This window comes from Panthera tigris, chromosome F3 (genome assembly GCF_018350195.1).
Source record: "Panthera tigris isolate Pti1 chromosome F3, P.tigris_Pti1_mat1.1, whole genome shotgun sequence".
In the NCBI taxonomy this organism is placed as follows: domain Eukaryota; kingdom Metazoa; phylum Chordata; class Mammalia; order Carnivora; family Felidae; genus Panthera; species Panthera tigris.
The window spans coordinates 66451043-66590543 of NC_056678.1; the positions used below are offsets into that span (position 1 = coordinate 66451043).

The 139501-nt window shown below is 59.3% G+C and overlaps 1 protein-coding gene and 4 long non-coding RNA genes across 6 annotated transcripts; 3 read left to right on the top strand and 2 right to left on the bottom strand.

The window, feature by feature from the left end:
• Positions 1 to 12288: 12288 nt before the first annotated feature.
• KIRREL1 (kirre like nephrin family adhesion molecule 1) lies at positions 12289 to 110556 on the bottom strand. The gene is made up of 15 exons (XM_042975729.1): positions 110505 to 110556; positions 31465 to 31614; positions 29954 to 30103; positions 25635 to 25792; positions 23704 to 23854; positions 22639 to 22744; positions 22365 to 22513; positions 22061 to 22188; positions 21324 to 21450; positions 21130 to 21230; positions 19815 to 20013; positions 18595 to 18702; positions 18321 to 18460; positions 17649 to 17726; positions 12289 to 17539 (listed from the first exon to the last, which is right to left on the bottom strand). The coding sequence occupies exons 1-15, from the start codon at positions 110554 to 110556 to the stop codon at positions 17063 to 17065; spliced, it is 2274 nt and encodes a 757-aa protein (XP_042831663.1). The 3' UTR covers positions 12289 to 17062.
• Positions 26265 to 28620, top strand: LOC122235748. Its single transcript, XR_006213777.1, has 2 exons — positions 26265 to 27851; positions 28526 to 28620. It is a non-coding gene; the product is annotated as an uncharacterized LOC122235748 (long non-coding RNA).
• Positions 73056 to 75033, top strand: LOC122235747. Of its 2 annotated transcripts, none has more exons than XR_006213775.1 (2): positions 73056 to 73378; positions 74617 to 75033. It is a non-coding gene; the product is annotated as an uncharacterized LOC122235747 (long non-coding RNA). The 2 variants fall into 2 exon arrangements; XR_006213776.1 differs by lacking the exon at positions 73056 to 73378 and adding an exon at positions 73861 to 74185.
• LOC107179828 lies at positions 98928 to 100312 on the bottom strand. Its single transcript, XR_001510539.2, has 3 exons — positions 100207 to 100312; positions 99568 to 99694; positions 98928 to 99258 (listed from the first exon to the last, which is right to left on the bottom strand). It is a non-coding gene; the product is annotated as an uncharacterized LOC107179828 (long non-coding RNA).
• Positions 110557 to 133612: 23056 nt separating the features above from the next.
• Positions 133613 to 135832, top strand: LOC122235842. The gene is made up of 3 exons (XR_006213916.1): positions 133613 to 134097; positions 134466 to 134625; positions 135170 to 135832. It is a non-coding gene; the product is annotated as an uncharacterized LOC122235842 (long non-coding RNA).
• Positions 135833 to 139501: the final 3669 nt, after the last annotated feature.

Genomic DNA, 139501 nt, shown 5'->3' on the forward strand with positions numbered 1-139501 from the left:
CTGAAGGAGGAGAGCCTTGACTCGCCCATCAATACGATGGGAAAATATGATCTTCCCGGGGGGTCCTGCTGGGCGCAAGGCACACCGTTGCACGCGGAAGGGAGTTGTCGTCCCTGCAGCGTCCACTCAGCACCCGTGTGACACGTCAGGCCCAGCACACGTCTGGCACCGGCTGTGACCTGGTGTGGCCCGTATCCTCCCTGAGGAGCAGACGAGGCAGGGTCCTCTGGGGGCCCGCCAAGGCAGGAGGGATCCCCCTCCTCCACGGAGGGGTGTGGGGAGCTGCCGTGAGGGGGCTTCTGCCACCGGCAGGGCCGTCTTGGGCCCCTCGAACGCTCTGAGCTGTACCGCAGCCTCTTGCGGGTCCTTCCCTGGGCCTCTCTGACCCGGCGGGATTAGCATCGCTCCCGGAGCAGGAGCCACCAGGCGGAGAAAGGACGGGAGGTTCTGTCTGCTCCCGGGCTGGGCCGGCCCGCGGTGGCTCGGAGCAGGTGCCCAGCCACACCCAGGGAACTGGCCTCCTCCAGCTCTGCCATCCTCCTGCCCTCCCCCCACCCCCCACCTTCCTCCTCCGTCTGGCTCCTGCTCACCCTTCTCTCTGCCTCTGCCTCGGGCCTGCTCCTTTGTTCTCTTTCCTGAGATCTGCAGCCCAGGAAAGGTTCCTCCTCCCTGTCGGGCCCATTCGTCCCGCCTCCTGCCTGGCCAGCTCCCTGGGTATCCCTCACCTCCCCCGGGGCTCTCTGCCTCCCCTCGCCTCCTCCGTCTTTTCCCCAGCAGTGGCCGAGCCCCGGCAGGTGCACGCAAGGCCCCCTCAGTCCCTCAGCCGCCCCGGTGCGTACCTTCCCGCCCGGACACATCCCCGCCCGCGGCACAGGCCTCGCCACGCACACCGCCCCGCACCGACACGGGCCCCAGGGGCTCCAGCCTTTCGGCAGCCAGCCACCCTTCCTTTCCTGAGAAGTGGGGCTCCCTTGACCATAAACCCCCAAGTTCTTCGGAGGAGGTGCCCCCACATTATTGGGAAGTTCAGCAAACCGCAGGGGACAGGCTCTCAGACGACGAGGCTCAGGAGAGATTCAGGGAGGCCCGGGTCCCCACAACGCTCCCGGCAAGTGCCCTCCAGGCTCCTGGGCCGCTGAGCCCTGGCCAGGTCCTGGCCCGGACGCTTCTCTTGCTCTCCTCCCAGCCGCCCTTCTGGCTCCTCTCCTGCACCCTTTGCTCCCCGAGGACATCACCTGAGGATTTCTGCGCCCCCTGATTCTAACCACCCCATCCCCCCCCCCCACTCTGCTTCAGCCGTATTTGTGTCCCAGCTCAGCGTCTGCCCTGTTTCCATCACACAGGGCCCCAAATCCCTCTTGCCCCCCACGCCCCCATCCCGTCCTCCCCGGCCACTCCTCGCTCTGCTCTGCTCCTCATGGGCTGCCTTGTACCGGGAGTCCTCCTGAATCCGTGAGCACAGAGGACACTCCCCTGCCTGCGATGTTCTGGGATAGCCTCTACCCTCACATGGAAACAGTCTGCAGGGCCTCAAAGTCCATGCAAGGCAGCCCCCTTCCTTTGCAGAGGGGAGAACGAAGGCTCAGAGACGAGGCATCGCCCACACGCAGCTCCCACAGCAGACTGGGAACGGCGTGCACCTGCTCGTCCGCACTCACGCTCGGCCCCGCTGTGTGGACACCGCCCTGGACACAAGTCCCACAGCCTGGCCTCATGGTGCCGATGGCCCAGGGCAGGGCAGGGGTCAGAGCTGGGGAGAGTTCTGCGTGGGGACCGCAGGGACGCCGCCCAGCTTCCTTCTGAGTGCGTGAAGAAACCCACCAGCCCGGCCACGGTCACTGGTAGATCTGACACCCCCCACCCCAAGGGGACCCCAGCCTGGCAATCTCTGGATAATCCTGTCTGTCCGTCTGTCTCTTTCCTGGTAGACTCTGAACTTCATGAGGGAAGCACCTCTGGTGAATGAGAAGGCCGTGGGCAAGCCCCAGGTGAGGCAGGTGCCTACCCTTGGGATCCATCGGGAATTTCCATCACCTGGAAATGACGGGAGGGTACTAGGGTATCTTCCTGTGGGCACAGGGATCAAGGTTAGAGTCAGCTAAGAACAGATGATGAGGGAGCCGGAGGGAGAAGGAGGGACAGAGATGGCCTAGGGAGGGGTGGGGGGAGCCAGTCCCCAGAAGCTGAGTCCTCTCAGGGAAGGGACGGTTGCTGTCATCCCTACGCCCCTCCTCGCTCACCCCGTCCCCGCACAAAGAAGAAGGTGATGGGGAGAAGGAACCACTAGGCTCAAGAACGCAAAGCAGAAGGATGGGGGCAGTGGGGGAAGGAAAGAAGCCACTGAAGAGGAAAGAGCGAGCCTCGAGGCCCCAGCCCCCAGCCCTCCCGCCGCGCCATGCACAGTCCAATACCAGCCATTACAGAGAACAAACTACCTTCTTGTCTCCGTGATGGGTCCCCGGGGCGGGAAGCAAATTGCCTGCCTCGTGCATAATAAACCAGGCGTGGAGACGAGCAGTCTTGGGGCCCGAGGGGGTGGGGCAGGGGGCTCTCTTCGCCCGTGGAACACCAGGCTGCTCGTCCCCACCCCGCACCCAGGCCACACGCAAGTGGGCGACCGAGGCGTTTCCCGGAAAACCACAGCAGGTGCTGGGAGCCTTGCCCGTGGTGCCTTCTTTCCCCAGGGAGGCAAGGAGGCTGCCTTTCTCAGCCTTCAGGTCCCTGCTCAGAGGTTGCACTGCCCTCACTCTGAACCCTCAGCAGTGACAAGCGATGGCTTTCTCTTCCTGCTAAAGCCGCGCTGCGTTCAGATTCCCCGTGTGAGCGTGTGCAGGGTCTGCAGGTTACCTCGAAAGTGCGTGGGTCTGCACACAGGTGTATCTCCGCTCTCAGCCGGCGTGTTTCCGAAGGACAGAGACCATCGTGCAGGTGTCTCCACACCCCGGGAACTGGGCACAGAGTCCCACGCTGAAGGGCTGAGTAGGTTTAAAAGATGAGACCAGAGGCCCGGTCACCAGCCTGTCACGCGTCCTTCTCCTCCACTCCCTCCCGGCTTCGGGCACCTCCTGTTCCCCCTGAGAGTCTACCTGAGGGGAGGGGGCTGCATGCAGGGGCTACCCACAGGGGGCTAGCCATCCTCAGGAAGTGTGCAGGGAGAGGACACTGAGGGGGCAAAGGGGACACACTGAGCCCAGTCCCTGCCTGAAAGGGGCTCCCAGGCTCACGAGGAAGCCAGGCAAATGAACAACACCAAGGTCACAGAGAAAAGCAAGGAGCCACCAGCTTCTCCTGCCATGAGGCGACAGTCACAAGTGTGTCTGTGACCGTGAGCGCAGGGCTGGAAGCACAGGGAAGGAGCACGTGGGCAGAGCCCATAACTAGACAGGAGCAGGGAGGAGTGATAAGATCACCAGGGAGGAGCAAAGCCCAGCATGGGTTTTGCAGGATGACCAGGAGTTAGTTAGGAAAAGATACAGGGGGATGGACGCGTGTTTCAAAGAAAGAACTACCCGTTCCGAGGAGGCAAGAAATGGCATGTCCATCACCCCCAGGAACCGAAAGTGGACTCAAAGGTGTTTCCTTAAACCCCACGAAGGGACTCAGCAAGACGTGAGGCTGGAGACAGAGGGGTCGGGTAGGTCATGGAGGCCCCCAACCAAGTTGCTAATGGGCTTCATTCTGTCCCGACCTTGACAGGGAGCCATGGGAAGATTTTGGGGATGATAGTATCACAGCAGATTTGAATTTTAGAAGGATTATTCCAGCAGCAGAGTCAAGTATGGTTGAGACCGGGTCAGGCTGGAGACGGGAAGGTAGGACCGGGTCACATTAACACGGACAGGAGTGAAGAAAGATAAAAACCAACGTGGTGGGATGGAAGCAGAGAGGGGAAGCCAGGCTGGAGGGCGGGTAAAGAGGGCAGAAGTGGCAGGTCTGGGAGGTGAATCCGGGAGGATGCGGAAGGGGAGAGAGACAAGCTGGGCCCCCAAGGTGGTAGCGGAGGCCCCTGGGTGAAAAGTGACGCCATTCGAGGAAGAAGAAGGTGGGTTCCGTAGTCACGAAACTACGGAACAAGACTGTTGTATTCCGGTGCTGGGGAGGATATGGAAACATGGAGGTTAACAGCTCTGAAGGAAGCCAGCTGGAGACAGGTCTGTGAGTCACCAGCCTAACCTGGGGGGCTTAAAGGCAAGAAATTAGATGAGATTTCCCTCTGTGGTGTGGGACGAGGGGGAAGAGGTCCAGGACAGAACCCTGGAGAAGGCCTACAGTTAAGAGAGAGAAAAAGAGGTAGAAAAAGAGGAGCCCTTTTCAGGAAAGTGGTCGGAGAGATGGGGCAAATCCGAGGCGATGCCACCCAGTGAGAGAAAGAGGGAGTTTCGGGAGTGACTGCTGACCGTGCTCACTGCTGCACACAAGGTCAGTGAAGTGTCCCGACAAACTCCTAAAATGACAAAAAGGGTCACTGGATGTCCTGCCTTGCCCATCAAAGTTATCTCTGCCTTTCGTCGTCTCTCGGCTCTTCTGTGGTCCCGGAAATTCTAGAGCACTGATGATGCAGAGGTCTCGTTTGTGCAAATGCAGGCGAGCCGTGCCCGGTGGGTTAGCGCTTTGTGCACATGCCAGGTTTGCGTCTATTTGTAAATTCATCTCAGAATTCCTGGCTGCCCCATGTTTAAGTGAGGCCTTTGGGATTTTTCTTTGAACCAGTTGTAACATCTTACCGGATCTCTCATTAATTAACGGGTTAAACACAATTTTTGACACATGTTCACTTTATATTTGTAGGGAAGTCATGATTTAACGTGGGTTTAAAAAAGAATCCTGTAACAGAGTAACTGAAAAGTGACCACTGTGAAAAGCATGGTGTGTTTGGAAGGTTTGGCCAAGAGCAGACAGTGGATTGCAGTGTGCTTGGGTGTGACCGGAGGGGGCAAGATCGGTGTTGGCGGGGGGAGGGGGGCGCCCTACTCCGGAAAGAAGGACATTCCTCTTCCAACTGTCTGTACCTTGGCAAGTTGTGCTGGGTATAAAAGCAATGCCACAAATGAAGGGGTGGGAGGGGACGCTGTGAGACCTCCAAGGAGGGGCACTTAATTTGGCATGGTGAGTGGAGGACTTCCTGGAGGAGGTGGCCCCTCATTTGAGTCTTTAAATAAGAGTCAGGTAAGTCTTTTTTTTCTGTGATATTGGAGGCCCGGAAGGAATCTGAGGTGCTTCCCTGAGTCAATGCCAAGGATGAGGGAAACAAGCCATGGTGGGAAGGCCTTCAGGTCACAAACCCCAGATCCTGGCTCTTGCCACTGATCCGCCGTGACCATTACAGATACAGAAGCCACGTGTTCTGAATGGAGAGCTGGTGCAGAGCGTTGAAGGTGTCTGCTCCTGAAAATCCAGGTTGCTCAGTGACCGCCAGTTTGGCATCCCCGAGGGACCTCAGGATCTCACGCCCCTAGATGTTAGTGCCTAGAAGGAGACTCAGGGATCAGCGACTCAACACCCTGCCTTTTTCAAATCCCATTCTGCTCACATCTGTTCCCTGATTTCTGCCCAACCAAAAGTGTGAGGGTGTCTCCCAGTCCTCAGGGGGGGTCAGCCCTATCGATGGGCCTCCAATCCCTGAATCAGACCCATGCAATCAGCCGACACACCTGAACCCAGATCCGAGGCTTTTCTCTGCCATCTACCAGAGAGCCAGGGTTTCTATGCTTGCCTTGAGGTTTTTTTTTTTTTCTTTTTCTTTTTCTTTTTTTTACCCCCCAAGGAGATTTTAAATCTGAGAGGCACCTGTGCCCGGCGCCGAGGTCCGTGTCTTCCCATGAGAAAGAAAGGGCAATGCCTGAGCACTGAGGTCTGTGTCTCCTTCCGTACCCTGGTGAAGGGCTGCCCTTTCAAAGAGGGATCTGGGATTCCAGCTTCTTTTCATGGCATGTGGCCAGGACCAAAGGGACAGGCATCAGAAAATTGTTTTAATAACTGAAGAGACTGTTAATAGCCTTTAGGTTATTAGAAGGAGAACCGGAGCCCTGGGGGCTTTGAGGCCAGAAGCTTCCGGGGCTCACGTGCTGAGCTCTTCTCTGAGCGGGCCCAGCGGGTGCTGCATGGATGAGGGGCTGTTCTCTTTAAGGTTTAGCTTCAGGGGCGCACTCCTCTGAACGTTGCATGTGATCACATGTATGAAAGGCCTGATGCACTTACTTAATATATGGCCACTTCTCCCCTACCAGAAGCACCCCCAAAACCTCAGGTGGTTTCCCTGAAGGAAGGGGTCTAGCATTTCACTTGGGACAGATCATCCAGAGAGCAAGGAGGTCAGTGAGACCACAGTGGGAAGTGACGGAGGCTGTGCTATTTTAGGGAAAGCCTAGTTTTCCAGCATTGATGGAGGAATGAAGACCAGGTTCTTTTTCCTAAGGGGGTAAGTAGTCCTTAGGGAGCCACTGTTGGCATCCTGCTGTGGGAGACAGACTCTGAGACACAAAATATGGAACTGGGGAGATGAGGTAGCCACTGTAGGAGTCAGGGCAGTCCAGTCAGGGCACTGCTGGACTAAGTGATGGCGCTGGAGGCCGCCCGGAAGGAGCAGTGGGATTGGGACACATGCTCATTTAATACCCAGCTGTGCTAGCTCTCTGTCCAGCTAAGGAAGCAGCATCATTATTCTCGTTTTACTGGCACAAAAATTTACACTCGGAACATTTCAGGAACTCGTCTGAAATCACGTGGCTAAAAATGGAGCATGGACCAGAGTCCTTACCTCCTGACGCTCAAACCAGGGAGCAAACAGACCCCACAGGCAGATCTGGGTCATTTTGATGTCAGCCATCCTATTAAAAAGTCCCAAGTAGAGGGGTGCCTGGGCGGCTTAGTCATTTGGGCATCTGACTCTTGGTTTCGGCTCAGTTCATGATCTCACAGTCGGTGAGTTCGAGCCCCACATTGGGCTCTGTGCTGACTGCACAGAGCCTGCTTGGGATTCTCTCTCTCTCTCTCTCTCTCTCTCTCTCTCTGCCCCTCCTCTGCTCTCACACTCTCACTCTCTCTCTCAAAATAAATAAATAAACTTTAAAAAAAAGTTCCAAGTAGGCTGACCGCACAGAACACTGCAGGTCTCAGGACACCCGGGAGGACTGGGGTTGCCATGGCCGAGCTGCAGGGGCCGGTCAGTCCTCTTATAGCATGTCCTAGGGATTTCTGTCTGAGAATCTGGCACATTCTCCCACTGAGGTGGACAGGATGGCTCTCAAGGCCAGAGGGAGGTTAGGGGGCCACCAGTCCCTCCTGGGGAAGAGCCAGAAGACACTGTATTTACTGAAGGGGAGGAGGCAAAGGGACACGGGTGGAGGTGTGGAGCTCTCCCTGATTAGTGGGGTGCAGCAGGAACACTGCCTTCCTACCCATGGTTGCGAATGCACTCAGAAGGCCGGGGAGGGGGGTGCGGGAGAGGAGAGTCAGGGAACCACGTCGCAAGAGGGTTTGCAAGAGACAGGGTTTGCAGAACCCGAAATATTTAACTCAGGAAAGAGGAGTCTCAGAAGAGACATGACGTCATGGCAACCACCACGGTTCAATATCAAAAAGGCCACGCGGGGAAGGGGGGGCTGGCTCCCCAGACAGCAATGCCCTGAAGGCTGAATGACAGCCACTGGGTAAAAACTGCAAGGAGGCAGAATCACACCCAATACAAGGAAGAAATGTCTTCCAATTAATGCTGCCAAAATAATAGAAAAGGCTGTTTTTTAAAGTGGTGATAATAAATTAGCAATACTGCACGTTTACATCTATTAGGTTGAACCATATAAAATTGCTGATGTTCAACCGTTTCTGACCTAGAAAAACAGCAATTTCATACGGCTTGACTTGCTACATTTTCGCATCTCTCAGAATAATTCCCAAAGTCCTTTTAATGGCCTGAAAATCCTCCCAAGATCTGTTCCACTCACTTTTCCAGCAGGATTTGTTACCACTTCTCGGGACGCCCACAGCAGACCCATTGCTGGGCCTTGAACCCTCTAAACTCCTTCCTGCCTCAGGGCCTTGGCAGTTGCCGTCCTCTCTGCCTGGAATATTCTTTTCCCAAGCCTACCCTTCCTCTCATCTTATTGTATGGCCCCCTCCTCCTACCAGCCCTGCTGCCCACCCCCTTCACCTGCTCTGTCTCCCTCTCCTACCTGTCACTGACATCGGTCTATCCTCTGACCCCCTTCACTGTCCTGTGAGGGCCATGAAGGCAGGGCACTCAGTGTTGCCCCGCCGTATCCCCAAGGTTCAGAACGGGACCAGACACACGGTAAACGTTCGATACATATTTTTGGCGTGAATGAGGAGACTGAAGCCTGGAAGGGTCCCATGGTTTTCCCAGAGGCACGGAGCTGGTGCCCGGAGAAGCCAGAGGGAAGCCCCAGCATTAGATTCCCTGCTTTCTGGGCCAGAGGGTCTGGATGGAGAGCCTATCTGTCTCTGAGACCGAAAAGGGGCTCCTGCTTTGGCTATGTCGTTGGAGCAGGTGCCCCAGAGATGCCCTCGACTCTTGAGTGTATGAGGCTTGTATGTCAGGAGGCTCTGAGGGGAACAGTGTTGTTGGGCATCTCCCAGGTCCCCATGAAGCAGTGGGGGGGGGGGGTGCCAGACCAGGAGTGTGGGCATGACGCCGCCTGAAAAAAAGTCCCGACTAGCGTCTCTTCTGGGGACCCGGACGGTGCATCTGAGCCTCAGAATATGAAATATCCCCCAGTTTGCAAATGAATGCAGGATGTGTTTGCAGAGCGACCACCAAGAGAGCAGTATTATGTGGAGAGGAACAAAAAGACAAAACTCCCCGTCCAATCCTGGGAGCTAATGGTTCTGCTCTCCCCGGGAGGCTGCCTCTGTGCAGCTAATTGCAGTGAGTAAAGGAAATGGAAAAGTGAGGAAGCCATCTTTCTCCTCCCCCAGGTTTCTGCTTTGCAAAGAGCCCCGGGGGCCGGCCGGACAGGCTCCACGAGGCACATCCCCTGGCATCAGGTCGCTGCTCGAGCTGTCAGTACACGGCGTGCGTGTGTGGGGCCGGGGGACGTTGGTGGCGGTCAGGTGTATGGCGGGATGCTGCAGAGCGGGGGTGGGATGCCGCGGGGGCAGTGGACCGAGGTAATCAACTCGCGCTGGAACAGCACTGAGCAATTTGCGAGGGGTTCTGTGTATCCCATTGCACAGAGGACTCACGATGTTTTACAGGCCAAGAAAAGGTAGCTCAGAAAAGCGTGCTGACCTGCCGGGAGTTGTGGAGGCGCAAGGCAGTGCTGGGGGGTGGGGGGTGCAACTGTCCACTGCTCACGATGTCTCTAAGGACAGGGGCGGGTGCCCCCCGCTTCCCTTTCGCCAGGCCGACGGAAGCTGACATTTACCGAGCGGTCCTGCGCTAGGAACTCTGTTAAGCTCGGAGATGGGGACAGGAGCCGTCAGTTCAGCTCCCGCAGGGGAAAAGTGAGATGTAGAGAGGCACAGTGACTCCCCGAGGTGCGAGGGGGCAGGCAGTGAGGTCCCACATCCATCAGGACGTGCCCTGCGACGGCACGGTGACAGGCAATTCCACAAGCTCGTCATCTTAACGAAACAAAGGTTCCTCTCTCCCTCCAGCTACATTGGGTTGGCGGAGGGGCTCGGCTCTGAGTAGCCGCCGGGGGCCCCGGGCAGAGAGGGACCCACCAGCACCGACCGGGCCGTCTGGAATAAACGAGCTCCTGTTGGCCAGGAAGGTGGAGGGAAAGCCGGGGAGTCTCACACTAGCAATGAAGTGCTTCTGTCTGGAAGCCACAGGTCACTTGCTTTATCACGCACTGGCCCGCACAGGTCAGGGTGGCCTTGTCCAGCGGCCCGGGGTCTCGGAGAGACTCAACGTTAGTGTTGGCGGCATCCGTCCGCACGGCCGGCTGACGCGACAGCCCGTGCTGGGGGCGGCCATGCTGTCCTGGGTGAGGTCCCCTCGGGGTTCACAGGGCTGCTCATGTTCCTTTCTTGCTCCCCATGCTCTGTTGGGTGAGGATAGTGAAATCAATGATACATGATCTCGGGCTTCAAGTGCCCTGATTAAAAAAAAAATTTTTTTTTGATGTTTATTTTTGAGACAGAGACAGACAGAGCATGAGCAGGGAAGGGGCAGAGAGAGAAGGAGACACAGAATCCGAAGCAGGCTCCGGGATCCCAGCTGTCAGCACAGAGCCCGACGCGGGGCTCGAACCCACGAGCTGCGAGATCATGACCTGAGCCGAAGTCGGACGCTCAACCGACTGAGACACCCAGGGGCCCCCAAGTGCCCTTACTTTAAGAGGAAGGTGCCGATGTGTCCCACATGTAACCTTGCCGTCAGAGCACACGGGTGCAAATGAGACCAGCCAGCTAGAGCTCCCAGGCCTGGGACTTCCCAGGAGGGAGAGAAGGTGGATAAGTAATGAGTCAGGCAAGGCTTCCTGGAGGAGGGGGCCTTTGAGCTGGGCCCTAAAGATGAGTAAAACCTGGAAATGAGGAGGCAAGGACGTGTACCAACTGGGCCGAGACCTGGGACCTGAGCCCAGAGGCAGGGTGTGCAGAGCGTGGCCCCAGGACAGCCCTCCAGCTACCAGGACGTGAGAGGGAGGGAGGGAGGAAGTGCTGAACAGGTGCATCCTCTGGGGAGATGGTCTTGATGGAGACCAGTGGGGACCCTGAACTTGGCGAGAGGGAGGGCAGAGCCTCAGGCCGGAGGCAGAAGACCTCACAAGGAGGGAGTGGCTTTTAAAGCCGCAGAGCTTGGTGATTATGACTTGTCCTCAGGCTGGGGATGACTTAAGGGAGGGCTGGGCCCCCGTCACCACCGGAAGAGGCCTGGCCTGTCTTGTGCCCGGAGCAGAGTGATGCCTTCTATAGCTCACAGGCTGGTGCCCAACGGCCCGCCGGCCCCGAGCTGGGCTCTGGGGATGCGGAGAGGAGGACAGTGCACCCCACGCTGACCCACAGCACGGCAAGCGGCCACCGAACGCTCCTGGGCCTAAGGGAATTCACCTGGGTCTCCCTGTCTGCACACACGCGCCTCTTCGCCTCTGTTTTTCTTCTCAGTCTATGCTGTTGGCTTCTGGACCCCAACTATCACGCCATGTTTTACCTGCACCAGTTCAACCTACCCGGCTGCCACCTCCGCGTCCCCCTGCCCCTGGGCCTCTTGGTCCCGCCCAGGTGGGACCCGCCTCAGGCTACCTGCAGGCTACTGGTCCTGGGCACAGCTTCTCCCTCAGCGGGGCTCTGGGCCGTGACCTCCAACCTCCCCATGCCTCCCTCCATCCCCGACTGTGTCCTGTGTCCCTTGTGCCACAGAATGGCTGCTGTGGACCAGCTTTAGTTTGCTTGGCTGGCACATGGATGATGCAAACAATAAACCCTTGTGTTTCTCTGGTGATTTATAGCTTTCAGAAAGCATTATCTGGGGGCGCCTGGGTGGCTCGGTCAGTTACGCGTCAGACTCTTGGTTTCGGCTCAGGTCATGATCTCACGGTTCGTGAGTTCAAGCCCCGCACCGGGCTCCGTGCGGGCAGCGTGGAGCCTGCTTGGGACCCTCTCTCTCCCTCTCTCTCTGTGCCCTTCCCCCACTCTCTCGCTCTCAAAATAAACTTAAAAAAAGCCCACATTATCTGAAAGCGACCTTTTTCTCCCTGTGATCTTCAAAGGCTCCAGGGAAGCGTGCAGAGTGAAACCCTCACGAAGGCCGCTAGACAGCAGAATTGTGAATTTCCCAGTGGGATGGCCGCGTGTGGGCCTCCAGACACCTGCTCACACCTCCTCACTCCCAGCCAGAGGCCGCAGGCCTGGTAACTTCGCTCTTTACCCAAAGCTCTGCATCTTCGTAAAAGGAGGACCAACCCGGCTCCTACCCCCTGCCAGTTCCTTCGGGATCTGGACCCCAGGTCCAGTCACCCCCTTTCCTGCCCCGCGATCGGACTTAGCACCAGACTTTCAGGTGCGGTGTTCCCACGGCCCGGCCCCCCAGCTGTCTGCACGCCCCCTGCAAACTGCCCGCCTTACCAGGTCTCAGGGTCCCGCTACAGCCACAAACATAAATGACGGCCCGGAGATGACACAAATGCCTCGGCTCCGCGGTCTCAACCCAAAGTCTCTCACCTTTTCCCCGAATCTGACCATTTCACCCCAAATCTGGCAAGCTCTTAGGTAGCTAAAGCTGCTCGTGATTGAGTAACACAAAACACAGTACTTTTTAAAACATTTATATTTATATATATAAAAAAATTAAATATATATAATATATAGTGTGTTTGAGACTAAAAATATAGTACATAATATTTAAAAAAAAGGAAAATGAAAACAGGCAGAATAGGAAAAGGCGTGAGGACACACAGACACATTGCTAAAAACCTACGATGGTCTGTCCTAACAAAAATAATATTTTTTTTTTCCTCTTGTCTTGTCATCATGGATCCATTTATTATCGGGGTCTGGGAGCAGAAAACTCAACTGGAGCCAGAAACGCAGGCTGGGACCCCAAGGGTGGACAGGGTGGACAACCCGACCACCGGGGCCCCAGGCGCCTCTGGGCCAACACGGGAACAGCCAGGCCTCCGGGGTCACGGCTGCTACAAGGTGGTGTCGAGCATGACCGAAACGGCAGCTTGGCTGCTCTCTCCCCAGGGAGGGGTATTCTGGGGGGGGGGGGGCAGCATCTGATCTCCAGAAGCACGTAGGCGGCCCCATGGCCCACCGACCCTCGAAAAGGCCAGTGGTCACGGCCAGCGAAAAGCCAGGAACAGGGGCAGGAGGCTGGCGGGAATGTGATAGTTCTATGCAAATGGACTTGCTATTATTATTCATTATTATTATTTTCACCGTTATTATTTCTAAGGGCAGGCTTGTACCAGAACCGCCCATATGGCCTGTGACTTCTGCGCAGCAATGATTTCTCCAGGGACGGGGCTTGGAGCTCCCTCACAGTGATGCAAGAAAACGGGAACCTGCCCTCCCCCACCCCCCACTCTCTGGACCCTCCCAGGGGGCCACACACATCTCCACCCTTGCCCCGAGCCCGAGGCGGGAGAGCAGGCCAACGAGGCTGGCCTCCGGGAGAGGACAGAGACTATGGGGGATGGCGGGAGGTAGGGGAAGGCAGGGACAAGGAAGTGGGGTATTTAAATGCTAGTTTTATAGCCTCTTCACAAAAATAAATGTCTTTCCAGTTGTGCCCCTTGGTCTGTGCGCATCAGTGTCCCACGGCCATCTCCCTGCTGGTCATGCTGAGTCAGGAGCTACACGGTCGCCTTTCAGGGGCCTCCCTCACGAGGGCCTGTAGGGGCGCAGGGCGGTGACCCTCTCAGGACAGACCTGAGCTAACGTGGCAGAGAAGCCAGGGTTTCCGGGACTGGGGCGGCCGAGGAGTGCAGTGTCCACGGACAGAAGCGTCCACACAGCAAGGAGCGAGGCAGTGACTGAGCCAGTTCAGTCCCGCTGGGGGCTGGGCTTTGATGTGGTTTTCTTACCACCCGGCCGACCACCGGATTTCTCGCTAAGGAGCCCAGGACCTGTGGCTCCTGACGGAGCGTGGGGGCAAGAGGGGCTCCAGGACAGGGGTCAAGCCGACCTCTTCCATCCCAGGGCTGGCGTTCCGGGGAACACCACTCTGTCCCCTGTGGCTCTCCTTCCTGACCTCCCGAGGACTCTGGGGCTGGGCTTAGAGGGATCCGGGATTTGGGGTGCAGGCTGGGCCCCCCCCATGAGGAAAGAGACCGCGGCTCAGCCAGAATCACAAGAACCTCTTCGAGCTCCAGAGTTTACGTTAAAGCTGCTCTACCTGCTTCTGTTGGCTGACCTCCTACCCGCCGCTTCACAGACGGGCTGGCCAAGCTCACGCCTCGCCCTGCGGCTCAAGATACCTGGGCCCAGAGGCTTCACCCCGCTCAGTGAGAACGAGGCAGTATCCCTGGCTCCCGAGGACGGGGTCGGGGGTGGCTGCTCTCACTCTCCCCGAGTCAAAGCTGCCTGGAACCAGGGCACCAAGGAAAGAAAGTCCCCATGCCCTGCCCTAGACCGGCAGGTGGCTTTGCCAAACCGGCAGCATTCCGAGTGGGTCCCCAACCATGAGTGGCCGTTCCCAACGGTCAGAGGATACCCCCCACACCAATGTCACCGAGGCTTAGGGTACGCTTTGCTGCCATTTGAGATCCAGGGGACCCTGATGGAAACTCATTCACGACACTTCCAACAAGAGGCCCACAGTACAAGCTTTTTTTCAAGAGAGAATCTTCTACTCCCCATCCCTCCCCGGCTCACTTACTTTTTCCAGCTCCTTACAAGGGGTGGCTGGGCCCTTCACCTCACCAAACGAATACAGCAAGAAGAGAATAATTCTAGGGTTGTGCAATCCGCCACCCTACTTTTAAGGCCAGAAAATCGGGGGCAATAGATGTAAAGAGGTTAGGCCAAGGTCACTCAGTCAATGGCAGCTTCAGGACAGGGTCCCAGGTGTCCTGAATGTGAAAGGGGATCAGGATCGCCAAGGTGACCACGTCAAGTACTCACGCACCCTGCTGGAGGGCCCCCCGCCTCAGACAGCAAAGCTCTCTGTTCGAGGAAGGGCACCTTCAGCTCCCCAGAAAAGCAATCCCTTAAGCCCAACAGGCAGGTCCAAATTCAGATTGTGAGCAGACCAGCGTGCAAGTTGCAGAGGCGGAGAGGGCCTGGGTTGCTGGTGTCTGTCTGTGCCTTGCACTGTGCAAACTCAACACCCAGGAGGCCCTGGTTCATGTGTTAAAGAACAGAGAACGGTGAGTGGCTCTGTTAACAAGCTTCTGAAAACTAACGGTCCCTGTAGCGTCAGCTGAGCTAGCTAGTGACCTTGGGCCCCTCCTCTCCATCGTTTCAACAGAATGGGCCCAGCACTAAAACCAAAAAGGAGGAAACAGAATGTGGCCAAACCCCAAACACAACGGAGCATTTCTTGGAATATCCCTAAAGTTGAAAAAGCCATTGCCATCTTTAGACTTTGTTTGCATCATGAATGGCTTGTGTTTCTGCAAAGAGAATCAAAATACACGCGAAATCATCTGCACAGGAACCTGTATCCTTAACAGATCTTCTCGCGTGGCTCACGTAGGACTCTGTGGGGAGGTGTCAGACCCCACGGGGAGGGGACAGAATACAGCTGGAGCCTGGACAAGGCCCCCAGCCGGCCAAGAGCCACCCAGGATTTGCCCCTGCTGCAGCCGAGGGGGACACGGAAGCAGCCTGCTACGCAGGAACTGAGCCACTTTCTTCCTGGGCATTAGCTGGTCCTCACCAGCAGGGACGGTGAGGAATGTCACCCCACAGACCCATCCGCAAAGGTGGCGATGGCCCGTGGCTGATGAGCATGTAACTCATTAAAACAAACATGACTAATGAGCGGTGACCGCGAGAAAGGGCAAAGCGCGTTCTGGGGATCACCCCAGAGGCCCCGCCCGTCGGGAGAAGGGGAGGCCGGGGGCGGGGGCACAGTTCTCTTTGGTCAGAAGGTGGTGGCTGTGAATGGCCATGTGGAATGTGTGTGTGGGAACAGCATGGGCATGACAGCCTGCAGTGCCCTCCCTGTGCTACCTTACTGGGTCAGCCCTTCCTTCCTCTCCAGGTCCCTCACCCGCCGCCCCCCTCCCCACGTTCTGCAACACCTGACGGTGTCTCTGGGGCTCGCAGTACCTGTCCCCTGTGGCCACCCACACAGGGTTGGTCAACCAAAGCTGGACACTCAAGGCACTGAAAGTGGAAGAAGGAATCTGATTGGTCCAAGGGAAAAAAAAAAAAAAAGACACTTAACAAGCCAAAACCTGTCGACAGTTCGGTGCCCCCAGAAAGTGGCCTCTCTGACCAGCTAGCTGGTGGGCAGGACAGCGAGTCTGAGAGCCAGGCCCCCTCCCTAAACCTGTCAGAGCCCGCTGGCAACAGGTCTTACCACCTGAATGTTTAAAAATGGATTCAAAGTGCTTGGAAATCGAGAGTGATGGACGGTGTTAGGAATCTGGTGAGCAGGTGCCCCCTTTCCTTCCCATTGGGACTTGGGGTGGGGGAATCCCTACAGCTTTTATTTTTTCCTCCCCACATGAGGTTTTTATTGTTTCTGTCGTCGTCGTTGTTGCCGTCTTTGAAAAACAGCCTATAGCATCCCACCCTCATGGCACCAGGCTCAAGAGTTCAAGCCAGGATGCAGGGCCCGCTGGGGAGGGAAGGGGCCCCTCTGGAGGGGACTCTGGAAACTGCTCTGTAGCACACAGCCTTCTTGCTGGTCAAACAGGACACGGGTCCCCACCTTTCTTGTCTCCACCACGACCCTGACCTCTCTGGCTGGCCCTGCACGGCGGGGCAAGGAGGAGGGCGCTACTGGAGAAAACGTGGGTCCTGCGAAGGCTGACACACAGGTGTCCACGGGGAGCAGCCGGAAGGCTGGCACTGGCGTTCGGCTCAGCCGAATGAGGGCTGGGTCTGAACTCGGCGCCAGGGCTGTGGTGTGCACAGCCGCAAGAAACCCACCAAAGCCTTCCGCAGTCCCCCGGAAGGAGGGACGCTGCCAGGGTACGAGTGCAGAGAGCAGAGGGGCCGGCCAGGCTGTCCCGTTCCCACCCGTCTGGGCCCGAGCCACCCCACCCCACGCCGCGTGTCCCCTCGGCCCAGGCCTGCTCATCCTCACACGGCCCTGTCCACTCAGGGGGGGGGCCGAGAGAGGGGGGGTGGAGTGGGAACAGAATGGGAATGCTAAAAAGTGCCCCCCTCGGCTCTCCACAACCTTCGCTTCCCTGGCCCACCCCGTGCCGGGGTCAGGCGAGAGCGCAGGTCAGAAGACACACGTCCTCCCGAAGAAGAGGGAAGGGCAGGCCCAGGAGGCTGGGGCATGCACAGAGCACCATCCTCGGGAGGGGGTGTTTCCGGGAGACCTGCTCCCCACCTGCCCCGGGCGGCGGCAGGCCGGTCCGGGCCCCGCAGCCCCCGCGGCGCCGCGCAACGCCCCTGAATATCAGGGAACGGCCGGGAGAGCCTCGTCCTCTGCCCCGCAGAGGCGCCCCCGCTCGGTGGCGCTCCGGGCCTACACGTGAGTCTGCATGCGCTGCTGGAACCGCTGGCCGTAGTCCGCGTGCTGGGACGTGTAGGAGAAGCGCGTGGCCGTGGCGTACTTGCCGATGGGGTCGTAAGGCTCGTACGCGGTCCGCTCCAGGCCCGACGGCGGCGCCTGCGGGTAGCCCAGTCGGTAGGTGGGGTAGCCGGCCGCCGCGGGGAAGGGGTGGGGGTTGAACTTGTCGTAGTTCTCGAAGGACAGCGGGCCGGCCGAGTCGGCGCCGGCGGGGGCGGCGGGCCCGGGGGCCGCGGGCTCGGGGCCGAAGTCGGACGCGGGGGCGCGGCCGTAGGAGCTGAGCTGCGCGTAGCCGCTCGAGTGCGAGAGGCGCGAGGCCGGGCGCCCGTCGAAGCGCGCGGGCCCGGGGGCGCGGTAGTCGGCGTAGAGCACGGCCCGCGACGCCGGCCGGTCCTCGTGGGCGCGCACGTTGTAGTAGCCGTTGGTGGGGTCCTGGGGGCGAGGGGCGGGGTGGAGGCGCGGCCCTGGCGCACCTGCTGGGTCCCGCGGGGAGCCCGCGCCCCTCCTCCCACGCCTGCCCGTGCCTGCCCCGCGCGCGCACCTTCATCTCGTACTCCTCCCGCGTGTCCATGGTGTCACAGCGCAGGTCCTGCTTTAGGTCCACGTCGTCCTTGAAGGACTGCGGAGCGGCAGGGGTGGGCGTCAGCGCCGGGCCGGCGTCGCCCCCCTGCGGGGCCCGCCCCAGGCCCAGGCGCCTCCCCCCCCCCCCCCCCCCCCCCCCCCCCGGTGGCTGGCAGGGTCTGGGGTCGGAAGGCCAGGAGAGGGCGCGGGGCCCTGGTCCTTGTCGCTGACGCACAGTGACCTTGGGAGTGTGGCGGCCCCTCTCAGGACTGTCTCTTCATCTGAGCAGGGGGGCGAGTTGGACCGGAAAACTTCTAGGGGGTTCCAGCCCTGTGCGGGAAGGGTGCGGCGAAGCGCGCACCCACGGAGGGCCGCCCCCGCCCGTGCTGCGCTGGAGGGAGACCCACTGGGCAGAGCACGTGCGCGCGCAGGTTCGTGGGTACACGCATGAGCCTTTGTGCGCCTGTGTGTGCAGTTGTGAGCGTGTGTGCGCCTGTGTACTCGCGTGAGTGTGTGTGTGTGTGTGGGTGGCAGGACCAAGGCAGGCTGACAAAGGGGGGACAGAGGGGAGGTGGTTAGTAGAGCTGGGGGCGGGGATGGAGGTCCCGAGAACGTGAACAGGGGAGTGGGCCAGGAGGAGCAGGACCCTCACCGAATAGATGGCCTTCATGACCCGAGTCGCAGTGGACACGCTGGCGGTATCGTCCTCCCGGTCGGAATGCATCGTGAGTGGCTCGCGGTTCACCGTCTCCACCTTGATGTCCAGCTTCCTCAGGGTCACGTCCTTGCGACCTGGGGACAGGGAGGGGCGGCCCTGGACATGTTCTGCCAGCCCCCGCAGGCCAACCCGCTGGCCGCGCCTCGGGTCTGCCTGCGCTGGAGGCGGGGAGGCGGGGAGCTCTGGGCGGTGGGAGGCCCCTACTCACTGCCTTTGCGGCGGCGATAGAGGAAGAACGCCAAGGCGATGAAGGAGAAGGTCAGCAGGATGCCCGCTCCGATGGTGGCCCCGGCGATGATGCCCACGGGCAGCACCTCTTCAGAGGGAAAGACAGGCGAGGGTGAGGCTGGCAGCTCGCGGGGACCTGAGGCCAGGCACCACGAACTCCGCCCGCATCCAGGGACGGGGACGGCACACTGTCTGCTTCAAGCCCGGGAGTTTGAGAGGAAGGTCTGCGTTGTGTCCGGATTCAGGCCCGAGCTCCGGCTTGGTGAGTTGGGGGCACAGCCATGTGTCAACCCCGCAGTGTGGCACAACGTGACCCTGGCCCTGGCGGTCGGTCCGTCCCTGCCCTGCAGCCCGTGCGCCTGTGAGGTCTGGCCTCTGCTTCCTGGGCCGGGCTGCTCTTGAGGCCAGCTGTCTCCCGATCTGTCACCACCTTCCCCCCCACACCATTGTCAGGGTGGCATGGGCACCTACCCTCCCAGGGCTCCCACGGTTCTCCTTGGCTCCCCCGCTCCCCAGAGCTGAGGATCCGGGGAGCCCCCCTCGGGCTTTCTCTCCCTGCCTGGGGGTCCTGGATGGATCAGATCTGCAGGGAGCTCTTCCCCTCCTCGATGGGTGGGTCCGGCCTTCCTCCCGCTGCTCCGTTCTTCCCCACTGACCCCTGGCCGGGACCCTTAGCTGAGACACACCTGATGGGAGGCCCAGCTTTTCCTCCTCAGATTTCAGAGCTTCCGGAAAAGTCAAAGGCAGTGCCTCCTTTGACATGCAAAGTGTCTTAAAGGCGGAAGGATTCTCAAAGAGGTGGGGAACCACACCCTACTACTGGGCATCTCCTATGTGCCCAGTGTTTTATACACACTTGTCATTTAATCCTAAGGACGACCCAGTGAGGCCGGTGGTATTATGCCCTTTCACAAAGCATTTGATTGCCCTCCCGAAAAATCATTCTACTCTGAGCACTGCTCCATGGAACCAAAAGCTCCGGGAGGGCAGGGCCTGTGTCTTGTCACAGGCATCCCTGTAGCCCTTAGCACAGGGCTGGGCGCAGCGTGGATGCTCAATGAATGTTTACAAAAGGGAGTGGCTGTCCCCCGCCGAGCGGAGGGCGGGCCCGGGAGAGCTGTCTCCCCACGAGACCCACTGGGGGAGAGGAGACGGAGCCCCCCCGCGGCCCTGGCTGCCCTGCGCCCCGGCCACGGTCACCTCGCTCCTCCAGCTGGATGATGGCCGTGCCCGGCCCGAAGCTGTTCCAGGCCGTGCAGTTGTAGTGTGTCTGAAAGTCGGCCTCCATGACGTTGTTGATGGTGAGTGTGGACAGCACCCCGCTGCCCGAGTTGGTCCTCTCCACCGTGTAGCGCTCCAGCGTCCCCACCTCCAGGAAGTTCTCCTTCCACGCCCAGGCCTGGGGTGGGGAGGGCAGGCGGTGAGAAGGAAGGGGCAGGCGGCAGAAACACCCGACCCGGGCTCCAGGCACCCTCGCCCCACGAGCCCTGTGCGTCCCTAGGCCCAGCCCAGCTCTCGCCCTGCAACAAACACGAGTTCACCCTGTTGCCTGGAACCTCGGCCTGGAACCTCCAGCCTAGGAGGAAAGTGGCTCTGGACATGATGGAGATGTATGCCGGGAACATTCGGACGTGCCCAGGGACGTTCTTTAAAGTGCAGATTCTTGGGGCTTAACTCCTAACTATGAATCTCCAAGGGAGAGATCCAGGAGTCTCTATCTTTATAACCATCCCAAGGACGCAGGTGCGGCTGGACCGATGAACTGCTCTTTTGCCCAGACCCTTATAACGGGGAGGATCCCTTGCCCAGGAGGGGGTATCCCCAGGCTCCTCCCTCCCTGACCTCCCAGCTCAGGGCACCCCCCCCCCCCCGCCCTGGGTCCCCTCCCTGAATGCAGCCTGAGGGAAGGGGAACCACTGAGCACTGGCTCCTTTCCAGGGATCAATCCTCCCAGCTCTGCGAGGAAAGCCCCCGGGAGCAGAGCCGCCGGCTGCCCAGGCGGCCGTGGTAATGAAGTGTCCCTGGGCAGCCCTGGAGTTAGCCAAATGGTCATTAAATGTGATGAGGGGTTTGACGGTTAATGGGCATGGAAGGAATTAATGGCTCATGGTGTGGGGAAGAGAAAGGAGGGTGGAGGGGAGCTGGGAGGAGGAGGCAGAAGCAGGGGGCGGAGGGGCAGGGGCCAGGCAGGGCAGGGAGGGGAAGAGGGAGCAGGGAAAAGATGGGAGACGCCCAGGAAAGGGAAGGGGACGACGGACAGAGAGCAGCCGGGGCGCCCCGACCTTTCACACCTGTTGCTACAGTCACCTCACAGCCACCCTGTCAGGCGAGGACACCGCCCCCGTTTTGAGGACGAGGAACCCGAGGTTGGAAACGCTAAGCACGTGGCTCGGGGTCACGCAACAAGTGAGAGAGGAGGTGGCATCCGAGGGGAGGACGGGGGGCAGAGGGACGGAGCTGCGTGGGGAGCTGGCAGCGAAGCAGGTGGCTGGCTGTCCGCGGACCCGGCACTCACAATGCGGTCGGGGGGTGGCGTACTCCCGATGAAACACTCCACTTTGCCACCGTCACCCCTGACGGCATACTGCACCGCCTCGCTGGAGATAATGGGGGGCCCTGCGAGCAGGGAGACGCGGTCAGGGCCGGCCGAACACGGCGGCACCTGCCCGCCCAGGCCCAGCCCCAGCCCCAGCCCCGAGGGCCGCTCACCGTTCACGTAGAGGGGCACCTCCCTCTCGGCCACTCCGATCCGAGGCACGATGGCCCGGCAGGTGTAGGTGCCGGCATCGGCCTGGGTCACTGACTTCAACAGCAGCTGGTTGCTGTTACTCAGGACCTGGGCAGAGAGAGCAGCCTCGGGTGGGGAGCCGTGGGGCCTGGGCCCCTGGGTCCGGGTGGGGCCCCGCATTGGAGGCATTGGAAAGAAAGCGGGAAGGGCCACAAGTGAATTCCCAGAAGGGAAAAGGGTGCGTCCCCTGACTCTCAACAGGGCCTCGCGGGCTGTGGCGGTTTTACAGAGGACGCAGCCTCTCGGGTGGTCTGTTCTAGGGCTTTTCCCGCCAAACAAGGTAGGAGGTTTCACCCTGGAACCCCTGTTCTGCGATCCTGGCCCGAACTATCTAACGCAGGTGTCCGTACAGCCGCAGGATTCAACCTCCCCACCTTCCTGTGTAGGCCCGGCCACCAGATCTCCCCCCCCAGCACAGGTCCGTGTGTCCCTCCCACGGCCACTGAACCGGCCAGCTGTTCTGCAGGGAGAAGTGGGTCTTGATCGCAAGCACTGGCCTCCTCCTCCTCCCCCAAATCCCAGGACCCTAGAAGCACTCTGGCTTCGACTCGAAAAGCACTGTTGCCCTTCCCTTGCCCCAACCCTGCTCTCCCGCCAGAGCCAGAGTCCTTCCCCCGCAGCCAACCCCAGCACTCAAGACAGGCAGCAGGCGTCTTACCATGTTTGAATCCTTTTTGGTCCAGGTGAGGGTGAGGGGCGGATTCCCCACCCAGACACAGGTGAGGGTCACATCAGAGCCAATATCTGTGGTCGTGGGCTTGGGGTCAACCACGATCCGGGGGGCAACTGCGTACAAGGGAACACTAGTGAGGGTCTCAGTCTCATCGGGGGTCAGCTCTAACCGATCCTGTCTCCCTTCTGCTGCCCTCCCACCTCCCCATGCCTGTCCCCGCTCCCCACCCCCACCCCCACCCGGACCCTTTAAAGGCCCTCGATCCAGCCCCGCCCTTGTGGCTGCTCACAGTGGACGTTTACTAAGGTGCTGACGTTGGTGCTTCCCACTTTATTGTGAACCTCACAGGACACAGGCTCCGTGAAGAAGGAGTAGTCGACGTTCGTCTGATAGCGACTCTCGTGCGCATCTTCAATCAAGAAGCCCCCCTTGGCCCACCTGGGGAGATGGCAGACGGCGGGGATCAGGGCCCGGTCCGCCACGTCCAGCGGCACTACCCCAACCCCCGGCACCACCCCCCCCCACTCCAGGCCCAGGGTGCCCCCAGCCCCCACGCCTCGCACCTGTAGCCCAGGATCTCGGGGTTGGCTGTGGCCTGGCACGTGAAGATGACGCGCTCACCCTCCTGTACCGTCTGTGGCTCAATGGACAGGGTCACCGTGGGAGGGTCTGCAAAGCAGGGGATGGGGAGGGGCTTTTCTGTCCCTCAAGCTTCTTTCTCTCTCTACCACACACACCCAGCCTTCCCCACTGTGCGGAGACCTGGGGGTCGGAGGTCACGTCGCATCAGCTCCGATAAATAAGCCACCTCCCTCACCTTTACCCCGTGGAGCCTCCAGGGGGCCGGCCAGGGTGCGGGACCCAGACTGCCGCTGAAGGGACAATTAGGGGATGTAATGGTGCATTGTGGCCACGAGGCGTCAGGGTGGCCCTGCGTGGCTCCCTGAAAGGGGTGGGGGAGGGGCGCCTCCAATCTCTGCCCAGCTCCCTCCCTCCTGTGGGCGGAGGGACCCCACGCTGAGCATCCCCTGAGTAGCAGCCTGCATTTGGGGATAATCTGACACTATCATTTAAGCGCCCCCCCCCCCAGCCCCAAGAGGCAGGAATGGGTCCAAAGTCCCTTCTCTGAAGCCCATGGGTTGGGATGTGTTTCAGAATTTGGCATCCCCCACAGTCTGGAAAGGGACTGGCATGCACAGACCACGGACTATGTAGGATCCCGCAGGGTCTGGGCAACACCCCACAGTGACGTAGGGGATAGATAAGTAAACTATGAAGAGCCTCAGTTCACGTCTTGCCAGGAAATCACTTCTAATTTGGAATTTCAGAGAAGCGATTGGAGGTCCGTATTCGATTTTCTTCCAAGTATACAGAATTGGAAACTGAGGCTCGGAGAGATTAAAGCACAGCCCAAGTCACACGCTGGATGAGACCCAGGAGCGGCCTGGCTCGCAGCCGATGCCCCTCCCGACCCTCGGTGCCCACGGCCTCTGGGTGCTCCCGCCGGGGGATCCAGGGGGTGGTGACAGCAAGCATCTGCCCTGGGATCCCCAGAGGATTCCCGACGGGCACCCAAGGCCCCCTCCCCCCACCCCTCCCCCCAGCTCCGCTGTGGGACCCCCGCTCACGGTGCACATCCAGCTCGATGGAAGTCTCCTTGCCGCTCGGGACGGCCTCGTTCACGCTGCGGCAGGTGAACACACGCCCGATGTCCAGGTCTGTGGGGTTAATGAGCAGCTGGCTGATGGTGGTCTCCCTCTTCCCATCCTTCAGCAGCTCCTGGGGCGGGACAGGTGGGAGGCCAGGTCAAGCCAAAGCCCCCCCCCCCCCGCCCCCGAACACTGTGGTCACGGTGGCCCGGCACAGAGACGGGCTGGCGCTGGAGGGGCACGTCAACTTTTACCAGAAGCAGCCTTCAACCCCCCGGCCCCAACCTCTCCCCCAGGTTGGCTTTGGTTTGGTTCTCAATCGACAGACTCCATTTTTTGGAGACGTTTTAAGTTTACAGAACCTGAGGGAAAATACGGTGAGTCCCCAAAGGCCCTGCCCCCAGACCCCACAGCTTCCCCTGATGAACGTGATACACGAGGACACTGCAGGCCTAAGCGGATGAACCCGCGGCCCTGCATCCCTCCTGACGGAAGGCCACGGTTGCCACTGGAGCCCACTGCGTGCGTCCTCCTGCGCCCCGTGGTTCTCAGCCCCATTCCTGGGATTTGTGGAGCGCAGGGCAAGTTCCTCCTCTCTGCAAAGTCTCCGTGGCCATCCCGGCCCTCAGGACCCTCCCAGTCGGTCTGTCCGGCTCTGCTCCGGGCTCACGGATCCTGGCCTCGTAGGTACTATGCTCCGGGGCTCTCCGGCTAGACCGCAGGCCCCTGGAGGGCAGGGAGGCCTCACCGGCTGTCCCACTGGCTCCGTGGTGGCCAACCTGAGGCCCCTGAACGTGGTCACAGGACCCCTAGGGCTGTTTTCCACATTGCAGCTGTCTAAGGGAAACCGGACTGCCTGCCAGCACCGGGCCCTGCGCTTTGACAGCCACACCCACGCCTTTTCCGGGCAGGAGCAGCACCAGCGTGGTTCGTTAGCACTGGCCGCTGCTGCTGCTTCCCGGGGACCCGCTGCCTTTAGTAAACGTAAGAGGAGAGCTGGACCCCAAGTGGCCATTAACAAGTCGGCTTATTCGGTCGCCCAACTATCTCCAAATAGGTGCCCTAAAGGAGAAAAATAGCAGGTGTCTTGGTGGTAGAAAGCTAAACACCTGGGAGGCCGAATTCTCCTCGGTCAAGTGGCGAAGCCAAGGCCAGAGAGCGGAGACCTGTCCGAGGTCACACAGCCCGTCGAGGGCAGAGCTAACCCGGTTCTGCCCCCGGGGCCGCCCTGCACCGCACACAGGCGGGCAGGTGTCCCCCAGGACCCAGCAAAGGGCTAAGCTGTGTGTTTGCCCACAGCTGGCTGAAGGGACCCCACACAGGGGGTGTGGACCCTATTCCAGCTCCTCCCAGGAGGTCCCTGGGTGGCTTCTCGGTCGCAGCTTCTTCGCTACGCGACGCACAGGCGAGCGCTGCCACGTCGACGCCTCACCTGTGCCACCTGGGCGCACGCACCCACTAGAGGCTGAAGGTGGAGGTGCCCAGGGGACAGCACAGCTGAGCCGTGCTGCCTGCTGGCCGTGTGACCTCGGGCAAGGCAGCGACCTCTCTGACCACCGTGGTGAGTAGGAAAGGACACCTGCCTCACGAAGCTGCGGGGGCTTAAGAGGGACTGTCCACTAGGAGCTCGGCGTGCACTGTGCCTGCATGCAGTAGGTGCTTAATCCGTGCAGCTGGTGTTACCGGCACTCAGGCTCCACTAGTCACTGACTGCACCCCGAACCTGGCAGCTCCCGCCCGCTCTGTGGCTCTCAACCTCCCCAACCACGTGGTGAGAGGGCTGGACCAGAATGGCCTCCAAGGTCTCCTCTCACGTCTGTGGCCCCCGAGCCTGGGTCGGGCCCACGTGGGAATGGAAGGCGCCCTGAGGCGGGGCCGAGGGGCCCGGGAGGGGGCAGGCAGCGTCTCACCGTGCTGGCCACCGCGCCCTCCTGCTGAGTCCCGTCCCGGAACCAGATGATGGTGGCGGCGGGCTTGGCGTTGAAGGCTCGGCACGTGAGGTTGTGTGGCGTGCCCGCTTGCAGCAGGATCACGGGGCCGCCGTCGATCCTGGTGTCCTCTGGGGGGACTGCGGGGTGAGCACAGCGGCCGGTCAGGGCGCGGCCAGCCCCCACCCCTGGAGGCGTGCCTCCCTCTGCATGACCACCCCGTGGCAGGGTGCTGCTGTTCCTGGGGGGCTGCACCCCAGGCCACCGGCCACCCATTCTTTCCAGCCCTTGTGGTGGATGGGGGGGGTGGCCTCAACCAGGGAAGATCTGGGCACACCCGGGGAAGCCTGGCACGGGAGGGGCTCCTCAATCTGTGCCGTCCCGAGTGCCCTGTGCCCTGGGGTGGCCTGACAAGCTGGCTCTATCACAGCAGCCTCCCGAGTGGGCCCCCTGCCTCCAGTGCCCCGGCCGTCGACATCCATCAACCCTGGCAGGTTATTTTCTCCGGCACTGCTAAGACCGTGCGACTTCCCTGAGCAGACACCTCCGATGGCCGCCAACTGCCGCGGGCACTGTCACCAGCATCTCAGCCTGCCTGCCGGTCAGCGTTCCTCCAGCCAGCCCTGCACCCTCCTGCCTCCTCGTCCTCGCCCCTGCTGTCCGTTCCCCCGCCACAACCCGCCAGCCAGACTCTGGGCAGTTCCCAGGCAGGGGCTCTGAGCTCCTGACCTGCCTGCTGTTTGGGTCACTTGGGAGGACGGTCCGGGCCCTCCTCCCAGCCTAAGCTGTCACGCCAGAGAAGCAGGGACCACCCCTTCCAGTCTCCCTGGCATTTCTCCTGTCTCCAGCACCTAGAAGCGGCCAGAGTAGGCCCTCGCTAACAACTTAAGGGATCGAATGGATTGGATTCCCGACGCCAAGAAAGAGGGGGTCTCTCTGTGCCCCGTCCCCACAGGCTCCTAAATGCTCAAGCGATCCAATCACATGTTCCTTGCAGGTAGGACGGCCTCTCTCTCCGAAAGCCCGAGGTCCGGCACAGCTCGGTGGACAGCAGGCCCTCGGGGGTGTTAGCTGAATGGATGAGGAAGGGACCGAAGAGATCGAGGCAGAATTTCGATTATGATCTTCCCGCTGTACCGCGCTCATCGGGCCAGCGGCGCAAAAGGGCTGTGTTTGCCTTGTGCTGGGAACGACCACCAAGACCCAGGGGGGCTCTCGGGAGACAGCCCTCGAGCGCGGGCCCTGGAGGCCCGTGGAGCCCGGCGGCGGGCAGGGCCGTCCTGGAGTGTAGGAAATGCAGGTCCCGAGCCTGGGAACCGCCTGCAGCCCGTCCGCGTCGTGCACGCAGAGCGGTGGGGTCTCCAAGCAGGAGGCCCCGGTCTCCAGCCCCAGCACGTCTGTTTACCTGCCGTGGGATCTTGGCTGAGAGTCTCAGTCTCTTCGCCAGGGGCCCTCGTCAAGGTCACCTGGGGTGCCGGGTCTGGCCTGTAATGTGCGGGGCCCGAGTGACGCGTGACATGTGTTCACTCGGCTGCTCGGACGACGGCCAGCTCCCGGCCCGCTGGGGCCAGACGGGTGCACGTTTGCAAGCGGGACGGCAAGGAGTTAAAGGTGGAGGGAAACGGATCAAGAGCCACCACTCGGGGTCTGCTGGTCTGCGTGGACCCCTGCAAGGTCACGCCTGCTGTCTCACCCAGGAAGAAGGTCCTGGACGAGCAGAGGCCCTGCACGCCGACACGGGCCACCGTGTCCGGACGCAGGAGCCCCCCGGAGGGAAGGCTTCTCCTCCCATGGGCCCTCCCTTCCCCAGAACGCTGGCAACTTTCCCCTTGTTCAGGGAAAGAGCATCCCTCTGTCACTAATCTTTCTCTCCGTTTCTGGGGCAAAGGCGAATAGAGCTGTTGGAGTGTCTGCTCGGCCATCAGTTAGAGGGCACATGTCCGTGTGCAGGCCTGTTTACGAACACACTGTGACAAATCTGCCCATCAACACGCACGTGTGTGTGTGTGTAAAATTCTAGAAAATAACACTGACACCCTGTGACGTCGGAATGAGATCGTGGATGTGAAGCCAGCTGTAAACTGTGGTGTGATCGGCGACATTTCCGCCGTTCGCGGAGCGCCGACCGACGTGGCAAGAGGCCGCGTGCGGGCTGCGGGCAGCCCTCACCACGGGGCGTCCTGCGTTAACGCTTCTGCGGTAAATACCAGTAACCCCAATTTGCAGACAAGGTCCTGGGGCTCAGAGAGGTGCAGAAATGTGCCCAGAGGCAGGAGAGTGAGCTAAGCAGCGGGGCCAGGGCAGGGACCGGGCCCACTGACCCTGGAGCCAAGCCTGTCCCCGCGGTAGCTGGGGTACAGCTGTGGCTGCCGATGATGGGGGGCCACAGGCCTCCCAAGTCTATCCCGTGTCTGTGTCTCGGTCCGCAGGCTGGCCTGGCCTGAGGCAGGGGGCGGGGAGGCCACCTCGGAGCAAGGCTGCAGATGGGTGGGGGGGTATCTACCAGGCACTGGGCGAAACCCACGCTGGACCCCGCCCTGCCCAGTCTCCAGTCCCCGGTGCCACGAGCAAAGCTGGACGGGAGCAGGTGAGCAGGCAGCGCGCAAGAGATATCCTGCCTCCCTAGCCTGCACGCAGCTGCAGGGGGGGTCGAGAGAGAGATGAACAAGGGCAAGGAGATCCGCACTAACCTCTCACCTCTCTTCCTCCTGGGGCCTCGTCCTGCCCCCCCGCCTCGTGCTCCCCAAATCACCCAGATAGCCTGGGAAGGCCCACACACGGACCGTACCCTCCAAACTGGCCACCCAACAGCCCCACTGTGCGCTCCCCCTCAGTCTCCTGCAAGCTTTTTAACAAGGTACTCCTCCATCTAGGGTCCCCGTTGATATCCTCCTCTTCCAGGAAGCCTTCCTTGAGTGACCCAAGACACTGGACGCCATTATAAGCCCCGTTCCTGCGATGCCCAGAAGCTTGGCTGGCCTTTTGTCTTTTATTTCTCTGTCTCTGGGGGTCCGGGTGGGAGAGGGAAGAGAGTATCAGGGCCTCCTCGTTAGGCTGGGAGTCCTCCAGGGCCCCAAACACAGGCCCTTAGGGAGGGAAAAAAGAAGAGACAAGGACTCCCAAGAATTCCACGTCCCTTAGGTGGCCCGGGCTGGCACGGGGCTCACACACACCCCCAGCGAGGGACGGGAGACGCCATGATGGCACCCCACGCCCATCCCTGGAGCCACCCTAAGTCTCCCCAACGTCAGTGCCATGCTTTGCTCATCCGACAGGAAGAGTGAGCCCCCTGCAGCCCTGAGTCCTCGCCCTGCGGGGCCCTGACACCCCGTCACCTCACTGCCCAGGCCCTCCCGGTTCACAGCTCCCCGGGGCAGGAGCGGCAAAGCAGAAGTTGCTAAGGAGAGGCTGGTGGCCCCGTGACGCATTAGCGACGGGCAGACTGATCCCCAGGGGTCGTGACCTCTTCGGGTCACAGTGCCAAAATGGCCCAGGCGTCCCGACTCCTAGCCCAGCCTTTCCCTGACAGAAGGAAGACTTCTCATGCCCTCCCCAAACCCCAAGTAAAACCCTCCTCGTGTCCAAGCTCAGGGTCTCAGCTCCTCCCTCCCTGGGGGTTTGTTCCCCCATTTCAGCGATTTCAGTAGGAAAAGGGGAAGGGGCAGCACGGAGGGCAAAAGGGAAGAGGGAGGGTCTGGGCCGCACCAGGCTGGAGGGAGCCCGTTGTGCAAAGGGCCCCAGCGGGGAGGCCCACAGAGGGACATCTGCTCCGCTCCAGCAGGACCCAGCCCCCCCCGACCCCAGGTCTCAGCCCTTGGGGCTCATTCCTTCCAGTCCTGCTCCCTGGGGCTCCTGAGGGGCCTCCAGGGGCTTCTCAGTGCCCAGGGAGGAAAGGAGACGGTGTGGTGCAGCGGGGTAGGGGCTGAGTGAGGAGGAGGAGGGGCCCAAGGGGCAGTTGCCGGGGCCGGAGGCAGCAGGGGGAGGACGGGAGCACCGACACGCCTGGGCCAGGAGGGGATTTGTCTCCACCCCCCTGGCTCTGCCCTGGCAGGGCCTTATGTCCAGCAGGCAGAGCCTAGTCCGGCCGGGCACACCGGGCACCAGGCCTCACGCACCCACAGTCCCGCCAGGGGAGGCCCACGTGCCTGCTTTGCTCTCCTCTGCCGGACTGGGCTTTGGGAGAAGTTTTGAGAAGGATCTGGGGGCCGGGGTGGGGGGGCAGGACAGGCATGAGGCTGGGAAGTGAGGAGTCCAGGGGACACGGGGGAAAGAGCCCGAGGAAGGGGGAGCCGGGGCATTACTGAGCACGGTGAGCTTGGCCCGTCGCGAGCGCAGGGCGGCCTCCGTGGCCTGGCACTCGTAGGAGGCGTCGTCAGACAGCTCGGCGTCCGTGATCTCCAGGTTGTACTGCCCAGCGTCTGCAGAGCCCATGACCCGGTACCGTGGCCAGGCTGCAGGGACACACAGGTCGAGCGAGGTGAGCCCCCCCACCCCGTGCCGGCCTGGGAACCAGCCTGGACCGCCCGGGCCCACGAGGGTCCTCCTCCCCATGCCGGGGGCCGCACCTGCCCAGACCGGTCCTCCTCCCCCCTGCCCTGGCCTGGGAACTCGACACAGCGGATAAGACGGATGAGGTCCCACGTGAGACACTGTGATGTCACCCCTGGGGCAGGAGCCACAGGGACACCGGAAGGGGGAGATGAGAAGAAATCTCCAGAGCTGTTGGCGGACAAATGTCTCTCATAATAATAGGGAAAAAAGAGCGGGAAAAAAGCAGAGAGAAAAGGAGAGGGAGAGGGGGAGGGCATGTGGGTGCTGGAAATATAGGGCATCGCAGCACAGATGGGGCTCCCTGGGGCCAGGGGGAGCCAAGGCCGCACCCTCACTCGTGATGCGAGGGGCGGACGAGGCAGGGTCCTCCGGCGCCCTGAAGGAGCCCCTAACCCACACGGTCCCTGTGGCAGGTGGGCCCCTGAGCCTCCGGACCCCCTCCTCTGCAGGCTCCCACCCCCTCCCAGGCACCCTTCTCCCGGGCTCCCCAGCGGCTCCCTCCCATTATCTCCCTCTGTCCAGGGAACATTGATCCTTCTCAGTCCATATCTATTGATCTGTCTCTCCGAGTTTCTCTCCTTTTCTATCACCAGTAGACCCACCAGCCCACCCCTCTCTCTGCATGGACAAACCCCCCTCCCTGTACTAATGCGCAAAACCCACCGCCAACAACCTCAGCCCCCGGATGCGACAAAGAGAACAGAAATGCACGGCCCCTCCTGTGCCAGTGTCATGATGCTGCCTTACGGCGACCAGTGACTGACTCTTCACGAAGCATCTTCTCTCATCTGGTTCAAAAGTCACACACGCCACTCATAAGCCCGTGACTACGACGCCTAGTCTTGCACAGCAGCAAACTGAGGCCCAGAGAGGGGAAGCGGCTTTCCTAAGGCCGCCCAGCTCACAGGCGGCAGAGGCAGAAGAACCGAGGTGTCTTTCTGCTCGTCCACTGGCGGGAGGCCTTCCCCAAAGCGCCTTCCCTTGTTCCGTCATATAGGAGGCTGTTGGCTGTGTTTTCCTGAATCGTCACGTATGCTTCAGCACCGGCTGTGTCTTCCGGAATGCGTAGGGAAGTACGTGCCCAGGCTGACACCAAAATGGGTTTTGGCCTCTGAGCAGACGTCGCCCGGGCAGAGGCAAGAGAGGGGACTCGGAGAGGAGCTAGAGAAGGGTGGCCGCCCAGGAGCGTGTGCTGGGGACGGGGCACAAGGACAGGAGAGGCTGGATGCTGTGCGGGAGGGGGCGGGGGCAGCCCACTCACCTTTGAGGCCCTGGCCCATGCCCAGCGCCAGCCCGTCCTTGGTCCATTGCACGATGCCCGAGTAGTTGAGCAGCACGCAGGGGAGCACGGCCCGCTGTCCTGCCACCACGGTCTGGTCGGCCGGCTCCTGGCTGAAGCGGGTCTGGGTCCCTGGCGGAGATAAACGGGCACGGGGTAAGGCCACGCGGCAGGGAAGGGGTTCCAGCAAGCGGCCACCCTGCAGCCCCTGCCCTACTGCAGCCCAGCCCTTCCCTCCAAGATGCACACGCTCGCCCCCCCGATTCCCTCCTCCCCCCGCCCCCTCCCCAGCCCACAGGACCAGGTTTCGGGAGCCGAGGCTCAGCCGCCAGAGGGAGGGGCGCGGTGTTACAGAAGGGCCTGGCACGGGGCCGGGCCAACCCTCTCGTGCTGCAGGCAGGACACTGAGGTCCGAGGGGCGAGGAAAGAGGGGCGAGGAAATTACCCGAGGGTGCAGGCGGTGGGGGGGGGGGTGGCGGTGGCGGTGGTGGAGGGGAGAGAGCGGCAGGGGGAGCGAGGGGCAGAGTGCGGCCTCGACCCTGAGGCTCGGCCCTCCAGCTCCCGGGGCTGGCCCGCCACCTGCTGCCTCCCTCCACCCCCCTCGACACGTGCCGCGTCCACGACGGGGTCATACCACCCCCCCTCAATCCCGGGGCGTGGATGTGCCACAGTACCCTTGCACGTGTCATAGGAGGCACGGTGAGGTAGCACACGTGCGCAGCCACGCAGGACCGTCCCCGAGGACGCACGCAGTGGGCGCGCGAGGGCAGGCGCGGCCACAGGCTGCCTGGGTCTCCGGGGGCCCGCGACGAGCCTCGGAGCCCAGTTCTCGGCACGCTCGCCTGCCCCACCCCGTGTGGCTGCCCCCTGCCCCTCCCCCCCCAGCTCCGGGGCACGGGTGCGGACACGCGGACGCGGCGCCCCGTGCTGAGCCGCCCGCCGTGGGGGAGCCGAGCGCGCGTGTGACTGTCCCGCTCTCCCTCCGGCTGCCGAGCCACACATGGCCGCCCGGCCGGGAGCGTTTGATTAGAGAAGCTGCTGCGTAATTGCCTTTAATTGTGGAGCCCAACTGGAGCAGGGAATCGGACTGCGGCTGCTCCCCCCCATCCCCCCACCGGCTCCCACCCCCGTGAGCCAGCGCTGGTCCCGCCGGCCGGCGGGGCAGGCCTGGGCACCTCGCTCCGGCTGCCCGGGCTGTGCGGAGAGGGGAGATGGCAGAGGCTGAGGTCTGGGGCCTCCGGGCCTCGTCCCCAATCTGTCAGCTTGGTCCAGAGCTCAGGGGACTCCTCCCTCTCCTTTCCCTCCCCAGCTCCCAGGTCTCCGCAGAGACCACGGTTCCCCGCATCCAACCCTTTCCAAAATTTCTCTCTTCTCCACTCCTCTGTGGAAGCAGACGGAACCTGTCCCTCCTCATTCTGAGACCTCCCTCGAAGCCACCAGAGACAGGCCCCCCCCCCAGGTTTCATCCCCTCCCTTCTGTTTCCGCCTCCAGCTCCGTTTCTCCCCTTCTTTCCAAACCGGCCCCACATTCTCTTCTTCCAGGAAGTCCTCCTGGATTGATCCCATAGCTCCTTGGACAAACACAGCTTGTCTCATCGCCCAGCCCTGCTGTCACAGCTCTGTCCGTGACGTTCCTGTCCCAAACTGTAAGAGTCTTTGCCCATGTTTTTGTCGTGGGGAAGAAGGCAGCTGGTGGGTGGAGGCATATGACCCACCGATTCTACCGGAAAGGAAACCTCTCCTCCAAAGCCAAGGGCCGTGCCATCTCCCCCCTCTGAGTCCCCCTGGACATCTGACACCCACATTGTTTGCAGTACACAAAGGGGACCGAGAGAGAGAGGGGGCAGGGCTGGGAGTGATGGCCAGCGTATGATTTAATACAACGAGGCAGCCTCTGCTCTCGGTTTAGTGTACAAATTCAGCTCCCGGGGTCCGCAGGGGCTGGGAACTTAGAACCGGGGCCCCTCTGCACACTGCATGGGCAGCCCCCGACTCTGCCGACCTGCCATCCATCCCGCATTTCCAGGGATTCCAGCGGCAGGTGCTGAGATCCTGGGGGAGGGCGTGGGTCAGGTGAGCAGCGAGCATTATTAATTCAGGCATTGCCCTCATTATTATTCAAATTTATTCATATCTTTGCGCATTCCCTAGTGCTGCTACCCGCTGCGAGCCCCCCCCCCCCCCACGCACGATTCTCCTTCCCACGGCCCTGGCCCCGGAGCCCAAGTCACCCTGCCTCAGAGATGGGACTCGTATTCACAGCTTTCTTGTGTGACCGGACACACCCTGGACTCCCAGCGAGGTCTCCAGGAAACACTAAGAAGCTGACGCTGCGGCAGGATGGAGTGTGAAGCCGTGTGCACAGATGGGGACCTTGCCGGAGGGAGGGGCCCGTGGCTTGGGCGTGCCCCCCCCCACCCCCCAGCCCAGCTGGCCTGCACAGCGACAAGTCTGGGCACAGACTGCAGGGTCCCTCTTAGGAGCACAGGGGTCATAGGAGCACAGGCAGGTTTGCACAGTGCCCGCACCACACTTCCTAACTGCGACCTTGGCCGAGTCACTCTCTGAGCCTCCCTTCCTCACTGGTAAACCGAGGCGTGATAACGCCTGCCTCCGGCCTTCTGTGAAGGCTCGTGGGTGAGGCATAAGGCAGGCCCGGTACCTCCCCCTGCATGGGCCCACTCACTGCGGCTACGGCCCTCCCCGCCCCTTGGCAGCTGGATAATTAGAGGCACCCCGGAGACAGGAGCAGGGACATGACCGAGAAGGCGACACCCATCGATTCGGGGATCTAAGAGTGAAACCTGCTTTGCTTTAGGCCTACTTGAAGCAACTCAGCCAGGAGACAGAGGGATGGAAGCAATGACCCTGAAGAGTCAGAGGGGAGGGAAGATGAGGAGGTCTCGGGAATCTCACTCAATGGGAGAGCAGCCTGGGTCCTGAACCTGTGAAAAGCACACGCACGTTTTCCTGCCCCAAAGCAGCCCCTGCAGTCAAGACAGCGTCTGAGACAGAGGCCGGATCCCGCGGGTTGTCCCGACCTGGCTGAACGCTGCCCCCATCAGCTCCTGCGCCCTCTCCAGGCTTCTGTCACCCTGCCTGGTCGGGGGCGGGGGGGGGGGGGGAGGGGACCCTGCTCTCCCACTCACCTCCTGTGAAGTCTTCTCTTCCATGGCTCCCCACTCGCCCTCAGAACCCTTCTTGCTCACTTCTTACCTCTGCTATCGTGTGGTTCCCACTGTGCTGCCCACCCCTGCGCCTGAGCCCTGGGGGCTCCTGGAGGCTGGACTGTGTCCCTCAGGGCCCCCTGCCGTGCTGTCCCAGCACAGTGGCCTGGCTGCCAGGCCCACAGCAGGTGTTCCGAAGAAGTAAGCACTCTTCGCCCTGCGCCCCACCCCCTGACCCCATCAAGGAAAGGGAGGCAGAGCATGCCTGTGTCGGTCAGGCTCCTGCGGAGGCAGAGACAGGGCAGGGGACGGGAGGGGCCGGCGTGGGGCCACACGGACTGGGGGGAGGCTGGCAAGGACACCCACACGGAGGCCGAGGGGAGCGAGGGGCAGACTTGGTCCTGGTGAGGAGGAGGCCAGGAGAGGGAAAGACAGGCCCGAGGCGGGGTCTGCAGGGAAAGGCAGCAGGCAGGACCCGGTGACAGAGACCTCAAGAGTCACGGAGCCAGGCCAAGGCAGGGGAGCGTCCCGGAGATGGAGGGGGAGAGGCAGAGGGCCTCTCGTGTTCTGCACACTTCTTCCCCTTAGACGTGTGTGCCGAGAGGCTGGGCAGGTGCCCCGACCCGGGACAGGAGACCCCCCCCCCCCCGCCGGGGTCTGCAGGCAGGTGAACAGCTGGGGAGACACGCGGAGCACAAGGGGTGCGGGGGAAGGGGCTTGTGCTTCTCACCCGAGCTGAGGAGGGCTCAGAGCTGCACGCACCCCTATCCCTCCACCTCCCCGCCCCCCTCTCTCCCAGGCCTCCTTCCTTTCAGGTTCCCTGGGCACCCCCCCCCCCGACTGCCCACCCACCTCTCGCTGCCCCCCCCTCCAAGCCCCTCCCCCATTCTGCCCCCGCATTGTTTGGGCTTCTGGCTACAACACTTCTCACAGCCTGCCTTGGATCACAAGTTACTGGTGTGTGCGTTTCGGTCTCTCCCACTCTCCTGGGAGCCCCCGGAGAAAGAGACGCTTTGATTTACCTTCCTTGTCCCTTCAGTCCCAGCAATGTCCCTTCATAACGATAACTCCCAATTATGAGATGCCAGCTAGGCACCAGGCACCGAGGCAGGTGCCTCACAGACATTTCCCGCCTGATAATCCACTGCACGGCGGTGGCTGCTATCTCCATTTTCGAGGAAAGGGAAATGAGGCTCAGGGCGCTTATGGCCCAGACATTGCTTAGTGGCAGAGACGAGAAGGAACTCGGCCTTCTCAGATGCACGGCCCCTGCCGCTGGCACCGTGCCACGCCACAGGAATACGCAAGAAGCATTTCCTGGATGCACGTGACTCACGGCCCCCGCCCCGGAGACCCTCTGCGCCCATCCACGACTTCCGATCCTCACGTTTCGCCTCAGACTTCCAGCATCATCCCGTGAGCCTCTGGGGAGGGCCGTGCTCCTCGACGCGGGGCTGGCCAGCACCCTGCAGCCACAGGGGCCTTGGTCTGCGCGCTGTCACCAGCCACAGGAGAAGCTTCGCGTGCATACCCCTGCGCGGAGGACGCAGCGGTTCCCAAGGCTGGAAGGACATCAGCGGCACGCAGAGAGGCTTCAGCGATTTGCAAAACGCTAAGTGTCGAGCCCCCAACGTCCACCAGCAGCCGTCATAACAAACAGCCCCTGCCTGTAAGTGCCAGTCCCGGGACCGCGCCCCTCCCCGGGCCGCGCACCTCCCCGGGGCCAGCTCGCTTCCTGTACAAAACCGCCCAATGAGGCGGGCGCCGATATTCTCCCCAGTGAGGATCTGAGGCTCAGAGAAGAGCAACTTCCCGGCAGCCACACAGCTGGTGAGTAGCGGGGCCAGTGAGCAGAGCAAAGGGCCAGGACACCTGGCTCCCGGACTGTCACCGTGCCCACCCGGCCACTGCTGTCTTCCCTACTCTCACCACCGCTGGGACCTCCTGGCACAGACTGGCCATCGTGCAAGGGGGCCCTGGTGCCTCTGCACCTCCCCCCTGATGCCGCCCCCTGGGAGACCCTCTCCTCCCCCACCCCTCCTCAGCCCTCACGTTCCCAGGCGACACTGCCTTCCCCAGAGGTAGTTATGCCAGGAGAGGCCACCTGCCCTGGAGTCCCCTCCCGTTCCCGTTGGGCCTGGTGAGGACAGAGGTCGAGTCCCATTTCTGACTCAGAGCTAGGAAGTGACCTCTAGCGTACAGATTCTCAGACACATACCACGTTCTCCTTGTGGGCACGTGTGTCCCATGCGGAGCACGTGTGCACACACACCCGTCTTGCACACGTGTTCACAGTGCACACACAGCCCTCTCGCACACGTGTTCGCCGGTGCCACACACCCGTCTTGCACACATGTTCACGGTACACACACAGCCCTCTCACACACGTGTTCGCTGGTGCACACACACCCGTCTTGCACACGTGTTCACGGTGCACACACAGCCCTCTCGCACACGTGTTAGCCGGTGCATACACACCCGTCTTGCACACGTGTTCATGGTGTACACACACACCCATCTTGCACACATGTTCACGGTGCACACACACACCCATCTTGCACACGTTTATGGTGCACACACACACCCATCTTGCACACATGTTCACGGTGCACACAGCGCACTCACACACATGTTCACTGGTGTGCACACACAGCCCTCTTGCACACGTGTTTGCTGGTGCACACACACCTGTCTTGCACACATGTTCATGGTGAACACACACACCCATCTTGCACACATGTTCACAGTGCACACACAGCCCTCTCGCACATGTGTTCGCTGGTGCACAAACGCCCGCCTCGCACACGCGTTCAATGGCACACACACACCCGTCTCACACACATGTTCATGGTACACACACACCGTCTTGCACACATGTTCACGGTGCACACATAGCCCTCTCGCACATGTGTTCACTGGTGCACAAACGCCCGCCTCGCACACGCGTTCAATGGCACGCACACACCCGTCTCACACACATGTTCATGGTACACACACAGCCCGTCTTGCACACATGTTCATGGTACACACACACCGTCTTGCACACATGTTCACGGTGCACACACAGCCCTCTCACACAACTGCATGCAGGCACATGCTTCTGCACCCCACGGGCCCCTGTCCGCGCCCGAGCCTCGGCACACGTGTTCCCAGAGCCCTGCCTGCCGGGCCAGCCAGGAACCAGAGAGGGAGTGGGCCACGCACACGAGAGGCCGAGGAAGCTGGGCTGCAGGAGAGGGGCTGGCGGAGGCCGGGCCCTGTCTCCCCGGATTTATCAAACATGCAGTAATGAGCCCCCTGGGCGGAGCCGTCCCCGAGCTCTGCACTCCAGATTGCTGCTGGTTCAAAGGGAAGCCTTTGATTCGCACCGACAGCTTTCAGATGGAACTAAATCTCTCCACACTGCACTCCTCCTCCAGCCCCGCTGGCCCCGCTGCCTGCTCTCACATCTTCGCTCGCCCACCGTCCCCCCCAGACCCTCTCCCCAACCCCAGCCGTTCCCTTCCTGCTCCATGAAAAATACAACAGCGGGGGGGGGGGGGTGGCCCTCCCGTTGGCTTCTCTCATCTCACGGAGAAAAGAGGATCATGATTCTCCGGGGCCGGGCCAGCCAAGGGGAAAGGAGAGGAGAAAGGCAGATTTGCACCTTTGATAGAGGAGAGAAGGCAGCCGAAGGGAGGGAGGGAGAGGGGGAGGGCGGGAGGGGTGCCGGATGGGGCGGAGAGAGCGAGGACGCGGGGAGCAGAGACACGCGGATGCAGACAGAAGGGGGCTCGGGACCCTGGGGCCAGGAGCTCCCCGCTGCCGGGGCACGAGGGCCGTGGCTCTGCCGATTTGGAGGACACAGAGTCCAGCCCACAATCAGAAACGTCCAGATGTGATGTGGCTTTTTCGAGAGGCCCTGACAGGTGATGAACCAGGGGTCAGGAGGCTCCCAGCAGGTAACTTCAAGTGTGGCTGAGAGCGGACCTCCGGGTGAGCCCCCAGACAAGTCTGCAAACATTCAGACTATCAGCGGCCCCACCCTGCTGTCTGCCAGCCTTCGTTTCACGGTCTGACCTGAAAAAGTCACCCTGGGCAGCAGGGGCCTCGGTGCCTTGACTCAACCTCCCCACCAACCTCCCCCACCCTCCCACCCCCACGCCAAGTCACAGGCAGAAGAACCCGTCTCTCCTCCCTCCCCCCAGTCTGCCTGGGCAAGCCAGCCTGATGCCATCTCCAAGGCCGGGGTATGGTAGGGACAGCCGAAGGGGAATCTTTCCAGGGACCAGATGGGATTTTACAAGTGGCCACAATCTGGCCTGGTTTCCTTGCATTTGAGCAGACCACAGAGGCCGGCTGCAGAGGCTGGCCCCAGGGCCCCGGCTGGTACTCCCAGTGATGGGCAGCATGGGCTTATTGGTCTGGGCCAGTGGATTAGTCACGGAGAAGCAGGACAGAAACTTGAAAGAGACAAGGGCACCTAGCCCAGCCCCTGCCAGGGAGGGACAGACGCGCTGTGGGCCGGAAGTCAGGAGATGGGGGCTTGTCTGGTCCCGGCGCTGCCCCCACCCAACGGGGTGACTTTGGGGAGGTCACTTCACTTGTCTGGGTCTCAGCTTCCTTAAACTATAAAGAGAGGGAGCTGAACGCTTGGACCCCAAGGGCCTTCCCGCTGTGATGTTCTAAGATTCTGCAGCGTCGTCTGCTGTCCCGGGGCCTCAGCCAGGCCTTGCTGACGCTCCAAGGACTCAGCTCTGTGCCCGTCCCTCTTGGACTGTGAGGGAGAGGGCCGGTGCACCTGCAGCCGGGCCAGTCTGGCAGCCTCCCCACGGGGTGTAGAGGGCAGTCTGTGGCTTTGTGACACTAGGACCGTGGTGCAGAAGACCCAGATGGGGCCCCAGCACAGGAAGGAAGACCACTCTTTGCTTCCCCTGCAAGGCACGCCCCACCAGTCCTCCCCGCATCCCCTGCGCTAGGCTCAGGATGGGAGAAGGGGGGGCAGAGGGCGGGCAGTCCCGGTCTTGGAGGTGACCTGTCAGCCCAGGCCCACTCACAAGGACTGTGAGCTCCCGAACTAAAAGACACTGGCAGGTGCAGCTAGACACATGCACCCCTCCCCCACCGCGGCTCCCATTTGGACCTCCAGCCCCCTCCGCCCTGCCAGCCCAACGACACCCGGGCCAGACCTGATCTGACAACTCTATGCAAATGTGCCCTGGCAGGGGACCCTGAGAATGTTTTCTGGGAAGGACAAGGGCACCGTGAGCCCAAGTGGGGTTGGCCGTAGCAGGTATGACAGCGGGAGCAGGAAGGGGAGTGGCAGGAATGGTGGACATTTCTGCTGAAAAACCGAATTTCAATCTGGCTTCCGTGGGAAGGGAAGGGCGGCGCGGGAGAGGAGGCAGGTGGCTGGCAAGGACTTAGTGCAGACAGGGGACACAGAGGGGAGGAGGGGGGCGGCCGGGGCCAGGACTGTCACAAAGCCAGAGGCCTGGGAGATGGGGCCAGGTGCTGGGAATGGTGTGGGGGGCGGGGAGGGGCGGCAAAGGAAGCGGGCCCTCTGCCGCCGCCCGACCCTGTACCTGCTGCCCCCCAGCCGTCCCCACGCCCGCAGAGCGGCAGGGAAAAGGAGCAGAGAAAGAGGAAGGGAAGGGAAGGAAGAAGGAAGGAAGGAAGGAGCTGAGGTGTCCTTGGCTGAGGTGCTGAAAGAGAAGGAAACAAGACAGGAAAGGGAAACAAGAAAATTCAATTAGAAAGAGAGTCTGAAGGTCAGAGCGGCACAGGGCCTTCATCACTAATGCAACACCTTTATGCGAAGAAACTGAGGGTCGGTAAAGGAGAGACGTATTCGGGGCAGGCCTGCCTCCCCACCGCGGACGCCCCGTCGGCAGGCCGCCCGAGCCCTGCCCATCCTGCACAGGCGGCAAGAGAGGAGAGGACGAGTCCTTACCCAGAAACCCTCTTTCTCCAAAAGGAGGGAGGGGAAGGGACAGCGAGAGGGAGGCTACAGAAAAGAAGGCCGGGAAGATGGACAAAGCGGGACAGAGAGAAGGAGGCCCGGGGCGGTGCAGGCGGGGGGCAGGGATCTGAGGCCACCTTCTGGCCAGGCCGTGAGCATTTAGGTCAAGGGAAAGGAGTGAAATCCTTGAGAAATGGAAGGGATTTCAGAAAGGATTAGCCAGGCAGGGCCAGGAGGAGAGAGTGAGGTGGGGCAGCGTCTGAGGAAACTCCAGGCCTGGTCTCCCCCTCACAGAGCAGATGGCCCATCTGGCCGGGTCCCTCCACAGGCGTCCTGGGGGAGGCCTTCCAGAGGGGTCCATGCACCAGCCTCACCTGCTACCCGCCTGCCCGGCCCGGGGCCCAGCCCCACTCCCTCCAGCACACGAAAGTGCGAGTTCTCAGCTCAAGGAAACCTTTTCTCAGTTATCCCGTTAGGGATGTGGCTTCCGTGTACGGTCTGGCAGCGGCCAGAATGGGACCCCTGAGTCTCCCCTGCCGCAGGCTGCAAGGCCAGGAAGAAATGCAGGCTGCTTCCCAGACCTTCTCGGGATTGGTTTCCTGGCACCTTTAGGAATAGTCTCCAGAATGAATAGCATCAACTCAGAAATCCAGAAGACGGAGGCGGGCAGGAGTAAGGATGCGTTCTCCTGCCTTCACCCTGAAACCAAGAGCCTTGGGGGCGGGGGGGAGGGTGCCTGGGTGGCTGAGTCGGTTAAGCATCTGACTTCAGCTCAGGTCATGATGTTGAGGTTGGTGGGTTCGAGCCCCGTGTCGGGCTCTGTGCTGATGGCTCGGAGCCTGGAGCCTGCTTCGGATTCTGTGTCTCCCTCTCTCTCTGCCCCTCCCTTGCTCGCGCTCTGTCTCTCTCTCTCTCTCTCTCTCTCTCCAAAATAAATTAAAAAAAAGAGTCAGGAGACTTGGGTCTTCTCCTGCCAAGCAGTGGCTCTTAAGGACACCTGTCCGTTTCTGAGTTGAATGAGCTTTATTGTATTTCTGCACCCTCTCCTGCCCCCTGCCCCCCTCCCCTCAAAATTAAAAAAAAGAAAAAGCCCAGGAGATCTAGGTGTTAGACTTTATCTCCTTCTGGGGCCGGGAGGTCACAGATGACCTCAAAGATTTCTCTAGAAGTTCCAGATGGAGCTAACAGGCTTTATGAGCCAGGTGAGCAAGTCACACAGGAAGGCACGGGGGTGGGGGTGGGGGGCTCTAGCCCAGCACCAGCTCCCCAGCAGTGTCTCTGAGAAAGGCCGACTTCGCAGACACACTGCAAGCCCACGGCACCGGGGCATCCCCAGGGTCCATCACTTGGCCTCCATTACAAGCCTCCACGCCAGACAGCAGTGACTGTGGCCCCGAAGGGACCAGGCTGGTTTTTACCCATATAAGAACTTTCCAGTAGCACAAGGCAGCGCACTCCCCAGCCCCAGAGGTGTTCAGATAATGCGCCAGAGGGCTCGGGGTCATATTTAAGGTCTCTTTCTTTCAGTGCTCGTGCTTTATGATGCTATTTACACACCTCCTATACTTTCTTCTTACTTAGACACGCGCCTATCAAATAATCAGTCTGTAACAGTTCGATCAAGGTGGACTGAAATGGTCTGCGGGACCAAAGTTTAAAGGAAGAAATTCTGAACGGAGCCCAGGGGCAGAGAAAAAGAACAGGTCAAAAACCGGGCTAGGACAGAAGGCAGAGATATAAGGAAAGCTTTTGTCTCCGGGCAATTAATCATGAAACTCAACACGTCAGCGATGGGGCCCAAGCATAGCATCGTGTCAATTTAGACCCACGGCTTGGTCTGTAGCAATACCGTGTTTCATTAGGGCTCCTTTTCCACAAGACTCGTAAACTCTTTGAGACAACAGATGTAATCATACAGGTGCATTTTCCTAAGTGGCGAGGGCAAAAGTGCTTTGCGCACAGTAGGTGCTCAACAAATGCTTGCTGTTGGACTATTTGAATTAATTTATGGATAAAGCAACTGAACCCAGAGGAAGTCAGCTCCCTTCAATATTTATCCACTCATGCGATAAATACGCTGTTGGTGCCGAATGCAGAGCAAACACTGTCTGGGCGCTGGGCTGGTCCCGCCTCCCAGAGCGCAGTCTAGGAGACACAGCCAACGATCCGGGCGACACAGCACGACGAGCGCCATGGTGTAGGAGCAACGGAGGACAAAGTACCTTAGATGAGTGAAAAGGCTGCATTTTTCCGTACGTCTGACTTCCATACTGGTCTTCCCCTGGCCCGAGACCCGGATCTTGCTGGCCTTTGCTAGTTCTGGCCTCCTCCACTCGTGCAGGCTGGACACTGGAGGCCTTGCTTGGCACACAGTAGATATTCAATAAATACACACTTACTGACGAGAAGTGCATTGAGGCCTGACGACAAGCAGGATTTCAATAGCCAGAGAGTGGGAGGAGGGCATTCCAGACAAAGGGAACAGCATGAGCCAAGACATGGAGGCATAAAGGACCAGTGAGCAGTGGGAAGCCACTGGAAACCAGGTGCAGAAAGAAATTGGAACTAAGGTCATAGCTCTTTAAAAATTAAACGCTGTGGGGGCGCCTGCATGGCTCAGTCGGTTGAGCATCCAACTCTTGATTTCGGCTCAGGTCGTGATCCCGGGGTCGTGGGATCGAGCCCCACGTCGGGCTATGTACTGGCAATGGAGCCTGCTTGAGATTCTCTCTCTCTCTCTCTCTCTCTCTCTCTCTCTCCTTCTGCCCCTCTCCCACTCATACACACACACACACACTCTCTCTCTCTCTCAGAACAAAATAAATAAATAAAAAGTAAAATGAAAAATAAACCCTTTCCCCCTGTGGGCATATTCCTCAGTCTCCACCTTCCAGAAACTTCTGTGCTGTTGAGAGACACTGGACACAGACCAAGACAGAGGTGTAGATTCAGAAAGACCAAAGTGGAGGCCAGGTGGCTGATCCAAGGGGCAGGGAGAGCTGCAACGTGTGGGCCCCGCCGGGCGAGTGGGAAGCAGAAAGGCGGCTACTCGGTGCGTGTGTGCGCGGGGGGGGCGTGCGCGTGTCCTTGTTTGCGTTCGCGCCACTCGTGAGCTTGTTACTGGGCATCCGTACACGAGTGTTGAGACGTAGCCACCATAGCCAGGACATTCTAGGCTTTTCCAATTAGTCTCCATTAAGAAGATTTCCCACAGAGGCACTTCTGGAGGCCCCAAGGTGGGGTCACCTGGATCAATCCTGCATAAAGTAAAGCAGCTCCGACCGGCTGCTGAATCGATCCATCTGACTCGGTTCATCCTGCGTGTGCAAGGGGCGTGGAACGTTAATCTGCTGCAGGAGCCCAGGGAGCCCGAGGCGCGGGCTCTGTAATCAGCGACGTGGGCGCGGGTCCCCACGTGGCTGCACTCCACCCCGCAGGGCGGGGGGCACCCAGGGGTGGGCCTGCGGGGTCGATGACGGTGGGGCTGCAAGGGCGGGCTCTGTCTGCTCATCTTTCCCGTCCTGCCCGCCTCAGTCTCCTTTCAGCTGGATCACAACCCCCCAAGAACAGGGGAGGCCCGGGGACGTGGAGACCACTCCGCGAACCACGGCCGGGGGTCTGCGGGACATCGGCGGCGGACGCACGACCAGGGTCCATGGAGACACCTTCTCGTCAAGCCTGTGCACGCTGACGACTCTTCCTGGGACCCGGACGCTCGCAAAAGCCAGGGCAGCTCTGACGGGGGCCGGTGGTGAACAGAAGGGGAAGAGCAACTCACACGTGTACGTGCCAGTCACCCTGCCACGGCCTCGCAACCTTCAGATCCCCCTCCTCCAGGCAGGCCTCCCGGTGCCACCCAAGCCGGCCGCTCTGGTCTGAGCCCCCATCAGCTTCCTGCACGCGCCCTTTTCAACTCTTCTGTTCACCGATATCTTCACTGATCTGGGGACGCCCAGCCCTGCTCGCTTGTCCCCTCACCCCGTGTTCCCTGTCAGTCTCGGGGCCACCCAGACACCAGAGAAGCCAGGAGCAGGTGGCTGACGGAGGTGCTCACTAAGGTTGCACGAAGAGGGGCTTGGGGGTCTGTGGCAAAGAGGGTCAGACGTCCAGGTGCGGGGGAACGTTGGAGAAGGCAGCCTGCCTCTTCCTTCCTACCCTCCCTGCATCTGATTCTCTCCTTCACTATTTGAGGTCCTGTGTGCCCCCCACCAGGGGAATGGCGGGGGGGTTTCCTTCTTCCACCTCCGCTGTCCCCAGTCTCTGCAACAACCTAATGATTGCTCATTTCGCTGCCCAGCCCTCGATGGAGAGAACTTCCCTTTGATTGCTTGTGACACGGATCTCACAACAAATTTAGCACCTCATTTCCCGGATGAGCCAATATTCCCCCTCGATTATCTCCCTGCGAGGGGGACGGGGCGCCGTGCATTCCAAAGAGCAGCTTACGCCTCCCCTGGTTATCAGAGTCAATCAAGCTCACCGTCCTCCCAAGGATGGATGCGGTGGGGTGGGAGGAGGTCCTCACAGGAGCACGGGGGGGCTCTGAGAGCCAGGGAAAGGAAGAGGAGGGGGGCAGGGAGGACAGTGGGGGACAGAGAAGCCTCTGGAAACCCGGCCCTCAGCAGGTGTGTGTGCAGGTTCTCCGAAATGGAAGGTGGCGGTGAGTACGGTCTGCTGTACTCAGATTGCTCGGATCATTCTAGACCTTCCTTCCCAAGCCTCTTCTGAGATCCTGGCACTTCATCCAGCCGCCCCCTGATGTCTCAGCATGGGGCTAGTCGGGGGGAGGGGAGGGATGACCTGGGGCCTCACTGCTTCACCCAGGAATGAAACAGGGAGGGGGAGACACTCTCTACTCAGCGCCCTGACTCCAGCATCCCCGACACCTCGTCTCCCGCAGAAATGACTTTTCTCAACAAAATCACCAGCTCCTAGCTGGGCCGCTGGAAGGGACAGGTGTCCTATGAGGCATCTGTCCCACGGGACTGATGAGGGGAGCGAGAGGTGGTGAGGTGAGTTGGAGGGACGGGGCAGAAGGTTCTCTGAAGGCAGTCAGCGGAGGAAGGGCAGACGGGTGGGCCTTGGGAAATGGACCAAAGGAGGAGGGAAGGAGAGATACGGTCGCGTCACTTGCAGCCCTGGCTACACGGAGACAGGAAGGTGCAGGACGCAGAAGATGGGAGCGAGCCTGGGGCAGGGGTGCAGAAGTGCGGGGCAGGGTGGGTGGGAGACGGCTCACCTGTCCTGCCCAGGACAGGGAGACGGAGAAGCGGGGCGCAAGGGTCGGAGGCTCCAGGACTGAGCTGCGGGACGGCTCAGCTGTGGCAGGGATGCAGGGAGGGCGGACGGAGGAGGAAGAGGGAAGGAGCAGGGCTGATACCGGGAGGACCAGCAGATGGCTGCTGTCACTAAACGTATTCCAGTAAGCCAGGGGGGCAGAGCCGAGCCCAGGGACGCCAGGGGAGGGGCTGTCAAGGAGCAGAGCCCGGGGGGGGGGGGGAGGAGAAGCTTCATGCCAGCCTGTGTTCCCATTTCCACGGCAACCCCACACGTGGCCCCCAGCCCACCTCCACGCCAACGCGAATTCCCACCGGAACCTAATCCTAACGGTCATTCAACCCCGAGTCCCGACTGAGCCGAGCTTCGAGGCGGCCAGCACCGCAAACTCCCTCAGCGCCTGCTCAGCGGAAGTGATTGACAGATGCCGATCGGATAAAGGAGCACGCAAACCACACCTCGACCCCTACCCTTAAGTGTAGCGCGCTCAGGCCTGACCCCCCCTGCCGACGCCAATGCCCGTGCTGGGCGCCGGGCAAACCCAAGCCCCGGCTCTGGCCGGCGGCCACCTCGGTCCTAAGAGTCACCGTCCCTAAGGCAGCGCCACTCACTGGCGGATCTCAGCTTGTTCCTGCCCCACCCCTCCGGCTGGATGGTTACAGTTCGACCTGGGGACCAAGTCAAGGTGGGGGTGCCGGCCCGAGCTCTCAGGCTAATTACGGGTGCTTCCTTCCTCTTGTCTCCAAGCCAGCTGCCCAGAGCCTTCTGCGCTAGGAAGTGGGGCTGAACAAGGCTGAGGCTCAGGACCAAGGGACCCCGACCCCGAGACCCCAGGAGGAGTGAGCCAGATGTGAAGACGCCAGCTTGAGCAGACGGAAATCCAGAGCGAGTAAGCGAATGAGGTTCAGGAGGCAGAGCCCGAGCACCTTCCCACGCCACGCTGAGCCCCGATCCCTGGCCCGGACCCAGGCCGTAGGAGCCCTTCGTGGGTGCCCATGGCGGTGGGGGGGTAGGGGTGGGGTGCTGCGGTGGGGAGGGGGCCGTGGAGGCGCTGAGCTGCTCTGGAGACCCTGCCTATCTGTCACCTGACTCTGGAGCAGGGCCTCTCCCTCCAGGCCCCTCCTCCCCCTCCTCCTTCACCTCCTCCTCTCCCTCCTCCCCCTCCTCCTCCTCCTTCTCCCCCTGCTGCCCCTCCTCCCCCTCCTCCTTCACCTCCTCCTCTCCCTCCTCCCCCTCCTCCTCCTCCTTCTCCCCCTGCTGCCCCTCCTCCCCCTCCTCCTTCACCTCCTCCTCTCCCTCCTCCCCCTCCTCCTCCTCCTTCTTCACCTCCTCCCCCTGCTCCTTCTGCTTCTCTTCCCCCCCTCCTTCCCCTCCCCCTCCCCCACCTCCTCCTCCCCCTCCTCCTCCTTTACTTCCTCCTCCTGCTCTCCTCCGAGGACCCATCACTGAGGCTGGGACAGGAGCTGAGTATTATGTTCTGTTCTCGCTGCAACCAAATCTGATTACTGGGACATGTGATGGATGAGCTCGGTTTGGACCCCCAGCTCAGGCAGTGGGATGATGGAGCTGCCCTGTCACTCCTTCTCCCCGGGATGAAGCATCAGGTCCCAGGTGGCATCTGGAACGTGCCCACCTCGGAGGTGTCTCCAGAGCCCAGATCCCTCTCCAGCCATTCCCTGACATAAGGACCCCTGAGCACCCACACACCCGCACCAGCTCCCCAAGCCCTGCCTCAAGGGGATCAGGAACCCAGCTGCGAACCTCTGGCCAGCTGCCACTTCGGCGGGGGGTCGGGGGGGATGGCGCTTCGGTGGGGGGGGGGGGCTGGAAAAGGCTGCCTCTGCCTGGCTAGGGGCCTCCAGGCATCTCTCAGTGACAGCCACGGGCCTCGCAAGCCTGGGGCAGGGCAGGGAGGGAGGAGGGAGAGAAACGGTGCGGAATAATAATGAAGGATTTTTAATAACTCGTCAGCTACGGTGTCAGCTCAGCAGCAGCAGCAGCGCAACCCATTGGGAAAACTTTGCGAGGAATTGTCTTCCCAGGAAGCGAGAAGTGAGGGGAGTCAGAAGGGCCGAGGGCAGGGAAGCGCCCGCCTCCCCCCCAGCCCCTCGAAGCTCTCAGTTAGCACCCAGGGTACAGGACAAAGTGCAAACAGAATTACGGAGCCCCGGGCCCGGCCCCTCCGGGAGCTTCCACTCCAGGCCCGACCCACGGACCACAGACTCAGCCCAAGACAGGAGCAATCTGTGAGGACATCACAGCACGGGCAAGCCCCCCGCCCCGGAAAACACAGCCCCCGACTTGCTCGATGGCCTCAGTCAGCTGGAAGGCAACTACATGCTTATCAAAGGGCTTCTTCTCTTTACCTAATAATTCACCAGGGAATTGTTTGAAGTAGGCGTGTCATCAAAGGGTGTTACAGAAAGCCCTGGTGACCACCTTTCCGACAGCCTCGTTTTCAGACGAGGACACCGAGGTCCAAAGATGTTGCACAGACAGACGGTGGTGGTGGAGCAGGGTCCCTAGAAACCCGAAATCCAGATCTCCTAAAAATGAATGTAAGTTCACAAAAATAGAATTTCCATATACTTTTCAGGGGCGGATGCTGCACAGCCGGCAGTAACGGGCTCTCCAGCAGGTCAGGGGTGGGAGCGGTGGCGGAACGTGGGGTAACCCAGCGAAACATTACCCGTCTTCTCTCTCCCTCGGATCACTCCTGGAGGGCTTCCCGGGAGTGGTGGCTGTGAACGCGGGCTGGGAAATGGGAGAGATTTCCCAAGCCTTTGGAAGGACCGGTGGAAAAGGCCTCGGTGACACGGACAGAGGGGAATATTCTAGGTCTGTGAGAAGCCCTGGGAAGCTACGAAGAGATGGGGTCCTTATCATACGCACATGTGAAAGGCAGAGGCTGCAGCGGGCAGGCTGAAAGTTCCAGCCCTTGGGAGGTCAGGGGCATTAAAGGCTTCGTGGCTTTGAGCAGCCCAAAGACAGGGCAGGGCTCCCCCTCCAGGTCCACAGAAGTGAGCAGGCTGGGACCCCTGGGAGCCCCGGCAGCCTGCCAACACCCCCACACACAAGAAAGCCGGGGCGGGGGTGGGGGGACAGGGACGTACATCTCCATCCCAACCAACCCCCCAAGTCCAAGGTGGTAGTGCTGCACAAAACAGGCACTTGATGAGGGTTTCACGAGTGAAGGGGACAGTGCTGGGGGCTTCGCGGGAGAAGGAAAGGGCAAGGGGAGGCCCCCCCAGATTCCCGCAGAAGGCCAAGACCGAAGGCTTCCTTCGCTGCGGCAGAAAGAGAAACTGAGGCAGCAGGGCGCGGGCCCGTGTTGCCGAGGAGAAGGCCTGCAGCAAAGCCAGCAGCGGGCCCCGCAGCCCAGCCAGCCGCTCGGCAAGATGTAAAGTGCTATCCAAACGTGATGCATTATTAACACTTCAGAAATCATATTTCACAGCCGCCCGCTGGAGCCGGGAAGTGAATCTTTCCTCCTGCTCTCGGGCGGGGAGTTATTGTTAGAGCCACATGTGACAGCAGTGACGTGTGACCACGGCTGAGAGGGTGGGTGGGGGCGGAGGCCAGGGGCGCCCACCCGGGCAGCGAGCTGGCCCCTGCCTCTCCCACCCCATGGTGATGGGCTTCCAGGAGCCCCCAGCAGAGAAGGCTGACGGAGCCCGTGACCGAGCCCCTCCCCCGCTCCCCTGTACCACAGGATGGACACAGGGGCAGGAGATCCGGAAGGTCACTGCTGCAGGGGCTTCCTGGGAGAGGAGGGTCCAGAGCAGGTTGGGGAAGACGAGGCCCTGTGTCCCGGGTGGGCTGGGAGGCCTCCAGGCGGGCCCAGCCCAGGCAGAGGGAGGAGGAAGCCAGCTGCGAGCTGAGCTGGGTCCTGTCCCCACTCGAGGTCGCCAGCCACGGGACCGGGAGGAAGGAGGGAGGGGAGGGAGAGCCCTGCCTGCCAGGGCAGCGCTGACTCTTGGGTAAGAAACGAGAAGGTGCTGGTGGTGGACGGGGGGGGACAGGGAGGCTGCCAGTCACCCCCAGCCCCTCTCGGACCCGCCCCCTCGAGGGACCCGCCTCGCTCTCGCCTGCAGGTGCTGGGCTGGTCTCTGTGCTCGAGGCCAGGGTGGGCAGCTTGTAATTAGGCACAGGGACTGGAGGAACCAATTTTCAATTAAAACCTTATCTACAGGGTGCATAGACATAAAGGCGGGTATGTCTGATTCTTTTCTAAGCCAGCCTTCGGTATTTGCAGTGCCTGGAAGGAGGCGCAGGGAGGGAGGGCGCCCGGGCAACCCTGGCGACATATAAATTCTACTCATAATTACATGACTTTCAACACCACGAGATGCCAATAAAGTATTTGCAGGCCCACAGACGAACGGCGTGCTGGCATTCCCGAGACGGTGCTTGGGCAGCCAGGGCACAGGGAGGGGCGGCCGCTTCTGCCTCGGGGGGTGGCTGCCCGCGGAGGGGGCTTCTCCTTGGCTGCTCAGCAGACCCCTGCCTTCGGGGCCCCGGGCCGCCCGTCCCTTGAAACCCAGCTCTGTTCGAGCCCCACAAGCCAAGGACGTGAGCTGTGGGTGTGCAGAAGGAAACAGAGAAGTCTCCATCCGCTCCTGAGCCCAGCCCTCTCTTGCTCCCACCTTCTTGAGGCCGACCACCGGGCTTCCCCTTCCCATGCACTCAAGGGAGGGCAGGTGGCACAGTCAGGGGCGAGCTCCCCCTCTCAGAGCCAGGGGAGGCGGGGGACACGGGACAGGGGGCATCGAGAGGGCCCACGAAGGAGCGGGGAGGCACTCTGCGAAAGCGGGGGGAGCCTCATCCATCACCCCTGCCTCCACGCACGCCGGAAGCAGCAAACCGGCCAGGAGCCTTGCCTTCCCCGTCAGTGTAGGCCCAGCCTCCGGGCACGGGCCTCTCTGCAGGGACCTCTCGATGAAACATACGTCAGCTATGAACGGCACAGAATGGAGGAAGAGGGGCGACCAGGAACTCTGCCAGTGAGTTGGCGGGCGCGGGTTTCGGTAGCGACAGCAGCACTCCTGCTGGAAATCGGAACCGGTGTGGCTCCGCTCTGTGGTCTCCCCCCCCGCCTCCCCCCCCCCCCCCAGCGCCCCAATCCAGCCTCTGGGGCTGGAGCAGTGAGCAAGTGAGTCTCTGGGGACCAGGAACAGCTCTGAGAGCCGCTCAAGACGAGCTCCCGGCACGGGCTTAGCTCGGCCACGGGCTTAGCTCGGCCACGGGCACAGCACTCAGCACGCCGTCCGGGGGAATCAAAAATTAAATCATAGCGATAATGACGCTTCCACAAACACCCACAGGCAACTGGTCGGCAAGAAATCTCGTCAACGGCCTCTGCGGAAGGGGTCCTGTAGAGCCGCGGCAGCCCGCCCTCGGTCCTCCAGCCCGTTCCTGCCACCTTGATGGCTTTCTGCCTCTGTTTCCGGCCAAACCTGGAAGAACTTTGAAGCCTGGACAATTCCGCTCAATTCTATTCCACGCGAATCAGCAATAAGTCTCGGGGACCTACTGTGTGCCAGAGTTTATACTAAGCACCACGGAGATAAGGAAATTAACGGGGCACAGCCTTGCTCTTGAGGCATTTATAATAAATAGCTTTTGCTAAAGATAAGGTTCAGGCCAGTCATCGGCTTTGGTGTTTAGGAGAGAAATGATTAATCCTGATCGTGGGGAAGAGGAAAGAGTGATTTGGGGAAGAGACTGCGTAGGGGGCAAGATGAAGCCTCGTACCCGCAGGCACAGAGACAAAGCGATTCTGGGCACAAAGAACATCGAAGACAAAGGCCGGGCAGTGCTCGGTGTGTGTGGGGGCCAGTCCGGGGTGGCTGGAGCTCTGGGCATTTGTCGAAGGGCAGGGCTGTCAGGATTAAAAGTGATAATCCCCTTAAATGTACTTGCAAGTTCCACGTGCGTGGCAATTATCAGGTTCCACGTTCGTACGGCTTGTGGGGCACTAAAGGCCACGTAGAGTGGGATCGGGTTGTGGCAGGTCTTGAATGCACTCGTTCACCCCCGCCCTCCACACTGAATGCACCCTGACCCTCCCAGGCGTCAGCCACTGTGCTGGGGGCTGCAGGCAGGCAGCAGAATCCCAGCCGCCTCCTGCTCCCAAGGAATGTCCAGAGGAGCACAGACCTTCACACGTGAATGCAACACGGGGCTACGGGCGCCTGCAGTGATAAAGTGCGGAAGGGGTGCAACGGACCCAGAGAGAGAGTGGATTTGGCCTGGGGGGTCAGCTGGCCACCAGGAAGGCTTCACGGGGCACTAAGATTCGCAAAGTGGGGGGTGCCCACCAAGCACATGGGGAAGCCCACCGCGGGGGGTGGCGGAGACCCTCCAGGAAGAGCATGTACGTGAGCAAAGGCCAGGAGGCAGGGTCTTTGCCGGACCGTGGCCTCTCCACGCGGTTCTGACGGGACAGAGAGCACCAGCGGGCTGGGCCGGGCCCTGCGTCGTCCTAGCTGCCGGCTGGAGGGCAGCCCTGGGATTCGGTGACAGCGGCTGAGAGGGGTGAAGCCTGGGGAGCCCCGCCGGCAGCCGGGGGAGCTGTGGCTCGGCTCCTGGAGAGAAGTTACAAGCACGCAGAACTAAGACAGCGGATAAAGAGAAACGGAACAGATCGGAAATGCATAGAGAGGCAGAATCACAGGATTTAATGGTTGGGAGAACGTGAAGCGGAGGGGGACGGTCCTCAGTCTGGGTCGCCAGGCAGTGGACCCCGATCTGGGAATCCCGGAGAGGCAGGCGCGGTGGGGGTGGCCTGGCGGCCATCCAAGGTCATTCTGAGGCACGTGGACTTGATCCTCTGGACGGTGGGGGGGCCTCAAGGGTGGACTTGAGAAAAGGCTGCTGTGCACCCAACCCAGGGAAAGCGCAGGCAAGAGAGGGGCTGAGTCAGGGAGGGGAGGATGGGAGGGGGGAGGAGAGAGAGTCTGCATCTGTGCGGCCCCCAAAGAGGAGGTGACCGAAGTCCAGTGTCGGTGCCCCGGTGGCCACGTGGCGGGTATTGGCAGTGTTCAGTTGTGAGGCAGACGTGAGGGGCACACACACTCAACACCGTAAAATACCAGCCATTCCTCGTCTCCCTAAAATAGGTTATCTGTGGTGTGACCCGACCCTGATAAGAACAGCTTGTCGTTTGCAACTGTGGATGACCAGAGGGGGGGCACGGGGGGGGGGAGGAGCCAGAGTCAGGGCTGTGGTGTCTTCCCTGTTGCAGGAAGGAGAGGATGCCCTTCCAGGCAGAGGGACCAGCACGAGCAGGGGCTCAGAGGCAGGACGACTGCAAACGCAGGAGAATGTGAATGTGAGCAAACCTCACCACCGCACCGGGCTGCCTGGGGGCCCCGGCCCCGCCGGGCCCCCCCAGGGCCACCATCAAAGAGCCGAGGGCCGTCAGCCAGCACTGAAGGCTGGAGAGAGGCCTCCGCTCTGAGCACTGCTGAGCACATGTCCATCTCTGAAGCAGGAGGAAGGGGAGGCAGCCAGGAAGGAATCAGGAGAAGGTACCATTTTGGGAAAGCAAACATGGTGAGGGCAGGATGGGCCAGGTGGACAGCCGCTGTCCGACCGCATTCCCAAGTCTCGGAACCTCACGGCCGGAAAAGACCAACTCTCTCATTTCACAGGCGGGGAACCCGAGGCCCAGAGAGGTGCAGTGACCGTCACCAGCAAAGCCAGAAGCACAGCTCTGGCGACTCTGGGCGCCTCGGGTGCAGTCTCTACCCCAGCCTGTCACCAGAAAGGTCCCTTGAACACTGAAGGTGTTGCACTCTGAGGGCTGAGCGGCCTCCCAAGGTCACGTGGCTCCTGCTGTAATCAGTGATCCCGTCCCGTCTTTCCGGTAGCCTCCGAGCCCCTTCTCTGACATCCCTGGCCCCTGCAGAACCCTGGGGCGGAGGGCATTGGGGTTCAGCCTCTACTCTCACCGGGAGGCTGCAGGTGGGGCTGAGCTGGAGCCCAGGAGCACTGCCCGTGGCAGGTGCCGACGGCCCTGGGGCCCGGGAACTCTCGGACAGATGCTCTGGATGTTCTCTCCAGCCACACAGAGTCCTCTCCCCGAGCCCCACCTCCAGACACGATTTTCAGCTTTAAACCTCAAAAACGGCCAACGGCCCCCAAGCGGGGGCTCCCAGGGAGCGCTCACTGGAACATGAGGTCAGCTCAGTCCGGGAGGGCTGTGACTGCGCCTCCAGCCCTCGTCACAAGCGGGCAGTGGCCGTTGTGACCCGAGCACCTTCAGCCTGGTCTCCTGGTCCTTCTGCCCACTGACCCCAATACTTCTCCGCCCGCACCCAAACCGGGCACTCGCCGCGGACCCCTCCTGGCTTACCTCGCGCCAGCCAGCACCGGACGCGCCTCCTCAACAGGTCTCCGTCATCCCTGTCCCCGACACCTACCTCCCTCGCTGAAGCCCCCTCTTTGCTCCCTGGACTATGGCAACACCCCTGACTGGTTCCCCCGCCTCCAGCTCGCGCCCCTTAAATCCATTCTCCACACAGTTGCCAGAATGATCTTCCTAAGACACAAATCTATCGCCACCCTGTGTGAAACCTTCAGTGGCTCCCCAGTGACCTCGGACGAAGCTCAAATTAGCTTAGGTCCCGGCCAACCTCACTGCTCCCACAGTGTCTTCTGTTCTCCAGGACATGCGCTCCGCCTTGCAGAGACCCCAGCATGCCAGGGGTCTCCGTGCCCATCCTGCCTCAGCCCTCCAACTAGCATGCTCCCCTCCCCTGCCACCGGGCTCCCCCCCTCTTCCTCCTCCAAGAGCAGTTCAGGCTCAGGGCCCCAGGAGCCTTCCCGGATCCCCAGCCCGCACAGCACTGAGCTCACAGGGTACTTACAGCCCTAGGACTGAGAAGCACTGAGCTACAAGCACCTCAGGACAGACGCTGTTTGTAATCCAGCCTTGTACTGAGCAAGGACGCCCATCTCCTCGTAGACGCTCAACTGACGCTTGTGGAATTGAACTGAACCCCAGAGTTAATCTTCTCTTCCTCCCTCGCCCTACAAATACATTTTATTCCTTCTGCCTCCTCACTTGCTAACCCAAGTTTTTCTTCTTCTGTGCCACGCAAATGCCCCCTCTTCCAAGAAGGTCTCCCTGACAGCCACCCCCCACCCTGAGCTTGTGCCACACGGCTTAGCACCTCTGCTGCCTCTCTCCCGAGAGTGAGCTCCACTCCCAAACCAGCCCGCTCGTTCTTTCTCAAAGGCAGTAAATGCTTCCTGCGCTTGTGGTCAATGTCATAAGATTTCTTACCCCTGCAATTCCTCCTCCAGCCGCGGGGCGAGGACTGTGCCCCAGCCCCACCGCAGGTGTATTGGCTGTGACAGGTGCCCGGTCACGGCTGTTCAGGGCCTGTGTTGAACTGCTGACTTGTGTGTTTTATGTTATTTTTGTACACGAGCAAAGGTGTGTGTTCCCTTTTCCTTCTAGGTGTTTCTCTGCACCTTTCTGTGTCCCACTTTGGGCGACAGCTCCGAGATCCCTTCCCGCTTTGATGCTGGGTGAGTCTGCAGCTGTGGGTTCACTGGGGGCAGGAACTACATCTATTTCTTCCCTCCTGGCTTCGTACACCGGAGGCTGGAAAAATCGTGCTGGATGGAAAGCATTCCTGGTCTCTGCTTCTCCCCTCTTCCTCTCACGGGAGGTAGGCACTTCTAGGAGCTAAGTTGGCTCAGTAGCCAGCTCTGCTGTGCAGCCTGGGACCATGTGCTTCACTTCTCTGTGCCTCAGTGTTCTCGTCTATAAAAGGGACGTGATATTAGTATTTCCTTACAGAGACTAAGCCCCAGGTAAGTTTTAGTTGTTATGATTATGATGATGATGATGATGATGATGATTGCCTGATCCTTCCATCTTTCTTATTTCATTTTTGGATTCCTCACCCTTTTTGATCTCGGGGACCTGGTAAGTGTCATCGGCACCAAGGAGCCAAGGACGGGAGTGCTGGTGGAGGAAGCCCGCGGAAGCCCAGGGCTAGGTTGCTTTTGGGCTCCAGAGATCTCTTGGTCAAGAGAAAGGGAGGGTCGGGGCCGGGGGAGGCGCAGGAAAGTCCTGGGCAGAGGAAGGGACCTGCCAGCTCCCTCAGAGCAGCTCATTTTTTGTGGGAGCCACACCGGGGAGGGGGCACGGCTTATGGAACATTCCACAGGACACCCGAACCCTGGCCCTGAAACACTTGTGTGCGCGGGTCAGGGCAGGTTATAACCAGTGTGGCTGAGCCCCTGGCCGCTCCAGGAAGGACGTGCACAGGGGACTGGGGACTCGGGAACGTGGTTGTGGCCCCGGCTCTGTAGTAATTACGACCTCAGGCAGGGCTCACTGCGCTGAGCCTCAGTTCACCCAACTAGAAAACAGGGACAGCAGAGCGATCTGGGCGGGATCACGTGTGCTCAGTAAACGACAAAGCGGCACCCAGCTCTCAGCCCTCGTTGTTATTAAGGCTGTAACTACACGGCCTAGCCATCCAGAAAATGTACCTGATAACTGAGGTTCAAGTACCTTTTTAAGCCTCATTTATTTAAGCCAAACAGGTTCTCAGTCATCGGAAGGTGACCGTCCTCCACGAGCCTTCACGGCTCCCCCGCACAGCCTGACCTCTCTCCGCACCACCTCCCCAGGCGGACCCCGGGGGGGTCGCCCTCCCCGCCAGCCCGAGGGGCTGAGTCCCCCGCAGGGCTCGACCCCGGGCGCCCAGGCCAGTGTCACGCACACAGTAGGCACGCACCGTGGCTGTCTTCAGAGAGTCAACGAGCAGGTGCACAAATTCTCCCTTTGGCGGCCCTGCAGCCCCTCCCCCCCACCCCGTCCGCGGCCTCTAACCGCCGGGGCTGGTTCCTCTCTCTGGAGTCACATAAAATGAATCTAATTCTCCTCCACATGACAGGGCTTCAAGCATGTGAGCAGAGTTATGACGTGCCCCAGAGTCTCCTCTTCTCGTGACCAGACAGCCCGCGTTCTTAAACGGCTGTTTCCTCCCCACGGGCCCTGCGCACACGCCGGCTGGGTGTCCTCCCCTGGCCCGGCTCCCGCCCCGCTTCTCCACTCACAGCGAACCACGAGCTCCTGCACGAGGGGCTCTCCTCCCGGGGCCCCACGCCACGGTTTCCGGGGTCAAGGTCACCAAGGACCTCCAAGCGGCTAAATCCAACATCTACCCTCACCTTGGCTCCCGCCTTGCTGCACGGACCAGCAGCCTCTGGCACGGCCGGCCGCTGCCCCCGGGGCTTGGCGGCCTGGCGCTCTCCCGGGGCTCACCCTGGTCCTGTGCCTGCTGTGGTCCCCTCTGCCCTCGCTCCCTGGCGAGTTCACCGGGCGCACACCCACCGCCTCCGGCCAGCTCAGACCTCCTCCCCCAGCTCCGGCCGCTTCGGCCAAGACACTTATTTCACGGCTGCACTTGTGTGTCCCACGGGCGTCTCCCACTTCCCTCCAAAACGGAGCTCCCCATCTTCCTCCCCCAAACCTGGGCCCCGCAGCAAAGACCACCCTCTTCCTCCGGGTCCTCAAGACAAGCTCCGTTCTCTGCCCTTCCCTTCCTCTCTCCCACTGCTTCCCCTCCATCAGTGCATCCTGCCGGTTCTAATCCTCAAATAATTCCAGAGACGAGCCCCGTCCGCAGGAGCCACCGGATGGGTCCCCTGTCCGCACACAGTCTGTTCATAACACAGCAGCCGGAGTGACTCTGTTAACACAGAAATTAGGTCTCAGAACCCAGCACTGACTTCCCGTCTCATTCGAAGTGAAAACCCGGGTCCTTGTGATTCCTTCAAGGTTCTTGTCCCCTAACCACTTGTCCGGTCCTGGTCCTGGGTTCCTGGGACAGAGGCTCTCGAGCTTTGGAACTTCCCCAGTGATAAGGGTGTCTTTGGGTTCTTGGACCACACCTGGGTTTGTGCTAAGGAAGTGAGTCTGGGTGGGGGCTGGGACTGCTGGTGGACCAGCCACGGGGTCGGTGGGCTGGGGCTCCGGGCCACAGACACCGGCCTGACCTGCTGAGACCCGGGAGAGGAAGAGGGTTCAGTGGGTTCCATCGTAGGGCCGGTGATTCACTCACCAAACCCCAATAAACACTGGACACTGAGGCTCAGGGGAACTTTCCAGCTGGTGAAGTCTTCCGTGTGCCGGGAGGGTGATGGCCTGATTCTGCAGGGAGGGCAGTGGGGGCTCCTCTCCTCATCGGGTTGGTCCCGATCTGCGTCCTTTCTAGCGGAGCTGTAAGGAAGGCACTTTGCCAAGTTAGAGTCGTTCCTGGCCCCTGAGGGGCCGCGGTCAGAAGGGCGCTCAGGAGGTGGCCTGGGATCCCACCCTGGCTGGGGCTGTGCCCTGAACACGTGGGGTCTGAGCTAACCCTGGATGGTTAGTATCAGAACTACAGGGTGTGCGTGTGGCCCCTCACGATTTGCATGCACGTGCATGTTGTATGTGCACACACGCGTGCACACACACACACACACACACACACACACACCTTGTTTCTACCACTCGTTCCCTTGCTCACTTTGGTACATTTATACTGGATTTCCTCAAACGCAGCAGGGACCCTCCAACCTCAGGACCTTTGCATTTACTCTTCTTTCTTCCGGGAACGCTTCCCCCTGGTATGTCTGTTCCCTTCCCTCCTTCAGACCTTGTGCCAAGTACCACCTTCTGAGTGAGTTCCTGCTGAACCACATCACTTAAAATTGCACAACTGCCCACGACATTCCGGAAGCCCCTTCTCTTGTTTTACTACTCCCATAGCGCATATCACCATCCAAGTTACCTTTTATCTTATGTATTAATTTGTTTATCGTCTCCTTCCCTGACATGAAGCCTTATAAGATCTGTGAGGGTAGAAATACACACACACACATTTTGCTCACTGCTGTATCCTCGGCGCCCAGAAAAAGTGCCTGGTACTTTAAGGATACGAGATGAATAACAGTGAGTGTTACGGTTTCTAGAAGCTTTACTACCGTCCAGTTGGCCTACTTCCCATCGAGCCGGGTATCCAGAAAGAATGGACGCTGCCTGGCGTGGGTCCCCCAGGACGGTGCAGAGGAACTCCTCTTCTTCCAGGGAGAATTTCACACCCAGCACTGGAGGCAGACAGCAGGGGGTTCCCCTCCGGCTATGCCCCTTCGTGTTTAAGCTTATTTTTGAGAGCGAACACACAGGGGACGGGCAGAGAGACGGGGGACAGAGATCCGAAGCAGGCTCTGCGTTGACAGCGGTGAACCCGATCTGGGACTCGAACTCACGAACCGCGGGATCACGACCTGAGGGTAAGCTGGACACTCGATCGACTGCGCCACCCAGGCGCCCCTTTGCCACTTTTTTCTAGCTGCCTTTCACATGATGCTTTGTGCACAGGGTGCCCCTCGGGCCGTGCAGACAGTCCCTGCTCCAGGAGCACAGGGTCCCCGTCTACCGCACCCACTCTTGTGGGCCCAGCAGGTAGCACCGTGCCCGCACCAAGGCAGCATCCGATTCACACCTGCTGAACGGACGAATGAACGTTCCAGACAGGATGCGCGTCACCGTACATGGACTGTCTCACAGAATCCTCAATGCGGCCAGCAATCAGCCTCGTCTTACCATGGAAATGTGGAGGGTGAGAGAAACGAAGTAATCTGCCTAACGTCACAAAGCTGGCGACTTATGGCGCTACGACGGGAAAACAGGATTAAGTTCTGGGTCTTCTGGCGTCCAAGGGCGTCCTCCTAGCATCCGGGCTGTACCGCCTCAACGGCAACGTGGCTGTGCACAGGCGAGCCGCCCCTCGGGGCCTCAGTGTCTTCACCCGCGACTGCCAGGACCAGGCGGGTAGAGGCGGGCGCGTGCTTAGCCGTCCAGCACGCTGTGTCAGAGGCAGGTGTTAGTAGAGTGACTTGAAGCTGCTCTAGCCCTCTGTCGTGCACACCGAGGCCCGCAGTTCGCCTTACCCTAGTTGGCAGGGCACCTTCCCGCCCCTGGGAGGGGATCCACAGAGCCCACGTGGCCACAGCCACCGGGCACGGGCTGCCAGGGGCCCCGGCGCCCTGTGGCACCCCATGGCTGGTCTTGGTGGCAGCTGGGGGGAGCCGGCCAGGAAGCCTCACCCTGTTCCTGAGGCTCACGGCCCCCCGCCCGGCCTCCTCACTGCCTCTCCAGGAGGCACGTTTTCCGCTCTGTTTCCTCTCCTCCCCGGAAGGCGGGGACCCGAGAAGGCAGAAGCCTCCCCGGTGGCCCCTGCAATTTCACCGCGATGAGGTGCCCAGGCACGGGCAGGTGGCAGAGGAGAGTGGCAACAGATTCAGAGAAAAGGCGGGAGCCCTGCCCCCTGGGGTCCCCTGGACTGTCAGTGTTCCCAGACACGGAGGCCTTTATCCCTGAAAGGGAGCGGCGAGGCATGAAGACAAAGGCCATATCTGATCCTGGCTGGGGCGAGGCCGTGGGGCAGGGGGGAAGGGAGTGCGCAGGGGCCCGGGGCAGGGAGGAGGCCAACAGGAGTACGGGGCGGCCCAGAGTCCGCTTGCGGTCCTCCCCCCGTGGTGGGGTGCCAGCTGGTGCCCTGCCTGTGCCCGTGTTTGTTTCAAAGGCGCTTTCCACGCGCTCTCCCCCCGTGGATCTGCACGCAGCTCGCGGTCTCCCCACCATCCTCCTGCCCGCACGACCGACGAATGTCAGTCCTTCACAGGACACGCGGTAAGGCAACAGGCCCGCGCACAGCCCGTCAGGAAGAAGGGGCACACGAGCTGACCTCGGGTGGAGGTGACTCTGTGGCGAGGCCGTGCGCACGGGTCCAGCCGGAGCAGGGCCCGGCACTCGGGGGACACCCAGAGAACGCTGCTGGCCGCTGTCCCAGCGGGTGGCCCCTTGCACACGGCAGCTGCTTCTGTCCCCAAAGCACCCGGAGGGAGGGGCCGCCTCCCCTATGGCAGCACGTGGGCGACCGAGGCCCAGCTTACAGGGGGCGCCACGCACAACCAAGGACGCAGCCTGCTGCCCGTGTTAAAGAACATTTGCGGCCCCCCGCCCCGCCCCCTCAAGAAATGGGAGGCAGCTGGGCGGTACGGGGGCCGCCTGCCCCCCACCCTGGATGCCCCCCTCACCTGGAAGCCTTGTTCAGTTACCATCTGACTTAACACAGCCTCACTCACCTGTCCCCGGGGAAAGGCCCTACCACCACCGGTCTTGCCCGGACCTCACCTCTCCGGTCTCTGGTTTGTGAAGAGCTCTCTTCCTGTCCCCGGCCCTGCCCCCTACCTCCCGAGCGCTGGCCGCGCTGGGCAGTGCAGCAAGTCCTCCGAGCCTCTGTGAAGGCCCTGGGTTCCCGAGAGGAGAGGCCCACCCCAGACAGCGGAGGGGAGAGCCCAGACTCCCAGCCCGGCCCACAGCAGTCTCCCCCTGCTAGATCCCCGGCCTGCTGTCACCCCCCCCCCCGCGAGGGGCCGTTCCCTAGGGGGCCTGGATCTCCTCCTCCCCTCAATCTTTGCCTCAAATCCATAATCAGTTCCAACTCCAAAATACTTTTCCTGAGCGTCCCTGGTTCTAACTGGCACTCGGTCTCCTGGACAATCTCAGTCCCAGGACCGCCTGCCACACCGTGAACTGTCGGTGTGAATGACATCTGCACAGAGGAATGCCAGCCTTGTCCACAGCCTTTCACTGGCTGTCCCCACTCAGGCTCCCTCCAACCCGTGCCTCTCTCCAGAGCGTGTCCTCTATTCTCTCCCTCGGGGATCCTACCTCACTCAGCTTTGTAGAGTGCCTGGCACATAATAACTGCTCAATAAGCGTTTGTTGACTGACTGTCGGTCATCACCCTGCTGTCTCTCCCCTCCTCCACACCTCCTTCTGGCTTCCATGTTGCCCCCCGCCCCGAGTTATGATCCCAAAACACGAAATCGAGTGCATAACTCACTGCTTTCTAAACTCCATTCCGTCCTTGCTGTTCACGATACGATTCAAAATCTTTAGCTGGACACCCAAGGCCCTTCCCAGCCAGGCCCCCGCCCCCTTCCCCGCCTTGCCTCTGGCCACCCACCCCCAGCACGCAGCAGCCCTCCTTCTCGGAAGCGGCCCAGTCTTTTCCGGTACCGGGTTGGGTTAAGGAAATGCTGAAGCGATTATCCCCTCCATCCCTGCTCTGAGCTCAACGGCCTCCCCCACCGTGAAGCCCTCCAGGCAAAATGAGCCACTCCTGTTATACTCGCCCAGACAGGGGAGGGGGGACCCATATTTATGGGGCACTGATGCTGCTGCATGATCTAGTTTAATTCCTCCTCAGTACAGTGTTGGAAGACAGACGTTAATCTCTCCACAAACCACGGCTCAAGGAGATCACAGAACTAGTGAAAGCAAGAGTCGGGATTCGAACCCCAGTCTGTCGGACTCTGGAGTCCCTGGTCTTTCTCCTCCACCCCGCTGCCTCCTACCTCCGTTATGGGGCCTCCTTGCTGTGTCTGCGGCACGCGTCGGTCTACACCCCTTGTTACACGTACGGCTACTCAGATCTACGTTCCTGGAGGCCAAGCCCAGGAGTGGGCTCCTACAAGGTCCCCAGTAAATGGTTAATCGAACAGACACACAAGTGAGCGAACGGAGGCACTGGGGGTTACATCACTCCCCAGGCGTGAGCCGCGACGAGGGACTGTCCAGAGGAGGCCCACCTGGGGGACCCCGCCTCCTGCTCCCAGCATCAACCGGATGCTCTCTTCGGAGCTCTGTTTTATAAGCAAACCAACAGCCCTCAAGGAGACGGCATGGTTACCGAAAACCAAACACCAAACACATCAAAACAAACCACGAAACATAACAACAACACCCACAGGTGACAAGCACGGCTCCCTACAAAGAACAAGACAGACACATCCTTCGCCTTCTGGGACCTGCCTCTGAGACCCACACCACCAGGGGTGGTAACGCCAGGTCGCTCGGCAAGAAGGCCTTGAAACAGAAAATCGATAGAGTTGGCCAGACTGTATCTACAACCCGGGCCCGTCAGGGGACACGAAGGGGTGGGGAGGCGAGGGGAACAATGCTGAGGCACAACCCACCCCGAGCCCCTGTGTCCAAGAACAATCGGGAGGCAAACCAGCCTGATGAGCTGGTGTGGGGCACGGGCTGGGAGGTCCCTGGCATGTGGGGACGTGAGCGCACGCTCGTCCCGGCCCCCTCGCCACCCCCGCCCTCCCCACGCCCCTCCCCTTGCGCCTCTCGCGTCTGGGGCCAATGCTGCTAATCGTTTTCTCCACCGGCCAACTGGTGGGAATGAGAGGCGTCCAGCACTTTCAGTGCTGGCCATCGGATACGGAAAAATAAAACGGGGACGGAGCTGCAGGGTCAGGAAAGGGAAGCCCGTTTCCAAGCGATTTTCCCTCTTAATGCTGATCCGTCAGGGCTCGTCATGGACAGCCCTACTGCAAGCAAGACACAGACACCGTCAGCAAAGTCCAGGCATTCATGATGTGAGGCCAGGCAGGCTGGGCCCGCGCACGGTGCTCGTGGAATGGCAGGGCCCCGGTGTTGGAAGGGACGGTGGAGGTCACCTTGGCCAACGTGCTCCTCAATCAGAAGTCCCCGGTCCAGCGTGCCCAGCCCACGGCCCTCCGGGCTCTTCCGGAAGCCTCCCGGGCCGCGGGGCTTGCTGCCTCGTGAAGCAGCCCTTCTCATTCGCTGGACGCTCAGGTTGTCCAGAAGTTCTGTCGCTTCTGCGACGTCCACATCCATCCCCCCGCCCCCCACCCCCCACCGGGCCCTCTGGAGCCGGTCCGCACCAGCCGGACCTACTTCGCACAGCTGTTGGAGATTCCGAAGTTACAGCCGCGAACGCACCATGTCCCTCGGGGTGCTTCTATCTAGTGGGCCAGTCTAAGGCTTCCTCTGTGTGACATGGGTGCTCCCTCTTCCCCAGACCCTGGGTGCCCCGTTTGGGTTCAGTCTTCCCTTTGTGAGATCTCGGAGGGCCGAGCGCGGTCTCTCCTAGCGCCCAGGGAGGCAAAGCTGCAGAAGGACCAGAAGTTGGTTACTTCCAGCATCACGGCCCCTGTTCCTGGTTGGTCTGCTTAGCGTCCTGTACCTCCTGCCAGCACGTCCAGCCGGCTCCCTCCCGCCACGCCAGGGCAGCCTCATCCGCCTCCCCACCGCGCATCTCTGGGGCCTAGAACAGCGCCTGGCACGTGGCAGAGACACGTAAACATCTGCCGAGTTCACGACCACGTGGACTGAGGCACAAGCCTCGGCTCACACATGGCCTCTGCACAGGCCTCTGTCCTCGGGCTCCGCCGCCCGCCCCGGGAAGAGGGGGCCGGCCTCCCGCCCCCGCCAGCCAGGCAGATGGGGGGGCCGGTAGAAGAGAGCCTCCCGGGAAGGTCTGTGGGCACAGAGCCAGGCCACGACTCCACCAGAGTTTCTGAGCGGCTGGCAGGCCGGTCCTGCCCGGCGTCTAGCTGACACAAGAGTCCGGACGGTTTCCTGCTGAGGCAACGGGGGTGAGGGGCAGCCGGCTCAGCCGTGGGCCCTGCAGGGGGGAATCTGTGCTGGACTCCAGGGACAGATGTGGGGAGGACGGGAGACAGGCCCCCACTCTGGAGACCGTGTTTCTGGAACGCTCGGGATGACAAGCCAAAGCTACCTGGGAAACCAAAGTGAGGCCTCAGGAGCCCAGGTTCAGCAGAGGAGTCGTGTGAGCTTACAGAGTGCTTCCTGGAGGAGGGGGCTGCAGACAGGGTTTGGAACGAGAGAAAGGGCTTGAGAGCTAATCATTTAACATAGCGCGCGCTCATTAAACACCGGAGCATACTGGGCACCCTGTTAACCTCTTGCGGACACCGGTTCATTTAACGCCCACGACTCCAGGGAAGGAGATATGAGGGAGTCCTTCCATAAATGGAGAAGCGGAGCTCAGATGTGACGTAACTTGGCTAAGGTCCTATAACGCGGGGACTCGAGCCCAGGTGTTGAAGACCCCACGTCGGAACTTGTTGCTGCCACGGTGTCAGCGGGTCCCCAGACATCAGCGGGTATCATGGCACCAGTGGGTCCCCAGGCATCATGGCGTCAGTGGGCATCACGGCACCAGTGGCCCCCGGGATGCCATGGCATCTTCTGGGATTTCTGTCGTGGGAAAAGCCAGCTCCCACAACAGAGCTGAGACTGTGTGTAGCCGAGGCCCCCTCGGAGTCCAGAGCCCGTGGAGGCTCACTGCAGACCGGCCACGGCTTCTCAGAGGCACCTGCCGAGGCTGCCAGCCTTCAGAGCCCTCCCCGCGGCCTCCCTGCTTCGGGCTCACAGCTCTGCCCCTATAGCCCTCCAGCCACCCGGCTCCCCCGCTTCAAGCTCCGACCGGGAGACGCGAGAGCCACCACCCTCCCTTTACGTGGGGGGCATCCGCCCCAGTGGCTGACCCAGGCCGCACCGGCACCGGCCCCGGCCCGCCATCCAGGCTGTGGCTCATCTGGGAGAGTCCGCACCACTGCCGCTCCCGAAACATACTCGTTCTCGCCCCTGGGGGGCCTGCCCACATGTGGACGGGCCCAGGAGCCTTTCCAACTGTTCTTGTTCTCTGTGCCCCTTGCTTGGGCTGAGGTGTCCCCCATACTCCAGGCGGAAGCCCCGACCCGAGTACCTCAGAGCGTGACCCATCGAGGGCCTTTAAAGAGGTGATTAAGGTCTATGAGGCCATGAGGGAGGGCACTAGCCCAATCTGACGGGTGTCGCGTGGGAAGAGGAGGTGTTGGGGTGTGCCCACAAAAGACAGACCACGTGGGTTCACGGGGAGGAGGCAGCCGTCTGCCTCCGGCACAGACACCAGGTCCGCTGGCACCTTGATCTTGGACTTGCAGCTTCCAGCACCGTGAGCAGATGAATTTGCATCCCAAGCTGCCCAATCTGTGGGGCTTTGGTGTTTTGGTTGGTTTTTTAAATTTGTTTTTACTGTTTATTTATTTTTAAGGGAGAGAGACAGAAAGAGACAGAGTACCAGCAGGGGAGGGGCAGAGAGACAAGGAGACATGAATCCCAAGTGGGCTCCAGGCTCCGAGCTGTCAGCACAGAGCCCCACGCGGGGCTCGAACCCACGGACTGTGAGATCATAACCTGAGCCAAAGTCGGATGCTGAACCCACGCAGCCACCCCTGTGCCTCCCCGTGAGTGCAGCTTTGTGACGACAGCCCTAGGACTAACACGGCCCGTCACCAAGGGTCCAGGTGTGAATTCAGGTTACCCAGTGGAGTGCCCCGCTGCCTGGGCATGAAGCGCATGACATCCCAAGCCCCCTCGGCAGCCTCGCGGGTGCCCAGGATGCCACCGGCTGATGCGCACGCCCGCGCTCTGTGTTCACCCCTGTGCCCGTCCCAATAAGTTAGGCAGAAAGTAAGTCTGGAACAGTGATTCATAAACGAATGGATTGGTAAATGTTCTGAGTCCCCCTCTTCCAGCTCTGTGCTCCAGGGGGCGCCGTCTACACTGTCACCACGGACACCCCCACTTTCAAAGTCCCCAGAGCCTCCCTCCCGGGAGGAAAACGAGCAACCCAGAGCACTTCCGGCGATCCCGGAGCACTCCCGGCGATCCCAGAGCACTCCCGGCGATCCCGGAGCACTCCCGGCGATCGCAGGAGCCCCGACTCTGGCGCTTCCCTTAGGGAAGCGTCCGTCTGCAGCGGGGTGTCTGCGGTGGCGGGGCTGGGCGGACGGTAGCCTCTCGGCGCAGAGACCCACCTGTGCGGCCCCAGACCCCTGGCTCCGCGGGGCTCTGTGGGATCCACACCTATGGTTTGGGTGGCAGCAAGTCTCTTCCGGGGACGTCCCCCTCCCCCGCCCCCGAGTCACAGGCCGGGCTGGGATGTAGACGGTGCTGCATCACCCGCACCGCCCCGTTACGGCTGATGGCCCCGCGGTCGCTGCGGAGCGGGAACGGGCCTCCCTCCCTCCCTCCTCAGCGCGGTTCCCTGAGGCCAGAGAGACAAGGACTGAGGAACACAGCAGGGCTCAGACGGGTCGGTTTGATCCCACCTCGACCGTCACCTCCCTGGGCCTTCACACCTCTTCCAGAAAAGAGAATTCGTCATTTTATTTAACAAGGCTCCAGGAGAATTAAATTAAGTGGGTCAACAGTAAGTAGGATACCTAGCAGAATGTCTAGTGTGGGGTAGGACCCACTACATACTCATTCTGTCCCTTGGTTTCCGTCCGTGCTCTGTATCTGCCCTCCCAGCGTGAAGGCCCGGGTCTCCTGCATCCCTCCTGGGACCACCACCCCCGCCCCCCACTTCTGGTGCATGGAGGGCTCCAGACACCGGGCAGGATCCCGAATCCTGGCCTCGGGCCTTCACCACGGTCAGGTGTGTGCCAGCATCAGGCATCTGGACCTCCCTTCTCCGTGACACTCGCTGCCCGGGGCCCAGTCCCCAGGGGGCCGCTCTGAACAGGTTTCCTCCCAAAAGACAAAAGAAACTGACGGATGGTCAGTAACTGATCCCTGCCAAGAGGCGGGGAGGGCACCTGGAGAGCTAGGAGCCAGGAGGCCAGGACCGTGGCTCCTACCAGATCCCACTGCAACTCCCAGATCCAAAACGGGATCCCCACCCAAAGAGCTGGAAGAAAAGGATGTAAGGAGGACAGACAAAACAATGGCGCAGGTGCACACACACCCTCCATCACACAGAGTTCAGATAAATGCTGGCCGGGTAGCAAACACCGAGCAGAGGCGACCTAAACGCTCCTGTCCCCAGCGTCCCTCAATGTCTTTCACCCATACCCGGTGGGATAAGAAACCAAGGAGTGATGTGCAGTTAAGCGGCTGGGCGGCCCCCCGTGACCTGAGAATATGTTCACACCGGCTGCGTCACTGTGGATCCTCCACGAGGACCTCCTTCCCTCGACCCCGCCTGCCTTGGTAAGGGACTAACAGAACTGGCAAGGAGTAATCACCCCTGACATCTGACAAACAGCTTCATAATTCAGAAATCATCGTCCTCTTGCTTTTAATTTCCGAACCATAAAACTCAGCGCTAGGAGGCCGAATGTCGGAGGGGTTCGGCGAGCTCCCCAAGCTCCTACAGCTGGTGAGAGCACACTGTGAGTCTGAAGGCACCCCGCCTGGCTTCTAATACATGCAGGTCACAAGGGAGGGACACAACCTCACGTGCCTGTGGCTTACCTGCATGTGCACACACACCGCAGAGTAAAACGTCCAGGTGACCAGGTAACAGAGACTGGACAATTACCTTCTGTTTGGGATGCACTCAGGATCCTATCGGAGCTTGGGTTTCAGGGATATAGAGGTCAAACCTGAACGGGATCATTCAGGAGCCTATCAGAGCTTGGGTTTCAGTGACACGAAGAAGGTCAAGAACTTGGGTACGAACCCGGATGGAAACTGTCAGAGAGGAGCCTGTGGGCGACTGAGGCATCCAGAATCAAAGAGAAGAAGGAGGGAGAAGAACCTCATGTCAACAGACTCCGGGCCTCGCTAGTCACCCCCCTGGAGCGGGACCCTGCCCCCCGCTTCTCCCCACGCTGCCCACAGAGGGCGATCAATACCAGGGACTCACTGCCACGCCACAAAGTGCTTCCGGGTGTCGCCCAGCCATCTGGACGCAACAGGTATTTATTGAGTACCTACTGCATACCCACGGAACGTGTAAGCAAGATATACCCGGTTTTCTGACCAGAAGACAAACGGTTGGCTCTAAATGATCGAGGGCTCGCCCGCAGTGAGAGGTGGTGAGGGACGGCCCAGGGAGGGTTGGAACTGAAGTCACCTGACTGGGGTGGCCTCTCCATCCCCACCCCGACGACCCAGCCCTAGGCCCAGACACCAGGGAAGCAGCACACAACACGATCCTAATGATGTGTGTGCACGTGCGTGTGCGTGGTGCAGAAAGGGACAAAGAGAAAGCGGTGAGAAGACAGAGCTGCAGAAGGACAAAGGTGCCTGCCGTCACAGAAGCGGTGCGGAACTCAAGAGAACCTTCCTCCCTGTTATTCCATATTAGGGAAGACATCCTACCGCTTGCCTCCCATTACCGCCTTCATTCCCTTCTCGTTCGGGGGACCCGAAGCACAGAGCGGGCTTGTTGATTGGTCTGGGTTTAATTCATCTGTGTAATATCCCTGTTCTGAACGATGTCTAATTAACACTTTTGTTGGGGGGAATAAAACCTCCTGTGATCATTAATGAACGGGGGAGGGGAGGGGACGCTTGCCCAGGCAGCAGCGCGGGTCCCACCAGGCGGCTTGGGGACTCTATCTTCCGGTCCTCTTAATGAGACGCGTCTTCACGATGGGATCGCCGCTCACCCTGGCCCAGGCCAAGCAGATGGCACTGAGGTCTGATGACAGGATGCGTGATGCTGTGTGAGTCGTGCTCACACCCAGTACCGGGGCCTTGATTCTGGGTGCGGGATTGGAGAGGGGCTGGTGGCCGGATGGCCTCCACCCGGCAGGAGAGGCTCCAGGCCAGGCCCGGAGGCGGGGAAATTCCAAGTATGAAGCTACCTTCTTCGTTTCTCACTCCCTCCAGGCCTTGTGGGGGGTAATACATCTTAGATTTGTTTATGCTTTCAGAGGCTGCAAAATGACTTAATGGGTTTTTTTAATGTTTCTTATTTATCTTTGGGGGGGGAGGGGCAGAGAGAGAGAGGAAGGGAGAGGGAGACACAGACTCCAAAGCAGGCTCCAGGCTCCGAGCTGTCAGCGCAGAGCCCGACGTGGGGCTCGAACCCACGAACCGTGAGATCATGACCGGAGCCGAAGTCGGACGCTTAACCCAGCTGCGTCACCCAGGCGCCCCCAAAATGACTTAATGTTAATTGACAACTCTTTGGGGAGAGAAAACTCGAACCCCAAGGACGTGTCCAAGGTCACGGAGCTGAGATACAGCAGAGACGTGAAGTCTTCCGGCTGCAGAACCCTGGGCTTCTCAGGGAGCAGATGGGGTGCGGGCCGTGGCTCTCCAGAGGGGCCCCACAGAGGACACAGAGGCCTGGGATGGATAGTTTGGGGATCCAGTGGTGGAGAAGCCACATGAAATCTTATGCGTGGGTCTGGATGGCATGGGGTGGGGGTGGGGGGGGCAGGGGAATCAATGGCACTCCATAAGATTCTAGAGAGATTACAGCCCCCAAGGCACAGGACGCGGCAACGGGGTCCACTCTGACCACAGCCTACAGCGGGAAGTGAGAGCCGGGCTTCCGGCTGGGTGACCTCAGGTAAGCCGTTCAGCCTCTCCGGCCTTCAGTGTCCATTCCTGAAACACAGGGATGACCACAGAGCGATCCTGTGAGGCCCAAAACGTGGCTGGGAGACAGCCACGGGAGAGAGATTTCACCACGTACCCGTCTGCATTTTTTTTTAAATTTGGTACCACGTGCGTTACATGCTAAAAATAAAAAATGTAAAAAAACTTCACAAAGACACATGACATCATCGGGTTACAGAGCGCTTTACACACAGCCTCACCTCGCTCTCTGCGCAGCCCTGCGAGCTACAGATAATTCTCCCAACCGCATACGACAAAACCGAGGCTCGGCAAAGCGCAGATAAGTGGCCCGATGTCACGGATGTGACTAAATATTAGCAGGTCTAGGATGAAAACCCCTATCGCTCTGATTTTGAAGTTGCTGTTGGGTTTCTCTCTCTCTTTCTCTCTCTCTCCCTACATTACAGGTGCTCATTCCATCTCATAAGGGCTCAGCGTTAAGAGAGAAACTTGATGGGTGCTGGAGGACAGCGAATCTTACTGCCGGAGGGTGACGTTTCCCCATCACCCGCTGAACACAGGACGCCCGTCACCACCTGCCTTACAGCCAGCCCAGTGCACGCTGGCGGCCGGAAGGGGGACGCGCACGCACGCACGGACGCATGCGCACACGGGCTCTGTGATAGCAAGACGAGCAAGAATGGGGTGGCTGCCGAAAACGCACCCCCGTGGCCTGGCAAGAGCTTCCGCCCCACCCCGAAAACGCACTTACCCCCGCCTTGCACAGTCTCGTGAAGACTGTGCTGTCGGCCCACGTTAGGGTGTTGTTTTCACTCTGCTGTCTACACGGCCCTGGACGGGCTCATCCACGTCTGCGCTTTGGCTGAGACCGCAGGCCCCAGAGGGCAGGGATGGCCGGACGGACCTCGTACCCCGCGCCCACGCCGAGCCAGACACAATCATGTGCTTAATAAAGGTTGCAGCAGATGACCACAGAGATGCAACTCCATTATTCCAACTTAAAGAGGGGCGAGCCCTCCGGGCAGGGCAACTTTCAGCGGACAGCGCTGGGCAGCGGAACGGGCACAACCACCTGGACAAAGCGCGGACCTGCGTCCTCGGCCCTCCCCGGCGCCACCCGGCTCCAGAACAGAAGGGTCCCCTCTCGGTGCAATGGGGACGATAACAGCCCCTTCGCGGGGCGGGGGTGCAGTCAAGCGAACGGGCTGAGAAACGCTTAGTGAACAGAAAAGCACTATGAATCTGCCGCTCAGGAAAAAGGAAGAAGTAAAAAAATAACAACCGAGCCAGCGCCTGGGATGTCCAAGCATCCGGCGCCTTATTACCAGGAATGCCTCCCGAGCTTTCCATCCGCAGCAGCGGAAACGGTCTCCTTTACCTGATCCCCTGGGCCTGGCGGAGGGCCTGGCGCATCCCGGCGAGCGGGCCGGGCGCACCAGAGAGCCTTGGGAAAAGCTGGCTGCTTCGATGGAAAGTCGCTTTGCACCCACCTTTGGGAGCAGCTAGAGAGAAGGGAAGAAGCCCAGCTTCTCTTCCAATCCCGTTATGTCCCACTAAGCCCTCTAGCCATCCTGGATGGATCACAGCACGCCTCACACGTTTCCCCACATTGGGGAGGGTTTGTTCCAGGCATAGACGGACTAGTGCAAATGGCCACGCGGCCGTGGACCCCAAGGACTGGGGGGGTGGGGGGGTGGGGAGGACCTGAGCGGCTACAAGGCTGCCAGGGTCAGTCCTGCGGGGGCGCTGAGCCTGCTTTTCATGAGGTGAAGGTACAAAGCTGGTGGTGGGGTGAGAAGGCACCCCAGGACAGGGGCAGGTCCCAAGCCTGAGCCACTAGTAAGTGAGCAGGTGTTGGGTGGGGACCTGGAGGGAGTTGGGGGGACAGGATGGAGGAGCAGAGGAGTGAGGAGAAGCAGTACCAGTGCCAGGAAGTAGGACTGGCACAGGGGTGCGGTGGGGAGGTCACAGGGGTGCACTGGGGAGGTCACGGAGGTGCGGTGGAGGTCGTGGGGGTGTGGTGGGGAGGTCATGGGGGTGCAGTGGGGGGTTGTGGGGGTACAGTGGGGAGGTCACAGGGGTGCGGTGGGGAAGTCATGGGGGTGCACTGGGGAGGTCACAGGGGTGCAGTGGGCAGGTCACGGGGCTGTAACGGGGAGGTCGCAGTGCTGGCCCCCTTTTACGTGGTCTCTGGATGATCATTCCCTCCCCAGGGCGCCCCCACTCTGTGTCTAAGACTGAACTGCTCTCACTTCTCCCGGACGCTCAGGCTTGCTGGGCACCTGGACAAAGGCGATCTGCCCTCACTCGGAGCTTCCTGGCTGTGCTACTCCTTGGCAGGTTAGCACCCACTGCCTTGCTCTGGGATGATACGAACACACTGAGGACCTACTATGTGCCTAGTGCTCCCCATGGATCTAGTCCTCCCCACGGCCCCATACTCAGTCACATCATCCCCATTTCAGAGAAAGGCCTTGGAGCAAGGTCATCGGCCGCACGGTCCCCAGGCGGGACACGTGACCCCAGCCCCAGACGCCCTGTCCTTTGGACGAGTCGCTTAACATCTTTGTGCCTCAGAGTTCCCTTCTGTAAAATGGGGACGCCAAATACTTACCTCACCCCCGGTGCCACTGTGAAGGCCATTAACGAACCAGGCATAAATGCACAGCCATCACTTAGAAAGGTGCCGGCACACCACTAACTGAGGCTCGGAAACTCGCCCAGCACCCGATATGCTACCCAGCTGGGGTGCTAACCAAGTAGGTCTGACTTTATTTATTTATTTATTTTTTTAATGTTTATTTATTTTTGAGACAGAGAGAGACACACAGCATGAGCAGGGAAGGGGCAGAGAGAGAGGGAGACACAGAATCCGAAGCGGGCTCCAGGCTCTGAGCCGTCAGCACAGAGCCCGACGCAGGGCTCGAACCCAGGGACCGCGAGATCATGACCTGAGCCGAAGTCGGATGCTCAATCGACTGAGCCCCCCAGGCGCCCTTAGTCTGACTTTAAAACCCACTCTCTGTCCATTTCTCCAGACTGTCCCCGTCTGCGACGAGTCGGGCTGGGTTAGAACGCGCTCGAGAGACACGGGTGCACTCCCGCCCCCCCCCACTGTCTCCCCAGCCCCTAGAGGCCGTTGGACCGCGTGAGCCCCGACAAGTCAGGCCAGGGCGAGCGTGTAGTACACTCCGCTGATGCGTCACCCGCGTCAACCCGGCAGCACAGGAGGAGGAGGATGCTGGGCCTGCCCCGAATTTGCTTCCTGCGCCTTTGAGATTTGGAGTAGGTGACGCTGGGCGGGGGGCCGTGGGGGGGAAGGCCTGGGGAGAAGAAACCCCTGCCGGCAGCTCCTTCCTCTCCTTCCTCCTCCTCCCCTGGTTTCGGCTCCGCGGCTTCTCCAGGAGGCCGGGGGCTCCATTGTGCCAGGCGGGGGTAGGGGCGCCCCCGACACCTCCCGCACCATGGGGCTGCATGCCACCCGTGCGCGGGAGGCTGGCGGGTCCCTGTCTGCCATCCGTCTGCCATCCTGCCAGGTCAGCACCCCTCCTGCCCTTCTCCCCCTCCCCGCTGAGCGGGGAGAGGGAAGTGGGGCCCCCCGGGTTCCCGCTGTCTCCGCTCTCTCCTCCAGCTACACTGCCCCCATCTCCCCATCCCCTGCTTCCCTCACTCCCCCATTGCTTCTCTGGCCCCTCTGCACCTCCCTCCGCATTGTGCTGTCATCCTGTTCCCCCCCCCCTCCCCCGCCTTCCCTCCCTTGGCTCTCCCAGGCCTCTCCTTGTCTCCTGACCTCATTCTCGGGCCACCTGTCCTTCCTGCTCCTCCCAGCCCCCCGTCCCTGGCCCCAGGACCCTATTTTCTTGCCTCTCTTGTTCTACGCCTCTCCTTCTGCTCCCCCTTTCTCCCCAGCCCCCATTTCTCTCTCCCCTCCTCCCACCTGTTCCGGCTGGTTCTGCTCCTCCCCCACCCCCACAACTGGTGCCTCCATCCAGGGAAAGGCTCTGTACTCTGAGGGCCCTGTGCCTCCCTTCCTGGTGGGAGGAGGGAATGGGTAGCTTGGGGGAGGACGCTGGTGCGGCGCTCAGGACCACAGTGAGTCCCCACCACTGGGACGGGCCGTCTGCCAGCCACACCCGGGCCGCCCACGCCTGCGGAAATCTGAGGCAGGACCCTTTTCTGGTCCGGTTTCCTTAACTTAGGGCAAGCAGTTCCAACCTTTGAGGGCCTCTGCCGTGCCACTCTGTCCTAAAATTGCAGCTGGCAGCGAGTGGCCTCCAGTTCTGAGGTCAGGGAGGATCCTGCCTCAGAAACATCTGGTTCCCTCCAGCAGGACCATTTGTGGTTCCCTCTATAAACCAGTATGCCTTCAGGTAGCACCATCTGCTAGCACTGGGCCCAGAGACCGCACGCTCTCCCCCACCGGCTTCCCCAGTTCTTACGCTGCTGTTCACAGCGTCTGTTCAAAACCCTTGGTCTCCACTTCCTCCCTCCCCCCGACTCACTCCTGCCTCTGTTTCTCCCAGGGGACACCGCACAGCACGATGCCTTTCCTAGCACAATAATTTAATGTTTCTTTCCCGTGCTTCGAACACTGCACTTCCTCCAGGAAGCCTTCCTGGATTGATTCTGTCTTAAAGATGGAGAGAAATGATTTCAGTTTAGAGGACACAGAGCCAGAGCCGCTCAGCGCATTGCCTGGCCCAGATGGAATGTTATCATCGGCAGCGCTGTTGTCCCCGGACTCCTCGTCCTGTGCCCGTCCCCTTGTCCCCGCTGCCTCCCCAGTCCGTTAGGGAGAACGGATGGTCCAATGTGGTGGCCGGGGATTTCCGAAACTATGCCACTCCGTCTCGATCGCCAGATATCCTTCCCTGTAGTCACTCTCCTCCCACGTCTGACACAGGTGTTGTTGGTCTCAAATAAAAAGTCACTGAACTGTCGGGGCGCCTGGGTGGCTCAGTCGGCTGAGCGTCCGACTTCGGCTCAGGTCACGATCTCACGGTCCGTGGGTTCGAGCCCCGTATCGGGCTCTGTGCTGACAGCTCAGAGCCTGAAGCTGCTTTGGATTCTGTCTCCCTCTCTCTCTCTGCCCCTCCCCCGCTTGTGCTCTGTCTCACTCTCTCAAAAATAAACATTAAAAAAAATTAATAAAAAAAAAAGTCACTGAACTGTGTGCTCCTGGACGTAGGGAGCCCTACTGCGTTCCTATTTCCCCAGCACCTAACAGCGCCTGGCACCCGGTAAGTGCTTGCCAAACTAAACCTAACCGAAAGGAGAACATTCTGTTGACCAGGTAATCCTGCCGAGCCCGCACCCTCGGTTAGAAGGTGACGGGGTCTTCTGTAGCCCAGGGTCAGAGCAGAAACCTACCCCCTGGGCCCGCTCCCACCAGGCACTGCCCCTGGGGGCACGGCTCGCACTTCTTGCCCCTTCCAGACAGGGAGGGCCAGGCACAGCCTCCCAGGCTGCGGACTCACCGCCCTTGGCCATCTTCATGGCTACGGGCCAAGCCCGTGGAGAGGAGAGAGCAGAGGCTCCATGGGCTCCACGGAGGACTCTGGAAGGCACCCGTGGACCCTGACATCACCTAGGGTGGTCGCTCCTGGGTCCTCCCGGCCTCTCCTGGACCAAATCCTAGGCTTCCTCCCGCACACACCCATGCCAGGTACATGCAGGTAGGAGTCCACAGGGGAGGCAGCAAGCTGGCCAAGGCCCGTGCCCTGCAGCAGGTGCATTTCCACTGTTCGTGCACCGGGGTCCCGATGGGGACAGGCCAGGGAGGAGCCCAGGGGAGCAACGCTTGCCTGAACACTTTCACCTTCTCCCTTCGGATGCATCTGTTGTGAAATCTGCACAGGAAGGCCTCGTGGGGGGGGGGGGGGGGTGGTTAAGTCTCCGGCGGGGATTTGGGCAGCTGGCACAGGATCTGGGGCAAGTCCTGACTTCTGATTGTGGCGGGGGTGGGGCGGGCGGAGCCACACCCCTACAGTAGAGCTCCCGGGGTGTGTGAAGGTGGCTCCCGAAGGAGTCCTCAGGCACTAGGTGCAAATTTAACAGGGAAACTGAGGTCAAGCAATGCACTGGTCTTTAGCTCTCCTGGGAGTTAGGAAACAGCTGTGTGCCACTGGGCAGGGCCCATCCCCTATCTGGTCCCTACTTCTCGCAATAGACCCTTCCAGAACCGATGCCCCAGAACACAGTGAGGGTTTAGCACAAGTGAGATGACTAAACGGAGACAGTGCTGAGACGTCCTTCTCCCCAGATATTTTTTCCACGCCGCTCGTATGGTCTCATTCGGAGGATAATGGCCCCTTCGGCCTCCCTCCTGCTTTGTGTCCCCTCACTTCCATATGCCCGGCAATCTGCACGCAGCTTCTTAAACTTCATTTCATTGACCACTTCTCGAGAACCCGTAAGAGTGGCACACCTCGAACCCAGGCGCACAGGGCTTCCCACGGCGCCCCTCCTCCTTCCCCACCGCACGCACCCACACACCGCGGTGCTTTTTTTCTCCCCTGGCAATCTACCCACGTCCCCTCCTCCTGAGCCCTGCTCCAAACCTACACCTTTAAGGAAACCTGGCCAAACCAGCATCATCTATCACCACACCCCGTATTATTTCCTGCCCCTTCCTAACGCCTCAGCTGCTTATGTACGTATCCTAGTAAGTACAGGCATAATTTACCCCTGAAACCCGAGGAGGGAACAGAAGGGACTGAGGAAAGCCCCCTTTCATAAAGTCCACCGCACCTGCCATGCCCACACAACCTCAAGGGGCCGGCTCTCGGTCCCCCAGGTAAGGGACAGTGGTGAAAAACGTAATCCTTTTACATAGAAACACCCAAAGCTACAGCCAAAATGAACCTCTGCCTTTACCTAGCCCGACTTCCTCATTAGGGGAGACTGAGGCCCAGAGAGGTTAAGCAACTTGTCCCAAGCCACACGGCTCACTTAGCAGTCAGGAAGGAAACCAAGGTGAGGGTAAGGCCTCGTGCATCCTTTTCCCAGCTGATGGAATTAGCCAGACCCGGGAGTGATCTCAACATTGTGAGGCCGGCCGAATTCTGTGTTATCGGGGCAGAATCCGCGTTAAAGTTCAGGAAGAGACCTGTCCTGGTCTCCCAGAAAAGAGATCTGGTAACAAAAGGGGACACGCAGGTCTCAGGAAGAACTGAAAAGATTTTATAATCCGGTCCCAAGAAAGTGTAACAGTCCTGGAGCGAATCCAGACACGGCGCCTCTGACTGTGAGTTTTTGGGGTTTTTGGAGATGCCTCCTTGAGGCCAGCCGGCACTGGCCATTTTTAGGTTGGCGCTGAGGGGGCACCCCTCCTCCCCCTCCCCCTTCCCAGGAAACCCCCCTGCCCTTTAAGGAGGCCCCATCACCCCCGTCAACCAGTTATGATGAAAACACTCCCTCGCAGCTCTCGGCACCGGCGAGGAAAGGCAGTGGGGCGGATGAGGCACGAGTCATTTCTTTCGGCTTTAGAAAGCGTGATAATGAATTTTTAGCAGCACCTAATTATGTTCTACCGGAGATAATATTAAAACCCTGTTTGCATTCTCCGAGCAGATATTAAGTGCCAGTGTGAGAAGCGGCTAGGTTAGCTGGCAGAGGAACGGGGCTCGGCACGAAGCCTCGGTCACCGGCACCCGCGCGGCGGACACACCCCACCGAGCTCCCCCGGATGGTCGCTCGGCAAGCACTGTGTGCGCCTCTGTGTGTGAGCGCGTGTCTGGGGGCGTGTGACTGACTGTGCGTCTGCGGGAGAGAGAGAACGCGTGTGTGCGTGTGAGCACGCATGTCTGTGTGAGTGTGTCCCTCGGAGCGTGAGGTGTGTCTGCGAGTGGGCGTGTCTGTGACGGTGGGGCGCGTCTGCGAGAGAGTGGGAGAAACGGTGCGCGGGCAGTTGTGCACACGCACTCGTTACTGTGCGTCGGTGTGTGTGTTGCACGCTTGTGTGCGCTCGCGGTGTGGCAGGCCTCATTCCACAGGCCCAGCTCGGAGCAGAGGGAGGGCCACCAGGTCCCTGCCCTGGGAGGGAGGGGGGGAGGGCGGTCTTGAGGTGGAGGGGGTGGTCGGTCTTGGGGGAGGGGCAGTCGGTCTTGGGGGGCTGGTCTTGGCGGGGGGCGGGCGGTCTTGGGACAGTTTTGGCGGGGGCGGGGGGTCTTGGGGAGGACAGGCGGTCTTGCGGGGGACAGTCTTGGCGGGGGCGGGTGGTCTTTGGGGAGGGACAGTCAGTTTTGGGGGGCAGTCGGTCTTGGGGGGACAGTTTTGGCGGGGGCGGAGGGGTCTTGGGGAGGACAGGCGGTCTTGCAGTGGACAGTCTTGGCGGGGGCGGGGGGGTCTTGGGGGAGGGACAGTCGGTTATGCGGCCAAGACGGCGGGGCCTCCCAGCCTCACCCCGCACCCGCAGCCCGTGTGCCCGGGAAGCCCCGGCCCCGCACTGGGTCCCGGGGCGCCCCCACCGGGGACCGACGGCCCCGGGGCCCCTCGGCCCGCCCTCCTCGTGGGCCGGCGTGGAAACTGCAGAAAAGATGGAGAGAGGCCGCCCTCGGCCTCCCTCCCGGCTCTGCGGTTACGCTCGGCAATGATCCTACGGGCCTGGAATCCGAGGAATTTCCTGCCCCGCGCTCCCTGCGAGCCGGAGAGGGACCCGGCAATTAGGCCTGGACTTTCCACCCCTGCCTCCCTCCACCCAGGCTCCGAGGGGCCCTCCGCTGCGCCTGGGAGGGGTCCGCGGCCCTGACTGTCCCCACGGGGCCGCCCTCGGCCACCCTGCCCTCACCCCCCCTGCCAGCCACCCAGGGCCTCGGCCAAAACGTGCCACACCCTTTCCTCCACCCTCTCAGAGCCCGTAATAATGCGGGACACACACCAGACTCAGCTGCATCTGCCTCGGGGTCATTTGGTCTTTTTGTGCCTCTGTTTTTGCTTTCTTTTCCTTTCTCCCAACCCAGGAGCCAGGGGCCACAGGGCACCTCTGCTCTTTCTTCCTTCCCATTCAGGTCTGCTGCTCTTCCCCCACCCCCCTCACCCCTGCCTCCCTCCTCCTTCCCTTCCTCCTCTCTTCCTCTCCCTCTCTCCCCCTCCCCCTCTCTGTCTTCCTCTCTCGCCCCCTTCCCTCTCTTCTCCCTACCTCTTTCCTTCCCCCCTACCTCCCCGGCTCCCCTCCCTTCCCTCCCTGCCTCTCTCCCTCTCTCTCCCCCCACCCCTCTTCCTCCCTCTCTTCCTCTCCCTGACTCTCTCCCTCTCTCCCCGCCTCTTCCTCCCCCCTCTCTCCCCCTTCACTCTCTTCAGGATGCACTGACTTGTTTCATCTGTGCCCTTGTCCCAGTACGATAGGAAAAGATAGGCTAAAACAGGCAGAGAGGGAAAGGTTAGGACCTGAGGTGTCTGGGTGGAGAAAAACATACTTTGGAAGCCCCTCCGGCGGGCGGAAGGTCCCTCTTAAGAATGTAAGACACCACTTACTCCCCCTCAACAATCAAAATACCTAACTAAAAAAAGTAAACCATAAAATTTATGTGCTACGAGGGACAGGATGACCACAGTCTGAGTCCTCACCCAGTGGAGTCCAGCCAATCAGGAGGGGCCCGCCCAGCGCCCAGCGCCCAGCGCCATCCGGCCAGTAAGGGAGGCACCTGAGAAGGACCGGGGGGAGGGAAGGGAGGGACACCAGCACCTTGTAAAACAAGGACCCTCGCCTCCCGTCGCGCCTCCCGTCGCGCCTCCCGTCGCCCCTCCCGTCGTGGGCATTCACCTTCGAAAGCCCCCTCTCTGCAGAGCGAGCTTTCCTACTCCTCTGACTTGCTAAGACTCCAACGTTTTGTCTGCTGCTCATTCTGTCTCTTCGTTCCTCGAAGCGGCGAGACAAGGAACCCTGGGTACTGAGGTCAAAACTCCTGCAACATGCCTTTGGGGGCTCATCCCAGGATAGCCACGCTAACTATAAGGGAAGAGCAGCTGGCACCCCCTCTTTTCTTTCCATCCTGAACAAAGCTCTCAGACCAAACAGTGGGCACCCGTCAGCCAGTTAAGAGGGAAGAGTGTGGCGGCCATTCTCCAGCCTTGGGTGACAGGCTCCTTGGGTGTCCTCCCAGCTGGTCCCCCAACACAGTTGGGGACGTCGGTGTGGCGGAGCCCCAGTTTCCTTTCAAGAAGAACGCCCAGATGCACGGACTCAGCAACCGAAGGGTCCTGATCGAGGCTACTCTTTGGTGGACGCCTGAAGGCCGTCAGCAGAACCTGGTCCCTGACCGCCCGCTTGGGTGTCTGGTAGAATTCTCCTCTTTCCGTCTTGGCCAGCCTCTCCTTTTGGGAAATAGTGGGAAAGCCCCAGACTGATCCCTCAGATACCCTTCTAGGAGTGATGCGGGTGACTTCCGAGGCGCCCTTCTCACAGGTTTCCCAACTACAGTGGAAGGTGGCCCCCTGCTTCCATTTCCAACCCTCTGGCGTGGCTCACCTCCCAGGTTCCCATTTTTTGGACTCTCATTTTCATTTTCAAACGTCTCCTGCGGACTTACTCTGATGCCCTCTGGGCTCAGCACCCTCCTCCTGCCCTTGATGCCCACGGGGGGATGGGAGAGAAGACATCTGGCAGGCTCCCCACCAGACGCAGATGGCCTGGTTAGTCCGCCTCGGGACGGGGACGTAAAGGAATATTCCCAAGCAGCTGCCGAAACGCCTTTTGTTCCGGAGAACTTCCCAGTCTTCTCTGGCCCGACACGGACTGGACTGCCCGAATGCCACTTGTTGGTGGGGAGGGGGGGTGGGCGGGGAATCTGCATCTGCTCACCTGTCCGAGCTGACAGGGTTCAGGACCCGGAGACCTGGTTCTTTGCCCTCTGGGCTTTCGTCTGCCTCCGGCCTTCCTGGCTGCACCTCACCTTTTCTGCCTTCTCCTAACTCCTCCTGTTTCTACACCACCTCAGTGCGGCCAGCATGACCGGCTCCTATGTCCCCTGGGGGCCTCTGGAGCCATGGGCTCCTCCTCCCCTCGCCGTCGAGGAGCAAAGAGCACCCCCTCAGGCTTACGCCGCCCGCTTCATGTTTCCTCACTGGTGCCCCAGCAAAGTTGACAACGGAGAACCAAGTGATCGACTCTTAAGTGGACGCAGGTGTGGAACACGGTCCGTATTTAAACTCACTGAAGCCTGTTGGTTTAATTTTGAGACACGTCTTCAGAGTTACCAGCATTCAATATATGAAACTCTCCCACCTCGGTTTACAGAACCAAATAAGCCCATGAATATCTCTGTTACGCGTTGTCCGCAAAACGATGGCTTCACATGATGGTTCTTTTTGTCTCCTGGGTTTCACGGGCAACTGTTAAGTTCGCTTTCAGGGCCTTTGATGACCTGGAACTGTGAAGTTTTGCTGGGATGATAAGCTGGATTACACTTTTTGGACACTTAGGCCTTTTCCAAATCCGATGGAATGCCGAAAGCATCACTTACTAAACACAGGTCTGTGCTTCTGATTTCTTGCAGAGAAACTAAGGATATGTGGGCCTGTTGGAAAACATGCTTAATTGATTCATACGTTTGCCATCTAAGGAATTCTGATGTAACGGCTCACAGTTACTTACTACTTAGTCTTTACCGGAGTTTTCTAAGAGTTAAAATTCTGCTACATGTAGTTAAGACTGATGGAGATAAGGAAAGCAGCTTTGTATGTGGAAAAGCACACGTGTAAGAAAGATATAAGAAATGCAAATACGTTTTTGGCGACGGTAAAAAAAAAAAAAAAAGTAATTTTTGTCCTACATGAGACTGGTTGTTGGAGAGAAATGACTTGGGACAAAATCTGAGTACAAAGGAATGTGGTAGAAGGTTCATGAGGGGAAATCTTTGGAAAGGAATTTTATGTGTGGTCAGGAGGGACTAAGGTTAAAATGAATGGATTTTAAAAGTACGTGGGTAGAGGGGCGCCTGGGTGGCTCAGTCCGTTAAGCATCTGGCTCTTGGTTTCGACTGAGGTCGATTTCATGGTTCGTGGGTTCAAGCCCCACACTGAGCTCTGAGCTGATAGCACGGAGCCTGCTTGGGATTCTCTCTCTGCCCCTCCCTGCTCTCTCTCTCTCTCTCAAAATAAATAAATAAACTTAAAAAAAAAAAAAAAAAAAAGGCCGGGGAGATGGTGACCATGTCCTCGCTGCCGGCCTCCAAACGCTCCGCACTTGTGTTGTTTCTGCAGGCAGATGGATGGATGGAGGGACGCGCCATGAGGGGTGGATGACTATGACACACGAAGGGCTTTTACTGGGATACACGGGAGCCATTGTGCTACACTTAGCCCAGCGTATGCTGACTCGTACCAATCTAGTGACTTTAAAATGGACACCCACACGGCTGGAACATATTTATGTGGGCATTGCTGGAAAAGGCAGAGGAATAGACCTCGACTTTGGCCTTTTTAGCCCCCCCCCCGCAACAGCCGATGATCGATACGTAAACTACTGTCCAGCCAAAGATAAAGTTACGCATCCTTCTATCACCAGGGGAGCCTTACTTGGCCACAGTCGATACCCCCCAAAGTCCCACAGGTGGGAAACGGAGAGGTAGGAGAAATCGGGGAAGACAAGGTCAGCTCTCAGAGGTAGGGTCAAGCCTGGGTAAGAACGACCACTCTCTGCACCTGTCCAGACTGACCGGGCTTCCGTCTGCCAGTCTCAGAGCCGGCCAACAACGGGGGTCAGGAGATGAGGATTTTCCTGGCCAGCTATAGGAAACTGAGATAAGGGATGCCTTTTCCTCCTTTTCCCTACAGATAGGCAGTTCCCCAACCAAGGCCAACATGCCTTTGGGATGCCTTGTGAAAAGTTGGGATGATTTTGATCCACAAACCCTGAAGAAAAAGCAACTCATTTTCTTTTGCACCGAGGCTTGGCCCCAATACAAGCTGCAGGGGGAAGCCTGGCCGCCAGAGGGAAATATCAATTAAAATACCATCCTACGACTGGACTTGGTTTGCAACGTGAGGGGAGATGGGGAGAAGTCCCCTGTGTTCGATGTTTTGGGGCCTTAAGAAAAAATCGAGATATGTGCAAGCAACGCAAGGGGGATCCTGATTTAACAGCCGCCCTTTCTAAAGTCCCGCAGTCAGGAGAGGAAACGATTAAGGGCTCCTTGCCTACACCCAAGGCAGACCCAGAGAAGGAGGAAGGGAAGTCTTCTCCTCCTCCTCCTCAAGTCCTCGATCTGTGCATCCAGACGTTAAAACGTGCACTTCTGGGGCGCCTGGGTGGCTCGGTCGGTGAAGCGGCCGACTTCGGCTCAGGTCACGATCTCGCGGTCCGTGAGTTCGAGCCCCGCGTCGGGCCCCTGTGCTGACGGCTCAGAGCCCGGAGCCTGTTTCGGATTCTGTGTCTCCCTCTCTCTCTGCCCCTCCCCCGTTCATGCCCTCTCTCTGTCTCAAAGATAAATAAACGTTGAAAACAAAAACAAAAACAAAACCAAAAACATGCACTTCTCCCTGTGGCCTACCTTAGCCAGGCCCTCCCCACAATGTGACAGGCATGTCTCCCCTACAAGAAGCTAGGGTGCAGGAAGGGGGGACACAGGGAGGCACCACCATGATAAGATTATAAGTACCTTTTTCATTAGGAGATTTAAGACAGATAAGTGGAGATCTATGTAAATTTTCTGATGATCCAGATAAGTATACAGAGGCTTTTCGGAACATTACGTATGTTTTTGAATTGACCCAGAAAGATACAATGCTTTTTGTTGAATCAGACTCTTTTTTATCATTTTTTTAATTAAAAAATTTTTTTTAATTTAAAAATTTTTTAATGTTCATTTACTTTTGAGAGAGAGAGAGAGAGAGAGAGAGAGAGAGAGAGAGAGTGTGGGGGAGGGGCAGAGAGGGGGGGAGACAGAGAATCTGAAGCAGGCTCCACTCTGAGCCGTCAGCACAGAGCCCAACGCGGGACTCAAACCCACGAACCGTGAGATCACGACCTGAGCTGAAGTCGGAAGCTTAACTGGCTGAGCCACCCAGGCATCCCTTGTTGAATCAGATTCTTAACGAGACAGAGGAACGTGGGCTTCTGGCACTGGCTGAGAGATATGGGGACCAGCAACTCATTAACTACCATGGGACCGGAGGTCCTATGGGGAACTTCCAATTCCCTACTGGAGCTCAGGCAGTTCCGCCCCAAGATCCTAGCTGGGACTACGATAATCCCAATGGGAATGGTGTCGCCGCCATTTTCAAGCCTGTATTTTGGAAGGATTAAAAAGGAGTAAGGTGAAGCCCTTAAGTTACACTGAATTAGCCACTATCTTACAGACACAGGATGGAAGCCTGGTGGCCTTCCTGGAAAGGTTAAGGGAGGCTCTCATTAAATGTAGGGCTATCTCCCCTAACACCCCTAAGGCCGAGACGATTCTGAAGGACGAATTTGTCCCTCACTCGGCCCCACATATTCAGAGAAGACTGCAAAAGTTTGGCTGTTGGCCCGAAAGGGACCCTGGGGGAGCTCTTACGAGCTGCCAATCGGGTATATTACAACCGAGATCAAGAGAAGAATAAAGAACAGGAAAGGAGGCTTAAGAAAAAATCTGAGGCTTTACTCGCGGCCTTGCGTACTATGTCAGATGGGACTTCCCGAGGCCCTGGCACCCGGTGCCATTTACGTGGCCGTTCAGGGCTCTGGAAACAAGAAGGTCCTCGGAGAGGACAACCGAAGTTGAAACCCTACTGTAAGCCAGGCCCCTTGTGTGGAGACAGTCACCGGAGATCTGAATGCCCTCGGGGACCTCAATCTGTGAGGGCTCAGATAACCAGTGTCCCTGAGAGGGACTGGTGGGCCCGGGGCTCTTGATGGTGGCCCCCCCAAACCAACCACCTATCGGAAACCCAGAGCCTCGGGTAACTGGAAACAGAAGGAAAACCGGTTGATTTCCTTCTTGAAACCAGAGCCGCCCTTTCTGTCCTCCTTCCCACTCCCGGCCAACCATCCGAATGCACATAACTATCAGAGGCATCTCCGGAAAACCTCTGATTGAGTTTTTCTCTCAGCCCCTGGGGTGCATATGGGGAGACTTGATTTTCCCACACTCTTCTCTGATAATGCCAGAGAGCAACGCGCCCTTGCGAGGAAGGGACATTAATGACTGAATTTGGGACAACGGGGCCACTCGCCCCAGGACGGATAAACAATTGCCTGAATTTACAGCGATCTGGATATCCAAGATCAATCTTTGCTCGAGGTAAAATTAAATATGCCTCATGGAGCTGTTCTTAGGGAAACTGGATGGCCAAAGGAGAAACTGAGGATTCAGGACCATAAACTAGTTCAAGTGCTTATCCAAATAAATATGGACGGGGGAGGAAAAACTACCGTTAAACTGCTTTAAAAAAAAAAAAAAATGACCAGACATGCCAGGGATTTTTTGGATGATCACAATGTGTCTTTCCTGCCCATGGTGTGACCTCTTCCCTAAGAGGCATTGCCTTTGGAATATTCACGCTCGTTGGTCTGATATGCTTTTTCTATGTCATCCGTAGGTGCCATCACACATAACAGAAAAATAAGACATCCAAGAAAATTTTGCTAGCCCAGCTGTTCCAAACACCCTCCCACTATATCGGACCTCTGGATCGACCTCTGAGCCTGCCCTGCCGTTCCCCCGTCATCACCCCCTTCAGCAGGAAGTAGTTAATTAAGATGGGTCGTGGGGCGCCTGGGTGGCTCAAGTCGGTAAGTGTCCGACTTCAGCTCAGGACACGATCTCATGGTTTGCGGGTTCGAGCCCCACGTCGGCTCAGTGCTGTCAGCGCAAAGCCCACTCTGGATCCTCTGCCCCATCCCGCCCCTCCTCTGCTCACACACACTCTCTCTCTTAAAAATGAATAAACATTTATTTAAAAAAAAAAATCGGTCGTCATCCCCGTTCCTAACGGCAGTTAGGAGCCATGCATTCGGAGAGGAGACTATGATAGGAAAAGATAGGACAAAACAAGCAGAGAGGGAAAGGTTAGGACCTGAGGTGTCTGGGTGGAGAAAAACATACTTTGGAAGCCCCTCCGGCGGGCGGAAGGTCCCTCTTAAGAATGTAAGACACCACTTACTCCCCCTCAACAATCAAAATACCTAACTAAAAAAAGTAAACCATAAAATTTATGTGCTACGAGGGACAGGATGACCACAGTCTGAGTCCTCACCCAGTGGAGTCCAGCCAATCAGGAGGGGCCCGCCCAGCGCCCAGCGCCATCCGGCCAGTAAGGGAGGCACCTGAGAAGGACCGGGGGGAGGGAAGGGAGGGACACCAGCACCTTGTAAAACAAGGACCCTCGCCTCCCGTCGCGCCTCCCGTCGCGCCTCCCGTCGCCCCTCCCGTCGTGGGCATTCACCTTCGAAAGCCCCCTCTCTGCAGAGCGAGCTTTCCTACTCCTCTGACTTGCTAAGACTCCAACGTTTTGTCTGCTGCTCATTCTGTCTCTTCGTTCCTCGAAGCGGCGAGACAAGGAACCCTGGGTACTGAGGTCAAAACTCCTGCAACCCCAGGCCTGTCTGCAGGCTCCCTCCTAGCAGCATGTCTGTGGCTGGGACTTCCAGAACACAGAATGGAAGGTCTGGGCTCCTACTTCTTTGGTTCAGGCCGGAGACACAGGGCCCAGAGTGGGGGAAGTGCTCCCCAGTCATTTGAATGAACCCTTGCGTAACTTCTTTCTGCAGTGGCCAGAACAGCAGGAGACAATTTCTCTTCCCGATTACGTTTTGCTCAGGCTCATATTAAAACCGGCCCACATTCCCCCATCGCACATCGATCGATGGCTGGATCCCAGGTGCCAGGGCACGAGCGGCCTGGGAATTAAACACTTGCCACAAATAGTTCTCAGGCCGGCAGGGCCTTGCATTCAGCGTGGCCTCCCGGGAAGGCAGGCATTTACATGGACTCAGTGAGTGACGGGTTCCTGCCCCCTCTCCCCTTCCTTCTCGAGTCCAGTGTTCCCTCTTGTCCAGGCTTTGGGTTCCCTTCCCCCTTCTACACACCCCCTCACGAATGCCCCATGCTACCCTTGGCTTCATTCTTCTTCAGTGGACGTTTCTGAATCTTTTCTGCCCCAAATCCTGCCAAGTTAGGACCTGGCTGGAAGCTGGAACCTCGTTTCTGCACGTAACACACTCCCCCACACACCCCATTCCCAGGAGGGCACCCGTCTGTGTCTCCCCATCTCGGGTCCGTGGCAACACTCTCACGTGGCCTGCACTGCCCACAGGTCCGGCCCAGGATTCTCCCATCAACTGCCACCGCCCTCCCCGTGCTCCTCTTGTCCCCTCTCTCGGAGAGTGGGGAGCGGGGAGCCGAGGCCCAGGGGCACAGCTTTCCAGGGCCCAAGGTCCCAGGGCCTGGGCCTCCTCTGCAATCTCCATGACTCTGACTCTTGGTAATCCTGACCCAGGGTGAAATTCAAACAGTCCTTCCTGCACCTCCCCAGTCCTGGCATTTCCCACAAGCCTCAGAAGGAGACGACTCTGGTTCAAAAGGAAATCAGAGCTATTCCAATACTTCCATGGGAATGTGCATCCTTCTCCCGCTTTCCTTCAACTGTCAAGATATTTGCCTTTTGAGGTTGAGAGTTGCTGGTTGCCAGCTCCCTCCTCCTCCTTCCCATTCCCTTTAAACAAAGCTTTTTCTGTCAGGTTTTTGACCCTGATGAAGATTTTTAACTGGAATCCTTCCCCACCCCCCCCACCCCCAATTCTGAAGGATCTTTTGTCTTCTGAGCAAAAGAACGGAGGGATTGGAAAGGCTGCTTTCTTTTTCTTTTTCCCCGTCAGTAATTGGGGGAAAATGTTTAAAAGAAAAAAACCTGAAGGATAAAAGACAGAAAAAACCAATATGGAGCTATTTTCTTTCTAAAAAATTTAGTTTAAGGGAAAACAAGAGAAAGACCTTGAGGAAAAGAGAGGAGAGGGGCTGGGAGAAGTGCAGAAGCAGGAAGGGGTGAGGAGACGTGTGACAGGGCACTTGGGGCGCCCATCAGTGGGAGCACTCGGGGAGTGTTCAGGCGCCTGTCAGTGGGAGCACTTTGGCACCCACGAGGCGGAGCACTCCCTGGGAGCACTTAAGATGCCCATTGCCCCAGAGCACTCAGGATGTTTGTTGCCTAGGAGCACTAGGGACGCCCATCACTGGGAGCACTCAGGTTCTTATCAGTGGGAGCACTCAGGTGCTCATCACTGGGAGCACTCAGGTTCTTATCAGTGGGAGCACTCAGGGGCGCATCAATGGGAGCACTCGGGATGCCCATCACTGGGAGCACTCAGGTTCTTATCCGTGGGAGCACTCAGGGGCACATCACTGGGAGCACTCAGGGGCGCATCAATGGGAGCACTCCGGACGCCCATCACTGGGAGCACTCGGGATGCCCATCGCTGGGAGCACTCGGGTGTGCATCACTGGGAGCACTCAGGGGCGCATCACTGGGAGCACTCAGGGGCGCATCACTGGGAGCACTCCGGATGCCCATCGCTGGGAGCACTAGGGTGGGCATCAATGGGAGCACTCGGGGGCGCATCACTGGGAGCACTCGGGCGCATCCCTGGGAGCACTCGAGTCTGCATCAATGGGGCTGCAATATCCACGAGACAGTTTCTCCCACTTAGAAGAGAAAGAAGCGGAAGCCCGCTCCGAGGCAGTAAAAAGAACCCTCCTCTGTGCACAGGCACAGTGTCTATTAGGGCCTAGCATACAGCAAATGCTCAATAAATGCAGGGTTGAACAAAACAGGCTGCCATGGGTTCCTTTTGTTTTTCTTTTCCCCCGGGGCCAAATGAAGGGTTGGTCGGAAAAGAAACAGACAAGAAACAACGAGCTCGGGCCAACCTCCCCTGACACGGTTCTGCAAGGCTCCCAGAGGTCACGTGTTGTCAACCGCTTCGGCTCTCACCTTGTTGCCTTCGGCGGGCTCAGTTCTTGCCCCGTCTGGCTAGGCACAACCGATCCAAAGACAGGCAATCAGCTCTCAATTACTGGCCCTTGGGTTTCTCACTTTAGAGATTAGCCATGGAAAAATCTTAATCCCGGGCGGGCTGCCTCCCTCTGTCACCCAGAATGTTCTCGTTGTCAGTCTTGGAGCAAGCAGGGAATTAGACCTCATGCAAATAGCAGTCCCGGTCAGCAGTAATGAGCAAGGCAAATCTGATTATTACCTTTGTCATTATCACCATCATGTATTCCAAAGTTAAAAAAAAAAAGACTAGAAAGAGCAGTGGCTGGGTGTTACCATGGTGCGGCTGGGAGTTCACTATGTTTACAGCAGGTCTTTAATCCGGGGACTCCACCTCGAAAAGGAAGACGACCAAAATTTTGGATGTTTTGTTACTTAAAATAGCAGCTGACGTTTTAGTAGCTGCTCACTTATTATTTGCTGGACACTATGCTGTATGTTTTATGTATCTTAACTCAATTGATTTACTTATTGCATAAAAGATTCGAGGCAAAGTATGTGCACATTTCGTCCATGACATAAACAATAAATTTCAAGGGGCGCCTGGGTGGCTCAGTCGGTTAAGCATCTGACTTCAGCTCAGGTCATGATCTCGCGGTTCGTGAGTTCAAGCCGCGCGTCGGGCTCTGTGCTGACAGCTGGGAGCCTGGAGCTGCTTCCGATTCTGTGTCTCCCTCTCTCTCTCCCCTCCCCCACTCTCTCTCTCTGTCTCTCTTTCTCTCAAAAATAAATAAACGTTAAAATTAAAAAAAAAACAATAAATTTTGATAAGAAAGCCGACATTGGGTGAGGTGGGGGTGACTGGGCAAGCAGGGAAAGAGAATAAGGACTGGAGAAGTAAATCGAGATGGGGCTAAAGTTAACATAGTCGATACATGCCACAAGCTCTTCCATGCTTCATCAGAGACCAATTGCAAGGCTAGCCTAGAGCTTCCAAGCAGCAAGTGCAAAAAGGAAAAATTCAAAATCAGCGACACAATGTACAGTATCCATAAAATAAAAACCATCTGTAGCACCGCTACAGAACTTTCTCCAAGGATCCTCACATAACGAATACTGCGATGTGTTGAACCATAACGTGGGCAACATCCCTACCATAAATACAATATGCTCAAGGGTTACTCCTTAGAACATTCTTCAGTGCATGCCGGTGGCACGGGGCCAAATGCTCAGCTCAGTGAAGGCAATTCTTTGAGAGGCCAGAGCCATTCGGTCTCGGTTTACCACTCTCCGAGGGTCTGGTGCAATCTAAGGATAAAATTTAGGGTATCTGGAGGCAAGGACCGGAAGCGGGTCATAACAGCGGGAAGGAGGGCTGCAGACAGGAGACGGGACTCTTCCGACGTAGCTATTCGGGCCTTCAGTTCGAGCGGCTTCTACGGATGAGGGAGGAGAGACTGCCACCTGCTCTCAGAGTCACCATGTCTTGGGAGGCAGAACTGAGGATTATCGTCCCAAGGAGGTGGGGCAAGGGGCCAGCCAGCTGTTGTGATGTCTGGGGTGGGGGGTGAGGTGACTGAGTGAAACTGACTTAAAACATACAAAAGTACTTTGTCATTAAAAAAAAAAAAAAAAAAATGGCTGCAGAGCACACCTAACCCCCAGACACCAGCTCAGCTCTCAGCCATCCTGAGGCCTGGGAAGACTAAGTCCTGCTGGAGAAGCCCTAAGAAGCATTCAGGTCAGCAGCTCCAGCAAAGCTCCCAGCTAGGACGTACCCCCCTTCTGGAGGAAGAGCCCCGGGGGACCCCAGCACCTCAGACCTGGAGGGCGAGGGTCAACACAGAGGTCAGCCTGCACCCTTTACCCTCGAGGTCACCAGAGGGAAGAAAGCCCACACCTTAGGTGTCATATCCATCTAGTGACCCAGAAATTCTTCCGTGGATCTGACCCAAGTCCCTCCTGTTTCCCCTACGAGACTGTACTTTCCTGACAGTCGAGAAAGCCTGTCCAGCCTCATCTGGGGCAGGACGGAGAAGGGCAGCCCCCTGCCAGAGGGGAGGAGACTGGGGGGCGGAGCCCCTTGAGTAAGGGAGGACTAGGCTCCGAGGGAGGACAGACACCGGGTGGAGAAGGGAGAGCAGGGCGGGCTGGAGTCTCGGGCGAGTCCCCCGACAATGGGCAGGAGTCTGGAACCTGCAGCCTGTTACTTAATTATCTCTGAATGGTTTTTGTTCCTGGCTTTAAACATTTACCCCTATTGGGTTTTCTCGGCTTCACCAGGCCTCTATCTCCTTTTCTTTGCGGTTGCCATGGCAACGACTCCAGGCGTACAACCGCTCTCTGATTTTAAATAAAAGTTGAGGTTTCTCTCTCTCTTCCCTCCCCCTCCTCCCTCCCCTTTCTCTCCTGGATGGATGAGGTTTCTCTCTCATCCCCACCCTCCCCTTCACCTTCCTCTGCCCTGCGCCCTCCACCCAGCTGCTTCCTTATCATTAACTCTTCCCTCATTTCCTCCTTCCACCTGTCTCCTCCCTAAGCCCTCCCCGGACCCCTGGGCTCCAGGTGGAGGTTGGAGGGTGTCTGGGGACGTGGGGATCCGGGAGCAGTCCCAGAGAAGTGTCCCCAGTCCTCTCTGGGCCTCCGTGAGCAGTGGGTCCCCGATCTCATCACCCCTCCTCCCAGAAGGGGCCTCCTGGTGTGTGCAGGGGGGAGTGGAGAGGGAGGCCTGTGTTGGGCAGGGGCAGGAACCGCACTGCCCTGTCTGCTCGGGGCAGTGGGTCACCTTCCTTCCTGAGTCCCGGTTTTCACTGCTAACTCAAATCCGCGGTTTTCAAACCTGAGAAGTCTCAGCAGTTACGGGGGTGGGGGAGGGGGAGCGGGGTGCTGGGACACCTGAGACCCGGTCAGTCCTGCCGCCCGGCACCACCGTCCGTCCGGCACCGTGGGCTGTCATCGGCTGTGGCCGAGACACTGCGGTGCTTCTGGAGGAAGCCAGGAGCTCCGGCCACTCCCTGCTAGGGGGCTGCCCGGGTGGCTCTCCCATCACCTGCTGCCCCCTCACTAGCCCCAATCCTGGATAAACAGGCAGGCTGTGGCTGGGGGTGGGGGGGACGACACCTAATCATCTCTGCGGTGGGCAGGGGACCGAACACTTTCCTTCCCCCTGGGTGACAGACAGCAGCCCCTCTCTTCGCTGTCCGGGCTGTGGGTCAAAGGCAAACATCTGGGCGAAGGCAGGAGAGTGGCGTTTTAGAACCAGCTACGGCTCCAAGCAGAGAGGCCGGACCTCCAGGTCTATCCTATCCAGCTCTTCCTCCAACCAGCTCCGTGCTTCCCAAGTGCAGTGAGTTTAATTTTTTTTTTTTAATGTTTAATTTTTTTTGAGAGCAAGAGAGAGAGAGAGTGTGAGTGGGGAGGGGCAAAGAGAGGGAGACACAGAATCCGAGGCAGGCTCCAGGCTCTGAGCCGTCAGCACAGAGCCCGACGCGGGGCTCGAACCCGCGAACCGGGAGATCAGGACCTGAGCCGAAGACTGGCGCTTAACCGAGCCACCCGGGCGCCCCCCCAAGGGCGGCGATTTTAGCCCAGGGGACACTTGCAGACATCCAGACGCTTTGTTATTGTCGCACCTGCGGGTGGGGAGCGCCACTGGGGGAACCACAGGTCCTGAGTCTCAGGGTCCTCCTTGCGGATCGGCGGCTGGCACTCTCCCGAGTGCGGGGTGGGGGTACGGGTGCAAGACCAAGGCGGAGTGGGCCCTTCCCGCCCAGGACGTCACATTAACGTGTACTCACAGACAGGGTTTAGGAGCCCTAGGCTACAATCAGGGAAACGGGCGTGTGTGAGGTGACACAGAAAGTCGGGAGGGACCCTGGAATGTGAACGCGGGTCTCCTGACTACACGCCCAGAACGTGAGGATTCGATTTCACAGTAAGAGCTGCCACGCACAGCGTGCTTCAAGCGTCCCGGGTACCCCGCCAAGTGTCCCCACGGGGCTGTGACACAGTGTGTGCCAAACCCACAAAGCGGGGCACGCTTCTCCAGGTGGGGTGCCCAGCACAGGATCTCGCTGGTCCCAGGCTCGGACCCGCGAGGGGCCTTGGGCGCCACCGCGTCAGCTCCCGGTCTTACAGCCAAATAAACCCCAGAAAGAGAGACGCGGAAACCCCGGGTCACCCGGCCCCCACCTGAGATCAGCTCCAACTACCCTGGAGCTCCCACTGTTTGCGTCTCCCTGGCGACAGGGAGTGAGTGGGGCCCATACGGGAACCACAGTCCCAACACCCAGCGATGGAGGTTGGAGGGCAAGGGGGAGAAACGGCAGGGGGTCAGGAGAGTGGAAAAAGCTGCCTACCGATGGGTTAAGAAATAGAGAACTCAAGCCACCTGGCTGGCTCAGGGTGGAGTGTGTGACTCCAGATCTCCGGGGCCGTGAGTTCAAGCCCCGCGATGAATGTGGAGCCTCCTTAAAATAAAAATTAAAGAAAAAAAGATAGAGAAGTCAGAATCAGGGGCCTGGGCTGGCAGAGGCGGGGGTGGGGGGTGGAGGGGGTGAGAAGGTGGCCCAGGACCCCAGGCCTCTCACAGGGCAGACCCCGACACGGCCCGGGGCCCTCCCAGCCTCCCCGCCCCCCTGGAGCCTCTCCGGGGCTCAGCCCATCGCTTCAAATCGGCTCACAGAGGAGGAAAACAGGCCCAGAAGCTTCTCTGAGGGCCCTGACCCTCGCCGCAGAGGAGGCCCAGGCATGACTTATGAAAGAGGCTGGGGTTTGTTATTTGTTATTTTTGTTTTGTTTTTAACAAAACATAATCCAGGGCCTTGGGGAACTTGCACTCTGGCGGAAAACTGAAAGGTCAGTGCTTTAAATGGAGCCTGTGAAATGAGATAAAGGGGAGGTAAGTCAGGAAAGGCCCCTGGAGGAGGGCGCCCTTCGGAACCTCGGATGCGGGGAGGTGAGCAGCCCAGTAGGGGAGGCTGGGGAGGCGGCGGGTCCCAGCGGAGGCTGCTGTCCTGCAGTCCGCGGAGCTGGTTTTCATTTCTCCCTTCCCCCACAGCCGGGCTCCGGTAGGGCTGAGATGATTAAAACCAAAAGAATTTTAAATGTCGGGAACGCACTCCCCCCCCCCGCACTCCCCCCCCATGCCTGATGCCGTTTGCCTTTTCCCCTCCACCTCCCTCCCTTCTGCTAACTTCTCCTCCTGGGACAGCTGTTTGCCTCACGTCTTTCTTCTGGCCCAGTTTGCGGGGAGGTTTCCCAGTGCCCCCACCAGACCACTTTGTTTTCACTGTGGGGGGGGGGGAGCGCGGGGTGGGGTGTCTTGGGCAGAGGGGAGGGAGGAGGGAAGGGTGGAGGGGCCTTGATCTTGCTGGCGAAAGTTCCCAGAAAAAGAAAAGGGAAGAAATAGCTTTCAGGGAAAGAAATCTGCCAAATGTTTATGTTCCCACAAGACTCTGCAAAATCTTTTCATAGACCAAAGCTGAAGTTCAGGGCGAAGCCAGAGCTTGCCCTTCAGACATGCACACCCGAGCACCCACAGCCCTGTTCCGGGGCCTCCCACCCTCCCAGAGCAGCCAGACAGACCATCCCCACGACAGTGGACGGTGTGTGCACGGGGTGGGGGGTGGGGTCACCCCATGCTTTCCTACCCCAGGTCCAGACCCGGTCCAACAAGGGGGACAAAGTGTGCTTCCTGCCCCCACCCCCGCCCCCAGCTCCACCCTGCTATCTTGGGGGTACCCCAGCTCTGGCCTTCTGAAACCAGTACCCCCCAAAACCAAACTGGAGATCCAGGACCTCACTCAGGAACAATCAGTCCTTTTTGTGAACTCCCACAGCATGGCCAGGAGTTGGAAACCATGCAGCCAGAAAGAATCTTGGGAGATTAACCTTCTGATTTTACAGTAGGAAAGCAGGCCTAGGTCACCGCATAAGGTCACAAACAGGGCTAACCATCCACAGCCAGACTCGCAAGCCAGTGCTCTTTCCATAGTGTCCCCCGCCCGCCCTCCCATACAGACATTCCTATTATAAGGCCCAGGAAGCCAGAGGACTGTCAGAAGTAGCAAGCCAAGGGCGCCCAGGGGGCTCAAAATAAATAATAAAGTAAAAAAAAAAAAAAAAAAAAAAAAAAACCCAGTGGATAGACTTTCCATTAAAAAAGAAGTGACAAGCCATCTGAGACGCGCCACATTTAACCCTTCGGCACAAGGGCTGTGCTGCCCGCAGCAGGCGCGGTGACCGCCTGAGGCCTAGGGATCTGCCACGGGGTGGATCGGCCCTGCCTGGAGCTGGACCCCGAGAAGCTCTGAGCTGAAGCAGGCCCCAGCCTGAGCACGCAGCTGATTCGTGGAAAGGAAACCGTCCGGGCCCAGGCCAGCAGGCTTTGCTCAAGAACGCACCCCAGAAGGAGCAGCGGGTTGAAGGTGAAGGAAAGGACCCTCCCCTCCCCTCTCCCCAGTCTGTAAACAAAGCGCCATGTTTCGCGTGGCTCCGCGGCCACAGGCAAGGTGCTGTCGTGTACTACGGCGGTAAGAGGTATGGGAACACCGGCACCTGCCAAGCACGGTCACATGCCAGGGACGGGGTCTGACGCAGGCCGCCTGTGAGCTTCTCAAAGATGCCCACTCGTCCAAGAAGGAACCGGGACCCAGGTTCTAGGACGACTCCAAGGTCTCACAACTAGCTGAAGGCAGAAAAGGAGAACGGCCCAGTGTCTTTCATTCCAAAGACCAAGCACAGGGTGCCAGGGTCCCAAAGGAAAACTCAACACAGAGGGAAAAACAGACGGATGCTCCCGTCCTCCGTCACCTCCTTGCAGACCTGCAGGAGTCCCGGCCGGACGCACAAAGAGCAGACGCGGTTCGTTCCGCAGCTCCGAGTCCAGCCCCCGAGGGGAAACGCCTCTGTGTCTGGAGCCTCTCAAATCCACCTTCAGACGCCGCTCCGCTCTGCTTGTCTGTGGGGTGGAGCCGGGGGAAAGGAGGTGGGCACCCAGGGTGGACACCTCGCACAGCGGCGACCCCCGCTACAGGTGTGAACGTGGCCTGGGCCGATCCCTCCCCACCCGACCAGATGGCTCATCATCGCCGAGTCACCCCCGTGGGCTTGGGCTAAGCCCCAGGCCCTGTGTCCCTGCTCACCTCCAAACGTACACTTCCCGAGACCTGGGTCCTGCTGGGATGGCGACTCTGCTCGACCATCGCCCCCCAGTCGCCTCTCCATGGCCGCTCGATCCCACCCGCGGGGAAGGAACCTCACTTGGGACCAACTCGTGCTCCCCACTCAGCTTTCTGCCCAGCAACCTGTGCATGTGTCCTGCAGAACTCCTCCTCACCCCTACCAAGTTGAACCCTTACCCCACCTCTACCCTACCCTGCCATGCCGTGCCTCACCCCACCCCACCATACCCTGCCTGGCTGCACCGCTACCCACTCCATAACACCCCTACCCCACCCCATCCCACAACACCCCGGTCCCCATTGAACCCCTAACCAACCCCACCGCACCCCTACCCTAACCGACAACACCCCTGCCCCCAATGGAACCCTACCTCACACCACATACCCCTTCCACTCTGGACCCCTACTCTACCCTACCCCACTGCACCCATACCCTACCCCACCCCACAACACCCCTGCCCGCACGGAACCCCCAACCCCACACCATGTACCCCTCCCCCATCGCACACCTACCCCAACCCACAACACCCCTGCCCCCACTGAACCCCTACCCGACCCCTCCGCACCCCTACCCTACCCCACCCGACAACACCCCTCCCCCTCTGGACCCCTACTCTACCCTACCCCACTGCACCCCTACCATACCCTACGCCACAACACCCCAGCACCCACTGAACCCCCTACCCCACACCATGTACCCCTCCCGCACCGCACCCCTACCCTACCCCACAACAGCCCTGTCCCCATTGAACCCCTACTGCACCCCACCGCCGCCCACAACACCCCGTCCCCATTGAACCCCTACCCCACACCACATACCCCTCCTCCTCTGGACCCCTACTCTACCCTACCCCACTGCACCCCTACCCTACCCCACCCCACAACACCCCTGCCCCCATTGAACCCCTACCCCACCCCTACCCCCACTGAACCCCTACCCCACACCACATACCCCTCCCCCACCGCACCCCTACCCTACCCCACAACACCCCTACCCCCATTGAACCCCTACCCCAACCCACCACACCCCTACCCTACCCCACCCAGGGAGGCTGAAGGAGCCAGCCATGCACAGTTCAGGGGGGCTGCGTCGGGGACCAGGTAGGCTGCCCCCAGGGAGCATACGGCCTCCCTGCCCTGGCGGAGCCTCCTCAGGGCCTGGTGCAGGGCTCCAACTGCTCCATGGGGTGCCTGCTGCTGCCCCAGGCCTCATCCCACCCGCTCCCCCCCTTTCTCGGCATGTCTCTCCCCTTCCTCCCACCCCTCTGCTGCCGGCGTGGAGCAGGAGGTTATGAAAATGAGCTGCGTGCCCAGGAGACTGTAATTATCTGCTAAGTGTGAAAGCCAGAGTGATTAATTAAGAGATAATAAAAAGGAAAGGAGGGCGAGAGGGGGCCTTGCGGCTTTGCTTTGATGATAGAACCTGAGGTGAGCCCAGCAATTAGGGGAATCTTTATCGAGAGTTAGCTATAATCCACAAATTATCAAGCGCCAACTGCTCCAGGACCAGGGCACATTTCACTCCTGCCGAGTGACAGACCTGCAGACGGGGAAGGGCAGCAGGAGGAAGAGGCCGGAGCACCGGCCGGGAGGAGCCTGCGGCTGGCTGGCACCCACAGGCCGGCCAGCAGACTGGCCCGTGCCAGGCACACCGGGCTGGCTACCTCGGAAAAGGGCAGCCGCGGCCCCAGCACCAGTGCCCCAGACACCTTGTTCCTGTCCCCCCGGGGGGCTCCTCCCCCTGGGGGCCGTGCAGCCCTGTCCACCGGGGAGCAGGGCCCCCTCCCGGGGTGCTGGCTGCCTGTTCCGTGGGTGTGTCAGCGGCCCTCCGGTGTGAACGCTGCAGCGGTCACACCTGACAAGGTGACGCCACAGCTCCCAGCTCCCCCCCAGCCTGCAGCCTGCTAGCCTCTGGCAGGCTCCTCTGAGTCTGGCCCTCCCTCTGCCCCGCCAGAGAACCTTCCTAACTGACCCTCCGGCACCCGTATCTCTGCCTCTTCCCGGCAGACACACAACAGGGTTCAACCCCCCGTTTAGACAATCTTCGTACGTGTTTAGACCCGGGAGATGGGGAGCCTATGTCTCCTACTGTAATTAGTTACCCCGTAGCAGAAACCACAGCTCCTCCCTCAAGTCCAAGTACAGAGCTAAGAGTCTGCACCTGTCAGATACGGCCCAGCATCCCAGGGAGATCTCCAAAGGCAGATCCCGATCCTTCCTTCTCTACCCACAGGGAGTTCCGTAGGGATCCACCCAGGCTAGGCTGGGCCGAGGACGTCCCCGTGTGATGCCGAGAGGAAACCGCTCCCGCTCTGAAGCTACAACAGGTCCTGCCCCGGCCAGGGGGTGGGGGGGTTTACCCCATTTCCCCTCCACACCCCCACTGCAGCGGCAGAGGCCTGGCCCCCCGTGGAGGTGAGGGGGGGCCCAGACCATCAGCTAGAGACAGTGGGAAGGATGCCAGAGCCCCCCAGCCCCCAGCTGCTCTGAGCTGCAGAGAGGGGGGGGGACACTAGACAAGTCAGGGCATGGCGGCTCCGGCCCTGATTGGGGACACCGGGAGACCAGCCTTGGTGTTTCCCCGGAAAGCAAATCTGACCCCTGAAGAGACAGCCTGTTCTGGCTCACCAGTGACCTCCCTGGGCTTGCTTCTCCAGCACAAGGAGCCTTCTCTGGAGGTGAGGAGATGAACCTGCCAGGGGAAGACATCATTTATCCACACGGAGAGAATGCTGGGCATTTATTCAGTTACAGCCCCCAGTGAGACAGCTTTCCACGCGGGGGCAGGAAGGCTTCGGGTTAGACGCAGAGAGGAACTTCCCACTTGTCAGGGCCTACTGGCTGTGAAAGTGAGCGAGCACAGAAGGCTACGGCATTTCCTTTCTCCTCCGACAGGTACGGACCCTGAGGTCCAGGTGGAGTCAGGTGAGTCCGATCTGAACAGAGTCTAAACACCTGGCGCTTTCGTAAAGAATCTTCTCTCCGTTTTCACTGCCAACCCAGTTCTCTGTTCCAGGAATACAGGCTGCACGCACCCCTGTGTGCATGGGTAATGGCAGAATGTGTGTGGTTCTGGGGAGAGGGGAGGAGGAAGGAGAATCAGTGCCCATTCCTGCTTCCCCTAGTGGCCGGGATTCCCCAGACATAAGGACTAAGCTTCACCCAGGGAATCGGAACTCTGAAGGCAGAGACAGGTTCTCTCTGCTCCGGCCTGAGGATCTCCCTCGACAGCTGGGGCTCTGCACACGGATACGGGCAGGCGGGAAAGAGCGAGTTAGCTCACCATGTTGGCCCAGCCACCACCAGGTCTGCTGAGAAACTGACCTGCCCAGACACAGGGGCCCCCAAACATGCCCCCAGTTAAGCCTACACACGACCCACCCTGCTTCCCAAATCACACCGCTCGCTCGTGACCCGATGCTTGAGCCAAAGTCAAAGGTCCCGTTTGGTATCTCTGTCGAACTGTGTCTCCCAAATCTCCACCAAACCAAGAGCTGGATTACGAGGACTTTTTTCGTAGAAGAAAAAAAAAAAAAAATGGAGTGGAGATGACCGACTGACTCTGGCATGGAGGGTTTCCCAACAACACCCCGGCTGCTTGCTTTTCAACTCTGCAGCTGGCAGCGGCTGTCCAGGGCAGACGGGAGGGGGGCTGGGGACTGGTGAGGTGCAGGGAGGGGGCTGGGCAGCTCAGGGAGCCCTGGCGGGCACCACCCCTGTCCTGCCCCACAGCCTGCTTCCCTGAAACAAACCTATGGGAGCTCCTAAATCAATGACCCATCCAGGCTCCGCGATACAACAAAGCAGGCTGACAGGTGAATTCATTCACGTAGGAGGATTCTACTGTCCCTTGCCGCCCAGTAGAACACCGAAGGCCTGTTTCTCCAGGGGAAAGCGTCTTCCAACACCTCCCAAAGCAGTCCCAGGACCGGCAGCACCAGCAGCATCTGGGAGCTCGGTGCCGAGGCAGAAACCCCACCTGCCGCAGACCTTCCAAATCACAAGGCGCCGTGTCCGCACCTTATCAAGATCCCCGGGTGTCCCGCCAGCACGCCCAAGTCTGAGAATCCGTTCTAATACGCTGAGCTGAAACCTGCTAGAGAGACAGGGGTGAAGACGACGGGCTTGCTTCCTGGGCACCGCGTTAGGAGTGCTTTTCCAAGCTTCACGTAGGGCCATCGCCCCATTTCACAGATGCAGAAACTGAGGCTCACAACTCCGACCCAGGGCGCTTTCCATCACGCTCGGCCACTGCCTCAGAGCTCCCACCGCACTGCGCCCCAGGGACCATCACCTTAGGAATTTCCGGCATCACGGTTCACCTCCCTCGGCACAGAACCCGGGGACGTCTCTGTATTTGAACTACTCTTGTCCTCTTCACTCTTGTGAGCTGTGAGAAGCAGGCACTGTGCAATATTAATAACTCTGATTTATTGAATAGCTTTTGTGTTCCCCGTTCTGCCCCTTAATACACAGTTCCCTCATTCAGTCCTCACGGCAACCCTCTGAGGTTAGTAGGCACTACTGTACCCATTGCACGGAGGGGCAAACTGAGGCTCCCGGCCGAGTGGCTTGGTCCCGACCACTGGGGCGGCCATCCCCCCTCCGAAGCCCCGGGGCACTCCAGGGGTCACGCAAGTCTGGGGTTGTGTTGAAAGGGGCCAGTCTCCATGACCTGACCCTGGGCGCACAAACCAAATCCCCTAGATACGGGCGCTGCAGCCGTGCTCTCAATTTTCTGCACAAATGGAGAGCGGCGGTGGTGCAGATAATCCAGAAGTCATTTCAACTTGGCTTTGCAATGCGTTCGATTTTTTTTTTTTTTTTTTTTTTTGCAAAGTCAGATTTTCCTTTCTAATTATATTTGGCTCAAACTGACATTAAAATGAGCGTGTATCCCCACTGCACCCACCGCCTGGTGAGGGGCGACTTTCCGGGTGCGTGCAGGGTGATAGGCACCAGAGTCCAGGATCCACAGGGGTGAGGAGGGGTGGGTGCGGCGAGCTTATGGAGCAGCAGCCGTGACCCACAAGCGTGCGGGGAGCGCGGGCACCCCGTCCCGTCCTGCCGAGGGCAGCTGGTGGGTTCCCAGGGAGGCTGGGTCGCAGGCGCAGAGCAAGCCAACTGCTCAGGGTTTGGGATTAAAACCCAGGAGTCCCGCTGTCCTCATGAAAGTCCTTCCGGAGGATGAGGGCACCCAGGCGGCCAAAACCTCAACCTTCCCTCGGGGGCTCCACCCTGCCAGCCTGCCCGTCCCTGGGTTTCCATTCCTTTGAAGATGCCTCTCCCCCCGCCCCCACGGCCACCCCACTCCCAGGTCCCTCTCTCTGCCCCCATCTGCCCATCTCAGCTCCTTTCCTAGTAATAACCTCCCAGTTAAGCGAAATCGAATGGGTAGAGCCATGCAAGCATCTCCTGGCTTGACAATGCTGGGTAATGGAGCGGGCAGGGCCCCAGGCTGTTCCTGGGAGAATTCGGGAAGGAGGGGGAACAACTCGGCTAAGCTGATTACAAGGACAAAGTTAATTTAGAGATGAGCTCCGCTGGGTGGGGTGGGGGTGGGGAGGAGGAAGCTGAACCCCGGAGGTGAGGAGATTTGGGGAAAGTGGGCTTTAGAGAAACAGCCTTTGTTCCTGGAAATCATAATCCTTGGGAGGGACCTCGGCTCCCTCCTTCAGATTCCTCGGCTCCTTCCATCCGGAGCAGGGGGGCACAATCGGGGATTGTCCAGGGCGCTGCATTCCAGAAGCTCCGAAGCTCCGGGCCGCAGCCCCTGAGCCTCACATCTGTGGAGGCGGGCTGTCCCCTCCCCCGGCCAGGCTCCCGGCCGCCAGCCCGCGCTCAGACCTCAGCATTTTTCACATTCCTGCCTCACAACCTTGGTCATATAGTATTGTCACTGTGTTTATCCCGGGACCGGAGAGCCCCAAGGACAGGGACCACACTCCACTTACCTTTCTACCCTGGTGCCTCCTCGAGAGCCAGGCCTGGCCCAGCCATGAAGACAACACTTTGCTTAGCTGCACACAGGCTCCCTCCCCGCTGGTGGGAACCTTCTTCAAAGGTTTCCATTTGATAAAAGGAGCTCAGGGGCTCCCAGAGGTTTGACAATCTCTAGGCTCAGCTCCCAAACACACACACACACACACACACACACACACACACACACACACACACACACATCTGAGGCCACCAGAGGAAACAGCCTGGGCCTGGCCCTCTGCTGCAAGCAGAAGGGACCCCCAGACTCGAGACAGGCCCACCGACAGGCACAGGGGGCCCCCTGACACGGCAGGGCGCTGGTCTGGGTTACCTCCACTGAACTCTGCCCCCACGCATCTCTTAAACCTGAGGGCTCTGCTCATCATCTAGGAGGCTCCCCAACTCAGCTCACACATCTGAGACTTCCCAGGCCAGAAGAGGGACTTCCCCCGGGTTTTCTGCTCACTTCTGACTGGTCAAACCCTGATTACCTGTCTACTTCACCTCTTCGTTGAACTGAAGGGGCCGCCCCAGCAGATGAGGAGTCTAAGAGAAGGGGACGATTTGGTGAGGAGTGAGGTAGGGATCATACTTGACGACAGAAGTCCCTGGCCCCACGCTTCTTACAGGACAGTCTCCGGCCTAACTTTTCAAGACGTTCCGGGTCCGGCCCTGGTCTGTTCTGGATCACCCTGCCTGTTTCTCCCCAACCCAGACACCCAGCTGCAACCAGCCTCAACGGACCTCGCGCATTCTGCAGCCACACCTTGGCTCCAAAGCTCGGCGGGTCTGGTAATGCTCTCCCTCTTCCTGCCACATCCACATCCTGTCCATCCTTAGACCCACCTCCTCCCTGGATCCCTTCCTGGCCTCGTCTGCCCACGCGGCTCCCCTGCCCCGAACGCTCCAGCTCTGACCTGACCCTGCTCTCCCGGCACCTGGAATCCGGCTGTGTGCACATCTTAGCCTCCTGGAGGGGAGAGACCACATGATGTCACTTTTTTTACATGCTTTTTTTTTTTTAACGTTTATTTTTATTTTTGAGAGAGAGAGACAGAGCATGAACAGGGGAGGGGCAGAGAGAGAGGGAGACACAGAATCTGAAACAGGCTCCAGGCTCTGAGCTGTTGGCACAGAGCCCGACGCGGGGCTCAAACTCACGGACCGCGAGATCATGACCCGAGCCGAAGTCGGCCGCTTAACCGACTGAGCCACCCAGGCGCCCCTACATGCTTTTATTTATTTTTGCGTGAGAGACAGAGAGCACGAGCAGGGGAGGGCCAGAGAGGGAGACAGAGGATCCGAAGCAGGATCTCCCCTGATGGGGGGCTCAAACTCATAACCCATGAGATCATGCCCTGAGCTGAAATCAAGAGTCAGACGCTTAACTTTGACGGAGCCACCCGGGCGCCCCATGATGTCCATTTTTAAAAATTTTCCATAATCCCTCCCAGTATGTTTTGGATATAGTAATAAACATTAGTTGATTTAAAAAAAATTAATTCTCCCCATTTGATGGAAAAGGAAACTGAGGCCTACTGAAGTGAAGCCATCTGCACTTAAATCCTGATGTGAGACCTTAAGGGCAGGGATAGGGCTTTATTGGTTTGTGACACCGGTGTCTGGCCCACAGTAGGCACAGAACACATTTCTGCTGCGTGAAGGGACAGAGGGCTGACGCACACCTTCCAGCGAGGGTGAGCTCTCACACTGCTGCAGGAGATAAAGGGCACGGAACAAGAGCATCAGACGCCCAGTCCAGAAGAATCTGCATCCCTCACCTGGCATGGGGTGGGACAGCCTCCTGGGACAGCCCCACCCTGCTGTCCCTTCTCTGTCTCAAAACCAGGCCCAGCTGCCTTCTGGGAGATACCCTAACCACCCCCCCACCCCAACCCACACACACACTGTCCCAGAGCCAGCCTCCAACCTCCCCCCAACAGGAATGAAGCCTGAGCAGGAACAGAATTTGCTAGAGAGGGCTAGAGATTTCCACCCCTGGATTGAAGACCCTTCATTCCGAGGAGGGTGGCTGGCTGCAAGGCCCATTTATTTCAATATGATCCCAATTTTGTTAAATGGGCTCAAGGAGGGCAGAGAGGAATGAGGCGGCAGTCCCCCGAGACTACAGAGGTTAATAAAAGTTGGTGGAGAAATTAAATGTGGAGGGAGGGAGAAAGTGGGAGCTCGGGGAGCCCATGGGGTGCGGGGGGGGGGGGGGCGAGCGGGAGGGAGAAGAAGCAAACCTTGACATCCGCGATGCCCCGGAGCTAGAGCGGCCTTCGCCCTGGGCGCTCAGAGGACCTAACCGGGGCGGCACAGGCAGATGTCAGAGCTGGGGGCTGCGGGATAGAGGGGCTGGAGGCACAGAACCGGAACCGCGGGGTCCTGACACGCTTAACCTTGCTTGGAGCGTGGGCGTCTATCACGGGGGACCCAGAGCACGCCGGACAGAGGAGCTGCAGTGCCTTCAAGGACGCGCGTGGTACCCAGAAACGTGGCCACGCCGCACACCAGCGCTCTGCTGGACGGACAGGCCGTGTCCACACGCGTCTGGGGGCGAGAGACGGGTCCTTGACACGTGTACGTGGGGGCGGGGTGCGTGCGCGCACGTGCGGACCGGCACACACGGTGGAGGCGGGCCTGCGTCCCCAGACTTGCAAAGCGCTGACCTTCAGGGACCGTTCTCCTGAGAATATTCCCGACCCTACCCCAACTTCCCTGCTGGGGCCTGGGCTCTGTCGTCTCCGACAATCTGCTTAACTTCTTCGTGCGTCTATAACACGAGGATACGAAGCTCCCACCTTTAACAGACTGTCGGTGTCAGGTTAGGTGCTAACGCGTACAAAACACAACGTGGGTCTGCCACAGAGGTGAATGGCCTTCTCCCTCACTTGGGGTGAGCCCCGAGCCCCGAGACTGCCTTTTCCTTGGCCTCTCACATTTCAGGATCAACCACACGGCTGGCTGCGTCCTTCTCCTCCACTGCTGAACCACCCAGCCCCACACCCCCAGCCGTTTCCAGAGCCCCTAGGAAAACGGCCTGGAGGCTGGGGGAGGAACCAAGCAGGAGCAGGGAGATCGGGAAAGGGCCAGGCTTTCTCAGCTCAGGGGGGAACGGAGAGGGATCTCCCTACCCTCAGCTGGAAGGAGCCCCTAGAAATTAGAGAGATGACGGAACTTGCCCCATCCTTCCGTCCGGCCCAACCTCTGCTCATAGCAAGTCATTTAAGTTTTCAGTCTGTTTTCTCATCTATCAAATGGAGGAACAAGAACTACCCTGCCCGCATCACAGGCTGGTCATATATCTCTATTAAATGAGATAGTACATGTGAAAACGTTGAAATTGGAAGGCACAACACAAACCCACAGTTAAAGACTCTCGAGGTAGGACAGATGGAAAACCTCCTTCTGACAGAGGGTGCGCACAGCTGTGACCCCCACGGAATAAGACAGGAGAGCCATCAAGGCAGGGCGGGGAGATGGAGAGAGGCCAGCCACCAGGAGAAGCCCGCCCGCCACTGAGGGCAGGAGGAGAGGAGGCCGCCTGTCCCTCTGGGCTGCCCCAGCTCCAAGGGGCCCCCCTGCACTCGTGTGCACGTGCAGGTGCCTGGCAGAGGGACACAAAGAGAGTTTTAATCTGGGATCTAACACCTAAGGTAGGGCCTTGAACAAGTTAATTAAACTCAGCCTCGGTTGCTTTATCTCTAAAATGGGGGGGGGGGGGCGGGGGCGGACATTAACTTCACAAGGCCGATAAAAGGCAGAAGGGATAATATGCAAAACACACAGTAGGAATTCAATAAAAGGTAATTTTGATGCTGTGGTGTGGGGTCCACTCCCACAAGCACTTTTCACCCATGCTTGGCCAGGCATCTCGAAGCGGACCGGAACAGGCCACCCCAGACCCCAGCCTCCGTGCCTGCCGGGAAGGGCCTGGCTTGGAGGTGGCCTACCTGGGATCCCACCCTGTGCCCTCGCTCAGTGCTCGGCCCTTGCCTCTGTATGACCCTGGACCTCTCAGGAGTCAGCCTTGCACGGAGCCCCCCAGTGTAGTTCACAGACCTACCTGCAAGGCTGTGCTCAATATTAGAAACAAACACAGGTCTGCAACCCTCTTTATCTGCCAAGTAAAATCCTTTTGAAAAGAGCCACTTATAAACACCATCGTACCATCCAAGAAAAACCACTCAATACCAAAAATTGTGGAAAGACAGAATTTCCGAATGAAGGATTGTTCTTAAAATGTGAATGAGTTTACCTTCATGGGATGCTCATTCTCTTTCCTCCCGAGTTCCCATTCCACTCAGGACCAGGAAAGACCTGTGCCGGTCCAGCCTCTGTCCCTGCGGCCACGTGGGGTCCCTGGACTGGGGCAGGGGCAGGGCGGAGGGTGCAGGCTCTGAGGTCAGTTGGTTCCCACAACTACCAATAAGACACTTAACCTGTTAAACCTCAATTTCTCATCCATGAAGGGGGGATAATTACAGAGCTGACCTCAGGGGTTGCTGCACAGATTAAATTAGATAATGCATAGCAGGTAGTTAGCACAAGGGCTCCGTAAATGATCGCTGTTATTTCCGGCCTCAGAAATGCGGCCGCCTCAGCCGAGTGTCCACTCCCCACTGCCCTCAAGAGCCCTGCATCCTTCTCCCTCGAAGGCCGGCCTCCTGCTCCACTCTGCTTTCTTCCCAGCCCCACAGCTTTCCGAGGTCTCTGGCCAGCTGAGGCTGCGGGTCCCCCTCCTGGGTCGGCCACAGCCCAGTCCTCTCCGGGAGAGGTCCTCGAGGGGGCGCCGAAGGTCAGGACAGGAGCCCGAGCAGCTGGAGGGAGCACAGAGAAGCATAAAGAGGAGACCGAGGAAGGCACACACAGCCCACCTGCCGGGCACTGCCGTCCCCCTGACGGCTGCCCTCCTGAGCACCTCTGTCTGGGCCAGACGTCGGTCCGCGCCCTGACGCGCACGCACGGCACATTTAACTGCCATCCTGACCCCTCGAGGCGCAGTTTCTGGCCTCGCCTTACCGACGGGCAGAGTGAGGCCCAGAGAAGGCGCATACCTGGTTCAAGCTGACGTGACGCGTCCACCAAGGGGCCGAGCCCGCGACGTAATCACCGTTTCCTACTGCGTCCTTCGGACCCTGACACGTGCATCAGACCAATCAATTGATCAGACATTCAAGGGCGCTTACTGAGGGCGGAGCGCTGTGTCAGAGACGAGAGATGGAGGCGAGACGGAGACCTGGTCCCCGAGGGTACGCAGGCCAGAGGAGCTCGCATCAGAGCCCTGGGCTCTCAAGACAAGGGGTGACGGGAGTGTGGCAGACAGCACCGGCTTCCTCGCCCCCACCCCGCCGGAGAACCAACGGCAGGGCAGGACAACCGGTCAGCGGCCTGGTGACCAGCAGGAGGTGGGAGCGAGGGCCTACAGGCCTCCTCCTCTGGTCCGAGGTTCTCTGGAATCCAGGGTGATGCCAAGCCCAGAGCAGTGGGTTCACAGCCTCCCTTCAGCTCCAAGTGAGTGGAAGGTGGAATCCAATCAAGGTCACAGGGGGGCCTGGCGTCCTGATTTCTGCCTGTCTCCCCACCCTCGGGGCCTGCTCTGGGCTGGGCGGGCAGAAGTGGGGCATCCTGGAGCCTGCGTGCAGCTGTCCCCTCGACAGCGGATTCCCCACTACTGGTCTTTCCAGACTCCTGTTCTCGCCAGGATGGAGCAGCACTGAGGCACTCTTCTCTTTGCTCCTCACCCCCCTGCCAAGGTGGCTGGGGGGCCCTGGGGACCTCTGGGGGCTGGAGGGACTGACTTTCCTCCTACCTCCCCCTCCATCCCCTGGAGGCAGCTCCCGCCCCGAGCCAGCCTGTCAGCCCACATTGCTCTGATTAGCTATAATCTTTCTTTTTCAATTTCTCCTCCCCGAGACTGGGGAGCGAGAAAATCTCCCAGAAAATGAATAAATATTTCAATTTTCGGCGCAATCAGTCTGAGGAGCCGGCACATGATGGAAACGGGGGGAAGGATAATGGTTTTCATTTAGATAAGATACAGAAAATTATTTAGTGAAAAATGAAGATTGATGAAGCCCATTGAAATTCTTTAAAATACGATTTTTATTTCTCTGCCTGGGCTGAGTCTCTCCCTACCCCCCTGCCCCCCCTCAATATGACTGCCTTCTGCTCCCTTCTCCCCTTTTCCCCACCAGCCTCCCCCCACCCTGCACCCCTCTCCCCCATTCCGTCTCCACCTCCCCTAGTCCCTGACCTGGACCTCTGTCTTTCTAAGGATGGAGGCCAAGGAGAGGTCACCCACCCTGTGAGTATCTCCGTGTCCCCAGGTCCCCGCTCCTTCCCTCCCTGCCAGCCCCCCAGTCCCTCCCCCCAGGAACCGCCAGCGGTGACTTCCTCTCCCCTCTGTCCATTTTCCCCCTTCCTTTTCTTTGGCACCCCTCCCCCACACAAATACTTTGCACACTCCGTCGGGTCTCGCTTTCAGCCCAGTCGGAGGCTCGGAGGCGGGAGGTGGGAGCTCAGCTCGCCCGACCCTCCCCCTCCCCAGAGGGAGAAAGGCCCACAGCACACCCCTCAGTCTCTGACCGTTTAGTCCCCGATTCAATCCACAAGGCTCTCCTGTTTGCTAACCGCACCTTTTGTTCCTTGAAGCTCATTTTGTTCCGTACTGCTGACATGCCACAGGGCTGCGGGACCGGGGACAGATGCCCGCTTGCCCCCAACACGCGCTGATACTGACCCAGCCGCCCTCCGCCCCCCCCCCCACCCCCCTAGCAGCCAGCCCAACAAAGTCAGAACTTAAGTCATCTTCCCAACTTTCTGCCAAGTGGCTGCTGGGCCTGCCAGCCTCAGGGCCAGGCCTCCTTCCCCAGCACCGCCTCCCACCCCACTCACACCCAGGATGCACACCCTCCCCCGGGTCTCAGGCTGGCGTTGGGGGGCTTGGGGGCCCTTACTGGAAAGATGAATCAAAACCAGCCCTCCACTAAGTCGGCCAGGCTTTGCCTTGGGAGCTGGGGAGGGGCCTGGTAAGGAGAGGAGGGGTCCAGCACCACATCCCACCCCTAAACACACACACACACACACACACACACACACACACACACACACACACACCAGCCCCGGAAGGGAACTGAGAACAGGGCAAAGCCTGAGGGGATTCTGCCCAAGCTGACTTCCCCTCCACCCGAAAAGAGACCACCTCCTCCATGATGTCGTCTGTACATCCCCATAGGTGTCTGCCTATATGAACGTCTGTTCAAGTTTCTTTGTTTGCTGGAGGGCCGGTATCTGTAGAAGGGCTTCAGCGTGTGTGTGGCATGTCCTTGTGAATGCCCGCCTGCACACACGCGGCGTGTCTGGGTGAGTTTTGATATGTTTGGGTGCATGAATGTGCAAGCCGACACGGGGGAGGAATGTGTGTTCCCCAGGGTGTCAGTGTCTTTGTGTGTGTGTCTGTCTCGGCTTGGGAGATGCTTGTGGGTGTATCTGTCTCAGTAGGTGAGCAGTCTGTCTCCGGGTCTATGACTGGTTTCTGGTGCCTGGGTGTCAGCTCTATTTTTGGCAGGGGGCGGCTAGCTCGGGCAGGATTGACTCTTAGAGTGAGACCCAGGAGGCGAGGGTGCACACCCACAGACCCCGGTGCTGGCTGAAGCCTGGGCCCTGCCGTGCCCCCAACCCCCAGCCTCAAGATACACGACCATTCTCATCTCCCCCAGCCTCTCCCCTGCCAGTTCCAAAGAAGCCCCCCCAACATCAACACTTTCCCGACCCCAAGTGGGATGTGACCCCCCCCCAGTGCACCCCCCCCCCGCGGCATTTCCAGCCAACCCAAGCTGCCTTTGGAAGTCGCTCCCCAGCCGGCGCCTCCGCGGGCAGGGGTCCCAGCAGAGCCCCCCCTTTCCGGCAGCCCTCCCCTCCTCCAGAAGGGGCGGCCCAGGCAGTCTGGAGCCCCCCCCTCCCCCCCCCCCCCCGCCACACACACACTCAGGGGCTGATCTGGAGTCGGGATTCCCTTCGCCGCATCTTCGGGAGCCGGGTCCCCAGCTTTCCACGCACCTCCCACCCCAAATCTGAAATCCCACCCTCCTCCTCCTCCCCCCATCCCCCCGCAGGAACCGGGCGTGCGGACTCCGGGCCTCGGCCGGCAGAGGCGGGGAGGCTGCCGGAGGCTCCGGAGGGCGCCGTGCGCGTTCGGGTCCCGCGACGGCCCGACCCCCGCGCCCGCGGCCGGGGACAACTTGGGCGCCTCCGCGGGAAACTCGGGCCCGCGCCCCGGGGGGGCGGGCTGCCTGGCCGGCGGGTCGCCGAGCGCAGGCGGAGGGGCTTACCTTGGGAGAAAGTGTCGGAGAGAGTGAGGATCCAGACGAGGAGGCTGAGCATGCTGCCCGCCGCCCGCCGCGCCGGGGCCCCGAGTTGGCGGCGGAGCGCGGGGCGCGGGCGGGAGGAGGCGGCGGGGCCGGAGCCCGCCCCCGGCCCTGCACACGCGCGTGCACACGCGCACACACACTCGCACGCGCGCACCCCCGCGCGCACCAACTCACTTCCCCGGCCCGCGGCCCCCTCCCTCCCGGCCCCTCCGGCCCGCGCGGTCCCGCCCTCGCCCCGGCCCTCCCGCGCCCGGTGCCGCCGCTCGCCCAGCTCGCGCTCTCCGGGGCTCTTCCGCTCTCCGCTCCTCCGGGCCCTCCCCTCCCCTCCCTCCCTCCCCGCCCCTCCTGACGTCTCCTCCCCCAGCCCTCCCCCAGCCCTCCGGCCCCCGGCGCGCACGCACACCCCTCCCCGGGACGAAGATGCCCGCGGCGCGGGACCCGGGGTGGGGGGGGGGGGGGACGCGGGACCGGCCACCGCGCCCCGCCCGTCACACTCACTGGCAGGGGCTCCCCGCTGCCGAGGGGGCGGCCGGGCGAGTACCTGCCCGTGGGCCGGGGGATGGCTTTGATGGGGAGGCCGTGTGCGTGCATGTGTGTGTCTCGGGGGGGGGGGCGGGGGGACGCGATGGGCAGGTGGTGGGTCACGGAGTCAAAAAGCACAAAATCCTTGGGGTTTTTTTTTGTTTTTTGTTTTTTGTTTTTTTCTCTTGTTGATCCCACACCCGGAATCTAAGCCCTAGATTCTCCAAATTGGGAATTCTCAAATGGCTAATGAATCCCGGGGTGGGGAGCGAAGCGCTCCTCTCCCCACCTACAAAACCCGGGGCTGGGCACCGTGAGCCGCTTCCCGGGGCCACCTGGAGCGCTGCCCTGGCCTCCCCCGGCACACAGTGGGGCCAGCCTCGGTGTCGCAGCCCGCAGCCGGCCGGGCAGGGGCGCAGGGGCCTCCTGCCTTTGTTCATCCTGGGTGGTACCGTCCAGCGGGAGAAGTAGCCAACTCCACGGCTGGGAAGGGCCACGGGGAGGGCAGCCACGCGAGGATCTCTAAGCACGGAGGAGCTGGGAGATCCTTGGGCTTGAGAGATGCGGGAACTGGGAGGGGAGGGAGCTCCTGGTGAGAGGAACGGGGGGCCTCCCGTAGGCGCCTCCTCTTTCCTATGAGCCCAGCTTGGCGACCAGCTCCCTTCCCAACCCCAACCACAGAGGCTTCTGCTCACAGTGTCGTTGGGGGTGCCTGGACGTCTGGGTCCCGAGAGAGGAGCTGAGGGGAAGCCACAGAAGTTGCACAGGAATCGCACAACTTTAGAGTGCTCTGTTGGTCTAGAGAGCTTTCCACTTCTTTCCACCAGATTCTCGGTCTCCTGGGTCCCTAAAACTACCCGCCAAGAATTCCGTTTCGGCCCTCTGAACGCAGGCGCGTGGCTCTCCGGTGCCCTCTGCCGGCGCGAGGCGGTTTCTTCCAGGAACCTGACCCCGGGCTGAACGGTCCAGACACATCCGCACACAACTGGAGGGCACAGATACTCAGGCAGAGAGACACGCGAGCTCGTATTCAGAAGCGTATTGTGCACAGACACAGCGAAACCTTCGTGTGCGCAAAAGCACATATGCACAGGCAAACCCACAGTGTTAATAAAAGCCATACCCAGCCCAAAGAAATAGGCGTATAATCGTAAATACATTCAAACGGCCACACACCAATGTGCAGACACATAAGGGCTTTTCGCTTACTCGCTCATTAATCATGCATTCCACAGATATTTCTTTCGTGCCTGCTTGTGTGGCAGTCGGAATTGCAGGCCTTGGAGATACAACCATGACATACACACACACACACACACACACACACACACACACAGTCCCTCCCTCCCTCATCATGTTCCATTCTGGAGGGGAGGAAGAGGCGGTAGAAAAATACAAAATATAGCAGGTTGTAGTAAATGCTGTGGGAGACCAACAGTAATAAGGAAAAGCTGCTGTGCTGTAGGAAATTGAGGGATTCGGGTATTCAGGCATCTGAGGGGGAGAAAATAGCAGGTAGGTGGTAACAGCTGATGCAAAGGCCCTGAGGTAGAGGTATTCTGGGCGTATCAGTGAGGCTGCCTTTTCTCCTTTTCAGTCTGCATAAAGGTACAGGAAAGGGAGGCCCCCGGTGGTAGTTATTTAGGGCAATGTTGAGAAGAAAAAGCCCAGAAGTGAGGGAAGAGAGTATTCTCAGCTTCTCTTTGCCCACCTTCTCCTGGCTTCTGTTCGGGTTTGACGGTGAGCCTCAGCGTGAAGAGGGCCCGAGTTTTCAAAACTTATCTCTTTGTTGCCTCGAAACCCCAGCAGCAGCAGAACCAAATTCGCCCAGCCAAAGCAGTAACGTCACCTGTCTTGCCCAGCCCCTTAACCCTCCTTCCGCCTCTCTCTTCAATCTCAAATCCTGACCAGCTCAGTTCATAGCAAACACGCTTCTCCAGAATCCCCTCCACGTAAGCCATTCGGCATCCCAGATTCCAGTGCTGAAGTCCCCAGCTCCCACCAGTGGCCCTCAGCGCGAGCGGTGACAGAATCTCCTGAGAAGCTTTTTAAACACAGCAGTGCCTTGGCCTCACTTCCAAAGATTGATGGTTCTAGGGTGAAGCCCAAAGCACTGGTATTTTTAAACATCTCCCCAGGTGAATCCAACGGGCAGCCAGGGTTGAGAAGCAATGCCCTCTGCAAGCCGGCGTTCCGCGAGGGCACCGGCCCTACCCTCCAGCATCGCTGCTGATTGACGGTCCCCCATCACCGTCCTCCCCTTCGGCCCCCTACCTTTGTTCCAGTCTCTTCTCTCTGGCACCAGTGTTCACAATTTTAATTAAATTAACTGAGTCTCCTAGAGTCTAATCACATAACTCGCATCAAACTGGGGGCATCCTGGGGCTGAGCCCCCAGTGACAGGCGGATGTTCCCAAAGGCAAAGCCTGTGTCTTTTCCATCAGACTAGACATACCTCCCCAGGACTGCATATCGGCACCCCCCCCCATCAGGGGCCCCTTGGGGGCAAGGGCTGTGCGTGTCCCCTCAGCCTGCAATTTCCCGAGGGCAAGGAAGAAACTGGGGAGCCCCTCTCCCCAACAGACGGACAGCGCATGGACCGGGAAACCAGCCCGGGAGGATCCTCATCCAGATCTGTCCCTCACTTTCTGTGTGATCTCGGCAGTTTACTTACCTAACCTCCACGTCCTTGGCTTCTTCGTCTGAAAACAGGGATAAGAGCACTTACCGCGGAGGGGGTTGGAGGGATTAAGTGAGTCAGTATTTGTGCAGCTCTTAGCGCTAGGCACACAGCGCGAAGGAGACGCTGGCTGTGACTATTTTCTCTGTGGGAGCTCCCAGAGCGGGGACTTTCGAACCTTCCTTCTGCTGGATTGGTGTCTGTCCTCGGACACAGGGCCCTGCCTGGACAGAAGTGTGCCCGCCTGGAGGCGGAGGGAATAACCCCCGAGGACGCACCTTCACCCAGAAAAAGGAGAGAAGCGGCCCAAGGTTATATATGGAGTTAAGAGAAATATTAACTTTTTGAGCACAAAAGCAAAAAGTTCAGGGGGTCAGAAAGAGTGAGCAGGAAGGCAATTTATGACCATCCACAGGAGACGCCACCCTGAGAGACAGAAATGAATGCTTTGTTTCAATGAGGGCTGAGGACAGCAGAACAATTCTATAAATTGTCCTCTTTCCCCCTAGAAGGGGCGAAGGATGGTGTTCCTGCTGCTTTTGCCAGAGACGCAGAAGAGAGGGGCCGAGATCCTGATTTTCAGCCTGGAAAATAACCTGAGGCCCCAGAGCCAGGGGCCGTCATGTCCGCACCCCTGGCAGAGATTGGAGGCCAGAGCCGCGAGCGCAGCCCTCCTCCTCCTCCAAAACTGCTCCCAGCACAGAGGCTTCTCTGGGTCCCTTCCCCACTTTCCCGCCCTCCGGCTCCAGTGGCTGCATAAACCCTTCCGGGTGTCAGGCCTGGGGTTCGGCTTTCCGGCCGACACAAAGGCCCACTTTCTCCTGTTCTCTTTCTCCGTAGGATGAGATTTGAGAGGTACGAGAATAACAGCAGAGCCCGAGGACAGCCTCACCGGCCGTGGGGAGAGACTCCGATCTGCACCGTGAGGGCAGGAAGAAGGGCCACCTCAGGGGACCCTTGGGGGAGGTGGACAAGGAGGTCAGGCTGGCGGGTGGGGCTAGGGTGTCAGCGGGACCTGAGGGAGCAGTGCTCCCCTTGAAGCAGGACTAAAGGCCAGACCCAGAAGGGACTGCCTGCTGAGGAGCAATGTCCACGGTATCGAGGGACAGGTCTGAGTGGCTGGGAGCTGCTCCCAGGCGGGGCTCAGAGAGGGTGACCTTGGCAGAGACAGGCTCCCAGGGGTTGTTTCCCGCCCGCCAGCCTCGAGGGCGAGCCCCTGCGCCCCATCCCTTCCCAGCCGTTCAGCCCTTCCCTTTCCGGCCCCTCAGATTGCAGCTCCAACGTGGGGAGACAGTTTGTGCTAAATGGACCGGTTATCTCATGTTTGATGTAATGAGGATTTCATGGCCTCAACTCCCAGGGATCGAAAGACCCCCTGCTTCAAATGAGCAGCCCAGCTGAGACCAGCTCGGGGAAAGGAGAAGGAGGTTCAGGTTCAGGGGCGGGGGCACTGAGCGGGGTGAGGGGGTGTGGGCGCCGAGGAAGGGAGAGCAGGGAAGAGACTAATTAGGAAAAAATGGAAACAGTAACGTGAGCCAGTGACGCAAACACCCAGCCTCAGAACCAGGAGGGCCCCAGACAACTGGGAGTCCAGTCCTCGCTGGAGACTGGTGAGATGCTGAGTCAAGGTCACCAAGCAGGTTCCAGCGGGGCTGGGTCCAGAGCCCAGGCCAGGGTTCACCCCCATGTGTCTCGCTAACTCCCACCTCTGCACCCCAGAACCCTTCCAGATGCTTCATCAGCGGGACCCCCAGCGTCCAGACAGCTCTGGTCTCCCGTCGGTATCTCAAAATGGGAACGAAGGGAGCAGAAGGTGGGTGGTCCCGAGGAGGAAGGGGGGATCCCGCATCTCCCCTGGGCCCTTGGTTTAGCTTGGTGGGGATGCTGGTCCCAAGCCCACAGACCCGGGACCGTTGGCATTCTCCGAGGCTCCTTCAAAGACTTAAACCCCACATCATCACATCCATTTACACAAGACGGGGACACAGGACGGTGGCTTATGTCCGCACCCGAACTAGAGAGGAGATCATGCCAGCAGCCGGCATCATGGCCCGAAGTTGCAATAAGGTCACCGGACATCGTGGTTGGTTTAGAGTCCGTAGGAATGGAAATCGAAAGGTAAGGCTCACTGTACCCTTATTGAAAGAGGGGCCGTTCACTTAGAGCACGACCCTTAACCATGCCACCGCAGCCCCACACGCCCTGGACAGGCTTGCGAAGGGTTTGGGTCACGACGAGCTCATTCACGCACCCGTCTGTTCACCTCACAAACACGTGTCCCGAGCCGACTCTGTGTCCAGCAGGAGGCTAAGCGCTGGGTCGCGGAAATGAGGAAGGCTCACGCCCTTGTTCTCCGGGAGCCGCTCTCGGGGGGGAAAGAGGGACAGGTCATTAGAGCTGGGGCGGGAGGTGCCGAGAGAGAAAAACGCCCCCGGTTTTCACCAGTGCGGACCAGGAGCAACGGAACATGCCTTGGAGGCACCGCAAGTTTCCTGGAGTTGAGAGCTGGGAATCCCCAGGCAAAGTCACAGGTGTGGCCCAAGACCCTTCTCGTCTCCAGGCCTCAGTTTCCTGCCACAGCTGACACACCCATGACACTGTGGCGCTTTGGCCTTTCAGAAGGAGTCGGGGGCCGTTCCCTGGAGGGGTTCCCTCGGGGCGGGCGGTGCGGTCTGTTTGAGCGTGTTCCCACTGGCTTCCCAGCTTCGCCTCCCAGGCAGGGTCTGGCTGCTGGCTTAGGTGGCATTTCCTAAGTGGACAGATAGAGGATGTCGATTTGATGTCCCTCCAGTGCCTCTCTTGCACTCTCCAAGACACGGCCAACAGTGGGGCCCTGGGATCGTGCCCACCCTTTGGGCCACGGCAGGCTTGCCTCCTCCTGCAGCCCTCCCTCCCGACGCCCACCCTCGTCCAGCCCCATCCCTAAGTCCTCTCCACCTAGAGCCCAAGTTTAGGCTTTGGGAAGAGCCCTAGGAGAACACAAGTCCAGAGGAAAATGTTGCCCCCCCTCCCCGGCCTCCCATGAAAAAGAACCAACAGCAGAAACCTGGCTCCTCCTTCAGGGTCCTCCTTCCAAGGATGTCACCAGGAGGACGGTGGCTGCCGGGGGACCAGGGAGGGGGAGGGAACGCAGTAGTCAAAAGTACGAAGTTTCCTTTACACAAAAGCAGTAAGTCCTAGAGGCCCCGGAGGACCAGGGACAGGTGTCACATCCCACCCGGACTTAACAGCACGGTGTCGTGTCCTCTTGGTAAGCGTTTGCTCAGAGCACATCTTAGCTCAAGGGTCCTTATCACAAAATAAAACAATGATAAACGAAGGGGGCGGGAGGAAACTCCTGGAGGTGATGCGAAAGTTTCTGGCATCGACTGCGGAGACGCTTTTGTGGATGCACGCTCGTCTCCAAACTCACCAGGCGGCAGGCACTAAATGCGCACAGCCTCTTGTGGGTCGGTCACACCTCAGCATCACCAGGAAGACACCAGCGGCCATCCTGTGCAAACCCCGGCCCCGCAGGTCTGCCCTCGAGGGATCCCCGCCTCAGTCTCCAGCTCCTGGAGGGCAGGGTTCGCTTCCTTCTGTGTGCAGGGTCGCCCCCCACAGTAGCCCCTGGGGTCTGCCCCGGGCTCCTCGAGCGGAGCCGTCCTCCACATCCCCGTCCGTGCTCTTTCTCAAGCTCAAGTCTGACTGCTTCGCTCCTCTACTCAAGCCTCCCTGGTGGCTCCCCCTGCCCGTGGGATCGGACACAGACTCTTCCCCCCGGGCCTCCTGCCCCTTACCTTCCAGCTCTCTGCACCTCTCGGGCTCTCCGGCACCTGGAAGGGGTCCCAGGGCTTCCTCCCTGCGCCCCCCGCCCACGGGACTGTTTCCCACCGGGCCTGCCCCCACCCCACCCCCTCCTCCCTCAGCCCTCCCACTAGATGTCACTTCTCCAGGGAAGCCTCTGATTCCTCCGACAGGCCGGGTCACCTTGTTCTTGCCCTCAAGCACCCTCGATTTCCACCGCAGCATCAATCACACGTGAAATTAGGTATTCAGTGTCTGTCCCCTGCTGACTCGGAAGGCCTGTGCAGGCAGAGCGGCCCCGGTATCGTCCATGGCGGTGACCCTAGCGCCTTCCGTGGAGTGGGCTCCCCGGGCTGAGACAAAGAGAGAGACGTCCCTTTGCTGAACTGTGCAAAGGCTGCATTGTGCGGACTACAGAGCCGCGGGGCCGCCAATCAGACCACAGGAGGAACTTCCCCGCCAACGAGGCATTTAAGGGGCTCTGAGAAATCATGCTTCCGAGGCACTGGGAGTGGCCTGAAAGTTCACCTCCTCTCATTCAGGGTGAGTGGGGGCGGGGGGGGGGGGAGACACATGCTACCTCGAAGGTGCAAAAAAAAAAAAAAAAAACAACAACAACCCAGGGAACAGCGAACGAAGCTATAAATACAGTCGAGCATCGGGTGACATCACCTGAGCACAGCGCAGAGATTTACGGCCGAGTCACAGGGCCCTAAAGTGTATTTATAATGGTGTAACTCACTCGTGCCTCTCCTGCCCGCCTGCCCTCCCTCGTTCCCCCACTCGCTGCCACCACGGTCCTCGTCTGGCGAGGCTGGGCCAGGCCGCGGCTCTGGGCACTCGCCAGCCCTGAAGAATGGAGCGGTCTGTGCACACCAGCATTTGAAAACTGCAGAGGGTCCCCGCTTGTGAGGTTTGTGAATGCTGAGCGGTTAGGCGGGCGCTGAAAACATGCAAACCCCCCCCCACCCCTGCGCCCCTCCACCCTGTCCCGACCTACCTTCGAGCTCCACGGGCAGACTTCCAGCCTTATTCATATGCCACGTGGTCCCTAATCTCCAGTCTTGGGACCTTCCCCAAAGAGCGCCCCAGGTTTCTGCCCCGGTGCCCGGGCTCCTTGGTCCCCTCCACGGGGTGTCCTTTTCTGCCATAAATCCCCAAGCAGAACTCCTCCTCCGAAGCCCAGCTCAGAGGGAGCAGTTTCACTGACCTGCCCCGGGGATGACGCGTCCCTGGCCGTCCTCTTTCCAATGCCACTGGCTCCCGGCTCTCCGCTCACCGTCGCAGGCAGGCACACACAACACGCGGCTCAGCTCTGCCACAAACTAGCCTGAGATTCTCCCTCAGGGTCTGCTCAGAACCTCCCACGGGGAGAAGCTCAGAGAATGCTTTTTCTTCGTCTTTCGTTTGTTTTTGCTTTTGTTTTTTTAATATTTTTTAATGTTTACTTATTCTTGAGAGAGAAACACACACACAGAACCTGAAGCAGGCTCCAGGGGCTCAAACCCACCAACGGTGAGATCGTGACCTGTGCCGAAGTCAGACACTTCAGCAACTGAGCCACCCAGGCGCCCCTGGAGAAGGCTTTTTCAATCACACATCTGTCCCCTCCGTGAGCCTGGTCCCCCTCGAGCGTCTACAATGTGTCTGGACACTGAGCTGGAAGCTGTACCGCCATTATGTTCACTCCTCGGGATGACAAGGAGGGCATCACCACTCCCCTTCTGTGTAGGGGAATTGAGGCACAGAGAGGTTCAGTAGCATGCCCAAAGGCACACAGCTAGTAAAGGTGACCATAGGATTCTCAACCAGGATGTCAAACCTCTACCGTGTCTGCTCTGTTCCCGGAGACCTTGGGCTGTGTGCTCTGCAGCCTGGCTTCTGTCTACTATCCCAGGACTTGTAGCCTCTCCCGAAAGAGTGCACACAGCCCGCTGACGGCCTGCCTCCTCAAAAGTAGCCAGTGTGGCTCACTCATCAGGAATCACTGCTGTCAAAGAAGCAGCCCGGGGCCCTGCCTGTGTTCTGGAGGCTGAGCCCTCACCTGCACGAGAGGCCGCGGAGACACCGAGAGGGACAGTCACCCTGCAGCCACCCGCCCTCACAGCGCTGGCTCCCTTCTCCCCTCCTCTGCTCTGGATTCTCTTCTGGGACTTTGCCACCACGTCTGTTTACAGCCAAAGTGGAAAGAGAAGCGAAGGTGAACGGAGATTCTCCTTGTCCCCAACAAGCCGCCAAAGGCTCACCTCCGGGCAAGTGAGAGGTAGAAATTACCCCAGGTGGGTGGGGTAGCTGGTGGTGGTACAGTTCAGCTGGGCTTGGGCCCGAGTCATGGTCTCCTGAAAACAGACGTGCCCCCCGAGGGAAGTAGGGGGGCAGGTCACGGTGGGAGACTCGAGCGAGGGCAGGGCAGAAAAATCTTGTGTCTTCCCTGGCTCATCCTCAGCTCGGTCACCAGCATGGGGCTTGAAACGCTGGGTTAAATCCAAAATACCTACCAAGCAGAGTGATGTTGTTGAAAAATTGCTGTTAATATTACTAATAATTGTTAACTTTCCTATCATTGCTCTGGGTTGAAAATTGAGTAAAAATGATGCTCCGGTGCTGTAGGGAATCTCCCCCTTTCCACCTTCTCCCACGGGTCACTTGTGACCCCCAAACTGGCTGCAGAAGCTAGTACACTCATTCCTCACGCACAGCGTGGACTGAAGGAAGGAAGGAAGTTAGCCTTCAGTGATACGGTCTCTCTGTCTTGAATCTTCGTATCACAATCCCAAGAGCTCTCCTACTGCTCTTAACTTCCTCTGGGGAATGAGTTTATACTAAAGCGTGAAGGACTATATATCCTACCCCCTGCCACTCCCACCCCAGCCCCAGGTGTATTTTCAAAGAGAGCAAGTGTTGGGGCCGTGCTTTAACCGAAAGCACACATTTCTGACCGTGTAATTATAGACACCTTTATACTTGATAGGCAGCCGGGGGGGGGGGTACAATAGAAAGACCTTCTAGAACCTTCTAGAACCTTCTGAAATGACACCTAACCCAAGAGTCCACAGCCAGAAGTAGACTTACCATGAAATTAATGATGTTCCCAAGAGTCCACAGCCAGAGGTAGACTTACCGTGAAATTAATGATGTTCCCTGTTCGGGGCCCTTCTAAGGCTCCAGGTGGCAACTGCTGATGTACCATGTGGCCCTGCAGAAACGATGCGAGAGTGAGCTATTACAATCACAAGTGATGAAGTCTCTTGTTTCTTTTCATTCTGACTTCCCCTCCACCCCACCTTCCTTCATGGCAGGTGGTGGAGGAACCCCGGGCGTTCTGAGGGGCTCATTTCCCAAGTGGAAATGGAGCTGAGAGTCCATATAGGTTGGATGAAAGGCTTGTGTGGTGTGGCTCACAGAACTTGCAACATACGATCATGCCAAGTCTCCTGGCGCAGGAAGGGCCTTCAAGATTGTGCCAGGGGCCGCCAGGCTGACTCGGGCAAGACCGGGACAGGCAGGTGCGGACCCAAAGGCTCAGGGTGGCAAGGGCCACCCGGATCCGGAAGCAGTATTTGAAACACATAGAGGCAGAAGCTAGTCCATGCGAAATTCTTCTAATCGCCAGACGTGTAATTCTACAAGTGGTGGGTTTGGTCCTCACGGATGCTTCGTCAAAGCACAAGCTCTTCTGCTAGGGATACGCCTGATGACGCGGTGTAGAAATTACACGCCACACAAAGATGTTTCCCGGTATTTGTCTTTTGGGTGTTTTTGGTTTTGTGTTTTGTTTTGTTTTATTTTGTTCTAGAGAGAGAGTGAGAGAGCGCAAGCTGGGGAGAGGGGCGGACAGAGGAAAAGAATCTCAAGCAGGCTCCAGGCTCAGCTCGGAGCCCAGCATGGGGCTCGATCTCACAACCCTGGGATCACGACTTGAGCCGAAATCAGGAGTCGGACGCTCACCCGACTAAGCCACCCAGGTGCCCCTCCTGCGTATTCTTACATGAAATTGTTAGGTAGACATTATTTGGATGTTAAAAAGTGAATTATAAGGCAACACTCAGAGTATTTCCAAAGAGATACTGCATTAAGAGGAAGAGATAGGTTTCTAATAATCCAGTTAACAGCGACGAATAACTTACATGATTACGTTGGAAAAAGTTGTACGTTTCTTGGTGATTTGACAGAGACAGCATGAGATTTGCAAAAAGGCCATGACGACAAGGGGCAATCTGGTTAACAGTGGCCCGTGTCCTTCACAACAAGACCCATGATAACATCACAGAACTTGAACGGTCCTGAAATCTCACAACTCAATGATGAAAAAAAGTATCTATTTCCCCCCAAATTTGACAATAATCCTAAGATTGTATATGGTATTATCTATATAGCAATTTTAAAGTTGAAAGACACTTTTAGACACTCTCAATAATAAAAAGATAAATTTCGATCAACCAAACCAGAGGAAGATGGGATTATCTTGCTCTTTCGATAAAAAACTTTGCTAAACCGGGGCACCAGGGTGGCTCCGTCGGTTAAACGTCCAATGGTTGATTTCAGCTCAGGTCGTGATCTCACGATTTGCGAGTTGGAGCCCCTCAGCGGGCTCTGTGCTGACAATGTGCAGCCCGCTTGGGATTCTCTCTCCCTCTCCCTCTGCCCTTTCCCCACTCTCACTCTCTGTCTCAAAATAAATAAACTTAAAAACAAAACATTCCTAAATCAGGGTATGCAGCTAAAAAAGTAGAAAAAATAGGACACGGTGTGTTGTGCAGGTAATAAAAATGATAATGTTATTTCTCTGGGTTTTTAAGGATTTTTCTTCATTTGCCAACTTTTAAAAACTTGTAACTTGGTATGATTCTTTTTCTCATTTTTATTTTTATTTATTTATTTTTTAAGTTTTTTTTTTTTTTGTTATTTTATTTTTGAGACAGAGAGAGACAGAGCATGAGTCGGGGAGGGGCAGAGAGAGAGGGAGACACAGAATCCTAAGCAGGCTCCAGGCTCTGAGCTGTCAGCCCAGAGCCCGACACGGGGCTCGAACTCACGGACTGTGAGATCGTGACCCAAGCCGAAGTCGGACGCCCAACCGACCGAGCACCCAGGCGCCCCTCTTTTTCTCGTTTTTAAAATACAATTTCACTTCTTTATCTAGTTCTGCATTTGTAATTTTGTATTTCCCTTCCTTTAAGGGGGTCTTCTCCCCACCCCCCCAAACAGGACAGGCTTCGGGCCCCACAAAACTGGATTCACCCTGGGCGCAGCGTCCGTGTTGTAGTAAGACGTTGTTGAGTAACGTGGATGGTGCTTGGAGTTCGCTCCGTGTCTGCAGCTCCAAACTCCGTGATTTATCTGCTTTCCCTGCCCAGCGACTTGTGGTTTCCTCCCTTTTACAGATGAAGGAACTGAGCCCCGGGACGCTGGGTAACCTGGCCGCTGTTGCACAGGTGGGAGGTTGCCAAGCCCGGACACAACACAGAGGCTTGTGTCCTGTCTGTCTGTCCTGATCTACGTCCTGTCGCCCTCCTCACCCTCCTGCCCTGGGGGAAGAGCGGGGACCCCAGATTCCCAAGCTCCTCTTGTGCTCAGAGAGTTTGAATGACTGGCTGGGGGACACACAGCTGGCGGGGGAGGGGAGAGGCATTAGGTACCTCCCGCCCCCCCATCCAGCACCAGCCACGACCAGGCCCCTTCGTGGTCCTGGAGGGGGTGGGCGGGAAGGTGAGGGAGGCCCACCTGCGAAGGTGGTGGGGCAGGTGTGACCTGGGGCAGCCTGGGGCACAGGCTGCAGCCTGCAGGAGATGCCTTGGGCATTGCAGCGGCGCCCTGGGCAGCCGCGGTGGCCCCGCCTCCCCCGGGTTCATTAACTGGCAAATAAACTGGAGCCACAAAGGCCTGGGGCCTGGGAGGGTGCGGGCCCAGCTGCCGTGGGGCTGGGTGGTGGGGGTCAGAGACGGCCGGCCTCCTCCCCAGGCTGTGCCCCCCTCCCCCTAGCACGCTAGGTTTGCTCCCCTTCCCCAGTCTGCACCTCCTTCCCAGGCTGCGCCCCCTCCCTGGGTGGAGGGGAGGGATCCCCTCAGGGTGCCCCACCAGCCCCTCGGGCACAATGGGCCGTCAGATGGTGGGGAGGGGCGGAGACAGCTCTGCAGAGTCCTGTCCCCAAGCAGAACAGAGGGACATTGAGCAAAGGGTTCCCAACGGCTCTGGGGACTCGGGAGTTTGAGAGAGAAAGGGGAGACTTGCTGCCTTCTGCCCAGGCGTCCTCCCCTCCCCACAGGCACCCTCCGTCTTCCAGTTCTCCCAGGACCCCCCAGAGCTGGCTTCCTGTGCTCCAGTCGCCTGTTAGTGGGCCAGGGCCGCCGGAAACGGTCCCCGGACGGGGTGGCCCTGGCCTTTCCAGCAGGCCCGGAGGCCACAAGTCCCAGAGCGATGTGTCAGCAACAAGGCCTTCTACCCAGGCCAGCTCCTCGGCTTGCAAGTGACCGTCCCCTCCCCTCCCTTCCCAGGGTCTCCCCCTGAGCCTGTGTGTCCTAACCTGCTCTTATAAAAACACCAGTCCTGGGGCCCCTGGGTGCCTCGGCGGTTAAGCGTCCGACTTCGGCTCGGGTCATGATCTCACGGTTTGAGTTCGAGCCTCGCGTCGGGCTGTGTACTGACAGCTCGGAGCCTGGAGCCTGCTTTGGGTTCTGTGTCTCCCTCTCTCTCTCTGCCCCTCCCGTGCTTGCCCTCTGTCTCTCTGTCTCTGTCTCTGTCTCTCCCTCAAAAATAAATAAACATTAACAACACCAAGAACACCAGCCCCATTGGATGAGGCCCCACCCTAATCTCATTTTAACCTAATTACGTCCTTAAAGACCCTATTTCCATTACAGTCACATTCTGAGGTGCTGGGGTTAGGACTCCAACATGCGCCTTTGGGGGTCATAGTCCAGCCCATAACACCTTCCCCGGGAGCCCAGGGAGCCCCCTGGATCCCGCAGGTAACAGGGTTGCCCTTGACCAGGCACTGTGACGCCCCCCAAACTCAGCTGCATGACACATGCTAACACCTCCCTCACGTGCCCCCCACATACTCAGGACCTCTTGGAAGGACCCATAACACGCAGGCCGCGGTTTCCCAGCAAATGTCACCGTCTTGGTCCAGTCACCCCACCTGGCCTCAGGCTGCTTTCTCTGTGACTGACTGAGGCACACCCTGGCTCTTCAGGATTATCGATCCATTTTGAATAGGTCCAGAAGAGGATATCAAGGACCCTACTGAGGGCCCTCACTGTTACCACCTTCATGCACCCTGCCCCTCCCCCGCCCTCGGAGGGAACCGATGAATTAGCGTTCGCCGCTTCTCCCCAGCTTCTGCCAGGCCACACGAACACCCCAGTTAATACTCCTCAGCTCCTGTACAGCAGGCATATTCACTGTTTTCACTCGCTTTCTTCCACCTTAGCCCTCAGGGGCCACCTGCTTGCCACCCCGTCATGGCTGTGACACTGTTTATTAACCCCTCCGAGAGGGACCCTTGGGCTGTGTCCCCACACCTGGGCAAGGTAAGGGAGGAGGGTTTGGAACTGCCGGGGGCCGGGGGCGGCTGTGCTCCGTGGAGGCGTCTATGCAGAAGGACCCACAGAAGCCCGCGCTAGACACGGGGTTTGACGCGGCCTTGCCCGTTCAAGGCCTGTCACGTCGGGGACCCCCGGACAGAGGGGCTATGCCATTGGTTCCCACTCTGTGTCAGTCATCTACTGCTGGGTGACAAAGTGCCCCGGACTGAGCAGTTGTACGTGACACACGCTGACCTGCTCACAGCTCTGTAGGTCGGAAGCCTGGGCAGACGGGAAGGCTTTGGTCCTGGGGGCAGGTGGGCAGGGACCAGCGGGTCTGGAGTCTGGGCTCCTTGGAGGGAGGGCGTTCTCGGCTCTGCCCTCTGTGGGGTAGACTGAGGCCCCTGGCTCTGGAAGCCAGCCCTCCAGGCGGTTCACAGCAGGGGCGCTGGCTTGGAGGGCAGCAGATTTTCTGTTGCCTTTGGTTGCTCCTTCCTCAAAGGCCCAGCTCCCCCTTCTGGGGCTTCCTCTGAGTGAACATCCCACTCAGGACAGTCTCCCTTTTGACTAACTCGAAACCAACGGCTCGAGGCCCTTCATTACATCCGGAAAACCCGCTCGCCAAGTTCGTGTCTGACCCGCCCCCATTACTGCCCAACTGACTCTTACCCAGCACTTGCCGGGCTTCTCCTCCGGACCCCCCTTTCTGCACACAGGCCAGGCCCCCGGGGCCCATCCCCCCTGTCCCCGGACTAAGTGTCTCCCAGCTCCGCTCCCTGGCCAGCCCCGGTCACGTCCACACCCGTGGGATCACATCCGGAGCGCAGCCTCCTCGCCAGGCCCTGCGAGTCCCCCCCATCCCACCTCAGGTCAGCTCCTGGCAGGGGCTCTGGGCGCTGGTGTGCTCGGTGCCCCCTCCCTCACCCCCACCCCAGTTCCTGTGCCTATATTTCTGCCTGGAAGGTGGTTTTCAGGTCTTCCCTCTGAGTCTCTCTCTTCCTTTGCGTGCATTGTCATTTAGCAAGTATCTGTTTGAGAGAGTTCTGCGTGCACTGGGGCGGCACAGAGAGAAGGCGCTTTCTAGGGCCTCAGGAAGCTTGCAGGCTGGAGGAAGGGATTGGGAGGCACAGGGCAGGGCGAGTGCTGAGCCAGAGGCCGAAGCACATGGCAGGACACAGGACACAGGGGGATAATGGAGGAGGAGCAAGAAAGTCAGCCTGGGCGTGACGGAAGGCTTCCTGGAGGAGGTGGTTTTTGAGTTCTACCTTGTAGATGGACTAGACGTGAGATGCGTGAATGGAGCGGCTGCCGGTGCCTCACGGGACAGAACAGCAGGTGTATGCCAGGACGTGGGAGCGCGGGGAGCCTGGAGGGCGTCCGCCCGGCCAGCATGCAGGGTTCGAGCAAGGCCTCGGCAGGAGCTGACATGGGGCAGGGTGTCCCAGACCACAGACGCCACGAGACTCGGGGGAGTGACCCGTGTCACGACAAAGATGTGAACCAGCAGACTTGCGGTACAGACAGTGGGCAAAGGTCAGACTGCAGATGGGCAAAGTTAGGAGATGATCACAATATCCCAGGCTCCAGGTAAGGCCCACCTCCTCCAAGAAGCCTTCCGGGAGTGCTCAGGCTGGCCTGTCCCTTTCCGGAACAGCGATTGTGTCCATCAGCAGCAGCTGTACCAGAGGCAATTTAAATGATGATTTAAATGATGCCACCTTTGTCCTTACAAACGATAGCCTGGGAAGCGGGCAGGAGAGGGGTCATCATCCCTGTTTTACGGATGAGGAAACCAAGTGAAGTCACCCGGAGCACAGAAGAGGTGGCGATGGCCCTAAGCCGAACGGTGTGTTATCACAGCCACAGCAAAGCGCCTCCCGGCTCACGGGCGACTAATGCGTTTCCTTAGTGTCCAATCTGTTGAGTGTGTGTGTGTGTGTGTGTGTGTGTGCATAATGTGCTGGCCTGGGCACAGCCCAGGCTCAGTGCCTGCCCTCAGGGGATGCAAGGTCCCAAAGATATGGTCCTTGAGGGAGTCTGTACTCTGGCTTCTCCGAGTCCAGGGAATGAAGTGACGTCACATTCATTCTGTCCACAGGCCCTCTCCCAGTACCCAGCAAGGTGCGAGGTGAAAACCAGGCACGTGATGCTTCTCTGTGCCATGCACCTGGCTGTCGGGGAGCGAGGGAAGTCCGGGCTGTGTGCAGACACCCTGGAAGGGAGGGGGGCCAGGCAGGGCCTTTCGGGGGACCGGCTGCTGGGCCAGGGAGCCACCGACCCACCGGCAGGGCCCCAGCCCGGGCAGACTTGGCGGCCAAGCTCAGCCTAAGCAGCACTCTCCTGCAAAGTGCTCTGCGGGGAGGTGTAATGTGTCTCTATTTAAAATTAATTTTTTTTCAGAATTGGAAACCCTGCTCTGAAAGGCAGTTCTCCCCTGGTGGCTGCTGGCAGGATTGGAAAGCCGTAACTTTGGAGAGAAACACAATAAACCAGAAATTTCCTCCCAGGTGAGCGAGAAACTGCTTGTCTCCTTCTGAAGAGAGCATTTTCCAGGACTTTGCTCATCAAGTAGCTGGGCTTCAAGTCGTTTCTTCTGTTTGTGGGTGAACCACATTCCAGTGGACGGCCGTTCTCTGTGACGGATGGGACCGAGGCGTTGCAATCCACGTACGGGAGAACACAAAAGTAATTTCTCTTTGGCTCGGGGCTACGTTTCTGTATTTACATGTGAGTGGAGTGGCGGCCACCGCACCGGGTGACTTGGAAGGACTTGCTGGGTTCAGCGAATGCGCACTACTGAGCGGCTAGGTGCTGGGTTACGGAGACTCATTCATTCATGCAGCCAGTACTTACGGAGTGCCTACTATGTGCTGAGGATAGCAGCGGGCGTTAGAGAAACAGCAGGGATAGACGCAGACAGAACGACCCTACCTTTATGGGAGGAAAACAGGCAACGTTATGCATAAATACAATACATAGCACGTTAGGTGATGATAAGTCCTACAGAGACAGATAAAGCAGAAAGGGGAGGGGAAATGCTAGGGAGGGGGTGGGTTTGCCAGGGAAAGATCCACCCAGGAGGTGACATTTAATAAAGGCAGGAAGGAGGGGAGGGAGCTGGACATACAGAGATCCAGGGACCGCTTGGGTCCAGCAGGTGCAGAGGCTACAAGGGGGGAACATGTCCAATGTGTTTGAGGAACAGCAAGGAGGAGAGTGCAGGGCGCAGAGGTCAGGCCCCTGGGGCCTGAGGGCTCATCGCAAAGGCTCGGGGCTTTTAATATCAACACGATGTGTCGCCAGTGGAGGGTTCTGAGCTGAGGAATGATAATGATACGGCCTGACAGGTTTGCACAGGAACATCTGGCTGCTGTGGGAAGCAGGCAGAGCAGGGGGTGTGCAGGGAGGGACGGACTCTGGTCTTGTTTTGAAGGTGGGATGGCCGCGATTCATTGTTGGGTTAGGTGCGAGGGGCGACAGAGACAGCAGGGTGACCCCGAGGGTCAGGCCCCACTGAAGGTTGAGGGGCTGTCGTTGACCGCGAGGCAGGAAGGGAGGCAGAGGGAGCTGGCCTGGGCGGGCCGGGGTGGGGGCACCGGGGAAGGTCACGAGCTTGGGCTCGGACACGCCAAGCGTGAGGCGTGTGCTGAACGCCGAGCGGAGAGCCCGTAAGGACTCGGATGATGGAATCTGGAATTCAGGAGAGAGTATTCCGAGCAGGAGGCGTAACTTCGGGAGTCATTAGCATATAGATGGTATTTAAAGCCAGGAGACTGGATGAGGTCACCTAAGACGTGTGTGAGTGTGGGTCAGAAAAGAGAGGAGATCCAAGGACCGGAGCTGGGGACACTGCACGGTTTGGAGGGCAAGGAGCCAGCAGAGGAGGCTCTGAAGGACAGTTGAGAGAAGCCCGGGGGGGTGGGGTGGGTACGGTGTCCTGGGAGCTGAGGGAGAGGGTCCAGGGAGGAAAGGTGATCTGAGGCTTTGCACAGGGGTGACGGTGACCTTGACGGGAGCCTTCTTGGTGGAGTGACGGGGACACCCCTGGAGCAGGCTGAGCGGCCCGAGAACCCGCACGGGGACCGCCCTTAAAAGCAGCGGGTCCAGAAGCCGTGCTGTGGGGAGAGGAGAAGTGAGGGGCAGCCGGACGGGAAGCGCCCAACTTCTCTCTTTCAAGTTGGACGAAAAGGACGGATGCGGCCCGGTCTGTCCCCAGGCTGCTGTAAGTCCAGGAGGGGAGACAGACACCCAAGCAGAGGTCGTGACCTAGAGACATTCGTGGGTCCCCTGGATACACGCTCGAGGGAAACAAACACTCTAACCTGACTCGGGTTAGAGTCCTAAACCAGGTCTTGAAAGATAAATGGCTTTTATCGGGGAAAGAAAGGAGGGAATGGTGTATATATATATATATATATATATATATATATATATATATATAATTTTTTTTTTTAGTTTATTTATTTTGAGAGAGAGGGAGAGGGAGAGAGAGAGCAGGGGAGGGGCAGAGAGAGGGAGAGAGAGAGAACCCGATGCGGGGCTCCATTTTACAAACCGCGAGGTTATGACCTGAGCTGAAACCAAGAATCAGACGCTTAACCGACTGAGCCCCCCAGCAACCCCCCTGCCCCCCGGGGATGGTATTTCAGGTAGAAGGAAGGACACACGTCACATCATGGAAACCTGGAACCACTTCCTGTGTGTGGGGAACCCCCCCTCCCCCACCCGCCGGAGCTCAGCATTCCGGCTCCAGAACTGCACCTCCTGGGCGTGACCTTGGGCAGGGCTGACCGCGCTCCCCAAACCCGCTTCCTCCGCCATAAGTGGGGGCGTGGTCACGTCTGCGTCACAGGCTTGTCGTGAGGATGGGACGAAGCCGAGCGCGCAGGTGCCCGCAGGTGTGTGGCACGTAGTAGGTGCTCAGTGCACGCCAGCTGCTCTAACTCGGGAGGCAGGCGGCACGGCACACCAGACGTCCACCAGACGTAGGGGGACACGACTGCGTTCGGGCACCGGAGCCAGCAAAAGGATGGGGAGCACCACCACCTGGCTGGCGTCTCGTGAGGTGCGCTGTGGCCGCCCGCGGCGCTGGCTGGAGTCCTGGAAGCGTGGAGTCCTGGCCCCAGGGTTCAGAAGGCCTCACTGTGCTGGCTCAGCCCCATCAGTCAGCCTGTTCCTTCCTCGAGCCCCGTTCCGTCCGCCCGGGGGGTTCGGCTCACAACCCACCCTCGAAGGGTCGCGGCAAGGGGGACGCTGAGTAACAGAAGGTCAGCCTCGGACCCACTCGAGACGAGACGCGGCAAACGTTACTTTGATGGCAACAGGCGCTTCGGTGCAGTCGAACTTCAAAGCCCCGTCGGCAGGCCCGCACCTGCACGGCCTCACTCTCTCCTGGCCGGTTCTCGGGCCTCCGGAGCTGCCTGCTTCCCCTCGCGCGGCAGTCAGGGCCCGGTCGCCCCTGACGTGTCTGCCGTCCCCTAGGCCGGGGCCACGTCCCCGAGGCTGGAAAGCAGACTGAGAAAGCTTCCGCTGTCACACCTTTCCTTTAGCCGCAGCTTGTGGGCAGACGGCTCTCGTTCCTCCTCTGGCCCCGGACCCGGGGAACACCGTTTGCTTTACATTTTCATCTCGCGACACCTGTCTTCTCTGCCGTAACGGTTTCTGGGAGGCGCGGCGGCCCGGTAGCTGCCCGCGGCCCAGCCCGCCGCTCCGAGCGGGGCCTGGTGTGCAATGAGCCGGTTCGGGAGACCTGGCAGAAGTTTCAGAAGTTTCAGACATAAGGCCTCGCTCAGGCGGAGCAGGGCCGGGACCTGTGGCCCCAGCCTTGTACCCTTGATACTCAAGACACCAAGCCACTCGCGAACATGATGACCCCGGGAAAGTGGGCGAGGAGGCAGCGAGCCTTGGTGGTCAATGGCAGGTCGGGACCGTCCCCTGGGCGGTGGGTTTGGGCCGCTACAGCCACTTGAAACACTCCTCGGAGGCAAGCCGGCTGACATAATCTTCTCGCCCTTGCTCCCTCGGCTCACCCTTTGTGCAGACAGGGGAGCCCGGAAACAGGTGCATGTGGCTGCTGGGAAGGCGGGCGAAGCCCAGGCCGCGTCCGATGCTTCTCCTCTTCTTCCAGGGCCACGGCTTGGCCCAGGCCCGAGCCACGCAGGACGGGGCCCGGGATGGCCCAGGTTGCTCACGGCTGCGGCGATGGCGGTCGGAGACGAGAATCAAAGGCCTGGGCCTGAAGGGGAAGTCGAGGCATCGTCCGGCCCCAGCGCTCGATCTGTAAGGTGGTAATGTCGCTCTGGTTTTGCAGGGAGTTTAACACCCGAGGCCCGGACCGGACGAGTGAGCGGACAACGTGGACACTCAGTGTGTGTGCAGAGGACAGAGGAGGGGAGCTGTTTGTCACTGCCTGCTCCTGGCCGAAGGCGGTGCTGGGATTGGCGGTGGGCGGGCGCTGGGAGGGCCACCAGGGCAGGGTCACCGGGCAGCTCCCTGTGTACCTGTGCCTGTGCACGCGTGTGTGGCTGTGACCCAGTCCTCAGTATCCAGAGTCCAATGGCCCCTTCTACTAGTGTGAGTGATGCCAGAAGCTCACCCAGCCACCAAGGACTCTCGCCCCGCGCCAGGCACCGTGCTAAGCATATGACACGGTGACTCACTTCATCCTCCAAAAAACAGTAGTTGTTACGATCACCCCCATCCTACAGCCGAGGAAACGGACAGACGACAAGTGCAGGGGCCTTGTCTCTCTCTCTCCCCGCTGCGGGTTGTCTCCGCTGAGCTGCAGCACCCCTGCGGGACCTGCTCCGGCTGATGACGTGGGAGGGCCAGCGGCACCCCGGCCGGGGGCTCTGGGAGCCAGGATGCGCTCGGCGACCGACTGCCAGTGTCCAGCATTGCTGTGCCATCAGCCTGCACCCCGGGGGAAGGACCAGCCCTCACCGCCCCGCGGGCTGCCTTTGTGGGGCCGTTATCACAGCAACACAGCTCAGCCTGTCTGGACGGAGTGGGATCCAGGCCCCTCCAGCACGGTGAGGACTCAGAAGACCCCACGCCTGGATGTCTTCCCCAGTGTCTTCGCTGACTCCATGTCCCCCCTCCCCCGCCCCCCACCCCGTACTCCAGACAGACACGGGTCACATCGTGCGCCCATGCTCGTCCCTGTCATCAGACTGAGCTCCCAGGGGCGCACTTCTGGTCTCTGGCTTCCCAGCATTTAGCGCAGAGCCTGGGGGCACAGGAGGTGCTAAGAGCATGTTCACGGAGTGAATATCTGTAGGAAAGGATCCTGGGCACCGCAGTTACCCCGAGGGACAAAGCCCCAGGTGTCCAAGAAGGCCAGTCCACCTCTGACCCCACGTTCTTGGCAGGTGACACGGGAAGGTAAGCTATTCCGGGAACCTGGCACCCGGGGAGTCTACCCGGCTGGCTAGCAGGATTTGTCCCATCGTCTCCAGGCCGCCCGCAGTAAATCAGCAGGTGCGAGGAATTTACCCCAGAGAGTGATCCGGCAATGGCACGAATGAGTAATTTACAAAGGCCATTACGGCGGCACAGAATTACTTATTTATGGGAACTTTTTGACAGATCTGCGGCTTAATCATTTATCCCTCCGAACATTTAGCCAGGGTCATTGGTAAATAATTCACTTATTACACACTCCAGAGTGGTTTATGGCACCGTGACTTATGATCTCACATGAGTGCGCAGCCGGGGAGCTAGGACGTGAAGGCCAGGGAAGGAGGGGGGTTTGGGAGCCCTCACACAGAGCCAGGCGGGGACGCCGCGAGCAGGTGCCCAGGCCCCGGCGACAAGGGGCTTCTGCTCGGAGTCGGGTTGACGGTCCTACAGATGGATGCTCGTGCCTGGTCTCACCTTCGGGGGGACAGGGAAGAGAGGAAGTCGGTGTGCAGAGACCGGTCGAAAAATGGTGGGACTCAGCTCCAGGCGGAGTGGAGACAAAGTGCAGCTTCGGGAGCTCTCCATCTGCCCCCACCCGACATCGGAGACCCTCCCAGGACTGTCCCCAGTCCCTGCCTGGTCTTAAGACTCCGTCTGCCCTTCTTATGTCAGCATCACCACCGGGCCCCCGACCAGGCTCACGGCTTGCCTCTGCCCTCATCGCCCGTATAATACTCTTCTAACTGCTGCTTTGTATTCAGTTTTCACTCAAAGCCCACCTCCTGCATGAAGCCCTCCCAGACTACCTGAGCCCTGTTTGCTCCCTTGAGAACGTACAAAGGGCCAGGCACACATCAAGTACCTTACGCATGCTGTTGAGTGGCCTATTTCCCCAGCTAGAGGAGGTGTCTTCTGGGGGCCAGGACTCAGCCTAAGTGAACGTGGCCTCCACTGCAGCCAGCTCAGACCTTGCCCCCGAGGGAGTTAAAAAAGCGTGGGCGGTTGATGGCGAGGGAGTAACGACGATGCCAGTGAAGACGGTGGAGATGATTCCCTCCACGTCTTACCACTGCTCCCCTTCTCACTCCACACCTCCCCCCGCCCCCAGAGACAGTGGAACCACATGGCCGGATCTTTGAGGTTCTGTGGGCTTCTCACCGCCCGGTATGTGGATAGAGGAGCTCACGTGGGGATGGAGAGGGGCGTCTGGGCAGAGTCGCTGGAGAGGCAGCGAGTGGAGGGCCCGAGAGCAAGGGTCAAGCTAGCCGCTCTTACTGAAGACCCTTCCCCAGCCACATCGGCCCCACTCGGAACCTTCCAGGGAGACGCTGGGATTCCTAGCGTGTTCTCCCCGCCCCGTAGGTCCGCCTCCTGAGGCTGAGGCCGGCTAAAGCAGCTCTCCTACCTTGGTGTCAGTCCTGGTTCTTGCACAGTAGGCAACGACGGCGACAGCCGACAGCGAAAGAACAGCGCTCCCCTCTCTCTGTATGGGAAGACGAAGAATCCGTGCCCCCTGCCCGCCCACGGGAAGTCCTGCTCAGAGCCTAGCCTCAGGCACTCTTGCTGTGACGTTCCAGAAGGTGTGGGGTGTTGAGCAGGTCACCCGCCCCTCCAGCGGGGAAAGCCCCGGCCTGCCCAGGTGAGCTGGGAGGGGAGAGGGGACGAGCAGAGGCTCCCTGTCTGCCCTGAAACCCCTGTGGCCCCGGGGAACCTGGACCCGAAACGGGCCTCCAGTCCCTGCCTAGACTGGGCAGGGCCCCATGCTTTGTCACCCTATTCATTTTTATGCAGTTTCCCACAACCACCATGTCAGGAGGGATCCTTGTTAGCTTCTGCCACTGACTGAACAGTGTCCCCCCCAAATCCATCTGGTGGAACCCCAACCCCCAATGTCACTGTTTGGAGACTGGGACTTTAGGGACATAATTAAGGTTAAATGGGGTCATAAGGGTGGGATCGGACTCGAGTCCTTTTAAAAGAGAAGAGACAGCGGAGCTCCCCCTGCAGGCCCTGTGGGTGCACAGAGGACAGGTGAGGGAGGACCCTGGAAAGAAGGCATCCCCTGCTGCCCAGGAGGGAGGTCTGTCTCTCCAGGGATCCACCCCCCACGGGCACCCCGATCTTGGACGACCAGCTTCAAGAACTGCAGGAGACAAACGTCTGCCACGTAAGCCGCCGGGTCCGTGGTGCGTTGTCGCGGCCCCTCCGCGTGGATTTTTCCAGTTTCCTTTCAGAGTCCGGGAGGGCGGAATGGCTCGCCCAAGTCACCCAAACAGGAGGTGACAGAGTGAGGGCTTGAATTAGGACGGGGGGTCCCCCTGGCCGTGCTGGCTTCTGCCGATCCGGTCCTGGAGCCCAGACTGGACTGGAGCGAGGGGGGAACGCAGGACGCAGGGGAGGGGAGGGCGGGGGCGGGGCTCCCTCCTGGCTCTGCGGAGCAGCACTGCCACCTGCTGGCCACGGCCGCAACCACACCAGCCACCAAAGGCACCATTTCCGTCCTGTTTTGGTTTTATTTTTATTGTGGTAAGAACACCTCGCCCGAGATCTACCGACTTCAGAAAATTTCAAGTACACGATACAGTGTTGTTACTTGTGAGCACCGGGTTGTACAGCAGTCTAGAACTTACTCGTCTTGTGGCACTGGAATTTTCTTTACTGCTCCCATCCCCTCTCCCTCCTAATTCCACACCTCCCATTGTCTCCTGCAGGCAGGTAGCTAATATGCAGCGACCCTGGCCACCAGAGAAAAAAAAGAGGTCCACACGGAGGCACGTCCTCTTGGGTCTGGGGAGAAAACGGACGGCAAGCAGAAAACGGTGACTGACCCCAAGGAGCGGAGGACTGGAGTGGGAGCACCTGAGACCTCCCTGCGCGACCCAGGGTGATGAGGTGGGCAGGTGCGTGTGGACAGCCCGCAGGAAGAGCTGTCTGGCAGTGAGGATAGTCTCCGCTGGCTGGGTTCCTTTAGGCACCCTCATGTAGCCACCTGTGCCGAAGTAATCCCACCCCTATTTGACACATGAGGAAACTGAGGCTCAGAGAGGGTTCTCAACCCACAGGCTAGTGTGGGCGAATGATACGTGACTGCATCTCCCAGTGTGGGTGTAGTTCAAGGGCGTCTGGAAGCTCTGACCCACCTGGCAAAGAGTACCAGTATTAAAATCAGTGCTTAGGAGGGGGTCCCGCTTTCCCTTCCCCACGAAACTCCCGCCCGAGCACCCTTCTGTGAGGCCCCCTCGTTTGTATGATAAGAGGGACGCGTGCAGCCTGAGTGACCGAGGCTCCAGGCGGGAGAAGCCGATGGGTGAGTGTGGGCCCGAAGAAGGGTCCAGAGAGTGGGCGGGGGGATGAGGGAGCCGCACAGCAGGGAGAAAGCACAGTGACACACACTCTGTGCACCTGCCGGGAGAGGCTTCATCGGTCAAGTGGGGATAACACAATCCACCTATTTCACGGGCCTCTTCTGAAAATCCAGTAAAGGAGCAGGTGAAACCGTAAGCCCCGTGTCAATTCTCGGTTAAGTGTTGAATCGGAAACCGGGCAAAGCAGAGCCGATTCCTCGCCCCTCCCCACCCGCGTCTGTTAACTTTGGTTCGCTGTCCCTCGCCAGGAAGCACAGCCCCTGATAACTGAAGGCGGGGCCCTGCCCCAGCCCATTCCGGAGGCCGCGAGCCGAGCCGTCTGGCCCCTCCGTCTTGGCTCCTGTGACCTTCCCTCGGCCTCATTCCCGGAGCGCGTCGGCCTCCGCGCAAGCTGGGTCTTACCCACCAGACTGAGCTGGTCCTCAGGACTGGTCCCGGGAGCCACCCGCTCTCAGCTGGGGGCAGGTGATTTTGGTCATTTCGTTTCCTGGGAAGGACAGCACATCTCTCCGGACTTGCCACATGAGGGGAGACCCTGAATTTGGAGTCGGGAAATCTGGGTTGTGGTCCAGGCTTGTCCGCTCCCCGCCTTATCCTGGGCAAGCCCCTTTCTTACCGGAGCCTTAGTACTTCCAACAAGGAGCTGAGGGTATCTCCAAGGAGGGTGACCAACCACTCTCGTTTACCCAACGCCGAAGGAGTTGCAGGGTGTGGGATTCTCTGTGCCCAAACCGCAAAAGTCCTTGGGGCGCGTGGGTGGCTCAGTCGGTTAAGCATCCCACGTCAGCTCACGAGCTCAAAGTTCACGAGTTCAAGTTCACGAGTTCTGTGCTGACAGCTCAGAGCCTGGAGCCTGCTTCACATTCTGTGTCTCCCTCTCTCTCTGCCCCTTCCCCACTCATTCTCTGTCTCTTTCTCTCAAAAATAAACGTTAAACAAATTTTTAAGCTGGGAAAGTCCTGGGCGAGGGCTTGACAGCCGGCCACCCCCTCCCTAAGCCTCCACGTCTCTCATACTCCATGTGTCAGTCACCGGCCTCCCTGATCTTACGAGTGGACAATACTTTGGTTCACTAGAAATAGAAAACCCGACGAACACTGGCTTCGACGTAAGAGCGTTTACTGTTTGCACAGAAGCGTCCCGGACACAGGCCGTGTCCGTGCTGGGATGTCGTCCCCATGGCATCATCCGGGACCCGGGCCCCTTTGTCACCCGTGGCCTCTTGGCTTTTCTTCCTCAAGTCAGGAAGGAGGGGAAAGAGGAGAGGCACCGACGGCTCCTGTTACTTTTGGGGAAAAGCGGGAGGTGTTCCAGGAACCCCCCGGCACACGTCTGCTTCGATTTCAGCGTCCCGAACGCAGTCCTGTGACCACTCGTAGCTGCGAGGGAAGCCTTGAAGACGAGGAAGGAGAGGCTGGGAGAGGAGCCACCGGAGAGCGCAGAGCCCAGGGCAGCCCCACGCCGGTGGCCCTGCCCCTCTCGACAACAGGACTCTTGACAAAGTCCCCAGACTTTGTGCGACCCCCAGCACGCTGGAGACACTCAGCACTTGCTCAGCCCTTGGCGGATTCGTCGCCCTTTTCTGACTTCTGAAGACCTCGGCTCTCTGTGCCAGACGGCGGCGTCCTCAGCCCCCCTGCAGAACCGTGCCGGAACGTCCTGGTCCACACGTGTGGAAGGACTGTTAAGGGACGCATTTACTCGGCTGCCCTGGCTTCCTGGTGTTCGCACTGGGGGAGACATGGGTCTGTCAGCATCCGGGTCTCCCATTCTCCGAGACCGTTTGACTTAATTCTCCATGTCTCTCAGTGGCAGACTGAGACCTGGAGGGATGAGGGGGCAGGTCCAAGGTGCCCACGACAGTCAGAAAGCGTCTTTACTCCGCCCAGGAAGTGGGTGTGGCAGGTGGACACTGCTCCCTGGTGGGGGCGGTGGGGGCGGGGGTTTAGGCAAGGAGATCTGGACACTTTTAGGTCGGATTCCACCCCCTGCTGGTGGGTCCCGGGACACGGCCTCACTCGTTGGCGGCGAGGCTTGGGGCTTCCTCTGGGATCCGCGGCCGCTGGAGTCTCAGCTTTACCAGCAGGTTTTCCAGCTCGAGGGCCTCGGGCAAGCCGTGTAACCCAAGTGTCTGCTTCCTCTCCTGCAAAGCGGGGGTGGCAAGAGTCCTCATCTCGTGCCGCCGCGAGGAGTAAGCGAGGGGCTCTGCGTGCAGCGTTTGAGCCCACGGTAAACACACCGCACGGAGTGGGCATTGAACGCCGGGCCGTCGCGATATTCCTGCCGCCGCGGTGGCCGGACCGTGGCGTAAGACGTGGGAGGCTCAGCGTGGTCACTTCCCCACATCTTCCTCACCCTCGCCCCGGGGGAGCTCTGCAGCCGCAGAGGGTCACTGCTGTCTGAGATTTGGGGTTTGCAGCGCCCCTCCGTCTCTTCTGACACCGTCCTGGATCCACTTGCTTGCCAGAGCCCTCCCCGGCCTTCTGGAATCTTCTACTTGGCTCAAACGAGCAGCTTGCTGGGCTCAGGGGGCTGGCCTGCCCGAGGGTCCCGGCACTTTTCTCTTGAACCAGGGATGATGCCTCATTACTCCCGGGCGGGGGCTGCCTGGGGATGAGCTGCGCGGGGAAGAGCACCGAGCACTGCCTCCCGCGCTGTGCTCCTCTGCTGTCCTAGGGTTGAATAGCCAGGAACTGGGTGAGCCGGCGGTCAAACTGCTGGTCGTTTGAAATCAGCTGTGGCTGGACTGTTGGCACCATGAAAATTGGCAAACTCCACTCAGAGCATCATCCTCTCCCTCAGACACTGGCTTCCCAGTGTGTCACCAAACAAACCCTTCTCCTGAAACTCTCTAGCTGGAGGTTGGGGGCAGGGGCAGCTATAGGATTCTGAGCTAGACGTTTTGGTTCACGTGTCTGTGTTTTTAGAAAATTAATTCTCCAGGGGCGCCTGGGTGGCTCAGTGGGTTGGGCATCCGACTTCGGCTCAGGTCATGATCTCGAGGTCCGTGAGTTTGAGCCCCGTGTCGGGCTCTGTGCTGACAGCTCAGAACCTGGAACCTGCTTCGGATTCTGTGTCTCCTCATCTCTCTGCCCCTCCCCTGCTCATGCTCTGTCTCTCTCTGTCTCGCAAAAATAAAAAAACGTTAAAAAAATTAAAAAACAAAAAGAAAATTAATTCTCCAAATTAGAAAGTCGTACCAGGCTGTTGCGAGGCATTCGAATAACTTGAGATGAGTGAAAACTGGAAAGTCCAGGTCTCGCTCCGTTTACCCTCCAGCAGCAGAGATATGCACTCTCCCTCCGAGTCTCCAGAACTCTCTTGTGCCCAGGTCACGGTCTGCCGCCTCCCTGACCTGCCCCTGACGATGGCCTCGGGCAGACACGAGAGCTTTCTGGTCGCTTCCAGGCTTTGAAAAGACACTCTCGTCTAGTTCCTCTTAAACTGTCCTCTTAAACTGATGCGTCACGTCCGGTCCCCCAGGTTAGCCCTGACCTGCGGCTCCGAGGCCTGTCGCGGGAAGGGGTGGTTCACTCTCCCCCACCTCGTCCTCCCCGGGGCAGAGAAGGGGGACGTCCGCACTGGGGGCTGCTTTGCGGTGGCTCCTGGCTGAGGTGGCTGACCTAGACTCTGACCTCTGCTATGGCAGCGAGCTCTTGGGAGGTCTGTCACCGCAGG

What these genes read in the sequence shown, in the direction of transcription:
- KIRREL1 (XM_042975729.1), bottom strand. Translation starts at nt 110,556, where the DNA reads ATGCTCAGCCTCCTCGTCTGGATCCTCACTCTCTCCGACACTTTCTCC. An exon ending in GGCCAAGCTCACCGTGCTCA is followed by an intron (nt 25,793 to 29,953) that starts GTAATGCCCCGG and finishes CTCACCCCGCAG; the next exon opens with TCCCCCCAGAGGACACCAGG. An exon ending in AGGGCGCGGTGGCCAGCACG is followed by an intron (nt 23,855 to 25,634) that starts GTGAGACGCTGC and finishes GTCCCGCCCCAG; the next exon opens with GAGCTGCTGAAGGATGGGAA.